Here is a 144,179-nt window from a genome sequence, read left to right on the forward strand (position 1 = left end):
ATTACAGAGCATGGCCGTCTAGGTTACATGCTCAGACACCCTGAGAAGGAGAAAACCTTCTCCTTTTGAGAAACCATTCTAAACCATGATGTACACTCATGTTATTCTGCAGATGATGGCAGTCCAGAGCAACACACACAAAATGCTGGAAGAACTCAACAGGTCAGACAGCATCCATGGAAGAGAATAAATTTTATTCCATCGATGCTGCTTGACTTGCTTAGCATTCAGCATTCTGCGTGTGTTACTCATAATTTGTCTGGAATCCAGTGGAAAAACTCTATGACTGAAAACAAAGGAATTTAGTCCCGTAAGTGAGAGTTCTTGCACTTGGGGAGGTCAAGTTTAAGAGGAAATTGTACAGTAAATATCAGGACCTTAAGGAACATTTTGTTGCTTAAAGGGATTTTAGGGTACAAGTCCAACGCTCCCTGAAAGAGTCAACGGCAAGTAGAAAAGCTGTAAGGCTTCACTCTGGGTGTTGAGTTTAAAAGTCAGGAGGTCAGGGTGCAGCTGTACCAGTCAGGCGGCATTTGGAGGATTGTGGGCAGATCTAGTTGCCCCTTTACTGGAAGGAAGTAGAGAGCCTGGAGAGGGTGCTGAAGAGGTTCACCAGCAAGTTTCTCGGCTTGGAGAGAACTGGCTTGGACAGAACTTGAAGAGGTTGGACAAACAACTTGTAATTTTTCTCTGGACCTTTGGAAGCTGAGGAGAAACATGACTGAAGTAGTTGAAACGGTGAGAGGCATAGATAAGGAAGATAGTCTTACTCTTTTTTTTCTAGGATGTCAATATTAAATAGTAGAAGGCATAGCTCTTAAGGCGAGGGGGGAAAGTTTAAAGGAGATTTATGTGGCAAGATTTTCACACAGAGAGTGGTTAGGTACCTCAAATGCACTTCCTGGAGAGATGGTGGATACAGATATGATGCCATCATTTAGAATGTATTTATTCAGACACGTAAACAGCCATGGAATTGAAGGACATACAGTAGATCACATGCAGGCTCTCTAAATGTCTGTGTTCAAAAACCAAAGTTAGGTCGCAAAGTTGGTGAATACACAGTATGTAACTGAAGCAGGTTACAGGGAAATAAATGGATCAGTAGGTTTGATAGTGTTACTCAGAACCAGAATGTTTAATATCATCAGCATATGTTGTGAAATTTGCTGTTTTGCAGAAGTAGTATAATGCAATACAGAGTAAAAATAAATATATGAATTTTAAAAAGAAGTGAATATTTTAAAAAAATAAGTAGAAGGAAAATAATAATGAGGTGGTGTTCATGGGTTCATTGTCCATTCAGAAATCTGACTGGGGAGGGGAAGGAGCTGTTCCTGAAACATTGAGTGTGTTTCTTCAGGCTCCCGTACCTCCTCCTTAATGGGACCAATGAGACGAGGACGTGTCCAAAAATCTTGATGCAATTGCAAAGAAGAGTCCTTAATGATGGATTTTGAGACAATGCCTTTTGGAGATGTCCTGGATACTGGGGAGGGGAGTGCCCATGATGGAGCTGGATGAGTTTACAATTTCTGCAGCTTTTTCCGATCCAGTGTAGTGGCCCCTCCACACCAGATGATGAGGCAACCAGTTAGAATGCTCTCCACAGTACATCTATAGAAATTTGCAAGTATCTTTGATGAGATACTAAGTCTCTTCAAACTCCTAATGAAATATAGCTACTGCTGCACTTTCTTTGCAATTGTATCAACATTTTCGGCCCAGGACAATTTCGACTTGAAATTGCTAACCCTTTCCGCCTCTGATCTTTCAATTAGAACGGGTGTGTGTTTCCTCAGCTTTTCCTTCCTGAAGTCCATATTCAATTCCTTGGTCTTACTGACTTTGAGTGCATGGCTGTTGTTGCAACACCACTCCACCAGCTGATCCGTCTCACTCCTGTACGCCTCCTCATCACCATCTGAAATTCTGCCAACAATAGTTCTCCAAGAGCCAGCATAAACTTGATGAGCCAAGTATGCCCCTTTGTTGTTGCAAGAAAATATGAGAAGCAAGGAATAGAAATCTACAGATGACCATTAATGCCAGGTATCTGACTCTGCATTAGCATTGCCAACTCTGGCTGGACGTATGAAGGTGTTAGTACAGAACCTACCACCGCCAGCCATATCCCAGGAACTCCACATTAAATCAAACAAATCCTTGAACCTTTCCAATATTCTTATCACAATAATAAATGCCTAGATACATAATTTGTTTTAATATCCTTACAACTTTGCCCATTGTAACTCACATCAAAATTGGCAAAGTTTTATTAATGCAACAGGAATTAGTAGTGCTCTGGCTCTGAGCAGGTGGATTTTGAGATGATGAAAATCGTTTAAAATCTATGTTGTACCATTTAACGGCTGTGTAAATGAACGCTCCAGGTGGCGAGGTGGAGGTGGAAGGTGCTCCTTCCCTCTGCTAGCCTGCACGTCACCCTCGGGCAAGGTGTAGCACCTGCCTAGCCTCCCCAATCAGGGTCACATGAAGCCATGGGAGCAGGCGGTGGGTGCTCATACGAGCAGCTGGTGTATATCATAAGCCTTGGTTCTATGACCACTGATGCCAAGGAGATAGTCTCTGAAGGGTATTGATAGTGGCTGGGGTCACCAGAAAAAGGCAATGGCAAACCACTTCTGTAGAAAAATTTGCCAAGGATTATCATGGTTATGGAAAGACCATGTATGACATGGCACATAACAAACGATCAAAGGTATGTGAACGCTAGTTCACTCCCTGGCAAACTAAATATGTCTTGAAATTTAAAAATTATTCACATGTAATCAAAGTAAAAAGACAATCACTTGAAAGACCAACTCTAGAAACTGTGAGCTGAGATTAGGCTTGATTGTCATATAATCAGCTTGAGAGTTTGTTTGCCAGTCCTCTTCCAGTTCCTATGCTGACCCATCTGTCCTCAGCCTTACCCTCTATAGTGGTGAGACTGCAAGAACAATATCTGATATTCCACTTCAGAGGCCCATAACCAATGGTATGAATGTTGAATCTTCTAGTTCCAGGTAAATCAAATTAGTGTGTTCTATTCACACTCCTATCAATCCATTTAGATTCTCTCTCCCTCTAGTCACCTTTTTCATCTCTTCTCCATTTGTTTGCATAACTTTTCACCATCCCCCACCTGGTTCCATCTTTCCGTCGCCTAGATACCTATTCACCTGAGATTTTACCTTCCTTTTCCCTTGAGTCACTTTTTCTATCTCCTCCTCCATCTGGTTCTAATTCCCTATCATCCCCTCTTTATCTGGTCCCACTGATCACCCAGCAGCCTCTGTCTCACCCCTCCCTCTCACTTGTACATATTAGCTATCATCCCTGTCTACTCTCAGTCCTGATGCAGGTTCCTGACAGGGTCATAGATGGGAAAAGGGTTAGAGGGATATGGCCTTCATGCAGTCGAATGGGATTAGCTCAGGTAGGCAACATAGTTGGCAAGGGCAGAGATTCTGTTTCTGTGTTGTATAGCTCTATGACCTGTTTTCTATCTGTTAATCAGTTCATATGATCTTATTCATCACCTTCCAAGTGACATCTTATTGGTATCCCTTTAAAAATATTTTAGATTCCAGTTAATTGGGCCATTGCTTAAAAAGGGCAGCCGCTTATTTGGGACAATTCTTAAAGAAGAAAAACTAATCGAGACAATTGGGACGCAAAGCCGCTTAATTGGGACAGGAGGCTGTTGCCTCACAGCTTCTAACGAGCATCAGTCACGTGCACTTGCTGTGGCATTAGTCACTACACCGTGTTTAGAACAAGCACTTTTTAAATAGTGTCAGTTGTCTGTGTTCAGTTTCAAAAAATGGTGATTTTTGTCACTGGTAGTTGCCGAGAAATAAGCAGTAAGACAATTCAGAACTGCTTCGCTCACTGTGGTTTCAAGTACTCCGTCTTGGAGATGCCAGAAACAGCCGGGAGCGAAAATGAAATGATTTCACTACTTCAACAAGTTAAAAACTATGAAGGTATCGACAATCATCTTGAATGTTACAATGAAAATGAAGATGTGGAGGATGCAATCGTCAAAAGTATTGTATGAAGGCAGTCCATTGTCTGCACTAGGTGATCATTTACACGCAAGAGAACACAACAGCGTACACTGGATGTGTTCCCCCACCGATAACTATTAGAAACTAATACGCAGTTTTTTAGTACTGTAGTAGTATTGGTAAAACTCTTAATTTGTTCTGTATTTCATTTAAACATGCAAGTTGTTACTCAATTAAATGGCAGTTTGTCTTTTCGTACCTTTTTAATTACTTCCATAAAAATTCAACTAACTGGGGTAGCCACTTAACTTGGCCACAATATACTGATTCTGATGTAGCAAATTAACAGGAATCTGCTGTATAAATAAACCACACCCACATTATTTCTCCTTTATCTATTATACTAGATATACGTTTTTTAGAAACTCCAATATTTTACCCAAAGATATATAGCTCAATCTTTCTTGGTATTTTGAGAAACATGTCCATTATTATAGATTCCAACAGCTTTCCTTCCCTGATGTCATTCTAACAGATGAATCTTATTTCTTTCTTTCCCCTTTGCTTCCGTAGTGGGACCATATTTGCAATCCTTTAATCTGTACGAACCATTCCAGAATCTGTTGAATTCTAGGAAATTGAACAAGAGGGTTGATTGTATCTCTAGTCATCTTTCTACGAAAATTTTGGAACATAAATGACCAGGCTCCAATTAATGTCTCAGATAATACTTTATCACTAACACTAAACAGGTAACAGTGTTGGGGATAACAGCCCGTGTGATAATGAAAATGAAAATTTGAAGAAAGTTTCTAAATGAGTAAAATCAGTAGAAATCAGCTCTGATTTTGGCTCAGCCTGCTTATTTCTGTTTCTTTTTTCATTTTTATTTTTCCCCTTCTGAGATTGGGAGATTTGCCCAGCCTAAGCCACTGGCGATAGGTTCAGGCTCCGAAATTCACATTCTTTGTCTATGTTCTTCTGTTTTGCTCTCACTGTCTCATTGCTCCCATTTACTCACAGACCAGATAACCTGTTTACAGTTTATCCATGTGCTCAGCCCGGTTTTTTCCCCAATCGCAGATGCCCCTGTCCCCAACCCTCCTTACACCTCAATGAATTCCTTTTCTCTCTTTCCTACTTCTGACGAAGGGTCTTTGACCTGAAACGTTACTTCACTCATCCAGGCTTCAAATCAGCCACCGTCATCCCTGCACCGAAGAACTCCGCACCTTCGGAACTAAATGACTACCGCCTGGTGGCACTGACGCCAATCATCATAAAGTGCTTTGAACGTCTGGTAATGGCACATATCAAAAACTCCATTCCTGCCACACTGCACCCTCACCGACAGAACCGCTCTACGTTCTCACTCAGCTGGCCCTGGCCCATCTAGAAACCAAGGGCACTTAAATCAGAATGCTGTGTCTGGATTTCAGTTTCACATTCAACACTATTGTCCCACCGACCTTGGTGAACAAACTCCTACTCCTCGGTCTAAATACGCCCCTGTGCAACTGGGCGTTGGACTTTCTAACCAACGGACCTCAGATAGTTAGGATGCACAACTCCCCATCATCTTCAACATGGGTGCCCTCCCCCCCCCGTGGCTGTGCACTGGGCCCACTGTTGTAAACTCTGCTCACCTTTGGCTGCATGGCCAAACACCCGAACAATCGCGTCGTCAATTTTTCTGATGACATTTCCGTGGTGGAGCTCATAGCCAGCAACGGTGAGACGGCTTACAGAGGCGGGAGAGCTCGAGGATTGGTGCCAGGCAAATAATCTCTTCCTTAGTGCCAACAAGACAAAGAGGGACTCGCACCCGCTCACACCCTCCCTAACGTCAGCAGCACAGCCGTGGAAACCCAGCAGCTACAAACTCCCGGGACTGCGCATCGCACATAACTCCTCACGGTCTCAGAACACATCCTATACAATCAGGAAAGCTCAGTCCTGCCGAAGGGAGGACTCTTTCCCTAGGTGCGGCCTGCGCTCCCCCAGCATTTTGTGTGTGTTGCTCGGATTTCCAACATCTGCAGATCTTCTCTTGCATGTGTGCCGAGGGAGCTCACCAACGTCTCTACTTTCTGTGAAGGCTGAGGAGAGCTGGACTTAACCCATCCATACTCATGTCATACTACAAATCATCAGACCATAAGACATGGGAGCAGAGTTCGGCCATTCGGCCCATCTAGTCCGTTCCGCCATTTGATCATGCTGATCCACCTCTCTCTCAACCCCATTCTCCTGCCTTCCCTCTGTGCCCTTTCACGCCCTGACTTATCAAGATGTGCAGTAGAGAGTAGCAAGCTGCATCGCTGCTTTGGAAACTGCAGCGCGGCAGACAGGAAGGACCTACAGCAGGTCGTCGAAACTCCCCATCGCATTGCTGGCAGCAGCCTACCTGCCGTCAAGGATGTGTACACAGAAAGGTACCAGAGAGAGCCTGGCAGCATCATGAAGGATCCCATACGCCCTGCCAATGGACTGTTTGCCCGCTTAAATCAGGGAGAAGGCTACACAGAATCCACACCAGGACCACCAGATTGAAAAACAAGTTACTTTCCCCAAGAAGTTAGACTGATCTACACCTCCACCCACTAACTCCACCACTGCCTTATTATTTCCTGCCACTTTACGTAGAGCCTAGCATCACTTTGCCAGCATGCAATCAGCCTATGGTAGAAGCTATCTGACATATTTATATTTATTTTGTGTTTTTAGTATGTTCTTTATCTTCTGTGCTCATTTCTTTGGGCAGCCTCGGATCCGGATTAACAATTATTTTGTTCTCCGTTACACTTGTGTACAGGAAATGACGTCAAACAATCTTGTATCTGAACTCTGTTACTTTTCCCACAGATATCTGCTGAGTATTTCTAGCATATTCTGTTTTTTCTTAAATTTTGTGATCAGTGGAATGCTCCATTGCCTCAGAAATGTGATTGTTTTGTTGGTGGAGCACTAGCAGGTAAATTAAACTTCTTAAGCCAATGGAAAAGTTCACGCAAAATATTCAAGGGTGTGACGAACGGTATACTCAGATTCAAAATTCCCATTCTTTTGCAACATCCTCAAAGGTATTGTCAAATAGGCACAGAAAAAGTTAGATGGCATTACCTTCAGAGTAAAAGAGTAAGGAAGGAAGCTGAGAAAAATACAGCCCACATATCGGCAGAAATGGTATTTGGGGCTCAGGGGAAATTACAGTGGGGAATTTACAAACTCATGGTATTAACTCTTCTAATTTCAAGCATTAATTAAAAAACATCTTGATAATGTTCCTGATGATCAGCCTCTGTAATTTGCTATACAATGTGTATAATTCCATATGCATGAACAATGTTTTTATTAGAACACTAGCAAATGAAATGTTGAAAAAAAAGACAAGTGAATTTGGATTCACTTATGCTTAGCTGGGGGAAATCATACTCAAGCTCCCAATGAGAGGAGAAGATCAGTTAAAATGGAGATAGAATGGTAGGCGCTAGAGACTTGCAGATGCTGGAAATCTTGAAGAGCACACACAAAACGGCAGAGGAACACAGCAGGTCAGGCAGCATCTAATGGAGGGAAATGAACAGTCGACATTTCAGGCTGAGAACCTTCATCAGAACTGGAAGGGTTTGGAGCAGAAGCCAGAACGACAGGGTGGGGGAGAGAAGGAGAAGTACAAGATGGCAGGTGTGTGGTGAGATCAGATGAGGGGGGAGGTGGGTGGGTGGGTGGGAGAGGGAAGATGGCAGGAGAAGCTGTGAGGGGATGGGCGGAAGAGGCAAAGGATTAAATAAGGGATATAATAGGAGAGGACAGTGGATCATAGAATAAAGGGAAGGAGGAGGGGAACAGAGGGAGGTGATGGGCAGGTCATGAGGGCAGAGTAGTGGAAGAGAAGGTGAGAAAGGGTAACCAAAATGGGGATTAAAAAAAAGAAGGGGGTTAAACAGAGGGGAATGATTACTTGAATTTAGAGAGATCATGTACGTACCGGCAGACGGAATAAGAGACGTTGCTCCTCCCTCCTGAGTTTGACCTCATCATGCCAGTAGAGGAGTTCAAAGTTCAAAGTAATTTCATTATCAAAGTACATATGTGTCACCAAATACTACACTGAGATTCATTTTCTTGTCGGCATTCACAGCAGAACAAAGAAGTACCATCGAACCAATGAAAAACTACACACAAAGGATGATAAGCAACTAATGTACAAAAGAAGTTAAATTGAGCAGGTACAAAAAAAAAACCCCAAATAATATTAAATATATAATACTGACAACATGAGTTGTAGAATCATCAAAAGTGAGTCCTAAGTTTGTGTTCAGTGATCAGCTCAGCATTGTGTCGAGTGGAATTGTCTCCGCTGGTTCTGCAGCTTCATGGTTGAAGGGTAATAACTGATCCTGAACCTGGGGGTGTGGGACCCAAGGCCCCTGTGCCTCCTGTCCAATGGTAGCGGTGAGATGAGAGCATGGCCTGGATGGTGGGGTCCTTGGTGATGGATGTTGCTTTACCACACGAAGGCTGCTTTGCGACAATTCACATTCTCAGCATTATTTATTTATTTAATGCTATTTGCCTTGTATTTTTGCACAGTTTGTCTTTTGCACATTGTTTGCGCGTCAGTGTTTTTGTGTAGTTGTACATTGACAACGTTGTCTTTCTTTGCTCTGCCACAAAAGCCTGCAAGAGGCTACAGACAGACACGTCAATATGGGAACGGGGAGTAGAATTGGAATGGGTGGCCATAGGGAGATTCTGTCCTTTGCGGCGGACAGCGAAAAGGTGCCTGTCAAAGTAATTCCCCCGTCTGTGTCAGGTCTCACCAGTGTAGAAGACGCTTATTGGCATCACTGTAAACATTAGGCGACCCTGACAGACTTACGGATGAAGCATCACCTCACCTGGAAGGACTGAGTGGTGGCGAAGAACACGGTTTCGGGACAGGAGTAGCGCTTGTCATGCCTGCAGGGTTCAGTGCCAGGAGGGAGATCAGTGCAGAGGGTTGAGTGGACAAGGGAAAAGCAGAAGGAGGCGGAGGAAAGGACATGCCTGATGATAGCATCCCAGAGGAGTTTGCTGAAGTTGCAGGAAGTGATGCGCTGAGTATAGGGGCTTGTGGGATGGTAGGAAAGAGCAAGGGGAGTATAATCCCTGTTATGAAGGCAGACGTTTGGGAAATGGAGGGGATTTATTTATTTATTTACAGTGCTGTGAGGAGGTCTTAGGCACATATGCACAGCCAGGATGCCTAAGACTTTTGCACAGTACTGTATCTGTCAACGTGGAGCGGAGAGCAAGTTTGTAAATCTAGCGGCAGCAAAGGGTGTTGGTATTGGCGAGGGTGGAGCGCCGTGGGAGGGGTCTGAGATAGGTGGCGGAGACAGAGTGCCAGAGGTGAGGGGTGGTGTGGGTGCAGACACACCCAGCCCCGAGACACCAGGCAAGGTCATTTGATTCCAAACAATTGCTTCATTGATTATTACAGAATGTCTGTCTGGTGCTTCTCGCTCCCTCGCCTCTCCCTTTCCCTTTTCCAACCATGATCCTCCTCTCCCCGCCCCCTTCCCACTTTCAGTCCCATATCAGAATCAGGTTTATCATCACTCACATGTGTCATTTTTTTTTTGCCCCAGCAGTACAGTGCAACACGTAAAATCACTAGACTACTGCGCAAAAGTCTTAGGCACCCTTCTGGCCCCTCAAGCTGTGCTGCCCAGCACCCCCCAGTTTAACCCTGGCCTAACGACAGGACAATTTACAATGACCAATTGGCCTACCAGCCTTTGGACTGTGGGAGGAAACCCACACGGTCGCAGGGAGAATGTACAAACCCCTTACAAGCAGCAGTGGGAAATAAACCCAGGTCACTAGGTCTCCAGCATTGTGCTAACCACTACACTACGGTGCCTCCCGATCTGGGTGAGGGCAACATTGATGGTGGTGGAATGGAATGGATGTATTAGACCTTCATTCAGACTTCGGGGTTTCAAGACCCTTTGCCAAATGTTTTTAATCATTCATGCTCAGAACTGCAAATCCGCACAACATTGATGAAGGCTACTTGACCCCTCATATGTAGATGGTTGTTTGAAAAATGAGGGATTGATCCCAATTTCCTACTTTTTCCTTTTTACGCTTTTCAGACGTGCAAAGTTCTAGACAGGACATAGAAATGATACAGAGAATGGTTCCAGGGAAGAGAGATTTGATCATCACTGGAGGTGTCACACTGGAGATGTTGCTATTCTCACTGAACCAAAGGAGACTGAGCAGAGCTGGAGGAACTCAACCGGTCAGACAGCATCAATGGACAGGAATAAAGAGCTGGCCGTTTTGACCTTCATCTTTATTCCTTTCCATAGATGCTGCTTGACCTGCTGAGTTCTTACAGCATTTTCTGTGTGTTATTCTGGATTTTCAGCATCTTCAGAATCTCTTGTGCTTGAGATTGAGAATCTGTTTAATAGAAGTATAATAGATTGTAATTGGTTCGTACGGGTCAATTGAGAGAAGTGGATGGATTGAGCACCACAAGACATAGATTTAAAGTGATGAGCAAAATACATATGGGAGATGTGGAATAAAGCTATTTACACAGACCAATTATAATCTAGAAGTCACTGCCTGCAAGGATCATAAAAATTGAGACACACAAGACTTTTGAAAAGGAGTTGGATAGGCATCTAAAGAGAAAATTACTTGTAGGTCCTGGGGACTGAATAAACTGTCATTTAAGGTGTTGGAATGGATACAGCGGATTAAATGGTCACATGCTGGTATCTCAAGTAAAGATGCTACCTAACAGCTTCTGTGGCCAATGTTCTACCCTGATGTCACCACATTGCAAAAATACAGGGGATGAAAGGGTAGCTGACAACTGTAAACTGACCCTGATTATGTGCACAGCAAAATCTGATGGGGTTTTGATGGGAAGGTAGATGAATAAAACATGGAATTAGAGTTAGTGCAAATAGGTGCTTGATAGTAAGCAGGCTAAATTACTTGTTTCAATGTTGAGTATCTCCAAGACTGTGACTTACTTCTGTGAGAATATTCTGTGACTTGAATGATCCAGTTCCCTTTTAAAAATATCCTCATTGGAGTGGTGTCAAGTGACATGACAGATGGGAAACTTTTCAACTTTTGTGGCCTCCATGTCAGGATCAAGGTCATCCCAACCTCAGAGTATTCAGCAGAGTACACTGGTGAACGAGCCTTATGCATGAAGTCACAACCAACGTAGATGTAACCTGTGCAAATGTGAGGTTTTGCATTTTGTGGGGATAGGGTTCAAATAGACCCTTAACTGCACTGATGTACAGAGGGATCTTGGGGTCCAAGTTTAAAACTCCCTGAAGGTAGCCTTGCAAGTAGAGTGGGTGATGCAGGTGTACAGCATCTATGTCTGGATCCGTCAGGGCACCAAGTACAAGGTTAAGGAAGTCATTCTCCAGCCACATAAAACTTTTTAGTTGTACAAATAGGAAGGATGTGGAAAGAATAGTTGGCAGCACGGTTAGCACAACATCTTACGGTACCAGTGACCTGTCTGTATGGAATTTGTACATTCTCCCTGTGGCAGTGTGCAGTTCCTCCCACAGTCCAAAGACCGTGCCAGTTGGTAGGCTAATCAGTCATTGTAAATTGTCCTGTGATTAGGCTGGGGTTAAACAGCTGGGCAGCATGGCACGAAGGGCCAGAAGGGCCTACTCTGTGCTGAATCTCAAAAAATAAATAAAAAGACATTTACCAGGATGTTGTCCGAGTTGGAGGGCATGAGTTATAGAGTAAGGGTGAGAGAAATGTCCGTGGAGCATTGGAGGCTGAGGGGGAGACCCGATATCAGTTTAGACTGAGTGAGCAGTCAGAACCTATTTCCCTGGGTATACATGTCAAATACTGGAAGGTATGCATTTAAAGTGAGAGGGTGAAAGCTGAAAGTTTTTATTTGTTGGAATTTAGTTATTTATAGAGATTAAGTGCAGATTAGGCCATTCTGACCCTTTGAGCTGAGCTGCCCAACAAACCCTGATTTAATCCTAGCCTAATGGCAGGACAATTTACAATGACCAATTAACCTGCCAACTGGTATGTCTTTGGACCATGTGACCTTTGACTATTCGAGGGAAAGAACATTTGATGATTAAGACCCATAGCAAAGCTCATGGTTTATGGAACAGAAGTGATTCTTGCCCCCTACATCTTTCTGAGATGTGCATTACCCACAGTGGATACCATATGCCCCACTGGAACCTAGCACTATCTCAGCATAAACCTCCAAATTCACTGGCAGAATATGCAAAACAACATCTAGCCAACTTCTCTAGCCTGAAAGGGCCAGGCTTTCCTAAACAAAAGCCCTGGCCCAAGTTGTCGGCTGTTCATTTCATTCTATGGTTGCTGACTGACCTGCTGAGTGTTTTGTGTCTTGTTAACAAGAACCCATTTTCCAGAGCAGAGAAGTCTACAACTGAAGGACTTAGACTTAAGGTGAGAGGAGAAAGATTTGAAAGGGACCCGAGAGGCAATTTTTCCCACACAGAAACTGTGGGTGTATGGAACAAACTCCAGAAGAAGTAGTGTATAATTAGAGTTTAAACGATATTTGGGACAGGTAAAGGATTTAGAGGAAGATGGGTCAAAAATGGGAAATGTGACTAGCTTGGATGGGAATCTCAGTCAGAGTGCGCAAGATGCGCGGAAAGGCCTGCTACCATTTCACATGAATTAATGAGTCTATAACTTGAATCCCTTTGAGGGCAGCACGCAGAAATCCAGTGTAAATACCCACTTGGCACCACCTGCCCCACCTGTGACAGAGATTGCAGGCCCCACAATTGGCCACTGCCCCAGTCCCCCTACACTATCCAAAAAAGGAAAAAAAGAGAGGCTAAGTTAGGTGTTCTTAACTACAACGAACTAAATAGCAGAAAAGCCGATGCCATTTAACCCCGAGGCCGATGCCATTCACGGTCGAAAAGGAACAGACGAGATACTTCACAGCGGGCGCTGATGTGCATTTTACTTAACCTATCAATATTTCGACATCATAAAATGTGAAATAACGTTTATTCGCACGGCGGTGTTGATTTTATTTTGAGAAAATAAAATTAGCCTTTGCGTGCTGAGTGAATGAGGTGAGCGATCGCTATTGTTAAAGAGAAAGAAGACAAAAGAATTAATAGTTCGGCAAAACAGTTCCTGAAATGTCGACAAACAAACTCCTTGCCTTGTGTGACCCTTAGTCAGCGAGAATATTTCTGTGAAGGTGAGGGGGGGGGGGGGGAATATTCCACTTTCTACCTGGTGGATGCATATTCCACAGGTGGGCAGATTAAAAATTTTCATTCCAGAACCCAGGGTGAGATTTTATTTTCAGGCGTACAATGACTTATTGTTGTCGCGCAATTCAATGAAAGACTTTTGTTCCGTGTGGCACCGTTTCATTAGAACGGTGAGTTGAAAGGAACCCCAATTTCACACTACACGGCCGTTTACGTGCCCACAGGACAGATTTTGCCTCGGATATCTTTAAAACGCGGGTGCGCGGTGAAAGATTCACCTCTGCGCCCAGACGCAGGTATACTACAGGGCCTGAAGGTACCTCCGTCGGAAGAGCACTAAAAATCGAGCAATAAATAGCTGGCGGCAAGCCGGCTCGTTTGGAAGACGTGAGCTTCATCTATCTCTTTGCTTGTGCTGTGGGATCAGCAAAGTGCTTCTGTGAACGCATTGTCCCCAGAAAGCTACAATAAACGTCTTTGCACTCTGAGCTATCTGCTAAAAACTATTCATCAGCGTTTATGGACACTTTTCACTCTATCTCGGAGATCAAATCCAATCTGAACCACACCCAGGCTTTGTCGTCCTGCCACCGCAATCATCCCTCCATTCTGTTTTCCCTCGCTAATCAGATGAGAGGTGTGTGTGGGGAGGGGGGCCAAGAAAAACATTCTTGCATGAGAATAGCTCCCAATCGTAGCCCCGCGATTGCCGGACCTGAGGAGGGGGAGAGGTGTTATTTCGTGACTTCTTTTATTGTTATTCTTACGAGCCGTGATCAACTGAAAATGGTTGCAATCCACCGATATTCTCTGAGACCTTAAAAATATAACAAGCTGCTAAACTGCTGGACAACAATCCCCGTCCCGCTCGGAAAGCGAGAATTCGTTGGCGTCTCTATGCCTGAGCATCGAAAACACATTTTTGGTTATTAGGGTCACTAGGTGTCCACACAAACTCTCACATCCATCCTTCAGTCGTTGTATGTAAACACGTGCAAACGAATTTATACGTGAAACGTGTTTTCTTCTCCGGCTCGGTGAATAGGCGAAGTTCAGCAGCGTCCTGACTGAGGGCGCACAGGTAAACGGTCTCAGACACAACCCCTTGGTTTACACCGTAGTTCCACCACACTGAGAGGGAGTGATCTCCCATGCTCGCCGTCAATCTTGACCGCAAGGATGGAGTGAGTTTGTGTTTAGAGAAAGATCAAGACTGGCGTAATGATAATCCGAGCATCGATTTGCATTTTGAAATAAGTGAGTCTTCACACTTTTAACTGCTCTTGTTATTCACGGGAGTAACCTGTCGAGGCAGCTTTCTCTCTGAACATTTTTCTTGCTGCAGTTGGTATCAATTGAGAAGCCGAGCGCTCGGGGTTGAGGGGGGTGCGTGAGGGTGGGTGACAATATCAGAGAGGGAAGTGGGGTGAATAGAGATGGGATTTCGCTGGTAACGCCGGCGTTTTCTGACACGTGCTGATTCTCTCCCTGGAGCTGTCTCTTTAACACCTGATGCAGAGCCCGAGCACAGACGGATCCCAAGATCAACCAATCTCCTAAAAACACTTGCCGAAAGTAGATGTGGTGCCAGCTCATAAAATATTCAAGACTCTCTCTCTCTTTCAGCCTCCCTGAATGAATAAAGTGCAATCGAGAGCATCGTTAACAACCTGTTACTCACCTCTGGCAAAACAAGAGAAACTGCCCCCCCCCCCCAGACTAATCAATCACACATAGTAACAAGGACTTTTAAGAAACAGCTCGTCACTTGACTTACTGCCGGCAGTACTCAACATTGCGAGGTGGGTGCATTCTTATTAAGCGATATCATTTATATGCTGTGTATCGCAAGCAAGGGAGAGCGATTAACTCCAAATATCGGTCAGAGGGAGAGTTGGTAATTTGATTTGTTTTACACGCACTTACATACGATTATCAGTCACTATAGACTGAGATAGTCGCCTCTTTGTTCCCGACACCGCTGGGAGCCTTTACCAAATGACCTCTTGTAAATATTGTGAGTTGGGTGAAATAATGTAACAGGAATGGTTATTTTTAATATGTGTATATGCCTAATTTTCTACTCACTGCGCAAAGTGCGTAGGTTCAGGAAATTAACTTGCACAATATTAAGGGAAAAAGCAGCGTAGCCTCATCTTTCTAAGAACATTTCGAAACCGTAGCTCAGTCCTGCAGATGACCAGTGAGGACATAATATTCTACCACGCGAACGCTGCCGCGAAGCCCGAGTGGCCGACCTGTCTTTTACAACATGGGATCGCTTGGGGACTGAGAGGGCATGCTAGACCTGGGATCGTTCTGTGCAAGGAGGAGGAAAGTTTACAAATAATTCGACTGTGAAGGGAAAGACGGCAATTTGGAGTCGCTTTGCTGTTTATTCTGTGAGCAGACACTTCCCATTAAAGTGTAAGATGGAGCTTCCACCTTTTCTGAAATAGATGCGTTTGACACAGGGGGGAGAGGAAGGTTCGTTTTAGGAGTTTGAGACTTGACAGCGGGACTTTCTCAGTTTTAAGTCGAGACTGATGGGGACAGTTAAACAGAAATGTTTTATCTCACATAGAAGCCCGAGAGGCGATAACCTGGTGATTCATTAGTTGGTGACGTTCAGCTTACTGTCACTTCTGATGTATGAGTAAGTGGGGTAGGACTAATTTCGAAGTCTGAATATGTTTCAAACCAAGCGGATAGCTTCCGAGGGTTGTAAATATTCTACAATATTCCTTTATATAGGACTTTGCATAGTGCGTTCAACTACCTTTAAAAAAAAATTTCAGTGTCACATTTTGCGCTGTTACACTTTTTTCCGGCATTTTTAAAGTCTTTATAATCCATCGAACGTTGATAGAATCCATTTCCCTCTATCTCCATGTTCCTCTCAATGGAATAGCAAGGACAACTATTCAACTCTTTCCCGCAAAACTTTGGTATTCGCGTCCGCGTTTGCCCAATCCCCCAGCGCTGCTTTAGCTGCCATCCTTTATCGGTTAATGTAACTCATCCATTTTCTTTCCCGGGATAGAGTTGACTTAATTGATTAAAAAAAAAGGCGGAGAGGCGATCTGATGAAGAAGGGGTTCTCTTGCCCAGGGTGGAACAAGCTGCGCAGCTGAGTTAATGCGCTCGGGATTATGAACTATCTTTATGAGAACTCGCTAAGGTATTAGATGGCTGCGATTCAAGCGCTGCTAACTGGAACTAGAAGAAATGGACGGCATGGGCACGGTGGAGGAAAGGACTTGTTTTTGTGCTGTCTACAGCTAGAGTAGAAATGAGGGGAAATTATACATTCTGATACAATTTGGCCATGGACAAGGCAGGTAGAATATCTGCCCACTGTAGCATGAATGGTGTATAAACCCATTAATATAAAACCACCATCCCAACCGGATTTAAGAGCTCGATTTACTTTCCGTTAGATTGAAGGAGACCATTGGGGCCATCGTTTCGGTTCTGTAATCTTCCCCAGGCATAGTAACGCTTATTTCGCAATGGCCACCCTCCCGTCGACAGGGGATGGAAGTTCCTATTTCAGAAAAGGACTAAGTTTGTTCATTAACCGCAGTGAACCGTGGGGGGAGGAGAAGGGGGGTGCTCTGGGGTGCTTGCAGTCCGGGGACTGGTTGGGGCTGAGGGGGGGTGGGGGGAGAGAACGTCAAGTCTCTCACTTTAGGGTGTCTCAAATGTTGGCGGAAGTTGGCCCTGGGGTCACGTGTGAGAGGTTAAACAATTACCAAGGAGGGATCCTGTCCATAATAAAACAAAGTATAACTTAAACGGCGCATGGAATAAACTACCCCAGTGGCTGAGTAGCTCTCGGAGACACTTTAATCGTCCTGAACGGATCCAATTATTTCGTCCCAACTTCCCTGTGTGGGAGTGGGCGGACCAGAGGAGGTGAGGCATGGTTCGATCCGACCAACAGGTAAAGGCATTCAGTTTAATGAGAAAGTCCGTGTTCTGCAAATCGACACACTCGGAGTTCCGAAACGAAACCCGATTTTCAAACAAATGCTGCGGTGGTTGTTTATTTGGTAGATGATGAAATTTGTATTTCATGCAAATCTTGTACGTCGCAGGTTTGAACTACATGGGACCGCGTCCCCGTGATACCAGTCTGAGGCGACGGGCTCCACGACCGCTCTAACTCAGGTAGGAACGCACACGGCGAGCCGCGTCATCCGCGTTGTTTGGTGTGGCTAGCCCGTGAAAAAAGAAATTACAGACCGACTTTCCATTGCAATTGACAAAGTACCAAAGCAAATAGATCCAGGCGGTGCATTTTATTTGAATCCTGACGGTAGTATAAACATTAGTGTTTCCCCTCTGCCCTTCCTCGCGGTCCAGTTTCGAGAAATGATTCTCAGTAATAAAGGTGCTGCGGAAGGATGGGTCTCGTGGCCGCACCGATTCTGTTGGGTTTGCGAGGGTCTGGGCGCTTTACAAAGACTCGGCTGGAAACCGGGAACAATCTTGGAACAAGATATCAATTTTGTCCTCCGGGTAAGAAAGGGGTGGGGGTGTTGGGTGTTAAAAGGAGGGGTACTTGCACCGCTTGAAGTTTTGCATTTTAGAAATCTCTCTCTCTGCATACAGAGCGGGTGTAGGTATACAGAATTGTTCCAGAATAACTCTTGCCCCGACTGGAGGGGGTGAGATGGGGGTGGGGGGGGGGGGGGAAGCTGAAGCCAGAAGCAGCTCGGTTAACGGCGAAGCTGCAGTGCGTGTCTCCCCGTTAACCTCTTCTACGTGGACTCAATTTATCCCCCACTATATTCCGTTTCTATCCCGCCAGTGGTATTTTAGATCAAATCTCCCGACGCTTTCGCGGTGGGCTTTGTGTAAGGCTGACACGGATCGGAAGAGATTTATCTTTCGGAGTAAGGATTTGAACTGGTGTGGCGGGGCGGGAGACTGAACCTCATATCTTGGAGATGTGTGTTAATCTGCTGGAAGCCACGGAGAGGGCAAATTAGCGAGTCCCCTTTTAATAGAGGCTTGTAGCTGGGATGAACAATTGGCATTGGGGAAAATGAGAAAATCCGCCTGAGACGGGCGTCAGTTTCTCTGAGGGAGGGTTACCCTTCGAGGCCTTTCTTCATTTGGTATTTTTAGAACCACACACCGTTCGTTCCCTGGCCAGTCCAAGGCGAGGTGCCAGACAGCACTGGTGAATTCTCCGCAATGTTTGGTTTTGGTCACATCGAATGACCTGTTTGGGAAAGTGAAGGATTTCAGCCAGAAAGGAGGAGCTCGGGTTTGTATTCCCTGGAGCAGAGAGGACTGGGAGGAGATTTATTGCTGGAGATTGGGGGGGGGGGGGGAGAGAGTTTAGGGAGGGTTAACGCGATGCCATTCCCAGGTTGTGACAGGGATTTGAGCACAATTTCAGAGTAGTGAGTGATTGTGGAAGAAGCTTTTCTAACCAGTGCACCAGTATCAGCAATTTTTAAGTTGCTCTTTCAACCAAGAAAGGGGTTATATGTTAGAAAATGGGGTGCAGTGAAAAGAAGAGTGGGATAGGCACAAAGCAATGGGGAAGAGAGGGCTACAGTATTTCTCAACAGAGGAGCATGGGTGAGTTAGGTCCAATATCTCTCCTCCTGTCCCAAAACATTTCCAACTAAGTGGATGAGAGCAGAAGTTGAAAGCCTTCATTTGCCACGTCCACCTCAAAAGCACCCTGTACTCAACCATTTAAGGCCTTTTTCTCCAAGGCTGAACAAGACCTTAGCTAGTACTTGACCTCAGTAACTGCTTCGGTCTCGATCCCTGGCTATGCTGGCAAGCCAGTCCTCTGGAAGGGACACCATACCTTGATGTAGTCCAGCTCTTAGTCAGCCACTTCTACCAAAGTTAATTGAACTGGTCAGGATTATAGAAACTGGGTCCTCTTTCACAGCGACTACTGAGTCCAAATGTGATTCCTTGTAACTAGATTCTTTATCTCGGGAAGTGAGACCAGGGTTGAACGTGGCGCTTACCGCAGCTTTGGAAAAGGAGTTCGCAAGGAAAACTGGCCGGAAAAGTAAAAGTTAATGGAAGTCAAACGTGGCTTCAAATGCAATATTGGCTGAGTGACCATGAGCAAAGGATGTGGTTGTCAGGAGTTTTAACATCTGGAAGTGCTACTCAGGGGATTTTTGCTGCAGCCCCTTGCTAAGTGCTGCAAATGTAGCGAGAAATGGCCAAGTGGTTCAAATAATGAGTTGCAGAAAATACCAACGGACAGGACTGGTGGATAGGAAAGTGTCCTGGAGCAGTGTGATTGAGGTAGAGGGACATGTTAAGAGTAGAAATAACAGTGATCTCTGGATTCTTGAAGAGTGCAAGTTCCTTTCTCGTCTTTGACTGTAAGAGCTGGGAAAAGATGATAGAATTATTTGCACTATTAATTAGGCCACAGCTAATAGTTCTCATCACCACACTGCAGGAAGAAAGTGGTTGCTTCAAAGAGGCTGCAGAGAAAAATTACGAAGAATTTGGTTGGTATTAGAGGAACTTGGCTCTAAGTAATTTTAGCTCAAACTGGATATAGCGAAATGAATTTCTTCAGAATAGAGGAGGCTGCTGAGGAAGGACTTAATTGTCTTTATGAGAAGAGGGAAGGAGGCTGCATAAGGTGGGCAAGACTTCAGTTAACATTAGTTAAGGTGTGTCTTGGAGAATTTGTACACAAATGAGAGCAAAGTTAGAGGGGGAACTACCACAAGTGTCATGAGGGTTCGGGACCTACTATTCAATAGTCCTTGTCTTCCTCCAGGTTTTGTGTACACCGACGCTCTGGATTAAATTTAGTAACCAGTTTACGTGCCAGTACACCACATGATCAGTTCAGAGTTTTTTGGAACAGCAAGCCCATTAATGCAAATTTTGTTCCTTAAGCAAGCTTAAAGTCATGAGCTCAAACGTTGTCTCCAGCAAGGGAGAATGAAGCTGAGTTCCTATGTTTTCAAGCAACAGGAGTTAGAAGGATCTGCTGCAAGTTCCAAGCTTTGCTGTGATGGATTTGGTGCTGGCTTGCACGCAAGGTCTCCATAAGCTTTAGTAATTGTAGGGAAACCTGACATTCCCAGAAAGCAGAAGAAACATGCCTTGTTGGTTCACTCCAAAAATCAACGGTGTAGCCGTATTCCTCCAAATCAGGTTCAGAAACTTGTAAAGTTAGTCAGCTCCATCATGGACACTAGTTTTCATAGTATCCAAGGCACCTTCAAGGAGTGGTGCCTTAGGAAGGTGGTATCCATCATTAAAGATCCCTACCTCCCAGAAAATGCCCTCTTCACACTTACCATCAGGAAAGAGGTACAGAAGCCTGAAGGCACACACTCAGCGATTCAGGAACAGCTTCTTCCCCTCTGCCGTCCGATTCCTAAATGGACATTGAACCCATGAACATTACTACCTTATAAAATTTCTGTGTTTTTGCGCTAATTTTAACTTAATGATTTAAAAAAATATATCCACTTCATGTAACTCAGTCTCTGTTTATCATGTATTTCATTGTACCGCTGCTGTAAAGTTAACAAATTTCGTGGCATGTGCTGGTGATATTAATTCTGATCTTCTGGTCCCGTTAGCTCATGTCACCCAATTACCTCAGTACTCTCAGTCTAAGTCTGGAACATTCACTGTCTTTGGAGGTAGAGAATCCCACCCTTTAACTGAATAAAAGCTTCTCTTGAAATCTGTCTCTGAGTAGTTAACCCTCATATTCTGAGACTGTGATCTCTGGCTGTTGGTGACCCAGACAATGAACCCTCCTGTCAGTGCCCATTCCAGCAGCTCCTTGCTCAATCTTCTAAATGGTAAGGAATATATAGCATATTTTACTCAATTTGTCTCATTGAAAAATCATTCCCCCCCCCCTTTCCTTGGATCGCTTTAATAAATCTTTGCAATTTAATGAATTCAGATCTATCGCTTTGAGTTGAGACATAGAACTCTCCAGAAGTTTTCCCAAACGCATTAAATGTATTTTTTCATAAACTTAACCCCTTTCCAATAAAGCACAACATTTGATTTTCAAATTACTTGTACGTACTCAGGATTCATGCTGTTCCCTGGGCACGACTTGACAGTAACTAAATACAAGATACTTGTGCTTGCTCTCTGAATGTCAGCATTTCCCACTCCCTCCCAGTTTCGGTTTCTCCTCCCCTTGTGCTTCCCCACTTTCTTGCTTGATCATGAATCTTGCCTGTATCCCTTTACAGATCAGTTGCCCGTTCTATACAGCTTGCGTTCTGAGCATGTTTAATAATGTCAGCATCCTTGCACGCAGGTGGGATTAGTTTGTATGGTTAGAATGGCTATCACGAGCTGAAGACTCTATCCTCATACTGTATTGCCCAACGTATCATCTTCGTGAAACCAGTAGTCATCGTCTGCTGACACAAAAAAAAACTGCCCACCCTCTGCTGAATGAACCCTTGTTTAATTTCTCAGCCCAATCACGTAAGTCCTGCAGGTAGAGTTCAGGCAGTGGTATAAAGCTGGCATATGCGTGCCCCACTCTCTCTGTTCTCTGTCAGCCCTTTCAGCTCAAACGCAGTATCTTGGCTTCACGTCAAGCAGGTTTGCTGGAGTACCAATCGGGGATGAAGACCGTAGCTGGTTCTGCTCTCCGATTTAGTGCAAAGAAGCGAATTTATCAGGAGGGCTGAGTGACTAGCTGGAGCCGCCTCGGTGCCGTCTCGCCAAGAATCTTCCGGAGCTGCATTAGTTTAACACACCTGCTCCAATGTCATTGAGAGTGAGCAGTCAGCAGCAAAGCTGTTTAGAAATGCTGAGCCGTTCCTTTGAGCTTCTGTAAAACTGAATATGATCCTTGTGACTTGCAGATCATTGGCTTTAATCTGGCGCAGAATGGACTGATTCCCACTTGTGTGGCAATGGAAAACCACCCTCACTTAATCTGCCACTCACTTTGTTATTGATCTGATTTCACAGCTTTGCTCAAATTTTGGGTGATGCAAGGCAACCTATTGGGAGATTTGCAGATTCCCATTGATGCACCAGCCGATGACATTGCAGGGTTGTGTATATATTTTTGCAATAAGTTTAACTTTTGCCATTACCTGGTTCGAGACTGACGGCAGATGATCTAATTTATTCAAGATGATGGAGAGTAGAAAGCGAATTGAATCAAAATGGAATCTGTCAGTTGCCTGGTAATCCAGAGAACACTTATTTAGCAGCACAGAGTTTCTCAGCCATCCCCAACACTACAAGGTTGTACTGTGCTGTGTAGTTTGGCTCATGACCTGGAATATACAGCGAAACCCGTTACTGGCTTCGGTCCACCCTTATCACATTCCAGTTGTACACAATAAATTAATTAGTGTGCTGCTCGTACTACTAATTGCTTCCAGATAATGAAGTCAAAATCCTGCGGAGTTTTGTTGGAAGCTGTGCACAACTTGTTTTGACAGGCTCCTGACAACTTTTTTTTTAAGTGGGGGAAAGTTAATTTTCTTCATTCACTGGTGTAGTTTCCCCTTTTGGTGTGGTGATGGGAGGTAGGTGGACGGAATTATACAGGTCATTATTTTCAGTCCTTTAGTCTAGCCAAGACAAACACAGTGTTAAATATTTATGGCCTTCTGTGTTACTGATACCTTTCCTCATTGTGAAGAGATGGATCTAGTTCCTGGCAACTGTTCTTAAACTGGCACATCTGCCCCCCTCCCCACCCCCCCTCCCCGGCTCTTTCTCCTGCTGTCACCCTTTCTGTCACGTTAAGTTAGATAAACATTTGCTTCCCAGTAATTATTTATGGCCGAGGATACCTCTCCTTGCCAGGCACTGTGGAGTCATCAATGCATTACCTCGCCTGCTGTGCCGGGTGATTTGACACGTGCGTGCGGGGGTGGGCGAAAGCTTACAGCATCTTCAGCTGAGCATAGGTCAAGGGGACTGCTTAGATCAGTGGGCGGGGCCGCTGGGTTTATTTTGGGTGAATCGATTGACATGTCTGTATAAGGCAAACAGGAGGGGGAAAAAGTTGCCTCTCTCCCTAGTCATCCAGGTGGTTGTAAGGGGATCAGAGAGACTGAACGTTTTTATAGAGCTCTTTAGGAATGCCTGGAATTCTAGTGGTACTGATCTGTAGGAAGCTCTGACTAGCTGCATACGTGAGTTGTTTCAGGACATGCATTTCCTTTCCTCTTGAGAGAGTCTGGTATTTTTTTTAATGACTCTGCACTTTAGTTTGCATCAGTAATTTCTCAGTCGACAAGTGGGAATGATTTGCCTTCCTAAAAAAAAAGCTGTCCAGAATTGGTTTAAGCTAATTGGTAGAAAAATTTGGAGGGAATTTGGAGAAAATGGTCCTTGTTTGGAGCATTGTGGAGGTTTGAGCTCAATGCCAGGAATCCTCATCACCTGTATAACAAATATCTGGAATGGAGCTTGAGGTACTGTGACTTCTAAAGTCTGATTAATACTTGTGCGTCGCATTTACACTGTAGGTACCACGTACCCTATACCGTCCTTACGCCATAGGGTGACATGCACCTCCCCAAAAAATTAACTCGCCTGTCGTGGTGACGCAGACTGCGACAACTGTGATTGGTCCGCATTTCCGGTTGCTTCTTCTCCGCCACATCTGTACACCAACGCGAAATAGATGAACCAAATTGTCAAATCGACCTGGCGACGTGCGAAAATGTTTGAAATGCATTTCCTCGTCCATGTCTCTCATGTAGAAACTCAGCACGGTGGCATAGAAACCCCACCGCCAACTAGCGTTTTGGCGCTCGCCACGCATGCTCGCTACAGCGTAGAGCCTACTCAGAAGTGAAAATCAGGCCTAAGGCATAGCCCGTACGCACGAGTATAAATGAGCCTGAAGCCAAAGATTAGTCATGAGCAGGTTTTATTTAGGCTGGTACAACCAATTGGGAACATATTGTGCTGTAAATTTCCATGATCCCATGACACATCACAGCATAGAATTATGAGGTTAATTATTCAGTGCATATTACAACAGCCAGCAGGATGGCCCCAGGGCACCCAATAAATTATTATCCAAATGTTGTTGGGTATAGCTAATTCAGAGTAATAGGGAATGAGTCAATATTGTAATGGCTATATGGCTAGCAAATCCTTTTCTTGACTTGTGATAATCCTCGAAGCCCATTGTTAATGTTTCCTGTTGAGTAATTGGCAGAAGTGTAGCCACATCATTGGAACTGAACATCCATTCTGTATAAAATAAATCTGCTGGAATTCTCTGAGGAAATAACAGGCAGGATGGACAAAGGAGAATTGGTGGATGTTGTGTGCTTGGATTTTCAGAGAGCTGTTGCACATGAGGCTGCTTAACAAGATAAGAGTCCATGTTATTACTGGAAAGGTACTAGCTTAGACAGCGGATTGCCAGGAAGCACGAATAAACAGAGCCTTTACTGATTGGCTGCCGGTGAGTAGTGGTGGTGGTCCACAAGGTTTGGTGCTGGGACCGTTTCTTCTTGCAGTGCTTTGGTTAATGGAATTGATGGTTTTGTGCCCAAGTTTGCAGATGATACAAAGATAAGTGGGGAGGCAGATAGGGTTGAGGACGCAGGGAGTCTAGAGGAGAATTTTGACATATTGGGAGAATGGGCAAAAGAAGTGGAAAATGGAATGCTGTGTCAGGAAGTGTATGCTTATGAACTCTGATAGAAGGAACAAAACTATTTTCTAAACAGCGAGAACATTTTAAAAAATTTGAGGTGCAGTGGGACTTGGGAGTCCTTGTGCAGGATTCCCTAGAGGTTCATTTGCTGGGTGAGTCAGTGGTGAGGAAGGCAAATACAATGTTGGCATTTATTTTGAGAGGACTAGAACATAAAAGCAAGTATGTAATGCTGAGGCTTTATAAGGCACTGGTGAGGCCTCACTTGGAATATTGTGAACAGTTTTGGGCCCCTTATTTAAGAAAGGATGTGCTGACATTGGAGAGGGTTCAAAGGAGGTTCAGGAGAATGATTTTGGGAGTGAAAGTCTTATCATATGGAGAGTGTTTGATGGTTGTGCTGGTTTGATTCCAGCGCTTGTTGGAATTTAGAAGAATGAGGGGGAATCTCGTTGAAATCTATCAAATGTTGAAAGGCCTAGATTGAGTGGATGTGGAGAGGATATTTTCTATCATGGAGGAGTCTAGGACCAGAGGGCACAACCTCAGCATAGAGGGACATCCATTTAGAATGGAGAAGAGGAGGAATTTCTTGAACCAGAGGGTGTGACTCTGTGGAATTCATTGCCAAGGCAACTGTAGAGTCCAGGTATTTAAGGAAGAAGTTGATTGGTTCTTGATTAGACAGGGCACGAAAGGTCACAGGGAGAAGGCAGAAGAATGGGGTTGAGAGGGACAATGATTGGCCATGATGAAATAATGGAGCAGACTCGATGGGCTGAATGGCTTAATTCTGCTGCTATGGCTCATGATCTAATAACCTTGGGTGTGTTGGTATGTGCTGTCAGCTTCTAGGATTAAAGGTTTTCGTCAGTGTTGGAACGTGGAAGTTATTGGGTGAAATGAGGCCAAGTCCATTCAGTTTTCCTCCCACCAGCTGAGTTGCTATGTGCTACAGAATTAAAATAATTGTTGACTAGTTACAACAATCAATCCCTCTGCATCAGCCTACAACAGAGCCAAAAATAAGGTTGGGGGGGGGGGGGGGGGAGTGGGAGAGGTATCTCTCTTATCAGAGAGCCAAAGTCGCTTGTTCCTCCCAAGACTTTATGCATCTCAAAAATGTTCCTCTGATGGAGAAAATTCCGATCGTGTTACCTGAGCAAGTAAGTGTTGGCCAAGGTGTGCCACGTGAAAGAATCACTGCGTGAGGAAGTGGGTGAGCGAGAGACGGTTGAAGTTTGTTGTCGTGTGCACAAGTATGTGCAAGCGCAGATGAGAGGCACGGCATTTACAAGGAAAGCATCAAATCAAACATAACATAGTAAAGAAAAATACCAGGATGAACACAATTAGAACAAAATGAACCAAGTTGATGGCAGTGCAAAATGACCATAGTGAAGTATGCAGGCTGGATCAAGGAGTGAGTAGCTGAAGGGAAGTGACCATTGTGAAAGCTGGTGGTGAGGTAATGAATTGTTTACTTGCTCCCATTATAGGAGACGTGGGGGGCTACCCCAGATAACATAGCCAGACAGTTACAAGCCTTGCTGTTGATAGCAGCTTGTGGATGAGTAATCACAGCAGTGGAATTTAGATGGAAGCTGAGGCTGGTTGCTAGCACACTGGCAGTGTTGTTGTTAACAGGTTTAGAAGCTGTGGGTTGGAGTCTGTTGCAGAAGGGACCAGGTCTGAAGTTCACCTTTGGGAACAGAAACCTAAGAGTCTGTTTGAATGGCTAAACAGTGGTGTTTTAATGCGTCCAATGAACCATCTTCCTGACAGTAAACCAAAGGGAAATATAACATCCGTGCCCCTTTTTCTGTCTGTTCCAGCTGGCGCCACCGGGTAGCAGTTTGGAGGAAGGTTGACTTCTGTTCTTTCCTCATTCGAACTACAAGAAGCCTTGCCTGAGACCAGCAAAGTCAGCACGGCTCAGAGATCGTACCCAGTGAACATTCCTCAGTCACATGGTTCAGTTACTCATCAGGTGACCTTCCTGCAATCAAATCACCAGGTGAGTGGCGCAAGAGATTTCCTAAACAGTTACACTTTTAAAGAGAAAAAAAAAATTTGCTGAGCTCTGGGCAAACGTTGAGGGTGTGGGATGAACTGTGATGTTTTTTTCAAAGGGCTAGCACAGGGAAGATGGGCTGAAACACTACCTGGTATGTTGACTGATTCCTGTTGGCAGAATCTGAAAACATTCGCCTTCAGAGTTGGGTGTTTCTATTTTTTTTCTCATGTTTGACATTCAAATTCAAGTTGTAGTAATTGTTGGTGTCATTTTGAAAGTTCAACAAACAAGCTCCCACAAGACATGAGAGCCATTTATATTTTCCAGCTTGTTTGACTACACAGTATGCCCTCTTACTTTTCAAGTGTGGTTAACTAAACATGAACCGGACTCCAGCATCAGCGCTAATGAACAGTCCACGTTTTGGTTTGTTTAAGGATCGTTGCAGAGACTATATGTACCTGGAGACAGTCCTGTGTTTGCATCCAGAACAATATCTCTCTGTGTGATGCGAAACTGAACTACCTGGCACCCTTCAGACAGTCGCATTTTTCTCCCTCAGTTTTGAAGCCGCAGACCAAAGGTTCTATTTTTTTGTTTACAGACGACCATATACCATGTGACCCACCTTGCTTTTATGGGGGGGGCGGCGCACCTCGTAGTCTTTTGTTGGCTGGGGGAGTGGTAGGAAGGTGGAAAAAATCTTTTTCAGTCATTACAAAACTATCATACAGAGTGCTGCAATCAATATTCCTCCCTGAGCAAACTGACACACAGCAAGTGGGCTTGCCAGTATTTTTCTTTGCATATGTGTGTTTTCTATTAAATTAATCAAAGTAATTGTTTGCACAGTCACTTTACTTTCTAACTGGAACTGCCATGATGACTCTCCAGATTTCAGTAAGTTGTCACAAATTTGTTCAGCTCTCCAGTTCCAGGAATTGCTCCTAAGTTTAGACCATGCCATTTTTTTAAAAAATTGAACTGGTCTACGTCAAAGGGAATGGTTGCTGGCTAATTTTCCTAGATACTGTGTCAGACTAAGGGGAGTTCATTCAAGACGGAGGTGCATGGGACTTTCTTCTTGCAGAGGGTTGTGAATCACTGGAATTCTTTACCCCTGAGAATTCTGGAGACTAGATCACTCAGGACATTTAAAGAGAAACATCTGGGAATTCAGGGCATGAGAAGCCAGGCCAGAAGATGAACAAGGTCTGGGGAAGGTTGGCAATGTTGATTGACAAGCTCAGACTCGAGGGGCTGAGTGGCCTATCTTCTTATGTTCTTTTGTTATATATATTGTGTGATTAGATTGTAATATTAGCAATTTCAAACCATTTGGGCCCTTAAATCCATGTAATCATTCATTGGTATTTCTATCACAGCTTGAAATGCTGTGTTTGTGTTCCATATCCCTTGGTAGACTAGGTGCAAGTTGAATATGACTTGGTGGTTTCATCCACACACAGTTCCTCTCTTCCCATTACAATTTGACTACTTGTCAGTTAACCTCCAAGAATTTGCTGAAACTGTAATTATTTGCTTGTGGGATATTTCACTCAAGACGCTACTTACTCATGAGAAGCATTTGTGCCATGTCCCAGCCCTTGCTGTGGTTTCTGGGTTGTGAGCAACTGCACAAACTCTGGCTACTATGGAATGGTATTCTGGTTGGAGCTCCATAACTTTTGGTGGTTGTCACGACTGGTATTTGGACCTCTGTCGTTTCCGATGTACGTAAGAAACTTGGATTAAAATGTAGTTAGAATGGTTGGTAGGTTTGCAGATGCTAGAGTTTTGGGAAGTGAAGAATGTTGTTAAAGGATACAGGAAAAGATCAACCAGTTCCACTTGTGGGCTGATAAATGGCAGATGCAGTTTAATCCAGTCAGATGTAAGGTGTTACACTTCGGGAGAGGAACTGTAAGGAAAAATTATGCAGTTATTAGAAGGGACCTTAATCACATTAATGTGCATTCTCAACCTGGGGTCTAGGGACCCTCAGTTAATGGTAAGGGTCAATGGCATAAAACAAGTTTGGGAACCTGGTATAGATAGATATTGGCATCCGTCCATTCAAAAATTGGCAACATACAAGGCAACAGAGTAAAGTTTACAAACTTATGATGTGGTTTTATAACAGTTTGATTAATGCACGCTTGGAATATTGCAGGCAATTCTAGTCACCCACATAGGAAGAATATGGAGGCTTTGGAGAGGGTTTAGAAGAGGTTTTGCAGAATGCTGCCTGGATTAAAAGGTACTTGTTTTAAGGAGAAGTTGGACAAACTTGAATTTTCTGAAGTGTCAAAGCCTGAGAGCAGACTAATAGAGGTTCGTAAAATTACCTGAAGCATAGATAGGGTAGGCACCCAGAATCGCTCTCCTAGAGGGCATAGCTTTAAGACAAGAGGGAAATGTTTAAAGGGACTATTCTGGCAAAGTACCTTTACACTGAGTATGTAAGTACCAAGGGTGGGAATGGAAGCAGATATGACAGTGGCATTGAAGAGGTTTTAAGATAAATACAGGAATATTTTGGGATATGGTCCAACTGCAGGCAGCAGAGATTAGTTTAATTTGGTACCACGCTTGGCACAGACATTCTGGACTAGCGGGCCCCTTACTGTACTGTACTGTCCGATGTTCTAATATATCCACTTTAACTCAGAACTTGCACCATTATCTATTCCCTTGAGATGGACTTGGGACCCCTTCGGGTCTGCAGATCCAAACCATTTACAAGTTGAAGTTGCTGGTCAGTTTTTATGGTTCAGAAAAATAATGTTAATTGAAGAAAAAGATTGTTTACTCATCTGGCCAGTGAGACAGAAATGGTGATGCATTCATTTAAGATTAAAAAGTACTCTCCTGTGTCAGCACTCCTGTTATCTAATGTACAGCAATGAAAGCAGATCAGATACAAGGGTGGTGGTGGGGTGGGGGGGGGGGGGAAAGGAAATATAAGTCTCTGCTGCTCACTGCCAGAACCTGCTGAACAACAAACTTCAAATGAAGTCTGTCTCAGTAATGGCTCCTTCATTGGGAATTGACTTGGATATGTGGGTGGCTCCTGATATCAGCTGATGGGGGCAAAGTGCTTCACTCTCAACTACTTCCTCAGTGCAGGGAGAATTCAGGTTGGAGGACATTCTGTCAACAAATTGTTGGGGGGGGAGGAAACACTGCACTCCACCTCTGTTGGGATGCATCTCAATGCTTTGGCTGAGAAGCATTGGCATGAGGCCCTGTTTTGGATTTGTGTGTGCAGTAAGATGGAAGTTGAATTGAGCTAGCAACAGAGAGTTAAAAAACTCAGCTGTCTGACTCTTTGGCTGTTATTCAGTGGCACTGTTGAATGTGTGGGATGTTTGGGGAGCAAAGGAGAATAAGACTAGGTTGTGGAAATTACTGATGACCCTGAATCAGAAAGAAACCCTTGAACCATCTACTGAATGTTGAACTGTACTGGAGGAGACGGTACATGGGGGCACACAGATTTCTGTATTCATTTATTTTCGAAGAGTCTCACCTTGCTTAGAAAACAGAAGACCTCGGAGCTGCTGCAAACAGCATTTAAATTCCGAGCGTCCTGGGGTAAGTACATGTAGCTCCTTCTTTTCTTTATACCTGCAGGGAACAATAGGTGCTATTTAGTATTTGTAGCTGACCTGCTAATTGCGGCATGCCTGCAGGACAATAACTGTTCAGAGTGGCATTCTGTCTCTTGGAAGATTGGGGGGGGGAGCACTGAGAGAGGTCTGCACTTTGGAATAACACCTTCGCGAATGGAATTGGAAAACCAAAATCAGAATCTTTAACTCAGTGTGAAAACAGTGCTCCTCTATGGCCCTGAGATCCGGAGAACAACAAAGAAGGCACTACCAAACCCTGCAGGCTTTCATCAACCAGTGACTGAGAAGGATCCTAAACACCAGCCAGGCACTGTGGGGAAAGCACCAGCCAGGAATTCAGGGATACAAACACATAAACAGAAGTGGAGTGGTTTGGCCACGCCTCGAGGAAGCCAACTAACTACATCACCAGGCAGACATTAAAATGAAGTCCCCAAGAGAAAAGGGGAAAAGGGATGTCCAAAAAATACATGAAGGAGAGACGTCCATTCTGAAATTAGACGATGAGTTCACTCCTGTTCCACTCTTGAGAAACTGGCTCAGAACCAAGGTGAGGGCAGGAGCTCATCAATGGCCTATGCCCTACTGGGAGCCAAGGACCAAAGACAAGAAGAATGGAATTGGAAGGAATCTCTCAGGGCAGGGTCACACACATCATGGTGGAGTATGTGTCGAGGGATAATATGATCATAATTGGAATGGGCTCTGTTTCCGCAGATAAATCTCATCACTAAGGGGGCAGCAGGCATGTGTCCTCTTTTCTCTTTTGAAGTCATTCCACCCAACTAGTCAACGCCAATTCTCTGAGCATTTCCATCCATCCCAACCCCCGCCTATTTCTCTGTAATCCATTCTCTCTCATTAGCTGCCAGCTCCCCAGTTCTACTGCCCATACTTGTTCATTCGTTATGTGCTAGTCAGATGTCATGGGTGATCATGGCCCTTGATCAGGAAACCAGGACTTGTGATCTGCACCAACTGCTCATACGACCATCCACCACCCGCTCCCGTAGCTCCGATCAAGGGGCAAAGCAGGTGCTACAGCTTTCCCAAGGGTGACCTGCAGGCTAGAGGAGGAAAGGAGCACCTTACACCTCCTTTGGTAGAGATGTATCTCCACCCTGCCACTCACATATAAAATAGTTAGTGACCTTGCCAACCAGCACATCTTTCGGGTGCAGGAGGCAACCGCACACTTGGGCGAAATACTTGCAATCTTTAGAGAACATGCTTACTCTGCCATGTATTATTGTCACGTGTACTCAGTGAAGGACTGAGATCCTGTCCATGCCATTGCCGAGATGGAAAGGAACCTGTTTGGGGAAAAGTTAGAACGGGAAGGACACCCACATTCCCAACCATGGGGTGACATGGTAGTGTAGTGGTTAGCACAGCGCTTTACAGTACCAGCGACCTGGGTTCAATTCCCACCGCTGCACGCCCTCCCCGTGACAATGTGGGTTTCCTCGGGGTGCTCCAGCTTCCTCCCACAGTCCATTACCCAGCCCAGTCATTGCAAATTGTCCTGTGACTGGGCTCGGGTTAAATTGGGGGTTTGCGGGGCAGCACAGCTTGAAGGGGAGGAAGGGCCTGTTCTGCACCGTAAAAATGGATTCTATTTCCTGGGGTAAACCAAATAATCACGCACATGGAAAAGTATATTTCCTGGAATTGCACATGTTGCAAAGGGAGTAGGGGGTCTTTATTCTGGGATAACAGACATCAGAAAGGGAAAGGGAAGAAGTCTGCTTCCTGTTGTGACATACCACGGAGGAAATGGGAAGGAAGGATGAAGCAGTGGAAGAAATTCCAGGGAATTGGGTAGAGCCGGCCGAAAGCTTTGTTACTGTTGGCAAACTGGGAGGGGCAGGTATATAGAAAAGAAGTTAGATACCTGGTATATTTTTTTGACCGAGGGAGGAATGTTAACCAGGACTTGAGGAGGATTCACTGATTTTCGTTAAATATTGTCATCTAATAGGTAGTCCCTTTATTTAGTGTCTGATTCAAAGGACTAACATTAAGCAGCAGTCCCTGTTCAAGGAACTAGGCTTGGTTTATTCTATCTGTGACTGGATCCCACTACCTGTAGTGTGTTAGTCCTGACGAAGGGTCTCGGCCCGAAATGTCGACAGTGCTTCTCCTTATAGATGCTGCCTGGCCTGCTGCGTTCCACCAGCATTTTGTGTGTGTTGTCCCACTACCTGTAAACTGCTGGGAGACAGTGCCGTCCGGCTATGTCACAATTTTGCTCTGGGCCTCTGTAAACGGTCTCCTGAAGGTTCAACGTAAACTTGTTATCAAAGCACATACATGTCACCACATTCAACCCTGAGATTCATTTTCTTGCGAGCATAATCAATAATCTGTAACGGAGTAACCGTAGAATCCACAGAATACCGCATCGACTTGGGTGTTCAGCCAGCAGGCGAAAGAAAATAAAGTCTGCAAATGCAAAGAGAAGGAAATAATAAATAAAAATGCACATCAAGAACACGAGTCCTTGAAAGTGAGACCTTAGGTTGCAGAAATATTTCAACGATGGGGTGAGTGAAGTTATCCCCTTATGGTTCAGGAGCCTGACGATTGAGTCCTGAACCTGGTGGTGTGAGTCCTGAGGCTCCTGTACCTCATTCCTGATGGCAGCAATGAGAAGAGGGCATGACCAGGGTGGTGGGAGTCCCTCAGTTCTTGGAAAAGGAGCAGGTTGACTTGGTTAATATTCTTCCTGTCCCCTCAGCACATAAAGGATTAGGTCGTAAACCTTTCATAAGTGAAGACCATGTAGGTAGCTGCACATGTTTAGCATATTAGAGGCAATTCTGTCTATCAAACCCTTTCCATAAGAAGTGGTTGAGGTTGGTACAATTGCACATTATATTTAAAAACATTTGGATAAGCTCTTGGATAGGAAAGGTTTAGGGCAGTGGTTCCCAACCTTTATTTATGCCATGGATCAGTCCCATTAAACGAGGAGTCCGTGGAGCCGAGGTTGGGAACCCCTGATGTAGAGGGGTGTGGGCAAATGGGAATAGGTGGGCACTGTGGTTGGCATGGATTAGCTGGGCTGAAGCTCCACTTCCATTCTGAATTACTGTATGAATCTAGCTATTACCATAAATCACTATTACCTTCCTCACTAAATCCCTGCCAGAGTTTCAGATCAAACGTTTACAAGGTACTCCTAAAGTAAGTTGCCAAGCAATGAGAAAGGGAAAGGGGACTCAAATAGTTTACCCGCACGGACCTTTCCGTTCCTCTTATGTCAGTAAGTTTTCACTTGTGACACAGTCCAACTCGTTTGCCTGTAGGGTGCCCGACTGCACGTGATTCAAAACTTGTAGTTCAATGTACTGATAGATTACTCTAAACAAGTAACAAACACAATAACTGGTAAATATTGATGCTCGCTGCTAATCTTTCATGATCCCAGTTCTGATTTGCTGTTCAGAGCTTATGGCCCATTGTTTCTGTGAAGGGGTTGTTACTAGGAGACAGGAGCTGTTAAAAGACAAGGTTCACTAATGCAAAGATGACCAACAGGGACGGTGCCTTGAGTAGCCTCTTTTCAATGGCTGGCAAATATTTGTTCTTTTTTTGTTTTTGTGTTGTTGTTGAGGAGTGGGGGGGGGGGGAATGAGGGAGAGAGAATAAGGATGTGTAAAAGCTCACAACTTTTAATTGCTTTTAAACAGCATGCGTGACCACTAAACAGTATCAGTTTCTTTTTCAGCAGTTAGTCCTAATGTTTTTAAGAAACACAAAGCTAGATCGGTTACTTCATTAATCAAGACCCGTCTGCTTTTCCTTAAGCAGTTCATTTAGGTTTAATTTAGTAACAGTAGAAGAAAGGGAAGAGGACATTTGCTTACAATTTTTAGTTTGAGTTTTTAGCACTGGAATTAAGCATCTTTTACTTAATGTATGATTTTGTATGAGACAGCTACTTTAACTACCTATTCTGGAGATTTTTATATATTTTTTTGTATCTGAACACCGGATGCAAGCCCCTTCCCTAATTGTCCTTAGAAAGGTGCTTACACTGCCTCCCTGAACCGCTGTAGTCTTTTGGTAGAGGTGCTCCCATGGTCTGCTGGGTGGGTGGGAACTAACAGGATTTAGACATGGCAGATGTGCCTGAGTTTGTGTCCAAGTACAGTAAAGAGGATGGTAGCGTCCTGCTGGAAGTCGTCGTCCTCCCCGGTGGTTCAGTGTCAGTTGTGATGTGATGATGTCTCCGAAGGTGTGTTTGGTATGGTGGCTGCTTGTGTGCAGAAGGGTGCGGGGGAAGACCTCGGACTAGGAGGGAATCCAGTTTCGCTTCGTCAGGAGGAGAAGGGCTTTGAACTCTAGGTGGGTTGCTGCGTCCGCCCCTCTGGAAAGTTCTCCCTCGCCCTTGCCCAGCAAAAAAAATCATACCGGCTGTTTTGCAGACTGAAGGGGGGGCTCTGCAAATAGGGACGTTTCCTGAGCACCTGTTTCCCTCGGTAACACAGTTTGCATTTCTGGGCGGTGCTGTGGGAGCAGCCTAGGTAAATAATGGCAGGCTACTTGATCGTTTTTGGATGTGATAGTATCCAGAATGATTCCACTTCCTCCTCTTCCCTGCTCCACAGTCTGAGAGGCTGTGTGCACCTTCTTCAGCCAGAGGGTGGTGAATCTGTGGAATTCTTTCCAGGGATTCAGCACCCCCCCTGCACTCTCTGGTTGAAGAAATTCTTCCTCATCTCTGTTCTAAAATGAAGTCCTCTTATTCTGAGGTCCTAGGCTGTCCCACTATAAACAAAATCCGCTCCACATCCGCTCTATCGAGGCCTTTCAATATTTTGTTGGTTTCCATGAGATTTCCCTATTCTTCATTTAGCTTGAGGAGAACTGGTGTCTGTGCTTTGAGTGATCAAATGAATAACGAAGAAAGTTTGGGGCTGGTATTCTCGTAGCAATTGCACTACATTAATTCCAATGGTACGGTATAATGGGGCAGTCATCTCACTTAAGGCTAGGGTGGGGAATAGACCTCAATTATTCCTCCTTCATTTGTTAATGAATTTGAATTTCGGAGACTTCTTTTCACTCTTGATGGCCGCTTGATTATGCGGTGACTTTTTGTGCCTTGTCTGCCCCTGCGTGAATCTGTCTACACTCAGCTGGTGGTCTGAATGGCCGCAGAAGCTAATCCGTCTCAGCCAGCAGGCCTTCCGCTTTCAGCCGCCCAGCAGGAGCACCTCTGCTTTGGAATGACCAAGAGTCAAACCTGCTGATTTATGCAATCTCCTGTCTTCGCACATTCGCCTCGAATCCAAATGCTCCAGGTTCAAGCCCCACCTTAGAGACGAGCGCCGAGCTCCTGGTTTGAAACTCCCTCAGCAACATGCTGGAGGAGTGCAATTCTGCTGGGAGTTGCTACCTTTTAGACGAGATTAAGCCAAGACTCCAGCTACCTCTCCCACCCAAGTGGTCACAACAGATCCCCTGGCAGTATCTTGAAGAACCTCCCATGTCCCGGGCGACATTTATCTTTTTATCGTCGGCATATAAATACTCACTATTTAATCACGGTCAGGTTGTTTGTAAGAGTTGGCTGTGTGCAAACTGATATATTCTCTACAGTACAGAAGTTCATTAGCTGTAAAGTTCTGTGTGATGTTGAAACTTGTTGAACTCCATTATAAATGTGTCAATCTCCCTACTCCTCCTCCTTCGCCCTTGGATCGCACGAAAGATGAGTTGTTACCTCCGTGGTTATCTGGCTTATTGCAAACGTGTGACATTTTTGTATTAAAAACCTGTGAATTCAGCATGCATTTATAACTCTGAATTTATCTATCGTGGTCTTGTGACCGACCTACAGCACGCTCAGCAAGCACCACCAGGTCAGAGTCCTGAGCACGATCTCACTCTCCTGCTGAACCCTGCTCTTTACAATTGCACCACTGGCGGGTTGAACCTTATAAATTCAAAGCTGTCCGGAGAATTTACTCTTAAGCTTTGAATCAGCTTGATGCAGTAGAGACGTGTGCTAGAAGATATGGATCTTTTAAAAAAAAGGGGATATCTACTACCAGAAACAACAACCACAGGGCAATGAGAAGAAAGTGGGGCCAGTGTGGAAGCAAGGAAAGTTGTAATGGGCTGTACTTTCATTGCCAACAGACAGCTCTCTAACTGGGACGGCACAGTGGTTAGCAGAATGCTTTGCGGTACCAGCAACCTGGGTTCAATTCCCACCACTGCCTGTAAGGAATTTGTTCGTTCTCCCCGTGACTGTGTGGGTTTCTCCCCACGGACCAAACGCATATGGGTTGGTCACTGTAAGTTGTCCCATGATTAGGCTCAGATTACACCGGGGGATTTGCTGGACATTCTGCAGTATATTTCAATGAATAAAGTGATACCAGGAATATGCGCTTTGGCAGCTTCCAACCGCCACACAGTATTTCAGAGATGCCAGTCAGTGCATCTAGTTTTGGTCCAATTTTCTGTTTGAACGGTGAACGAAGGAAACTTGCTTGGGAGTAAGATTTATGAGTGTTGTGACAGCTCTTGAAAAACCATTCAAAACAAGATGACCGTGTCTCCCTTCACGAGGAAATCTGTAGATGCTGGAAATTCAAACAACAACACACACAAAATGCTGGTGGAACGCAGCAGGCCAGGCATCAGATGCTGCCCGGCCTGCGGTGTTCCACCAGCATTTTGTGTGCGTTGGTGTCTCCCTTCACTTGAGTTACAGTTCCAAGTTCACCTGTGATCATATTGGCCTTCCTGTTCCTAATATCCAGTGATATTGTGCTGAGTTGCTCGGCTTCTCTACCACTGCAGTTTTACCACCTTCAGTTCTCAATAAAAGGTCACTTCTTTTCCAACGGCACCCCGCTGTCCAAAAGCAGGTCCACCTCCTGAGAAATTCAGAGAAATACAACTTTTTTTTCCCCTAAACTTTTTAAAGTTAGGCATATTTGCCTAACTTTAGTGGTCAGCTGCTGTTTAATTACCTCTCCTTTGTGTAAATTCTGAGGGATATGCTTTGTGAGCAAAACTTGCCCGTCCAACATCACCGAACTAGATTAACTGGTCTATACGCTTGTGGGAGTTTGCTAGACTTTACCACATCAGCCTGCACGAGCTACAGTGGAGCTCTTGGACGTTCAAGGGTGTACGGAGCGTGTTGCAATTGAAGCCTTTCCATTCTTTAAAAACTATTTCAGTTTTACTCTAATCAAATGTAACAAAGTCATAGGGTGGGGAGGACAGTGTTCTGGCACAGTGAGGTCATGTTTGATCACAATTTTAGGTCCTTGTTTCGTCAGGTAAATTCAGTCCCATTAGGAGGAGACATAAAGACAATGGTTAACTCCGAAGGGGAGTGAGTGATGGTGCACTTCGCAAACGAGAAAGACTTCTGCACTCTCAATGTTTGCAGTAGATCTTGTTAAAATGAGAATGGTTTCACTTTAGCCATCCTGAGCACTCATTAAACTGGAATTGTGCTCCTTTGACGACTGGCTTGTGACTGAGAGATAAGGAGTTGCAGTTGAAAGGTCGAGTTGTTCACGTTAATGTTAGGCAGGACTGTTGATTGAATTGACTGTGGTTGAAGAGCAGTGAAGTAAGTGAATGCAGGGAAGCATCTTGGCCAGTATTAATCATATTACAATCCAGAGGATAACTCTGAGCTTCGTGTAGCCCCGTATCGAGTACAGGTGGTGTAGGGAAGACTCGGGACCGATCTAAATAAAAGCTCTCAAGTTAGGAAGAAATATGAGAAATCCAGATGTGACAAACAAAATAATAGTAGTCTGGACGAAGGTTCTCCACACAAGATGTCGATTGTCCGTTTCCCTCCACAAATGTGGCCCGATTTCCAGCAATTCCTCCGCCATTTTGTTTGTTACTCCAGATTCCAGGATTCTCGGCCTCTTGTGTCTGTGAGAAATTCACACCTCCCAGCATAAAAGGAGCTAATTCGAAAGCTTTGGTTTTTAAAGAAACTTATCTTAGTAAACAGTTCAGTGAAACCTAAATCGGTGAAACTGTAGTGGGGTAAGGGGCAATTTAAATGAATGTCCCTCTGCCATCTGAGTCCTAAATGGACACTGAATCTTTGGACACTACCTCACTTTTAAAAAAAATATACAGTATTGCACATTTTAAAAATCTATTCAATATACATAATTGATTTACTTGTTTATTATTATTTTAAATTTTATTTATTTATTTTTCTCTGCTAGATTATGTATGGCATTGAACTGCTGCTGCTATGTTAACAAATTTCACGTCACATGCCGGTGATAATAAACCTGATTCCAATGGTGAACAAAAACATGAAATGTCTGAATGGTACGATAGGGCATCGTGATGGATGAACTAGGATGGGCTGAATGGATTTTTTCACCTGTAACTATTTTGTGAATTTAGTTCTGTTGTGGCTTTAATAACAGGGATTAATTGAATGCAACTGAGTATGTCGTTGTTCCAGCTTAATTGCAATGGTGGATTAATGATGTATATAAAGCTGTGTGTCTGTTTGACCTGTTGGTATCCTATTTGAACCCAGTACTATGCATGTCTCCGGCTCTTTTTTTTTTGTGTGTGGAACTGTTTGTAGTAGGCTTTTATATTTAGCTTTGCTTCAGGAGACCATGGCGCTCTTGCTATCGTGACCCGCACAACTGTCCCCTCTTTATAAATGATGGATTATATGGCAGGGCTCTGTCCGATTCTGTAGAGCGGAGGTCAGCTATGGAAGCTTTACTTTTCTTTTTCCGGCAAACCCTTGGGGGGGTGTGCTGGGGAGAGTTGTTTTTGAGGTCAACTGCAGAGACCAGACCAAAAAGAACCTCTTAAAATAGGCCGCAGTCTGGAACGAGGGCTGCTAATCGATGGTATGTCCCAGTGTTCAAGCTGGCTATTCAATATTTCAATAGCGAGAGAGCATTGACAACTGCAGGTCCACACTGCCATACGAAGGCTCCCCATTTATGGGAAGCCTTTCAAATAATTTTATGAACAATATTTTCCACTAATCTTTCTGCTTCCTTTTTCCTTTTTATTTCTTACCTCACAAATAGCTAAATAATTGTCTTGGCAGCATCCTTTGCTGAAAACGTGACACGCCCCTCTTCCACCAAACTCCGGTCGCCATGCTCTGTTTGGTGCTGTTACTGCCCACTGCTAACTCAGAGGCGTGACTGTCAGGACGATGGCAGACGGCATTTTACAGGGCAGAGTTTGGCAGCTGAGCCCAGTCTTTACATCTTCGCAGGTAGAACATCAAGCAGCTAGAATCAGAGTGGTTGAAAATCATCAATCTGGTCATTCCATCTTAAATTCTGATTTAGCAACAGCTGGAGTCCTTGAGCAGACAGCAACATGAGGAATTGTTGAAATCTTTCTACTCCCTTAAATACGCTTTGGTTTGTGAAGAGGAACTCTTAACTGCAAAGGTCCAAACCAGTTTGTTTGTTTGTTTATTGTTTTATTTGAGCTAGGCCCTTATAGCAATCCCCCATTTAACCCTAGCCTAACCACGGGACTCCTACTAACCAGTACGTCTTTGGGCTGCGGGAGGAAACCAGGGAACCCGAAGGAACGCGGTCACGAGGAGAATGTGCAGTCTCCTTACCGACAGTGGCAGGAAGTCCAAAACTCTGTCCAATAAATTATCCCCAGGTCCAAGCTGTCCCCCAAAAGGTTTGAATAATCTATTTACTGAATGTGCAATCTGCAGTTTATTCAAGAATGGCGTTGTGTAACATGGTTCAATTTGCCAATGCTAACTAAAAATGTGGATTTATTACTGGAATAAAAAGTTCAGCAAGTGGTCGGGAAGTTCTATTCAGCTGCATGCTTTGTGGCTGGAGTAATGTCCTTGAATCAGGTGATGTCATTGGAATCCCAGAAGACAACATCAATTGTTCTTGTGTCAAGTGTGGGCAAGCGCATATACCAGCTTTCCTCAAGCTTTGTAGCTTCCTCATGTAGAACAAACAGCCGCTTGGATGGATCTCGGAGCAAGGACAGTCGCAGACGTTAGACGTCCACATTTCAGAACCGTTCTCTGCTGGCTTGTATCTGTTCCGGGCAGATGGTGTCGGATTTGCATCTGCTGTGCCGCTCGCTCAGTCCCTGCGCCCGGCTGCTCCGCACACTTTGCCAGTGTGATGGGACACATCAAGGAGCAGAAAGGGTCACCAAATGCCATTATAGTTAAACACGACTTGTCACAATATCACGGTCATTAGCGGTGTAGAAAGAAGGCCATTTTGCCCTTTGTGACCAGACAGAGGGGGGAAAAAAATAACCAATTCAAGTTTAGCTCAATCGATAAATCTTGGTTCAAGACTTGGATCTTAAAAAGTTTTTCAAACACTAATATGTGAAGAGATTTATAGGGATACTTTATTGGCGGAATGAGGCCTAATGAGCGATGGCCAATGGCAGGGCGAAGGGAATGGTGATGCACTAAGACCCCAAGATAGAAGAATACATGTTCGTGACACTGCTTATGCTGTGAAAGGTTATTAAGGCTTTTCATACTGAGAAGATTATTTTGTGGTTTTCCTTCTACCAACACTACCTTGAAATGTTCTAAATATTCCAGTCCTTTGCTGTTCACACACAGACAGGCAACCGTGCTGCCTGTCTTTCACTTTCATTTTTTCAGCAGGTTTTTGTTAGGGAAATTCACACTTTTCTGCTCTCTCTGAGGGAGAGTTATACTCAAAGAGATGGTGGGTCTGGTGCTGACAGACACCAGCATTCCCAAAGCTTCGTGGCGTCTGTGGGCATGAGATCGGCAAGCTAACCCCTCTAGGTAGGGTACTGGCAACGTCTTTAACTACCCCTTCCTCTGCCTTGTCCTGGCAGCAAGCCAGAAGATCCCATATTTTTCATTTCCTGTTTGACATCAATGTAATGTTTCCTCTTTGATCCAGTTATCCAGCTTGTTTAGTTTGGCACACTGCCTTCAGTAATACGATTAGCTCAGTGTTTGTAGTTTGTTTCAAACTTGGATCTCCTCCGAAAAAAAGAGTGAGAGTGGTTTTCTCTTTCCTGGATTATTTTTTCCCTGCCTCACCCTAACCCTAATGGTGTGATTTTTTTTGTTAAAGCCGCGTGCTTGGTTTCCTATACCTGAGTGCTTAATCGAGTGATGGTTTTAATTACACAATGAAAACAGAACCACATCTCGTTACGCTTTCTGGAGGTTTGGTAGTTACGAGTGTTAGGGGATCTGCGTTTGGAGGGGGTGCAGTCTGGCTCGGCGCAAGCACTCCTTGTGTAAAACTGCGTAACACTGGAAAGTTGACACATCAAGAAAGTGTTTTTTTAAAAAAATATATATTGCGCTGAGTGCTGAGTTTGTGCTGACAGCTTCCAACATGGGCTGTGCAGCAGCATTGCGATCAGCATGCCGAATTCATTAAAGCGGATACCCGCGAAGGTTGTTCTAAAAGGAACACAGCAGCAGATCTGTCACTTTTCCTGGCTGCTGGAGAGTAGACGCAGTACTGTAGTTGGCGGACTAGAGTCGCGGCGTGAAGATCGGTACTAATGATGCAGAAATGAGCTCAAAGCTCACCGTGGCATCAGAGGCATTTTAAATGGTAGCTGTTCATTTAAATACCAATGGAACAAGAGGTTAATGACGGAATGAAAAGCTGAAGGCAGTTCTCGAGGTAGTCTGCTTCATGAATTTTCTTTTTTGAGAAGAAAATCTGTTTCCTTCGCCTAGTTGGAGAGGTGTCTCAGTTGATGATTTTCTTGCTTCTGAGGAAGAAGTTCTGTCGGATGTCTGTTTCCTCTCAAAGCCACTATGTTGTTGATTGAGGTACTGTACAATGCAGAATAGGCCCTTCTGGCCACGGCACCCAGCAGCCCACGATTTAACCCTAATCCTGGGACAGTTTACAATTAACCTACTAACACCGGTGCATCTTTGGACTGTGGAAGGAGGCCAGAGCACCCGGAGGAAACCCACGTGGTCACGGGGGAAGAACTCCTTACAGAGAGTGGTGGGCCAGCATCTGTGAATGGGTGCAGTCCTGTGGCGTAAAAGTGCTGCTCGGGTCTCTGCTTTTAAGTAAAGTTCAAGGTTGTTATCCGAGTTCGTACATGGCACCACGTGCAACCCTGAGATTCTTTTTCCTGTGGGCATACTCTGCAAATCTGTAGAACAGTAACTGTAAACAGGATCAATGAACAACAAAATATAAGTAAATAGCATGATGTAACAAGATAAAGAGTCCTTAAAGTGAGACCGTTGGCTGTGGGAACATCTTGTTCAGGAGCCTGATGGTCGAGGGGTAGTAACTGTTCTTGAACCTGGTGATGCGAGTCCTGAGGCTCCTGTAGCTTCTAGCTGACGACAGCAGCGAGAAGCGAGCATGACCTGGATGGTGGGGGTCCCTGGTGATGGATGCTGCTTTTCTACGGCAATCTCTCACGTAGGTGTGCTCGATGGCCCATCAGAGCCGCAGCCATAGAGCGTTACAGCGTCGAATGAGACCCTTCAGCCCTCCACCTACTATCCCACGCACCTGCGTCAGAAACCTCGCCGGTCTCTTACTAGTAGGAGCCTCAGTTGTCCAGTTTGCAAGTGTAGCTCACCTAACCAGAATGCGTGTCTGCGTTAGTTAGGAACAGGGCTAGGTCACACTTAAAGAACGAACTTTCGTTAGTTCTCCTCCACGGAGGCTCTTCTCGCTTCTCCTGCGTTCCATCCCTTCAAAGTAAGGCCTGCGGTGGTAACCTGGTACAACGCCGATGGAGCCTGACGTTAGCTTGGGTCAGGGAGGCAGTGGTTTGCACTGACGGGGGCGGGGGGGGGGGGTTAGGGATGGGGTGGAGGGGGGGGTGGTGTGGAGAGGTATCAAGGTTCAAGGAGTCAAAAGGAAAACAATGAAGAGATGAGCTGATAAAGCCCAGTAAACAGAAGACTGTACAGGAGTGTGGGAAAACATTCAGAAGAGGTTTGAGCAGGAAATACACTGCCCAGTCTAAACAGTGACCACAATGCAATGACTGACTTCCAGTGAATGTGAAGCCTATCGGTGCGCCATCAGCATGACTAAACGTGCGTCAGACCAGCTTCAGCAGAACTCCCTCCCCACTGCTGCTCCATATGGGAAGTGATCCCTCATCGGGGTAATTTGTGTTTGTCGTTGGATAGCTCTGCACATGTCACGCTGCAACTGTTGTGGGATTCCTTCCAACGTGACCAGGCTTTATTTAAACTTTACTCACACACACAATAAGCAGACGCGATTGCGTTTGAACAAACAAAGTGGGCAGTAACTGGAGGAAATTGAGAATTGATTCACTTTTGAGTGTGGTTTAGCCAGTTTATTTCAGGTGGATCTTCGTGTGTTGCTTTCTAGTAAGACAGTGGAAAAGTCTGAATGTGTAGCTTACGTGCTCAGGCACACACTTCTGCTGCACTTCGGGGTGGTTGTGAGGCTCGGGGGGGGTTAGTATTTATGGGAGAAGAAATACAAGTTACTTGTCAGACAGAGCTAATTCCTTCCAGAAGCATTGCCCTTCCTGCCAGATTGATAAATATTGATACCAATCTGCCAGCTCTTCTTTTATTTCCCTGATGATTTCAGAAGAGGTCGCAGATCACTGCTAAAACTCTCTGAGGTTTACCTTCCTAATGTTGCCAGTAACAACCTATTAAATGCAACCAGGTACTGTGTTTGGTTATTTTACTACTAATCTTTTAATGTCCGCTGTAAGTTAAATAGTGATTGACGTTTTCTGTTAGGTTTCCTCAGGCTGCGTTTCATCCGTAGTATTTTGGGTAATTCTGAAGGGAACTCGGGAAATGTTATACATATGCAAGTCGCGCTTTATTTCCAATTAGGACAAGTCAGCTCTTAGTAAATGGCCTTTCAAGGGAATTGGGGTTTTGCGACCAATATTCATGATAGGCCGTCTTACAAGTCGAACACACAATAAATATAAACAGTTCAAAGATGGAAACAGCTGCTGGTGTGGGAAGGCATTGAGGGAGAGAAACATATTTCTGATTGCAAGTGTCTGATTTCTGATCCTTATTAAAGGATCAGTGTTCACATCTGGGCATGCAGTTTCATTAAAACCACAACCGTGTTTTTCTCCATGGTATCTGTTCCTTTCATTGCTATTTAATTGGACTGTCACGTACTGGCATGAGGTGCTAGAATTGTCGAGCCTGAATGTCAGGGTACAGAAGCAAGAGTCAGACTGATTTCGCTTGCTCTCCTGCAAATGTCTACAGTGTTCCTTTCTCCGTGGTGCCCAGGCTGTGAACTGATCCAGCCGCTGTATGTTTCTGCCCTGCTGGTGTGCTGAACTGGGAGACCGAGGCTTTGGGCCTACCTGGCTGCCCACAGTGGTTTTTGGTCTTTTTTAAAAATTGGGTAATTCCGGTCTGTTGCTTTGTGGCTGCCCGTAAGCAGACGAGTTTCAAGGTGTACAATTTATATATTCTTTGATAATAAATGTGCTTTGAATCTTGAAAAGGCAATGAAAGCAGAACATAATCTGGATCAGTATTCATTGTCAGGATAAACCGGGACAGGGCAAGTTCTAAATACCAGTGCAGTGCACTGTGAGTTAGTTCAGATTCTGGAAGTGGAATAGTGAAGGCAGATTTTGAACCACCAAGAACGTGTTCATTTAGTACCGGGCAGGAATGGGGGTTGAGCTAGTAATTAAGAGGAGGTCAACAAAGTATATAAGAATGATCTTAAAGGGGAAAGAGAGAGCATGTTAGATCAACTCTGGTGTAGGGGGGAGCGGGATGAATCTGCCTGCATCCTTCTCCCTCAGATGCTGCCCCAGCTGTTAATACTGATGGACAGAAAGGCACAAGAGGTGTGGCGCATCGGCCTGATGGAGCGCCGTAAATCCTCTCCACCTAGTGTGATTATGGCTGCTTTGACCGTGGAATTCACACTTCGGTTACATCCCGTCATTACAGAGCACAGGAGTGGGGTTTGGTCAGGTTGGTCCCAGCTGTGGCTGCCCCCCATAACATTTCTCTGGAAGGAAAAGTGTTTGGGGCAGACGGCGCTTGAACCGGACCGGCGGTGAGCACAGATCACTTTCCTGCCATTGCTGTAACTGTGACTCATGGCCTAATCTGTCTGTTACCGCACAGTTACTTAACTCAGTCTGTGTTTAACCTAGTTCTCTTTAATAGTCAATGAGCAAACATTTTCATTTGCAAAGGGATGAAATCCTCTCCCTGAATGGCTTGTATGCCAAAGGCATTAATTGGGTCTTTCAGAGATGAATAATTGATTGAGTTAAGGAAGAATCGAAAAAGAAGCTGTATGTTAAAAATCCCCCTAAGTACGCAGATTACTATCTGGCAAAGCTTCCTTATCTCTGGCCAGAAGGCTCAAAGGCAGCCCATTGTCTTCAGCCCGGAGGTATTAATTTGAACTGATTGGCTCAGATGGGTAGAAAGTGATTCCACACTGTTCTATAGACCCCCACCTGTTGATGCCATATAAAATGCAGGTTTAGAATATTAACACGGAAGGTACGAAAGTGAACCTGCCATTTAAATGTCAAATGAAAAGCACTTGGGGGTTTCAGACCGCAGGATGGCCTGGGAGTTTGCTTTCTAATTTTGCCTGATAAGGGGGCAAAAGGTGCTGACAGGCAGGTCAGTGTAGGATTGCCCGATGTCTGTTAGCACCTTAATTAACGATTGTTCGCAAGACAGAGCATAGCTTTTGTATTGCTGATCATAGAAGTCAGATGAGCTCTGGAAAAAGATGTTTTTAGTTCTCTGTCAATGTTCCTTTCAGTAACCCGGTGCTTAATTATTTTGTACCTGGGTAACAGTGAAACCATCTTCTTCCAGGGAGCTACTCAACAGTTCGACCTCATTAACAGCAAGGAACAAAGGTTGTGTCTCTTTTGTAAAGAAACCACGGTGCTCTTCGAAATCCACACTTGGATAGTCCACATTAAATGAGGATGTCCTAAATGAGTAATCCCAGTGGACTATAGAAATGATAGAGCAGTTTTGTTTTCCCTGATAGAATTGTCAGTAATCAGAGGGTGTAGATTTAAGGCGAAGGAATCAGGGAGTAGATGAGAAGCTCTTACAATACAGTAGGTTGTTGATCTACAAGTTGCTGACCGAAACAATGGGAAAGGAGATTCAATAGTAGCCTTCAACAAGGGCTAAGTTATTCAGTTGTGGCACCTGCAGAAGAGCTCCTGCTTCAGGGTGAAACCCTGATTTCTGGTATGGGTCTGTGTGAAGTTTTCACGTTTCTACCTGCGACTGCGCAGATTTACTCGCGGTGCTTTGCTGTCCTCCCACTCCCCAAAGAATGTGCAGATTGCTGTGTTCATAGGTCATTGCAAATTGCACTTACTGTGTACGTAAGGGGTAGAATCTGGGGTGGGGTTTGGGGTGTGGGAGAGAAGTTGATGCAAATATAGGAAGAATAAAATGATTACCATTGCATTAGTTTATATCGGTGTTTGACAGGACTCCGTGTGACAGTCTATGACCCTATACAATTTAGAGCTATGGACAAAAACAAGGCAGCTAATTTAAGTATAAGTCAAATAATCTCTCAGCACATTCTGATTTGATGAGAGGATGAAACCGTTAAGAGAACGTGGATAGAACTTCCAGAAGTTATAAAGCAGATGATACTGGCAACTCTCAACAAAGCCCCACCAGCACTCTTGGAAGGAAAGAGTTAACATTTCAGTTACTAGACCCTTGTCAGAACTGCCAGTGGAAATGGTTTGCAGTTGGCTTTTTATTGAGTGTATTCTATTAATTCTTGGTGTAACTAAATTATTAATTAATACACACATTCTACTGATTGGAACTAGATAGGGTTGTGCAGTAATGAAATTTCTCTTGGCTGTTTTTAAACCTCAAACCTTGGATGGACATTTTTTTTGTTATCTCTACCCACGGATACTCAAATCTAATTAAGGGAATTCACAAAGATGCAGCCAGAATTTTCTGTTTTTATTTTAAATTTCCAGTACCTGCAGTTTTGATTTTTCAGTAATCATAAGTGATTCATAGTTCATATGACCAAATGGTACTATAGCTTGCATTGCTAACCTTGATGTTTGAAGTCAAGAAGCTTTTGAGTAAGCTGATGACGACTTGCCATTGTTGCTAAGTTTTTAGGATAAGTCGAAAAAATTCATTTTAGTTTCTCTTTTCTAAGAAATACCAAACAGGACCAACAGGTTACGGGGCAGCTTCTTTCTACAGGCCATTAGACTTCTAAATTCACAAGTCTGTACATTGCAACGGAGTCATAATGCAAAGATTTTTACTCCCTCGCATTGTGGGATGGATGCAAGGTTGAAATAAATTCCAAAATTCTTTTCAATTTTAACATTGGAACCAAGGACTGGGCGTTCCGCGGCTGCGCAATGGGTCTTTCTATACTGATGGTTGATCAGTTGGGAAATCTGGGGAAATAATGTCTTTGTGTAAAATTCGCAGATTTACACTAAATTCAGCCTCTTTACCCAGAAACAAGGTCATCCGGAATCCAGGTACCTGTTTCCCAATTTACACTGAGCCCCATTTAGCTTTGTCCTCACCAATTTCCAGGTCTGCCAACTTCCCTAACGTTCCGCAGCAATTGTTTCTGAACCACATTATGGCCACCTCCTCCACGCACCTGAAATCCACCCAGAGTTTTGAGCCCTATCCATGTTCTCAGTCTCCTTTACAACAAACACCCAGTGTTAAACTCCTAAATCTCTTCCCCCTACTTTGCCTCTCATAAGAACTGCTTGGAACCCATGTGACTGACCAACCATTTGGTCACATGAACTACCATGTGATGTTGCTCAGTCGGACTTCGTTTGGTAATGCGTCTTGGAAGGTCGGGTCCAACGAAAATGCAAATAAGAAGCTGTTATGAGCCTAGGAAGTCTCCAGGAAGCAGAAGTTGGTTCTTGTGGCATAAGCACGCAGATTGTGGCACCAAATGTAGCAGCAGTTAACTAGAAAGTAACCTAGCATCTGTTTCTTTTTAAAAGTATCTATTAATGGAAAATATTTTGTGATGAATTCAGAGCCTGGTGCTTTGCTCTTTAAGGTGGACTGTGCAATTTTAAGTGTGCTCGTCCACTCTCATGTCTCTTGTGGCTTCTGTCAAGGAGGCAGAGAGGTCTGATGTGTTAACGTTTCCCCACTTACCATCACTTGCCATTTCTCTTTCCTCCCCTCACCCACCCCATGTAATTTAAAAGCTCAGAATTGCTGTCAAATTAATTTCCATTTCCAGGGCATTTAATCAAGGAAGTCCTCGCATGCCGACGCATCGGTGGCAGAGATGGGTGATTCATCTTGTAATTCTTTAGCTGACCCTGCGCTCCCCACCCGTGCACGGGGAACTCCTCAGGAGGAAGGACAATGAACGGCCTACAGTGAGCCTGAAGGTCAGCGGCCATCAAACCTCCACTTGCTCCTGCTTTTCTGTGGTCACTTCTGTTTATCAGCCAGACCCCTTGGCCGCTAATCAGACCCATTCCGGGGCAGACTTATTAATTTAATTAGAATCTGTCAGATCAAACGGATTGCTCTGACAGGCAGGCTTGGGATGAGAGCTGCTAAGGAGGGTGCATCTGCTTTCTAGCTGAAAATAAGACGGTCACCAAGGTGATCAAAGCATTTCCTTATCTGTCTTTCGTTACAGATGGGTTCTCTTTCATAGTTTCCCTTTTGTTTTGGATACAGGCAGATCTATTTCTTGATGTAGTATTGTTTTCCTTCTGCGATGGTGCACTCTGACTGGCAACTTAGGTAGTGATTAGTCAGGGAGGAGAATGCATACTGACCCCTTGGCCTCTTGACAGGTTTGACAGGTGGAATATAGATTGAATATTTCTCATCCCGTCCACGATGAGCCGCAGCGATAACCACAATGACATTTTTTTCTTAAATTTCGGGAGGGGGTGAGGAAAGCTGGGGGGTCACAGAGAAAGAGAAGAGGGGCGAGGGGATGAGGCTGCATCTGATCGGGTGCTGTTGACTGCGAGGAATTTTTGGGTCAGCGCCTAGGTGGGAAAGCTGCATGTGGCTGCTGAGCGGCATTTTCTTTCTGAGGAGGGAAAGGGCTTTCGGGTGGAGCCAGAAGCCAGAGTAAAGCGGCCGAGCACATCAGAGGAAGAGTGGACGAGGTCGGTCGGTAAAAGTGCGAAGGCCATTGTAATGTCTGCGTCTTTCAAGCAAAGGGGCACAGCCCGCTAGTCACAGGAGGTTTTTCTCTTATTTCGAAGCTGAACATTAATCATAATAAAAAATACGTGCAAAGGAAGGTGCAATGCAAAAAGAATCTTGCGTTCAGCATTTACAGAGCATTAGGACAGTCAACGGCACTGAACTAACTGTTGGATCACCAGAGAGGGGCCTCTGAGAACTCCACACACGAGCGGGAAGTGTGTGCCTGAGCACGCAGTGATACCGGTGGCTGTCGTTTGACCTAACTCACAGATCAGCCGGGCGGGCTGCGATCATCAGTTGTTTGGCCGAGGCCTCCCAGGGTTTCAAAGGAGCTCGGCGCTTTTTGGTACTTTGCTGCGATCGTAACAACCTAAAAAGAAGTGAGGTGTGAGCGGAGCAGCCGTTGTTGGGCGTGGGCAGTGTCAAGAGTGGTCAGGCTTTGGTGAGAACAGGTGGAGTAAGTTTTTCTAGGACGACTTAAAGAAAATCTCTTTTCTTTGTCTATTAATACATTGCTAGTGCAGAGAGAACGGGTCAGCGGGCTCTCTGATAACAAGATCTGCATGAAGTGCGTCGAGCTGCAGCTCTGCAGAGAACACGTTAAGGAACTGGAGCTGCAGCTGGGTGTCCTTCAGCTCATACGGGAGACTGAGGAGGGAGTCGCCCCTCCGTCGCAGGGGCTGGGTGGCTGTCAGGCGTGGCACAGAACGGGCACCAATGCAGAGTAGTCGTGTGGCTCTGCCCCTCAATGAGTGTGTCACTTTGGATACTGTTGGGAGTGGTGATGGTTACTACACGGGGCTAGCAGCAACGACCCTGAGACCAGTTCTATGGCTCAAAAAGGAAAGGGTGGGGGGAGAGGAAAGTTGCAATTGTGACGGGGGGGGGGGGGATTCCGTAGTTGGAGGAACACAATGAGATTCTGTGGATGTGAGACACCTGGCTGGTAGGGTTGCTCCCAGTTGCCAGGGTCGATTGACTCAGAACAGGCCCACAACATTCTAAAGGGGGGAGAGTGAGAAGTCGGAAATCGAGGTGCATATTGGTACCAGAGACAGGTGGGAAAGGGGGGAGAGATCTGGACAAGAGGGGTAGAGGGAGTTGGGTAGAAAGTGAAGAGCAGGACCTCCAGGGTAGTAATCTCTGGATTGCTGCCTGTGTCACATGCCACTGAGAGTTAAGAATAGGATGATTCTTTAGACGAACGTGTGGCTGGGGAACTGGTGCCGCGGGCGGGAGTTCAGATTTATCGATCAGATATATAATGAGTAAAAGTGAGGCTGGAATGTATATCGGACTGCTGGAAGATGATACCGAAGAGGTAGCAATGAGGACAAAGAAATGGCGGAAGAACTGAATAAGGATTTTGCGTCAGTCTTCACTGTGGAAGACTCTACCAGTATGCCAAAAATTTGAGAGTGCCGGGGGGCAGAAGTGAGTTTAGTTGCTGTAGCTAAGGAGATGGTGCTCGAGAAGCTGAAAGGTCTGAAGGTAAATAAGTCACCTGGAGCAGATGGACTACACCCCAGGATTCTAAAAGGGGTAGCTGAAGAGATTGTGGAGGTATTAAGTACTGATCTTACTAAAATCACTAGATTCTGAAATGGTTACAGAGGACTGTAAAATTGCTAATGTCACTCCACTATTTAAGAAGGGGGGGAGGCAGAAGAAAGGAAACAATGGGCTGGTGAGCCTGCGCTCACTGGTTGGGAAAGTGTTGGAGTCCATTATTATGGATGGCGTTTCGGGATACTTGGAGGCACCCGATTTTAAAAAAAAAAAAGCCAATGTCAGCATGGTATCCTTCGGGGAGATCTTGCTCGTCAGGACTGTTGGGAATTATCTGAGGAAATAGCAAGCAGGGTAGACAAAGGAGAGTCAGTAGTTGTTGTGTACTTGGATTTTCAGAAGGCCTTTGACAAAGTGCCACACATGAGGCTGGTGAACAAGCTATGAGCCCATGGTATTACAGGAAAGGTACTGGCATGGATGGAAGATTGGCTGACTGGCGGTGTCAAAAGAATGGGTGGGAATAAAGGGGGTCTTTTCTGGTTGACTGCTAATGATTAGTGGTGTTCCACAGTGGTTAGTGTTGGTTCTGCTTTTTACATTATGTGTCGATGAATTGGATAATGCAATTAATGGCTTTGTTGCCATGTTTGCAGACGATACGAAAATAGGTGGAGGGGCAGGTAGTGTTGAGGAAGCAGGAAGACTGAAGGATTTGGACAGCTTGGAAGAATGGGCAAGAAGTGCCAGGTGGAATATAGTCTATGGCCATACTCGTATGGAAGGAATAAAGGCATGCAATGGGGAGAAAGTTCAAAGTTCAGAGGTGCAAAGGGACATGGGAGTCCTCGTGCAGCATTCCCTAAAGGTTAACTTGCAGGTTGAATTGGTGGTGAGGAAGACAAATGCAATGTTAGCATTCATCTCAAGAGGACTAGAATATAAAAGCAAGGCTGTAATGCTGAGGCTTTACAGGGCACTGATCAGACCACACCTAGCGTATTGTGAGCAGTTTTGCACCCCTTATTTAAGAAAAAAATATGCAGCAGGCGTTCGTGACGTGATCTGGAGAATGAAAGGGTTAACATATGAGGGGCCTTTGGTTCTGGGCCTGTATTCACTGGAATTTGAAAGAATGAGGTGGGATATTACTGTATCCTATTGAATTTGGATAAAGTGGATTTGGAGAGGATGTTTCCTACAGTGGGGAAGTCTTGGACCAGAGAGCACAGCCTCAGAATAGTGGGGCATCCATTTACAACAGAGATGAAGAGGAATATCTTTCGCCAGAGGGTGGTGAATGCGTGGAATTCATCGCCACAGACAGCTGTGGACGCCAAGTCATTGGGGATATTTAAAGCGGAGGCTGAAAAGCTCTTAATTGGCAAGATTATGGGGAGAAGGTGGGAGAATGGGATTGAGAGGGATATTAAATCAGCCATGATGGAATGGCGGAGCAGGCTTGATGGGCAGAATGGCCTAATTCTGCTCCTATGTCTTGTGGTCAGGTGGTGTTATAGCCCAACCCCCCGCCCCCCCCATGTTATTCTCCAATTGGAAGTAAATTCGGGCAGAGAGTGAGGGTACAATCTCAGTAGCCTCCCATGGGGAGGGGTAGGTTAAAATTGTCTCGTCTTCCGTACCCCCCCCACCACTATTTTATTGCTCATGTATTTATAAAATTTGTTTTTTTTTCCATCACCGGCACAGTTTTACATTCAGGAACCATTAATGAAGTTCCTGAATATAAAACGGATGAGCATCTGATAAAGGGAAAATTGGGGCAGGAACAATGGACAGAATGCTCCCCAATGTTAATATTTCTTACATTTTTTCGTGAAATATGGAATTTGCTCCATTTTCAGAAACAGTAGCAGTTTTATAAAAGATTTTAAAAAAAATCCTTGCATTTAGTTGTTTGGGTCAACTTTGGGTCGAAACTATCGAGTATTTATATGCTCCAAAACCTCAGTCTTGCTGTTTTTGTAAGTTGCAAAATGCTGAATAAACTTTAGTAATTGTATAAGGTAGCTTGTTTTTAGCTTTCAACGTTCTTATCAAATTTTAAATAGTCAATATTGGTTCAGCTGATAGTTATACTGGAAAGTAGACATTACACCAGTTTGCTGTCCTCAACAGCAAGACCTTCAAAGCCTTACCTTTGACAAAAACCTTGTGAAAAGCCAAAGCAGTTTCTTGGAATTGCAAGGGTTTGGGAAGACAGGCCAATGTAAGGTGATCTGCTTGCTGACAGGTTTTTGTGCCTAATTCAAGGCTGCCTCTACAGGCTGTGGAAGAATTCACTTATCCTGGGGAAATCTGACTTTGCTTCAAAGTATTGTGTATTTCGAAAGATCCGCGTGTTTACGTTGCGCAGCTCAGATCTTTAATTTTCCAGTTTTCATCCCACTGCTCAACCCCAGCCCCTACCCTTGCTGATATCACATATGTATGTGCCCCCCTCAGATTCACCCACCTTGGGAAGAAACATTTGCACTAGCAAGGCAATGAATGGTTGGGAAAGTATCAGCAAGTGTAAAAGATAAATGTAATCCGATCAGAATGGGGTTAGTTAATGGCTAACGTTATTAAGGCATACCTGTACCTCAGCATACTAGGCATTAGCAGAGAATGGGCCCTGACTGCCACTTGAGCCAGGTGTGAAGCCACGGCTACTTTTGACTGAAGAGCGGCAATAAACAGTGGAGATGCCGAGACAAAAAAAAGGCTTTCACTGGCTATCAGGGAAAGAAAGTAAGGACTTGTGTTACCTAAGTAGTTGTAGGTGGTGTCTCTCCAGCTTTTAGGGAGGTGACCTGACCCAGTCAGCTGTTGTTTTCTTTATCTTCCTGCCCATTTCCCAACAGGTGCTCGAAATTCCAAGGGCTGCTTAAATATTTGGCATAACGTTCCTTTTTTGCCTTTGGAGAAGAAAAGCGGCAAAAATAGATTCTGGGAAGGGATGGGGAAAGAGGTTTCTGAGGATATGAATGAAAGCTTGTTCCCTTTGCTTCAAGGCAAGCCTTGGAGAATTTTATGCTATTCAAATAAAAAATGTCTGCAGTTTCTGAGGAGGTATTGTCTGAAGCTTATATCACCAACCTTACTGATTCACCTTGTGATTTCTATTCAATCTATTTCGCTACAGGTCTACTCCTTCAAACTCCTCACCCTGACAGTTATATTTTGTAACTTCAAAACATTAAACTAATTCAAAGGAAAGCACTGGATTTCAAAATGTGGGTCTAACTTCATGTTTACTTTAAGCGAGCTCTACATGAATCACATGGTGGTGTGATGACATATGCAAATCACATATTTATACATAAAATTCGTAATGAATTATTTAACTAAACAATGCGTAATCAACCAATATGTATACCAGATTGCCCCAATATTGCTTGAATATTAAATGCAGAATACTGACGACGATATCTTGTGGGTGGTAACACGGGAAAGGGAATGGATGTAGACCTCTAGGATCTTTGACCCTCCTGTGTTTAATGATAGCGCAGATGGTTTTGCACAATTGCTGTAGCTTGCAGTTTACAAGGATGGAAAGAAAAGCACAAAGAATGAATTCAAAACAAGGCAGGTCAGAGGAAAAGAACTGGGGCTCTGGCGAAATATTTGAGTTAGTTGCCACATTTTGAAAGAGGTTACAACCAAACAATCTACTTAATGGCACAGATAAAAGGTCCAGTATTGATTTAACATTGCTTGACAGAGGCCATTATATGACACTTTTATCATTAGCTGATAGGACTAGGCTGGTTGTGCTGCTATTTAAAGCAAATCAGTCTGTCTCCCATTCTGCAGAAGAGCTGTAAAATAAATCTACAGTTCAAAGGTCATTCAATAGATGAACCCAGCTGTAAAGTTGAGAGACTTCGAGTTAGTGAATGATCCTCTTATTGGTAAAGTGTCCACATGAGCAAAACCTACTGACATGCTTAGACTAAAATGCTGTTTAATGGTCAGTATTGGAATGGAGTTTTTTTTATTTAAAAAGATCTGTCATTTTGTTCTGTTTGTGAATATAGAGTTCCAGAATGGAGGGGGGAGTATTAATGTCTGCAGGTGTTTTTGGGTTGGCCTTTATAAATCAGAGCATTGAGTATAGGGGATGTAATGTTAAAATTGTACAAGGCATTGGTAAGGCCAAATTTGGAGTATTGTGTACAGTTCTGGTCACCGAATTATAGGAAAGATGTCAACAAAATAGAGAGAGTACAGAGAAGATTTACTAGAATGTTACCTGGGTTTCAGCACCTAAGTTACAGGGAAAGGTTGAACAAGTTAGGTCTTTATTCTTTGGAGCGTAGAAGGTTGAGGGGGGACTTGATAGAGGTATTTAAAATTATGAGGGGGATAGATAGAGTTGACGTGGATAGGCTTTTTCCATTGAGAGTAGGGGAGATTCAAACAAGTGGACAAGACTTGAGAGTTTGGGGGCAAAAGTTTAGGGGTAACACGAGGGGGAATTTCTTTTCTCAGAGAGTGGTAGCTGTGTGGAACGAGCTTCCAGTAGAAGTAGTAGAGGCAGGTTCGGTATTGTCATTTAAAGCAAAATTGGATAGGTATATGGACAGGAAAGGAATGGAGGGTTATGGGCTGAGTGCGGGTCAGTGGGATTAGGTGAGAGTAAGCGTTCGGCACGGACTAGAAAGGCCGAGATGGCCTGTTTCTGTGCTGTAATTGTTATATGGTTATATATGCTGGTCACTAATTGAGGTGTGTGTATGTTGAATTTCTGACTTGGGTTATTGTTCTCACGTGTATCGAGGTACAGTGAAAAACTTTCTTTTTCGTGCCATCCGTAGATTATTTCATCACATCAGTACGTTGCTATAGCAGAATAAAGTGTTACAGTTACAGAGAAACTGCAGGCAGACAGTAGGTGAAGGCTACAGCAATGTACATTTTGAGGTCAGGATTCCATTTTGCTGTATGGACTAGAGGAATGTGCCTTAGCCCTATAACAGCAAGACAGAAGCTGTCTTTGGGCCTGGTGGTAACACTTTTCTATCTTCTGCCCGATGAGAAAGGGCAGATGAGAGCATGGCTGGGGCAGATGGGATCTTTAATTGTGTTGTCTAATTCACTGAGGCAGCAAAAAAAAAAATGTGTCTGACTGTTGTCAGTTTCTAGTCTCATGAATCATTGTTCAGAAGATGGTTCAGGTGAATTCTAATAAGACACTTAGATGTGGAACAACTCTAAAATGTGTTATCACTTTCAGTTTTGTCAAAGTTTACCTACTGACCTGAAATGCTGCAATTATGTCATGTTCCTCTAACTGTGATAGCAATCTAGGCCTTTGAAATTGTTGGTTTCCCTTGCACAATGAGAGGGTTATGAAACCCAGATTTCATAAGTTCTTGATTAGTAAGGAGTAAGGTTGAATATTTTTATTTCCTGTTCCATTTTTCTGGTGTTCAAGGTTACTGTAATTCATATTCCTAAACATGCAGGAAAGCCCCAAATTTACCTTCCGTCTAGATGGCTGACATTTGTATTTCTGGCCAATGGAGCCCCAAGTGCAGGAGGGATATTATCTTTGTTTTTGGTGCCATAATGGTCAGTTTGGAAACCTCAATGAGACTAGAGGCTGACTTGAAATTGGGCCTCAATTTGCTGGGATTATAACCTCATCCGTGTTGTCTGTGAAATCCATCTCCGCCGGCAACCAGTCCCATCAAATGAAATGCTCTCTGGTTCACAGCGGTGCTCGGGTGTGCTTTGAGTGAAGATTTGAATTGGATAATAGGATTAGGTGGAGCTGCTTTGGTCAAATGGCCCTGTCACTGTTCTCATCCCAGTGGCACTTGTAGGAAATCCATATTTTATCATCATAGAGTGCAGGTATGATGGTCACAGTTGATATCCATCCATGAAATATGCCTTTCCAGATGTAGGGAGTCACCAGGGAGACCAAGAAAAAAATCACAGAGGGCATGGCTACGGTACATCATCTTCATCAGGGAAGATGATGTTGCTGGAGAAAAAGCAAAGGAAATAGGATGGAGAATTGGTTCTATGACAGGAAACAAAGACTAGTTCTGAAGGACCGATTCTTTGACAGGGGGCCGGGGTGGAGGGGGAAGTATACAGAGGAGCTTCCCAAAGATCAATTGATTTTCAACATCTACGCTCCCTTGTTTCTCTGTATCACCTCAGATCGGCAGGCTTCCTACTGATTTGGGAATTAGTTTCAACCCATTAATAGGGACTTCTGTGATGGTTTCATAGTCAACTTTTCCGCTTGTTGATCCAGTTTGATTAGTAGTTTAAATTCCTTAACTGTCTTGATGGGAGAAAATTTCGCATCACTGTATCATAGTTGATGCCTCCGAGTTGCTAGCCCGCTAAGGCAGGGTTTTATGCCGTGGACCCCTTCCTTTAACTGAGGGGTTAGTGGACCCAGATTGGGAATCCTTGCACTTTTGGGTAACCATTCTGCTAGTCTAGCCATTAAAATTACTGCAGGCAGGTTGATTCCTGCAGCAAATCGAGCTCGGCAGCGACAATTTTATCCCCAGCTTGTCGCAACCTACAACCTTTGAGCAAACCCACACTCTAGATGGGTTACCACCAGAAGTATGGCTGGGCTAGAGGCGGGCAGAACATGGTTCCCCTGTGGCTATTCCCTTCTCTTAACAGATGTGCCCTTTCTTTTTATACCGTTGGGAAGGGTCACCCTTTCGGAGACAGTTGGGTCAGTGGCCTCATGCATGCTCTGAGGCAAGGGTGATATCAAGCAGAGTGACAGGAATAGCGGACTGGATAAGAGAGGTGTTTCTGTGACCACAATTAAGACTCCAGGATGGTGTGTGGCATCAAGGAGGTCCCGCAGTGGGTACAGGACATCTTGAGATGGGAAGGGTGAGCAGCTGGTAGTTGTAGTCCCCATAGGTAAAAGTGACATGGGCAAGAGGTCCTGCAAAGGAATTTTGGGGAGCTAGGTAGAAAGTTTTAAAAAGCTGACATTTCTGGCTTGTACCACCATGTGCTAGTGAGGTAAGAGATTGATACAAATTGCAGTTCAGTACGTGGCTGAAGGGTTGGTGTAGGAGCAGGGGATCCAGATGTTTTAATGGGCTCTTTCAGGCAGGTGGGATCTGTACAAGCAAGGCAGTTTGCATCTGAACTGAATATCCTCACTGGGAGGTTCTTCGTGCTACTTGAGAGGATTTAGAGATTTAGAGGGGGATGGGAACCACAGTGGCAGAGCAACAGGTGGTGGGTTGAGGGCAAAAAAAGATGGTATGATAAGTAAAACTGAAAGAAAGGACAACGTGGGACAGACTAATAAACTGTGTTTATGTTAATGCTAATTGTATTATGATGAACTTGGGGTCTGGATTAGAATATGGCATTGCAACATTGCCATTATGGAGAACTGGAAGAGTGAAGGACAGGACTGGCAGCTCAACTTTTCCTAGGTTTCATTGTTCTGGGCGTGATAGAGTGAGAATAAAAAATGTGAAGAAGTTGCATCTCTGAGCAGGGAGAATATTGATGACGCACTAGAGGCTCATCCGCAGAGGCAATTGTGCGGAGCTCTGAAATGAGAAAAGTTGCAATTAGTCTGATTGGATTATAGGCTATAGGCCTTCCAATAGCCACTGAGAGGTGGAGGAGCAGATTATGGAATGCTGCTGAACCAAAAAGGTTGCCATAGTGGGGCAATATTCCCCAGTATTGATTGCAACTTTCTTAATACAAGAAGCTGAGTTAGGGTGTGAATTCTTCAGTGGATCCAAGAGGGATTCTTGAAGCAGTACGTGTAGAGTCTACTATGCGTAGAGTCAACTAGAGGAGAGACCATAGCGGACCTAGTTTTGGGAAATGAACCGGGCCAGGAGACAGACCAGACTTTATATTGGGAAAAAAACCAGTCGTAGATGAGCATCTCCCCACAAAACCGATCTGAGTCTTCCCCAACCTGAAGCCCTGGATGAACCATGAGATCAACAGTCCTCTGAGGGCCAGATTCAGTGGCGCTCGGGTCTGGTGGCCAAATAAAATACGAGTGGTCCAGACGCACTCTCCAGAAATCCATCTCCTGTGCAAAGTGGCAATTCTGGACCAAACTTCCAGCCATTGATAGCTGCTCGACACCTGTGGCAGAGCTTCAGCGCCTCCTCCTACAAAGTGAATCTGAGTGACACAGGCGACAACAAAGCTTCATTCCCAGAGGAGCCCAATGCCTTTTTTTAATGTTTGCTTTGCCAGTCAAAACATGGAAGCACCTTCATGAACTTCCACTGCCCCGTGACTTCAGTCTCTGAGGGTGACATGGAAGCATCTTTCAGGAGGGTGACCCATGGAAAGTATCTGGCCTGGACGGGGTATTAAAGACCCATGTGTGTTGATCAGCTGGCTGGAGTGTCACTGAGATCTTTGACCTCTCAGTTTGGCAGTCTGAGATACCCACCTGCTTCAAGGAGACCAATGCCTAAGAAGAATGTGGGAACCTGCCTCGATGACTATCGTCCAGTAGCACTTGTATCCACAGTGATGATGTGCTTTGAGAGATTGGTGATGAAACATAACAGTTCCTGCCTGATAAGGGACTTGGATCCATTCCCATTTACTACCGTCATAACGGGTCCACAGCAGTTCCCAAATCATTGGCTCCTCGCTCAACTCTGGAACATATGGCCAATGAAGGTACATCCATCAGGATGTTCCCTGTTGACTACAGCTCGGCATTCAACATTGTCATCCCCTCAAAACGAATAAACAAACTTCATATCCTTGGCCTCAATACCTCCTTGTGCAACTGGATCCTGTAATTCCCCACTTGCAGACCCCAGTCAGTTCAAATTGGCAGCAACATCTCCTCCACAATCTCCATCAGTACAGGTACACCACCAGGCTGTGTGCTCAGCCCCCTCTCTACTCACTTTATAATTTTAATTGTGAAGTTAAGCACAGCTCCAATGCCATATTTCAGTTTGCCGTTGTTGGCCAAATCAAAGGGGGTAACGATCTGGCATAAAGGAGAGAGATTGAAAATGTGCCTGTGTGGTGCCATAGCAACTCAATGTCAGCAAGACCCAGGAGCTGATTATTGGCTTAAGGAGAAGGAAGCTAGTCCTTATCGGGGGATCAGAGGAGGAGAGAGTCAGCAACTCTAAATTCCTTGGTGTTATCATTTTAGAGGATCTATCCTGCATCCAGCACGTTAGTGCCATGACGAAGAAAGCACAGCGGCACCTCTACTTTCTTAGACGCTTGTGAAGATTTGGCATGTCATTTAAAACGCTGACAAACTTCTATCGATGTGTGATGTATAGTAACTGGTTACATCAATGCTCTTGAACGTAAAATCCTACAAAATGTAGTGGATACGGTCCAAATCCATCACGGGTAAAGGTCATGCAAGTGCAAAAGGGCGTGACCCTCCCCAGCATTGAGAACATCTACGCGGTGCACTGTCACAGCAAAGCGGGATCCAGCATCAGGGACCCCCACCATCCAGGCCATACTCTCTTCTTGCTGCTGCTGTCAGGAAGGAGGTACACCACCAGGTGCAGGGACAGTTATTACCCCTAAACCACCAGGCCCTTGAACTAAAGGGAATAACCTCACTCAGCTTCACTTGCCCCATTATCGCACAACCTTGGATTCACTTTTAAGGATTCTTCGTCTCACGTTCTCGATATTTATTATTATGATTATTTAGTGATACAGCAGGCCCTGCTGACCGTTTGGTTCACGCTGCCCCAGCAACCTCACAACTGCGATAAACTCCAACCGAATCAATAATCAATTAACCTCCCCAGTGGACTGTGGGAGGAGACTGGAATACGGGAGGAACACCCTGGCATTCCACAGGGGAGACGTACAGAGACTCCTTGGAGAGCGGCGCTGGAGCTGCATTTGAACTCTGGAACACCCCTGAGCTGTGATAACATCGTGTTAGCCACTGTTCTGCTGTGACACTCTTCTTCCTTTTGCATTTGCACAGTTTGTTGTCATTTGCACATGGGTTGTTTTTTCTGTCCTGTTGGGTGCAATATTTCATTGGATCTATGTGTTTCTAGTACGGTATTTACTGTGAATGCCTGCGAGAAAATTGATCTCGGGATTGTATGTGGTGACGTGACTCTGATAATAAATTTGCTTTGAACTTGAACTTTGATAGTGGATGAATATTTTGGGAATAGGGACCACGACTCATACTGTTTCAAGATAGTTATGAGGAAGGGTAACATCAGATTTTGCAGGAAGCTGCTATCTTGGGGAAAGGGGAATTATGACAGGTCAAGGTGGGAGCTAAGAACCAGTGATTGAGAGTAGCTGCTGTTGAACAAATCCACAGCTGATCAGCATTGAGGATTATCATGTTCCATTAAGCAGTAAGGACACAATCGTAAGGTAAAGGAGCCCAAGAGGCCCTAAATTTAGGCAGGAAGAGAGAAAAACAAAGTATATGAAAGGTTTAGAAAGCTAAAATAAAACTGGGACCCTGTGGAATATTAAGATGCTCAAGCAGGTGATTAGGAAGGCCAAAAGGCGCCATCAAATATAGTTGGTGAGCAGGATGAAAAGAGAACCCCAAAGTGCTTTGTACTTGTATTAAGAAAACAAGGTTAACTACGGAGATGGGAGGTCCATTCATGGCCAAAGGGGGACAAATGTGCTCGGAGTCCGAGCAAGTGGCTGAGCTAGTAAATCAGAACTTTATGTCAGTGCTTACTGAGGAGACAGGTTTGTAGGCTGGTGAAGGCAGAGCGGGGCATGGTGATGTGCTAGGACGTTATGAGATTAAGGAGGAGGCAGTGCAGGGTGCTTGGAAAGGCAGTAAAGTGGATAAGTTTCCAGGGCCCAATGGCATTTATCCCAGAAGCAAGCGAGGAGATTGCTGGGGGTCTGACGAAGATTTTTGTGTCCTCACGAGCAACAATTGAGGTCCCAGAGGACTGGTGAGTAACAAATGTCATGCTTTGCTCAAGGAGAGAAACGGGAATAATCCAGGTAATTCTAGGCCGGTGAGCCTAGGATGGCAGGGGAGCTACTGGAGAAGAGAAAGGATTTATGCACATCTGGAAAAGCACGGACAGTCAGCAAGGCTTTGGAGCAGGGCAGGTCACACCACACCATAAATAGCTGAATGAGTATGTTGAGGAGGTGAGAAAGGATTTTAATGAGGATGAGGTAGGGGACATTTATCTACATTGACTTTAGCGGGGCATAAAGACCCTTGTGGTAGGTTGATTCAGAAGATAAAGAGCATTGGGATTTAAGATAAATTACAAGTTTGGATTCAGAAGTGGCTTGTCCATTGAGAGTGAGATTAGTAGTGGAAGACTGGAGATCTGTGACCAGTGGTGTTCCACAAGGTTCTATACTGGGACCTCTGCTCGTGATTATATATATACATATATATGTTTTTTAAAAAAAAAATACAAAAGCTGGGATGCGATGTATAAATGGGAGGGTTAGCAAGGTTGCTGATGATACCAAGTTTGGCAGAGTTACAAACAGTAGGAAGGACTGTCAATGAATAAGAATCTAAGCACGTTACGGCGGCAGGTGGAGTTTAATCCAGGCAAGGGTCAAATGAAAGGAGAAAGTGTACAGATAGCGATAGACCCCTTAAGAGTATTGAGGTACAGAGAGAGATTCGGGTCCAGCCAGGTCCATAGGATCCTGAAAGTGGCTGTACCAGTAGATATGGTGGTAAAGGTATATGACATGTTGACCTTCATTGGTAGTAGCGTTAAGTGTAAGAGTAAAGAAGTCATGCTACGGCTACACATATTCAGACGGCACTTGGAGTATTTTGTGCACTTCTGGTCACTTCATTATAGGGAGGATGTGGAGAGGATGCAGAACAAATTTACCAGGATGCTGCCAGACTTGGAGGGTATGAGCTATAAGAAAAGGTTAGACAAACTTGGGGCTGTTCTCTCTAGAGTGTTGCAAGCCTAGGGGAACTGAGGATTTAGAAATGATGAGAGACTTAGCTTGGACAGGTAGTCAAAGTAAATTCTCCAGGGCAGAAATGTGGAATGTTTAAAGTATATATGTGAGAGGCAGTTCTTTTTTTTTACACACAGAGTAGTAGGTGCCTTGATTGGGATCCAAGGGAGATAATAGTGGAAGCAGGCAGTTTGGTGGAGTTTAAGGGGTTTTTAGATAGACACAGGAATATGAAGGCAATGGAGGGTGTGGATTATGCACAGGAGGAAGTCATTGGTATTCAGATAGGTACAATGTTGTGGGCTGAATGGCCTATGCTGTGTTTACTATTCTATGTTCTATGTACTATCCAGACTGTGAACAATGTGCCGTTGCCTAGGATTGGAGCCTGCAAAGGCTGGTTGGGTGAAGATGCACAGGAAATTGAAGACTAAAATAAATTTTAGCATTCGAAGAAATGACAATACTCTTCAGCTGAGCAGTGACGTTCATTCCAGCAAGAAACTGAATACAATTGCAGTATTTACTTTGGGGAGGGGAGGGGAAGAGGGCAGCGCTCCACGCGGACAGCAAGATGGGAGGGAAGATTTATTAGCATCGTCCTGTCTCTAGACCTGGCCGGTGAGCTCTTGTGCCGTGGAAGGGCAGCGGAAAAAGGAGAGATCACTTTCTGTCAGCTCTGTAAAACCGCAGGGAAGGAAGTCACAGCTGCTGAGAGCAAATGAAGATTGATGGCCCCCTAAAGGAAGAAGGGATGTTGGCAGGAGCAGAGAGGATGGGTTGAGTTGCAGGCTCCTGGTAGCTAGCCCTCAGCTGCTGCTTTCTTAAAGGGCTGCAGTGTTTCAAAGACTGGGCAGATGAGAGAGCTGCTTGATTATGGACATCCTTTAGGCTTCAGGTCAGTGTGAGGCCATTGGTAAAACTGTATTCAGGGCAGAGGGACAAAAAGATCACTGAGGATGGAAGCTAGTGAAGTGAAAAGCATTCTTCTGGTGATTATTTTTCCAGCGAGAAGCTTGACTTCCACCAACCCATGAATGTAATTGTAGAACGGAGGGAGGTGGGAGTGCGAGGACGTGGTTCATAGCTGGGCAGGGCAGTGAAGAAAGCTTTATTAGTCTGGGCACCGACTGTACAAAATGCTGGTGAGGCTGAATCTGAAATGTTCTGTACCGCTTTAGTCAGCCTCTCATAGCAAAGTTGTAAGTGGCACAGAAGAGACTAATTAGGATGTTGCCAAGACTCGCGGCACTGAGATAGCGATTCAAGGGCGAGAGGACATAGTTTTAAGGTGAGATGGGAAAGATTTACAACCCTGAGGGTGGGATGTAGAGATAATGGAATGAGCATCTAGAGGAAGTGGTTGATGAAGGTACACGAACACAAATTTTAAAAACAAATGGAGGGGTATATGGATAGGGGTTTAGATTAGGGGTTCCCGACCTGGGGTCCATGAACTCCTTGGTTAATGATAGGTGCCCATAGCATTAAAAGATTGTGAAACCTCTGTTTTAGATGGATAGTTTTAACATGGACAAATGGGTAAGCTAGCCAGGTAGGCGTCTTGGTTGATTTGGGGTGAGAAGCCTGTCTCCGTGCAGTATAACTTTCTGACCGCCGAACCCACGGTGCTTCCTAACTTGACCTGGCATGCTAGCCCTCTTTTTCGCTCTCCACAGATTCTGCCCCACCTGCTCACTGGTCTATTTTTATTCTTGTGATCCTGTTCTCAGACTGTGCTCTATAGTCAGAATTGTTCCCCTCCCCCACACACACTCATTTGTAAAATCCAGTCCCAAACACCTTGTGTCCATTTTACAGCAAAATCTTAGGAAACTAAAGAAGGAAGTGTGTATAACAGTTCCAAATGACCCTGGCATGATCCAGTACTCCAGTGCTGAAAATGTGCAGTCCCCGCATTTTCCACGTGAACCCCCCTCACCCTAGTTGGCGTGTGTAAAAGGGTATACAGGCTGAGGAATAAGGGTAGGTGAGGGGGTGGCTTGTTGAACAGAAAAGACACTGTTTTATGAGGGATTTACGTGGGGGAGGGGTTGTTGCAACGAGCAAGAACACTCTGAGAGCTGGCCGAGAGCCGAGACCGAGTGTCTTCCCGTGTTGTTTGAAAATAATGTGAAATATGCCCAGTAGCCAGGTGGCATTGAATGCTGCCTTATTTACAATGGAAGCTGAGCTCAGTCGAGACGTAGGGGGAGAGAGCAAGCAGGAGAGCAGCCATCAGCCTCTCATTTCTTTCAACCTCATCATTATTGCCCTAGGCCCAGATTGAATATGGAGCCCAGAATTCGATTTGGTTTCTTCTGTTATAACGTTATAGGATTCTATTTATTAAATTTCCCTTTTCATTTCATTTGGGCTTGCAGTTTATACAACAACTATTTGAAATTTTCAGAGCTAGAGTTCGCCCTTGATATAGTAGTAAGGCTGTGTAATTATGCGTAACTGTTTCTCCTCACACGCCAGGCCCAGGTGGTGAAAGTTAAGTGTTGTGTCATTTAGATAATGTCCTGTAAACAATTTTGCTAAGACTTCCATCCTGTCTTTCCGCACTCCCTCTCCGTTGCAAAGCTGTGGAGAGATACAGTCCAGACTTCACAGCTTCCTCACTGGGCCAGATAACCTATTCAGTGTCTCTTGTTACTCAAAGTAAACTTACCAGCAGACTGATAGGCCGGGTTCTGAAACACAGCCAGTCGACCGTGGATTCGGCAGAGAGCTGGAAAGTGTCCCAGTGTTCAGTATCAATGAGATGTCCAGCTGTGTGCGCCTGCAGAAAGTTGCTTTGAATTGAATGCACTGAAGGGAATGGCTTCTGAAATATCCTGACAATGCATTTGTGGCTGGGAGGGAGACTTGTTTCCAGTTACAGCGCCATTAATAAAATGCATGGTTTAACTCTTCCTTGCACTATTTAATGGATGAAGACTTCTCCATCATTGAGAGGACCCACCTTTCCCCCTCCAGGGGTAACAATTCCCACTGACGTCACGGCCACAGAAACTTGACCAATTTATGGTTAATTTTGCACTTGAGGAATTTCTGGGGCAGGGTTCGATAGATATTGGCATTCTTCCAGTGCCCAGTTCTGTTCCAGGGCAATGTTGAGCACGACTGCTTGAAGTCAGCAGATACTGTTTGGAGGTTAAACTGTGCATATCAAAGCACATAAGTAGTTTTATTTTATGCATCTGTTCACAGGATGTGACATCAGTAAATTGTCGGCAGACCATCCCAGATTGGCCCGAGGAGGGAGTTTAGAGTGGTGGAGTTCAGGCTCGAATGCCACATTTCAGTTACTGAAGGACATTGGTTGAACCAGAGTCATTTTTAAAGCAGTCTGGTAATCCCACAGTTAACATTACTAAGGCTAGGTTTAATTCCAGATTTTGTAAGGCAGCAGGGGTTAAGTTTAAAGGTGAGGTGCAGGGCAAGTTTTTGACAGAGAGAACGGTTGATACCTGGAATGCATTTCCGGGGTGGTCGTGAAAGCGGATACGACGGCGTTCAGGAGGCTGTAAAACAGGCACACAAATGGAGGGTTATGGATCATGTGCAGGCAGAAGGGATTAGTTTAATTTGACATTGACATCATGCTTGGCGTGGGCACTGTGGGTTGAAGAACCTGTTCTTGTACTGTACTGTGTTTTCTCAATCACTTCAAATCTATTGGCATTACTGGTTTGAATTGGAGTCTCTGCGTCGATGATCTGGAATCCTGGCTTCCGATCCAGGAATGCTGCTATATCCTATTAGCTGCAGCTAATATTTGTTCCCACGCACATCTCGCCAGCGAGCACTACATTGGGACTCAGAGATTTCTCGCTTTCTCCACAGTCTTTTGCTTCCTCTGTTTGAATTGTTCCAACTGAAGTTGAGGAGATTGAAGTGTGCCTGCTTTTGGCATTACACTGGATGTTGCTCACGCCATCTGGGACACAAGATTCTGTGGTTTTTTTTGAAACAATATATAGTTGGAGTGACTGATGCCCCTCAGTGTCCACTCAGGGTGTCTTTCCATCTGGCCGCTCATCTGTGAATAGTTGTCGGCGGTTCTCCTCTCCTACCACAGTTCCTGTGGATAAATGGGCTCTGGTTGGGTCGGCATCATCTGGAGATGAGCGGCTGTTGAATTTCGCTCCAGAGCTACTTGAGTGGCCATTATATTTCAGGATCATGAGATTAATAATACACTTCATCTGGAGAGAAAACGGCAAAGGGCTCGTTTCTGGGTCGTTCCAGAAAGCTGACCAGTTACTCCCTGGTTTGCATGTATGAAGCATCAGAATCGCTACCTCCTCCCATAGATGCTGTCTGGCCTGCTGAGTTCTGCCAGCATTTTGTGGGTTTTTTTTTTAAATTTCCAGCATCTGCAGAGTCACTCGTGTTGTATCAGAATCGGGTTTAATATTTCCAGCATATGTCATGACATTTGCTAATTTTGTAGCAGCACATGATAAATGTAGAAAACCAACTGAATTACAGTAAGTATGTATGTATATTAAATAGTTAAACTACTTGTTTACTTGTTGTTTTTATTTAATTTACTTTTTTTCTCTCTGCTGGATTATGTATTGCATTGAACTGTTGCTGCTAAGTTAACAAATTTCACAACACGTGCTGGTGATTAAAAACCTGACTTTGATTCTGAAGAGCCCTGCGACTCCTATACCATTATAAACTATTAAAAATAAAGTAGTAAGTTAGATTTCATGGGTTCAATGTCATTTAGAAATCGGATGGCAGAGGGGAAGAAGCTGTTCCTGGATCGTTGACCGTTGCTTTCAGGCTTCTGTACCTCCTCCCTGAGGAATTTATCAAAAGACCAAATTTCCCGGCAGTGTTACCTGAGAAGTTAGTTGGTGCTGACCCAGGATTGTTGGATCACTCGTGGGGCAACGGAGGGTCCACAGTACAATGCAGCAACTGGGCCACTCTCCTTGTATCCACTGGGCAACCCGAATCTGGGAAGGGTTGACAGGGATGTGGAGAGGTGAGGAAGTTGTCGGGGAATGTGATTGCTCTGTGATCCAGAATGGACTCAGTGGGCCAAGCGGGCTCCTGGTTCACAGGGGGATGACGTGAGAGTGGGAGTTGTGCTGTCAGGTCCCGGAAGGAGAGGGCGAATTGCGGTATTGGATCGAGGCTCGCGAATGTGATGGATCTGTAGAGAACTGATATACATCTGGAAAAAGAGGAGGATGAGGGGAAGGAAGAAAGTATAAAGAGGTGGGGGGGGGAATGAAAACCTATACAAGGTGGGAAGGGGAGGGGATCTTGGGAATGAAGAACTGGGCAACATGTGCATAAGGCAGGAGGGGAGAAATTTAATAGGAGGGGCAATGTTTTCAAGCAGGAAGTGGTTCACATGTGGATTGAACTGCCAGAGCAGAGGGTGGGGCAGGAACATAACAATTAAAAGGCTCTCGGGTGGATAGGAAAGGCTTGGAGGGGTGCGGGTCAAAGTTGGGCAAATGGCACTAGTCCAAAGAGTTGGTATGGATCAGATGGGCCGAAGTGCCTGCTTCTGTACTCTCTGTCTTTATGAAAGAGGTTACAGTGAGCTGTGCAGATGAAGGCAGTGATGAGAAACAATGGGGCAGAGGATTGGAAAGGAAACTACTGAACAGCGTTGTTAGATGCCTTGGTGTTAAAGCTAGGATGCAATCCAGGCTGCAGAGGCTTGGGCTAATTTGTTGCTGTTGCACACTGATAAATGCATTAGAACTCGAGACCTAACAAAGCCAGGTCTGAGGTATTGACTTCCATTTCCTGAGGCAGCCTGAATAAGGCTCAGTTTTCTAACCAGTGTTTAAGGAGCTTGTCCATTCTCTAATCTTAAATAGGAGCTTTGTTTTAGCCCCTCGGCGTTAGCTGTCTTCAAGCGGCGCGCTCTTGTCATATCTGTCATAGTTTTAATTCATCACGGCCACTGCGCAGAAAGCTGGGTTGATGATATCAGGGATCCCTCTTATAAGATTAGGGATCAAAGGCATTCGCGAGTCAAACGAAGCAAAGGAAAGGAGATAGAAAATGAGCAACTTCATTTTATTTTGGCTTCCATTTGCTGACTGGCTCAGTAAGGAACCCAATGGTGCTTTTCTTGCTTCCATCGCGCCCTGTGCGTTGTAGAGTGGATGAAAAGAGTTTCACGTATTTCTGTTCTTGTGGGTGCTGGGTGCATTTAACCCAGATAGTTAGCCATTGAGGATTTGTGGGATTTTGGGAGCCAGTGATGATACCCCTTGTAGGAAGAACAATTGCCCTTGTGGAGTCGTAGAGCACTACAGCACAGCAGCAGGCCTTTCAGCCCATCTAGTCCATGCTGCACCATTACTCTGCCTCGTCCCATTGACCCACATCAGGACCACAGCCCTCCATATCCCTTCCGGCTGTGTAATTCCAATTTTTCTCTGAAATGTTGAAATCGAACCCAAGTCCACCACTTTGGCTAGCAGCCTTGTCCCACCACCATCTGAATGAGGAAATATATCCTCATGTTCCATTTAAATATTTCACCTTTAACCTGGTTGTAGGCTCACCCAACCTCAGTGGAAAAAGCCTGCTCACATTCACCCTATCTATACCCCTCATAACTCTGTATACCTCGAACAAATCTCCCCTCATTCTCCTATCCTCCAGGGAATAAAGTCCCAGTCTATTCAAATTTTCTCTATAACTCAGGTCTTCAAGTCCCAGCAACATCTTTGCAAATTTTCTCTACACTCTTTCAAATTTACTGAAATCTTTTCTGTAGATAGGTGGCCAGAACTGCACACGATACTCCAGATTGGGCCTCCCCAACATCTTCTACAACCTCCACGTAACATACCAATTCCTGTACTCTGATTTATGAAGGCCAATGTGTCAAAATCTCTCGTAACAACCCTATCTACCTGTGACAGTTTCACGTATTCGCCAATCCCGCTGTTCCACCACGCTCTTTAGTGCCCTACCGTTCGCTGTGTAAAACCCACCCTAGTTTGTCCTCTCAAAGTGCAACACGTTACACGGCCTACATTAAATTTCATCTGAAGTCAACATCACCAGCTCCCCCAGGTGCTTACGTAAAATACTGAGGAAACTGCACACAGGTACTGTGAGTGCATGCAGCTGACACAGCTCCAGCAGTTCAAGTTCAATCCCAACTTCCAACTGCTCCCTGGATGGAGACTGTCGCTTCTCTCTGTGACCGTGTGAATCTCCCTCGAGTACCCTGTCAAATCCCAGATACTGGGTGGTTGGCTATTGCTAAATTACCCTGAGTCTAGGTAGGCGGTGTGAGAATGGTGGGTGTAATATGCATTTATTAGAGAGAAATGAATGGGTAAATGCCATTGGTAGATGAGAGTTAGCAAAGAGCCAATGTCAAGATGTGAGGAAGTAATAGATATGGCAGTAACACACAAGCTGTTCTCTTGATGGCTCCTAAATGTCTAAGTGGCACTTTGCACTGTAGGCATCGTGGTGACAGAATATCAATTCGGTGCTGGTACAGGCTTGTAGGTATGTAAATCGCTACCTCCCAGAACAGAACATGTTGTGAAAAAGGATCAGGTGTTTTCCCGGCATAAATGACGAATAAACTCTTCTCGGGCTTCCAGCCAGGTACAGGTGGTGGTTCGTCCTCGTCCAATCAGGTTTCCGCTGTCCCACCTTGTTTACAATCTGTGATGCACCAGTGGCTTTTGGCACCCCCTGCTGAAGGAAGCTGTTGGAATAAAACTAGAGGAAAAGAATTTTAACAAAGCACAAAGGACATGCTCTAAGTAAGAACTGGAAATCAATTGTAAACAAGGTGGACAGCGGAAACCTGATTGGATATGGACTAACTGATCAGGAGGGACAGACAATGGAGTTACAAACACCACCGGACTAGACATGCCTAGGCAATCATCCCTGATAAAGATGGCAGAGTTTGTTATCGAAATTTCGGTTAAAGTCGATACCTATAACCAGCTGGAAGCTCGAGAAGAGTTTATTAGAACATGGGGTGATATTATCATTTGTTCAGGAGGTGTTGAGTTGACCAAGCAATAATAAGCATACTCTATCAACTTACTCATATTGGCAAAATAGCATGTTTGCTATGTAATACAAATTGGCCCATTGACGAGAGATTTGTGTTGGCATGATGTAGGTGTCTTCGGATCTATTCGGATCCAACATTTGGGCCCAGGTGAGCTCCTAACTCTGCTCCTGATTAAAAGAAATAGAGAAAGTAGAAGATAGAAGTTGATTTGAATCTCTCCGAGCATAGCTTGCCTGATTATAAAGTGTCCTTACCGTCCTTGCAGTTCTGCATTGAGAACTACCCTGGTAACCAAAGAACGATATTTTAAGCTGGTTATTGCCATTTCCATTTTCTAGGGGGGGGTGTTTCTGAGATGAGCATTAACTAGCACCAAAAAGATTGCAGAGCAATTCCATTTCCCTCAATTTTTTTTTCTGTCTTCCCGTTTCCCCATCAACTACCCCAGTGACACACACAAAATGCTGGTGGAACGCAGCAGGCCAGAGAGCATCTATAGGGAGAAGCACAGTCGACGTTTCAGGCTGAGACCTTTCATCAGAACTACCCCAGTGTTCTGCCACTTGGACACCAGCCTAGTGGTTAAGTTGCTCGTCTATATCCAGAGGTCTGGACCGTTCATCTAGAGAGATGAGTTCAAGCGATCACAATTTGAACACCAGTAATTAAATAAATCTGGAATGAAAAGGTGGCATGAGAAACACTGTGTGAAAATACTGGAGTATAATTAGAAACCCTCCTGGTTCACAAATATCCTTCAGAGCAGGAGATCTTCACATGGTCTCCCACCCACCCCTCAGACCACCATATTTCCACGTACCAAAACAGTCCTCTGAAATGGCACAGCAAGTCGGGTAGTCCAGGATGGAGAATAAAGCAATATCTAATAGAAACTACTGGTGTATGAAAGCAGAAAATGCTGGAAATACTCAGCAGTCAGCTGGCATCTGTAGTTATAGTATGGAGAGGTTGGACAAGGTGGGGGAGTGCCACAGTTGTCAGGCGTGTACAAAGCACATTCCCTCTGTTTCGGCAGCATTCCATGGCAAGCAGCCAGCCCTAACATTTCCAATGAATAAGCACTCCAGCTGACTATCACTGAGAAATCCCTTTGCACACAGCTGAAGTCTTCGAAATCCCTTTTTCTTTTAAGATATCTTGTCTGTGGGTCGGATTGCCTCTTTGATAATTCAATTGTAAAACATTTAATATTTGGGTAAGTGGAGCAGACAAGCCAGTACACAATGCTGAATATACGGACACAGCAGCACGATCAACATCATCTAATGTCTAGTTCAATTTCACATCTAGACCGAACAGCTGGAAACTACAAGTGCTCTCAGAACAAAACCAAACCCACAACGGTATATAGAAACTGCTTTGGTACTGAAGCCAGCGAAGTGTATCAATTCATGCTCTATTAATCTCTGCTAAGATCAGAATGCGTAGGGAATGCTAGAGTGATTATCAATCCAGTGCCATTTGTGTGAGCAGCCCAGTTACCTATGTGATTCATACCAGCTGCTGCTGAGTTGTTAGTGCCCTGAATCAGTACGTTCTGGGTTTAAAAATGACTCTGGACTTGTGTGCACTGCAACCTAGGCTAGTGCTATCTATCTCTGAAGTGCTGCAATCTCAGAGATACCAGAATCAGGTTTAGTAGCATTGACACACGTCATGAAATTTGTTGATATGCAACAGTAGCACATAATAAAAGCCGTAAATGACTGTATGATATACAACACTGTGCAAATACTATACAGTCGGCCCTCCTTATCCGCAAATTCAACCAATCGCGAAAACCCGGAAGTGCTCTTCCAGCACTTGTTGTTCGAGCATGTACAGACTTTTTTTCTTGTCATTATTCCCTAAACAATGCAGTATAACAACTATTTTACATAGCATTTACATTGTATTAGGTATTATATGTAATCGAGAGATGATTTACAGTATATGGGAGGATGTGCGCTGGTTATCGTGGATCGGGATTTTTAAAAAAATCAGAAGTTCTCTTACTAAGTAAGTCGGAACAGGTACATCCGGTATTATTAGGCGTCAGTTAGTCAAACGTTTGTCTTAGTATATAGTATATATTTTACCTTTCTATGCATATAAAACACTTAAGAACGTATGTTTCAGTGCCGGGCTTGGGAACGGGAGTTTCGGAGTTTGATCCAGTGACAGACTGCTCTTGAGTGCGCTCTCCACTGTGGCGGGTTGACGTGGAGGATCAAAAACTCAAAACCCCAAAACCCAATAATTAGACCACTGCATTGCTTAGTAATAATTGTAGCTTTCATCGGGGCAGGGCCTTTCTCACTTAATGCTTAAAATTGTTTCGATCGTTGACCGACGTAGCCTAACACTTTTCCAATGACCGATGGCGTTTCACCTCTTTCCAATTGCTTTATTGTTTCCACTTTATTTTCAATCGTGATTATTTTCGTGAACAGAAACACTGCGGATTTAGAGCTCTGCCACTGACCGCACTGAGACAGGTTAAATAAGGTCTGGGGTTCCACTGGGTCCTAAGGTCCACTACATTGAGACAGGTTGAATAAGGGACTTCAGCATCCGCGAATTTTGGTATCTGCGAGGGATCCCAGAACCAATCCCTCACGGATAAGGAGGGCCAGCTGTATATATAGTATTTGCACAGTGCTGTATATAGGTTAAAATAGTTAAATACGTAGTGCAAAAAGAGAGAGCAAAAAAAACTAGTGAGGTTGTGTTCTTGGGATCAGTGTCCATTCAGAAATCTGATAGCGGAGGGGAAGAAGATATTCCTGAATCATTGAGTGTGTCTTCAGGCTCCTGTTCCTCCTCCCTGATGGTAGCAATGAGAAGAGGGCATGACCTGGGTGATGGGGGTCCTTAATGATGGATGCCACCTTTTTGAGGCATCGCTCCTTGAAGATGTCCAGGATGCTGGGGAGGTGGGTGCTGGAAACCATACTATTCAAGAAAACAAAAGTAAAAATTGAGAAACTTGAAATATGAAATACTGGAGGTACTCAGTGTGGCAGGCAGCGTCAGTGGAGAGAGAAACAGAATTATCATTTGAAGTTAAGGTTGACTTTTCATCAGTTGACTGTTCCAATGGATGAACATTGACCTAAAATATTAACTCTGCTTTACTTCTTCAATGGCTGACCTGCTGAGTATCCTCAGCATTTTCTGTCTTTTTTAATATATCAAATGCACTCTCAGCTGGATGTAAAAGATACCGACAAGCAAAGCAATTGGTTATCTCAATTGAGATGATTAGGTTTTGCCCCATGCCAATATAGCTAAACTAGATTATTAAGAAAATGTTATGTTGTGTTTGAGCTTCATCTTTGCTAATTGGCTGCTGCATTTCCCACCTGATTCCACTTCAAAATACAGTGGATTCTGGTTAATTGGGACACACCCGGCAGGACCAGAACATTTTGGCCCAATTAGTTGAAGCTTCATGGAAGTAGTTAAGTGGTATTTAAAAAAAAAGACAAACTACCTTTTCACTGAGTAACAATTTATGTATTTAAACAAAATACAAAACAAATTAAAATACTACCAGTACCTCTACAATACTATAATACTGCTTAGTTCCTAATGGTTATTGATGGAGGAATTCTTATGATTGACTGTGAATGAGCAAAATCAGTGCAGATAATGGATGTAATGACTAATATAGATAATTGACTGCCTTCATAGAGTGTTATAGACAATAGGTGCAGAAGTAGACCATTCGGCCCTTCAAGCCTGCACCACCATTTTGAGATCATGGCTGATCATCTACTATCAATACCCGGTTCCTGCCTTGTCCCCATATCCCTTGATTCCCCTATCCATAAGATACCTATCTAGCTCCTTCTTGAAAGCATCCAGAGATGCTTTATTACTATTATTATTGACAACCTTCATTTCATTGTAACATTCAAGAAAGCTTCAAGTTCTTCATTGTTCCTAACTTGTTGAAGTAATGAAATTGTTTCATTTTCACTCCAGGCTGTTTCTAGCATCTCTAAGCCTGAATACTTGAAACTGTTGTGAACAAAACAGTTCTGAATTGCTTTGCTGCTGATTTTTTTAGAAACTAACCACGATAAAAATCACCAATTTATGGACACAAACACACACAGCTGATGTTATTTTTTTAAAAAAAACTAATTGCTGTAAGTACAGTGTTGTGTCTTAACAGCTGCGCAAAGTGAATGCGACTGATGCTAGTTGGAAGGTGCCCAGCAACGGTCTGCTGGGCCAATTAAACTGTCTATTGTCCCAAATAAACAAAGGGAATCCCAGCCATTTTCTCAATTTAGTTGTCCCAAAAACTGGCTGCCCCAATTAACCAGAGTCCACTGTACCTTCAATTGCTGACCAACTGCTTTGGGTCATCCATAAAGAGATTAAGTTTGTACACATCAGCTTTTATTTCTGCCGACTCAGCTCTGTACCAAAAGAGTGTAAGGCGCTTCATCCCTCCGCTAGCCTGCAGAGCAGCCTTGGGCAAGGTGTAGCACCTGCCCAGCCCCCAATCGGAGACACGTAACGCCATGGTAACAGGTGGTCGAAGGTCATATGAACAACTGGTGTGTGTCACAAGTCCTGGTTATGCAACCACTGACACCAGGCAGACAATCTCTGAAGGGTTTTGATAATGGCTGGGGTCCCCCGTCTTGTAAAGACACTGCCCAGAGGAAGGCAAGGGCAAACCATTTCTGTAGGAAGAACTTGCCAAGAACAAACATGGTCAAGTATGTAAGACTATAATGGCCCTCGTCATAGGGCACAGTCCGTAGTCTTGATGATGATGATATATCTTCCCTCATTGCCTCCTGTGTACATCTGACTCCAGAATCAGTTCTAACTTCTTTCTCACCCCTCTTGCTTATGTTTCACCCTCCTCAATTTCAATCTTGCCATGAACTTGCCGGTCTTGTAGCGGTACCTTGAAATATTTTTTTCCCCAATTGCGATGAGGTCTTGGGTTGGTACATAACTCTTGGAAGGCTCACCCAGCTTACCCTCACCAGACTTGGCTTCCCTTTACTGATTTCAAGGTGAAGGCAGGAAGGCAACTGGGTCTTTTCCCCCCACCCAGATGGTGGTTGAATAACCCGAGTAACCTGGTGGAGGCAAGTAAACATTGAGAAGGTATCTGGACAAGAATCGTCAAGGCTATAGACCAGAAACCATAGCCAGGAAAACAGTCATAACAGTCTCAACCCATCCAATCTCTCCCCAGAACTCATGCCATCCAGTCAAGACAACATCCTTATTGGTCTTTCCTGTACTCTTGCTAGCTTCATCAAATCCTTATAGAATGGTGACACGCAGTAGTTCTAATACGATTATTTATTTATTTATTGGAGAACGGCGTGGAGTAGGCTCTTCAGTCCCGACAAACCACCCAGCAACCTCCCGATTTAACCCTTGCCTAATCACAGGACAACTTATAATGACCAATTAACCTACCAACTGGTACATCTTTGGACTGTGGGAAGAAACTGGGGCGCCTGGAGGAAAGCCTACACTGCCACAGGGAGGATGGACAAACCCCTTACAGATAGCGGTGGGAATGGAACCTGGGTTGCTGGTACTGTAAAGCATTGTGCTAAGCACTATGCTACCGTGTGATTTCACCAATGTCCTATTCAGCTGTAACAAGACATCACAGCTTCTGCGCTCAGTGCCCGGTTATGGCGAAGACAAGTGGGTCCTATGCATTCTTCCTCACCTTGTCTCCCTGTGCCACTCTTTTGGGGAGTTACACGCTTTACTCCAACGTCACTCCCCAGGGAACTGTTGTTTACTTTTACAAGTCGGTGCCTGGTTTTAACTTCCCAAAATGCTTCACTTTGCTCATGTCTCAGTCATTTCTTGGCCCACGTTCCCAATTTGTTGTAATTTTGGACCGTTTCTGCAGCACACCGCCGAGTTTGGTGTTGGTATGTAGAATGGTACAGCACAAGAACAATGTTGTGCCGAACCGCCTAAAATGCAAATCAAAAGCCCCTGAAGTCTACTCCCTCCTACCTACGCAAAGTCTATATTCCTCCATCTTCCTCACATTCATGTGCCAATCTAAACATCTCTTAAAAGCCTCTAATGTATTTGCCTCTACCACCAAACCAGGCAGTACATTCCAGGCATCCATGCCTCTGAGTAAGAAGCTTACCCCTCGCATCCCCTTTGAACCTACCCCCGCTCGCTTTGAATGCCCTCTGGTATTACCCTGGGAAAAAAGATGCTCTCTCTCTACTCTCTCTCATAATCTTATAAACCTCTCAGGTCGCCCCTCAGCCTCTGCCGCTCCGGAGAAAACAACACAAGTTTGGTCAGCCTCTCGTGATGGCACATTTGCTAATTATGCCACCTACGTCTCATCTAAGCCTTTAATAACTTTAGCAAAGGCCCAGGGGACCCGCCACCGACTTCTGTGGCACCCCACTGGTCAGAAAAGCAAATCGCTACAACGAACACCCTCTGTCTCCGTTCACCAAGTTAGTTTTGTATCCACTTGGCTAGGTCGCCCTGGATCCCATATGCTCCCATGTTCTGGAGCAGCCTCCCATCCAGAACATTGTCAAGATCCATGCCCTTCCCTCCTCAATTTCTGTTCGAGAAACTAATTCAAATATTAGTTTGGCATGATAGACAAAGGGCCTGTTTGACTTGTGACAAGTGACTGCAGGAAGCACTGTCTATGTGGAATAGGCCATTGTAACCGTAGAGGCACAGTGGGTTTGAAGGCGCTGGCAAGTTGGCCTTCTTTGTGGGAGGTTACAATCAAAAGCACATCTCAAAGTTCTGTTGTGTGTGTGTGTTTGGTGCGTACAGAATCTCTGAGACCCCACCTCACATGCTGTGCAGTTTTGCTCTCTGAGAAGGATGGATGAAAGTAGATGGATGAAACCAGACTTGATTCCATGGAAGAGGGTTACCAGGAGCGGGGGTGAGTTTTAGAATAGTTTTCTGAGAGAGGATGGATGCTGAGCTGGAAAGTGTTAGGAGTACGTGCCAGTTCAGATGTCTTCGGTCAGGTGGTTGAGATCTTTGGAATTTGCTACCCCAGAGGATGGACAGTTGCTGACCACGTTCAAGCTGGCTTCAGTTGAGTTTAGCGTTCAAAGGAAGTCAGGGTAATGTCGTTCAGACTGTGCCTAGTTACGAATACTTGAATTATGGACACCCCTACATCCAAACAAGCCCCCATAATATTAATTCAAAAGTCCAACCGACAAATTGTTCTTTCTGATTGGTCTTGTATCTTTGACATTCGTTACAGTACTATGCTTCCCATGCCGGGTGTGCCTTTGATGGCCCTGCACCTGCATTCACTGGAATTTGGAAGAATGGGGGGGGGGGGGATCTTTTTGAAAGCTATTGAATGTTAAAAGGCCTCAGTAGAGTAGATGTGAAGAGGACGTACGCTGTGGTGGAGGAGTCTCGGACCAGAGGGCACAGCCTCAGATTGGAGAGATGTCCATTTAGAACAGAGATCAAGAGGAATTTCTTTAGCCAGAGAGCCATGAATCTGTGAAATTTGTTGCCACAGGCGGCTGTGGAGGCCAGGTCATTGGGTAGGTATACTTACGGCATAGGTTGATAGATTCTTGATTAGTCGGGGCTCGAAGAGATAAAGGGAGACGGCTGGAGATTGTGGCTGAGAGGGAAATGGATCAGCCATGATGAGATGGCAGAGCAGACTCGATGGGCCGAATGGCCTAATTCTGCTCCAACGTATTATGTCCTGTATGGTCTCATGGTGATTTGTGTATTTTCCCAACTTGAAACAAAATCGACTGGAAGATATTTGCAAAAACAGAATCTGCTTATCACCCAGGGATGGTCTGTGGCTGCTAATAAATGATCTTACTGACTGCAGAGCAAGCCAGGAGGGACTGTACCTATAGGCTTCCATTGTGGTCTTGTACCAGTATTGGTGGATTTTACCTTTCATTGCTGCTTAGACCCAGATCTTTTTTAATCTTGTCTTTGCCTGAATTTGAAAACTGCCAAGTACCACATAGTCATCATGGAGACTGGGGAACAAAAAATCCGTCTCGGATTTGGCTGCCCTCAAAAGCTTGTCACGTTTGGCCTGCTGGCTCAGCTAAGGCTATGTTATCACTCCAATGCTTTCCTCAACGTCTCTCGAGGCAACATTGTACCTCGCCTCCCGTGATCTGTCTGCTGGCGTGAAGCTAGTGTGCTGGGTGTTTGAGGCGCAGTGTTGGGAGAACAGGCCAACACTCATTCATCTGCCTTCATCTAACACTGGGCAGGAGAGACTTAGAAGGCCAAATGCAGGGAAATGGAATTAATTCAAGTAGACACAGTAGTGGTTGTCACATTACTTTGGAGTGCCAGTGATGCGGGTTCAATTCCCACCACTGCCTGTAAAGCGTTTGTACGTTCTCCTCGTGGCCGAGTGTGTTTCCTCCCACAGTCCAAAGACATGCCAACTGGTATGTTAATTAGTCATTGGAAATTGCCCTGTGATTAGGCTAGGATTAATGCAGCATTGGTGGGGCCTATACTCTCTGTATTACAATAAATAAGTAAGCAATTTGGTTGGCATGGTTGCGTTTGGCCGAGGGGCTGGTTTCCATGCTGTGTGGTTTTATGGCAGAGAGGAAGTTTATGTGCTCTTTGAAACCGAGCTTTTTAATTTGCTCTCCATAAATCCCTGCTACGGACAGACACCTTGTTGGAGTATTGAGGAGGCTGCATATTTTCTTGAAGTATAGGCCTATTAAGTAGGGGTTAAAGGACCATAAACGCGAGAGATCCTGTAGATGCTAAAAAATCCAAATCAATGCCAGCAGAACTCAGCCGATCACCTCTGGAAAGGTGATACAATTCATTGAGCTTGACTGTTGGGCTTGAACCTACATCTGGACTTGCAACACAGGTTTCAAGAAACTAGGAACAGATGACCCATCTCAAGCATGTGAGAAAATCTGCAGATATCGGAGACCCATCTCCTTCCATTTCCTCGTTGCCAGCGGCTGGTGGCTAGAACGCCCTAGGCAGAATCAGCAGGCTGTGTTTTCCTCCTGCTGGTCTACTTTTGTCCAAGGTTACGAATGCTCAGCTCAAAATAAGAAACTATTTTTAAAATAAAAGTCGGCCTCTATAACCCTGGCACCACAGCACTGCAGCGTTGTCTAAAGTGGAAGTCAAACTGCAGATGTTGGAAATCAGAAATAAAAACAGAATCTTCTGCAGGTTGACCCACAGATGTCACCTGACCTGCTTGAGTATCTTGAGAGCATTTTCTGTTTGTGTTGAATACAGAGGCCTGACATAGGGAGAAACAGGCTAATATGCTCAATTAACAACAAAGGAAGTTTGTTACCCCCTGCCTTGCCGTTGTTAGACCTTAATGGAGTGGGTGTGTTTGGTGTTGGCTGCTCACAGGCACCATCTAGTGGTCAGGCACTAGTTTTCATTGCTAGAGGGAGAGGAAGAAAGAGAGGGGAAGGGAAATCTGGATGTTTATGTAGCAGTGACAAAGCAACAGCCTCTTTTTAAAGCTCTCCCATATTTTCCTCTCTCTGCTATCACTGTAATATCAGTCCTTTTACGCAGGCTGAGCCCTACTCCCAACATTGGGAAGGGTGGAAAGAATGTCTTTTTCAGTGAAAGATGGAAGTCAAACTTTTTACCCAACTTGAGGTCCTGTATGTTTTGTGTGTGTGAATTATATTGGCCCTGGATCCAGAAGCGGTCATAGATTTTGCGACTCAACTCAGACCTAATCTACGTTCCCAGGTCGACCTAAAAGATCCCATTGAACTATTTTGTATAGCAGAAGAATTAACACCTCATTGTATGTCAAACATTTATACCTTGACTGGCATCAGATTATCTGGTCATTATCACAATTTCCCACATCCCAGCTACAGAAAGCACTTCATTATCTGTTTATCAAGTGGAAAGCTACTGTGTTAAGGCAAACCTTGTAAATGCATAACTTGAGCACAGACTAGAAAACAAAAACTATTGTTTGGCATTGCAACACCTACCATTGTATTTAATTAATGTAGCAGTGGGGATTAATGTTTCTGTGTGAACATGTGTGTGTGTTGTGTACGCATTTGTTCACTATGGGGAAAAATGTGAACTCAGAACAACATAAAGATTTCTCATTCTGTAACCAAACCTAATCGACATTGCATCAGATCTTGAATGCCTTCTCCCTGCAGCCAGTTGACATTGCTTTCAGTTTTGAGAGGGTTGGGGGTAAATGATTCATAGTAATCAGTGTCGGCTTTTTGATTCACTTGGGTGGGAAAGGGGCCTTTATTACCCAACAGATTAATGGAGATCATTGTATTTTCTCCGCTGAATCCAAGCCCCTTCCTTTCATGAACATCGATCTACCAAGATGGTCTGATTTTGAGTGACTAGAGAAAAAACAGCCCTTCCTGGTTCCATTGTGTCACAAACACTGCCGCTTTCTTGCCAATGCTGTGGTATCAGTCTGTACAAACCTTACCTCTGGCTGGGAGAGCAAGTAGTCACAAAGCCTGGAATTTCAACTAACTTTAAAGATGCTCACTTCCCACAAATGTTCTACGCCATTCCTTGCTGAATCATACAGGGGTATAACTCTGAGCACAACAGCAAGTCAAGACTGGCATCAGAGTATGGTGGGTGTATCACAGCACCTTTCTGTTGTTCGCCAGGAACGATGCAATGTACCTTCCTGTTCCTCGACAAGCAGGCTTAACTCTCGGTAGGCTAGCAGTCGTGAGCAGGAACTTTGCATGATCTGTTCTCGTTCTCCAGCTGGTCAATATCAAGATCACAGAGAGCACAGCAAGCCAGGGGGCCGCCTTGGTCTGATCAACTTTTGGTGCATCAGCAAGCCCCTGATCCCACACACTCTCTGCAGTCCTTTGACTGCTATTGATAAGCAATCTTGTACTTTCTCAGCAACACACACACACACACACACACACACACACACACACACACACACACACACACACACACACACACACACACACACACACACACACACACACACACACACACACACACACACACACACACACACACACACACACACACACACACACACACACACACACACACACACACACACACACACACACACACACACACACACACACACACACACACACACACACACAAAATACTGGAGGAACTCAGCAGGCCAGGCAGCATCTACGGGGGAAAGAAAAAGAGTCGATGTTTCGGGCTGAAACCCTTCAGCAGGACTGGAGAGAAAAAGTTCAGTATATTTTAAAAGGGGGGGGGGAGGGGGAGAGAAACGTCAGGTGACAGGCAAAACCTGAAAGGGGAGGGATGAAGTGAAGAGCTGGGAAGTTGAGAGGTCGAAGGCCACGAAAGAAAGAAGGGAGAGGAGCACCAGCAGGAGGTGATGGGAGCAAGGAGATGAGGTAAGAGAAGGGAAAGGGGATGGGAAATGGTGAGGGAGGGGGTCATTATTGGAAGTTGGAGAAATCGATATTCGTGCCATTAGGTTAGAGGCTACCCAAACGGAATATAAGGTTTTATTGGATGTTGAATGGCCTCAATAGAGTGGCTGTGGAGAGGATGTTTCTTCTGGTGGGTAAGTCTAGGACCAAAGGACACAGACTCAGAATAGAGGAGCATTTAGTTAGAACAGAGATGAGGAGCAATTTCTTTAGCCAGAGGGTGGTGAATCTGTGGAATTCATTGCCACAGGCGGCTGTGGAGGCCAAGTCGCTGGGTGTATTTAAGCCGGAGGTTGATGGGATCCTGATTAGTCAGGACATGAAAAGTTTCAGGGAGTAGGCAGGAGAATTGGGTTGAGAGCGAAATGGATCAGCCAGGATCAAATGTCAGAATGGAGTAGATGGGCCGAATTACCTAATGTGTGGTTTGCTCTTGTGTAAGATGAAGGAATGCTTTCTGGTTCGACAGAGACTAGCACTGGAAAGAGAGAGAGAACAGAACGGGATGACATCTGGATGTTGAAGTGACGAATTAAATAGACCAAGTTGTGTGGAAGTGCTTAGAGATGGTTGTTTATTCCAATCTTGAATACTTTATTTAAAATAGCTAATGGAAAATTATATGAGAATAGGAACATTTAATAGTTAAAAAAAAATTCAGCTGTACTGAAGACAATGAATGAATCATTTACTGTACTTACACAATGTCATATGTTTAATGAGAGCTTTTGGAGAAGGGGGAATTATTTATAGCATTAATTGACTCATTGACAAAACCTCTTTTATACAGTGTTATCTTTTTATTCTTAAATGGACAGCTTCCATATGTACGTTGCTTCTTTTGCCCGTTACGCCGCTGGCATTTCGGGCACCGATGAAGGTCCTCCATCTCCGGCTGCGGTCACAGTTTCCTTCACCGTGTTAGCAGCTTCCTCTTGGTTTGCTCCCAGGCATGCAAGTCCCAGGTGGAAGAATTCTTCATTGCTGTTTCCATAACAACTTAGTTTGACCAGTCAGGGTTGTTATCCCTGAGCTGAACCCCCAAACCTGGAGGACCGGTGGACCACTCTTAGTCTGACCTCTACCCTTTGACCTGTTTGACATGGGCGACCCTACCAAAGCTAGCCCTGACTCCAGCCAGTATAGCTCTCCGGGTCATTGAGGCATGAAAGCCTCCAAGCCACGACAAGGTTGTAGTCCTCATGGAGGATTATGTATGTTAATAGTTAGGAAATATAAGTGTACACAGTAATGATGTGTTTACTTAAGCAAGAATTTATTTGCATTGGAATGTTAGAGTGGCTTCAGTACATTGGTTCTTGGGATGAAGATGTTTTCTTTGTTTTCTTACGAAGAAAAGTTGAGCTTCAGGACCTACACAAATTACAATGTAGAAAAATAAAAGATCACCTTGAAGTTGCAGAGTCAAATAGCGGACCCTTTGGCCCGGTCCTGATTTTGCCAACCATTAAGAACCTAAATATACTCATCCAATTACCAGCGTCTGATCCATAAGCCAACTTTGCCCTGACCATTCAAGTGCTTGTTAGCTGCTATGAGAGAACCTGTCTCCAAACTCACCAGGCGTGTTCCTGGTTGCAGCCGCCAAATTGACAAGAGAATTTTTTTTTGCTCAGTTCCTCTCTAAACCTTCATCTCCTTTCCTCAAACCTGTGCCTCACATCTGCCTCAGGGAAAGGTTTTCTGCCATTCACTTTACCCGTGTCCCTCAAAACTTTGTTTTCCTGTTTAGAACCACCCACCCCCCCTCCCCCAGAATCCTCTGTTCCAAGCAAAATGAGTCCATCCATTTGCCGTTGAAAATGCGAAACTCTGGGGAGAGATGGGAGAATGTGTTCGCTTGTGGGGGATGTCTAGATCTCGAAAGAATGTTTTGAATAGGGATTTACCCATTCAAAACTTCTCTCAAGGAGTTCTGATCTTTTGACTTTTCTGTCCTGGAGATCTGTGAAGGCTGAGTCATTGAATGGTTTCAAGGTGGAGTGTGAAAGAATTTTGGACTATTGAGGGTTATGAGGGGGACAGTATCAGATTATCTGTGATGTTACTGAACAACAGAGTCAAGAGGCCTTTGGCCTATTGCAGACATCCCACCCCTCCTGGAAGTTCCGGGAATCTCCCGCAAATTGATGGTGGCTCCCTGATGCCCACAAATTATATACTATATCCCGGAAATCAATTTTTTTTTGAGAGTGAGAGAGGGAGAATGAGAATGAGAATCCTGATTGGTCTCTCTTTGTGCTAAGTAGACCAATCGGTTTTCTCTGTGGGCGGGCTTTACAGTCGACCTCTCTCTCTCTCTCTTTCATTGTCCATCAGTTCAGTTTAGTGTCCTGCAGCGCCATGGCGGAGTGTTCCAAAAAAAGGAAATATAAAACGTACTTCAACCCAGACTACACTAAAGTGTACCCCTGCCTAACGGGGGTCAAAAATAATGACAGTGTTGCTCGCTGCACTGTTTGCAACAGTGACTTTTCTATTGCCCATGGTGGGTTAAATGACTGTAAAAGACATGTTGATGTCATTCGTTCATTAGCAAACGCAGATTCTAATTGTGAGGTAGAAAGGGCATTCAGCATGGTGCGTCATATTATGACAGAATTTAGAAGTCAGCTGACTCACAAAACACTTGCAAAATTAACAAATCCATTGACACAGACTGCTATGAGGTTGAGACTTCTGGCAAAATGCTCGAATGTGCCAAGCAGGCCACATCACAGTGCAAGGAAAGTTTGCAAAAGAAATAGAAAAGCTATTTGCATTAGCATTTAGCTATTAGCATTGAGACAGCCAACAAAGTACTCAGCAAGGAATATATATATAGTTTCAGTACGTGATCAAATAAATTGTTGTGTTCTGTCATGATCAGGTGTCCTGTATACATACACCCTTGGAGGTCGATGGGGGAGGATATGGGGTTGCGTGGGGGCAGAGGTGCTGGTGCTATCTCCCTGAATGAGGTTTTGCAGGGTGGGATGTCTGATATTGCTGGATCACAATCTGTCCTATTTTCTTCGGTTCTTGAATAATTCAGTGAGGTCCAGGTGCGACGATGTCACTTGTCAGCTAAGTTGCATCGTCCACTTATTGTGCCCACATGACTGAAACCAGCTAGCTCCGCCTGGCAGAGCTCAGTGTCGCTCCAATCCAAAGCTGGCAACACGTTGGTCAACAGCTGAATCCAGCGGTAGGACCGAAAATCCGATGTAATGCCTAAAGCAAGTGTGTGTGTCAGGTAATGCAGAACTCTGATTCCAGGTGTTATCTTTACTTGTGTATTCTGTCCCACAGTCTCCCCCCCCCATTTAACCTAAGCTCCTTTTGCAGCAGCCTTATCCTTCTCCCCTCTGTCTCAGTGAGCTGGCCATCCATCTCCTCAGCTGCCCGCTACACTCGCCTCGAGCGCAAGAGAGGAGCTTACGGTGATCTTTGCTGTGGTCAGAAATGTGCTGCCTCATAGTCTGGTTCCACATCAGCAAGTGCTGTGATGTCTGCGACAGTAGATGGAAATCAGGCAGCAGCAGCACCTTCTCGTTGCAGTGGTATGAGCCGAGCTGGAAAGCCCATTACCACAGACATCAGCTGAGGGTGTGGGGTTGTCTGGGGCTACTGATCCCTGAGATCAGATGCATTCCAGGAAAAAAGAAACACCATTTAAATGAGATATCCGAAATAGTAACCCCCCCCCCTTTGAAACCCTACCTAAAACGTAGCATTATATTGCCATTTCGAGACACAGTAGTGTAATAACGGATGTGTTGATTGCCCCCAAGAAGCATTGGAAAATCTCTGGTGTTTTAATCTCAAGGAAGCATAGAACGAGCTATTTGGTTTTCTCTGAACTGAAATTTAAATCCTTGACGCATATGAAAGGGTTTTGGTGAATTCCCTTCACATAATCTGAAAGGGTGGTTTTCTGAAACATTTTAGCGAATTCAACTGCAGACTGATTTAAAATACACTCCCCTTTTTACTGCACATGTTTAAAAAGTACCTGACCAACCTATTGTGGAGAGTTTTGTTTTCCTTTCTTGACAAAAAAGAATCAGATTATCTTTTTTTCTCTGTAAACTTCGGTTTCAGAGAGGTTATATCTGTGAGAGAATTTCTCTTGCTCTTTGACGGATTTAGAAAAAGTACATCCGAGCTGCGTAGAAACTACCGTGTGGTTTTTAAGCAGAATCTTGTTCTATTACAACCAGCAACAACAAAAAAACATATCAGCAAATGTTGGCAATGTTAAGTCATCATTTACTGTAGAGCGGTCTGCTTTCCAGGAAGTGACTAGAAGAGATATTGTGAATGATGTTGCAAGGTTGTGTACACGTGTGAGAAATGTAATTATAGAAAAGGAGTCCCTTATTTCCACTCTTCCTCCCCCCCCCCCCATACCACCACCACCAAAGCCTTTTTAAATGCTCATTCCTGCATGCACATAATCTCCCTCAGAGCTGAGAGGCAACGGCTTCTTGCCTCGACAGCTGAAGTCTGTGTGACATCTGTCAGTTGGTGAATGGTGTTGATAGCCATCAAAGGAACCGCTTGCTGGAGGATTTCTCCAGATAGCCATGGCCATGCTCCGAATTTTAACGTGCTGCAGAGAGAGGGTAAAACTGGAAAAAAAAAGGATAATATTCTTGATAAATTGACAATCGATTTTGAATGGCTGCGGGGGGCGCATTTGAAATGTGGGGAGAGAGTGAGGAAGACCGGCTGACATACTGGATCTTTGTGCTGGCCTGGGAGTGTGCGTTATCAGTGCTGTTATTGGGAGGCTGGGGACGTTGAAGGAAATGAAGTATCTGGTTTGTTTTGTGAGGAGGAGGAGGAATGCAGGTCGACATTCCCAATAGTAAACAAATGGGGCACTGTGTCCCTTCATCACAGGATATCCTTCCTCCAGCCCAATGACAGGAGGAAGAGATTGACGCGGGATTCCAGTGCAGTGGATAAAATCACTTCTAACTCTTCACTGCCCCACAGGGGTGTATCTGCAGTGAAATGTTTATCTGATCAGGTTAGCACTCTTACCACTTCTTCCTAACATCTGCTCCCTTCTTAGTTTCCTCTCTTATTAAACAAGCAGCTTATAATGCATTTTCTTGAATATTTAACATTCTGCTTTGGTCTTCGAATAACTTCTTATATTTATACAGTTTTAAGGCAGCTGAGCTGGTGCTGAATGTGTGTTTTAGAATCTGTTTATAACTTGTGTTGCTGCAATTTCACTAGCTTTTCAGCTGTTACGTGGCTGTCTTCCTATTTCCAAATCATTTCTGGTAATTATTGTGAGAGAGGTGTGTTCACTTTGTACTGGCATTTTGTGAGTTAAGACCAGGAAATTGATCAGAAAGAAAAGGACTCGCAGAAGTTTACTTTGGCTGTTTTGAATGTTTCTCGGTCAGGAAAGAAATTGTCCATTTAAAGGAACTTAATCATGTGCCTAGCGGGTGTGTCAATTTATTTATGTTGAAGGGGCATGGGATCTGGAAAAGGAGCCTGTTCAGCTTGAACTGTCTGGCTTGTCTTTTCAAGCACCCGCAGTATAAAGGACCACGAGAAGCAGCCTTTTGCATTAGCATTACTATTGGCTCTACACTGTTGATGTCTGTCCAGGTACAGATCCCGCCCTACAGCTGGCAGGTTTTGACAGGGAGGTTTTGGCATGTGAATCATCAGATTATTAATAGGAAACTTGAAAGAGGGAGGAGAAAGGAAGACTCTCTTTTGGCTTATACTCACCGAAAGTTTCACTGCAACCATCAGCTCTTCAGTATTCACAAGAGGCATGAGCTCAGCACCTGTTAGAAGATCAGTGCAGTGTGATATCTGCAAGTGGGTCTGCATTCCAGCACAAAGCTGACAGTACCTGTGAGTACTACTCCTGTGTATTTAAGCGCAGTTGCCTAATTTCACAATTCACTTTCTGTTCTGGCACTCTCTTTTCCTCCCACATCTCTTAACAATGCCTCCCTATTTCAGCAGTTCTGTTTTCCTGCTTAAGATGCCTGTATCCTTCTCAGGCTCCTTCTTCCTCTCCCTTTCTCTTTCCTACGTTTGAGATAATTATTTGATTGTTTTTCTAAATGTTCTGTGGTTGGTTTTAACACTGCGCTGCAACGGCGACTGTGGAATTTCTCTTTGGGATTTTGAAGTAAATGATGCTTAAAATATTTTACACAGCGCTTGGCTGAGAAAGAAATGCTTATCTGATTATATGAGAGTATAATCTGTTTGTTGAGGGCAGCCTGCCACGCTTCCAGAGCAGGGTTGAGTGGTGGGTCCTGATTTTTTGTGCTGCTCCGCACAGCTTGGCTCGGTGTCCGTGACAACTGGGGCAGGCCTGGCCGGGGTGATGGAGTTGCCAGCAATCCAATCTTACTTCAGAGGATGAGGGAGCGTCACGGCAGCTTATTTCTTGGGATGTTGTTTGCTCCTGAATTGTGCTGGGAAAGTTCAAACTTCCCCATTTGGAAGGAGCAGTCAGTTCCGTTCCTGCCTTGCACTGTTCCATAATTAACCTGCCGACGCAGACATCAGCTCCTTCCTCTTTCCTTTGCTTGTTTGTGACACTTTCTGAAGCGGCTTTTCCATAGCCCACACCCCCAACCCCCTTTCTCCTGCATCCACCCCACCAGCATCTATCTCCGGTCGGCTAGGTGACTGGTCAGGGACCAGCATGCACTTGTAACTGCAGAGAGGGTGAAAAAAAAAGATGCCCTGCACTGCTGCTGGTCACACAGAGGTTGAGGGTTGAGGGAGTTGTGAGTAAACAAAGGGAGAGGGGAGCCGAGGTGCCAGAGACAGGGAGCTGTTCGCGTCAATTGCGTCTGAAGCCTTCCAACTTACTCAAGTTGACTGTCAGCACTGGTTTCAGTGGCTGTGTTTCAGACTGGCGTCCTGGACGTGAGGCGACCGAACATTTTAGTTAGAAGCTGGTTTGATGATTGCTCAAGTATGTTCAGCAACAAAACTGATGGCAAAAGTACCACAGTCTGCTCTATTAGTCACACACTGTCTCAGAGGAAACCACAGAATGTGGACAATTGAATTTAAACAAGTTTTTTTTTCTCTTTCTCTCTCTCTCTCTCTCCTTCCATCCACCCCATCAATCCACCTCACCCTCCACTCCCATCTAGGTTTTCACAGCAAGTAGCTTGCACTGTCACATCTGAAGCCTGAGGACGGAAGGCACAGTGTGTATGTGTGTGTGTGTATGTATGTGTGTGTGCACGTGCATATGTTTGTGAGTGAGTGTGTGTGTGAAAGTGCTTGAAGTGATGAAAATGGACATGGAAGATGTGGATATGACCCAGTGGACCGAGGCCGAGTTTGAGGAGAACTGCACGTACATTGTAAACGACCAGACGTGGGACCCCACCGCTGACGACTGTCTGACCCATGCCCAAGCCACCCTGCCACGGAACCTGAAGTTCAAGTTCGCACATGGCTCTAGCGAGGTAAGGACGCTGACGCTTTTGCCCTCATTGTTTTTTTTCAAACCATTGTTAAAAGTTGGTGTCTTCCCAGTCCCTGTCCCGATGCAGGTAGTTAGCTGATTTCCACAACTGTTATTACCCTGGCTTCAAACTGAAGAAAGGAGCTATCAATGCTTCAAAGAAAAAATGCTCTCAAAAATTTATAGAAATTCATTTAGTGCATATTTTCACACGTATTATGTTGTAAGCTGGAGAAATCAAGCCATTCGGGAGGTTTTCAACTTTTTTTTAAGGATCAGCTCCCGTCTGCTAGAATGCCTGATTAATTTAAAGTGTCACTGCGTTAATTCAGTGATATGTTAACACAATACATTTTTTAAATAGCACGCTTGAGTAGTTTCTGGGTGGCCAGTAAGTGCTTTATCTCATTAATCTATGACAGGCAACTAATGTGTTTTATATGAAACTAATTGGGCAAGATTAGAAATGTTTCTCTAGTCCACCACTTAAAACAGAAAAACAGCATCGACTAGGTACAAATATGTTTCAAAGTTTTCATGGCCTCCTTGAATGTCGTTCTAAAACTTACCTTTGTTGGTTGTAGCAATTCAAAGCAGATAAGTTGTGGATGATGGGGCATAATAACAGTAGCGCTGTTCTATGTGAGTCTATATGCGTAATATAGATAATAGTAGTCCATTATAACATTTGAGAACAGTCTGTGTTTAACAGTTATATTAATTTACATACATTTGATACAATAAACAAAAGTGCACATTTACAAGTGGACCAGTAGGTGGAGTGAGTATGAAATAATAGATTATGTTGTACGCACGAATACATGTGTGTCAATAACAGAACCAAATGCCATTCTAAAAATGGGGGATGCAACTCTCTATTTATGTGGAGAAATCAGAGATATTGGACAATGAGGGAGCACTAAAGAGATTTAGTAGTTTTCTTTTAATTGCAAAGGGAGAATAGGAAGCAGCTACTTTGTCTGATTGGAAAGCACAAGCAAGCACCAGCTTAAAACAGGGTGAGTGGAGGGTCTCGAGTAAGGTTGGAAACAGAATGAGTAGTTGCCGCGGACTCTATCAACTTTTGAAGAAACGTCAGAGTATGTGACGAAGGCAGGGGGATATCGAGTGATAGTTTGCTCTAGCAAGAGCCACTTGGTTTCTTTCTGCCCTTCGAATGGGGTTTTTGCTTGTTATGCTTGCGGAGTGTGGCGGATTCCTTCTGCACATGTCCACATGGTTTCCCACCCCCGTCCCAGAGACGTGCGGGTTGGCCACTGTAAATTGCCCCATCCCAGGGAGAATTGGTGAGGTTATCGGGAGGATTTTAAAAAAGGGATGAAGATGCCGTCGATGGTCAGAGACTCGGTGAGCCGTGCTGTGTCTCTCTGTGACTCTAAATAATCTTCACAATTAATGGCACGTTTCCAGTTGGTCATAGAAAGTTGAACAACATCCTTGATTCCCACAGTTTACTTTAAGTGTCTCTCAGCCCCATCAACACTCGCAGGAAGTGCAGAAGGAGTGGAGACATTAAGCTCTGGTGATTTATCGGAGAAAGCAATGGGTCGGAGCTGCATTGTGCTCGCTGACCACCTCCTTGATCAGTTTACATTCAAAATAGGTAGGGATCATTCCTGAAGTGGGTGGGTGTGAATTGTGGGTTCGATTCTAACCTACTGCACAGCTCATGATTTATTTTTGAAACCACATGCAAAGCGGTTCATTTAAAATGTGATTTTGTTGATTCAGGTTTATCTCCCCTATCGTAAATTTGATTACAATTTGAATCAAATCTTGCGACCATGAGGTCACATCTCTACCAGCTGGGCATCTATGCAACATCTTTCATAAATGCCTTTCTACTACTTTTTTTTCTGATCCTCACAGGAAAGTATAACATAATTCTCCTAAATACAGGATAGAGCATAAGGCTATATGAAATAATCACAAGGGTAGGCTTTCGACCCATCATGCCGAGCTCCACCATCTATAAGGTCAAAGGTGACCGCTTACTTCAGCCCCACATGTAGGAATCTCCCTGCTTCAGATCAATGTACCCAAAATCAACAAATGCTGTGATGGGTGCTTCTGGGGGTTTCTGGCATGTTCAGTTGCCACCTGGTGAAAAATCTTCAACTGTTATTACCTAGCTTGGCTCAGTCTAGGCCGGGGAGGAGTTCCCAAACTGGGGTCCACGGACCCCTTGATAACGTTATTAATCCACAGCATTAAAAAAAAAGGCAGGGTTGCCTCTACTCTAGGCTCAGTGGACTGGATGTTTGATGTAGGACCTGTGCCTGAAAGTAAGTTTGAGAACAAAACGGTTCCATTCAATTTCTAGACTACAATTTTCAATGGATCCAATTCCAAACAGTTTGCTGAACAAGAATGAGGGCTAGGAATAGCTGACAGGATAACTTGGAGTAAAGGAAGCCGCGTGTGAGGTGAAGGGACGTGAGCAAGACGAGTGACTGGGTTATCCTCCACAACCATAGCACCTTCCAAAATGACACTGACTAGCGCTATCTAGAAAGTCACAGAGAGAAGTTCTACCTCACTCTCTTTCCTCACACCGTCCTCAGCATAGGTAAAGATGCCCTCGTATAGTAAAAAATATATCGTGGTTTCTGATCTTTGAGTAACACACATACAAATTTAAAGTGACCTTTTAAACAGTCGGCAATTTTTAAGAAGGCATCACTAGTATGTAAACTGTAATCACCACTTACTTTGCAGACTTCTAATTAATAACTTGGAAGTTGTTCCCTATGTAAATAATTAAAGTAAATTGATTTAATGAAGATGTGGCAGAGCTGTTCTTCTGTTTTTCGTCTGTGAGGCAGACATGTAGAGTGACCTACCCTACTGACAGAGATAGATGTTCCATGCAAGAGTAGTGGGGGTCAGGGTTATTATAAACTACCAAGAGAAATGGCTTCTGCTGTGGAGGGGGGGTGGAGGGGGTGGGTTCGTTTGGGTGATGTGAAGCCTAGAAGTGTTGAAGCTTTCTACCTGTTATCCTCAGCTTGTTTACACACCACAGGCGCCAGGCCTGGCCTATCGAGAGCTGTTTTCATTGGCCTCCGACTTCCTTGCGCAGATTTTTAACACGAGTCCAATGGGGAGCCATTGATCTTAAGCAGACGCCTTTGCCCCTGCTCTGCGCCGTGGGCGCTGCTGTATCTAGGAAAGAAGGGAATGCCGGCGGGATGGAGGAGATGGGAGTGACAGCATCGGTCTGCTAAATCATGAGGAATTAGTGGAAATTGCAGATGAGACTGGCCCATTTTCCATTGGGAAAAGAATTTGAAATTGGTCTCTGGCACCTAGATTTACCCAACCACATAGGTGACAACCTGAGGCTAATCCTGTCTTACAGTGTTACAGAAGAAGGCCGTTTGCCCCACTTAGTGTATACTGGCTTCTGATCAGAACAATCCCTACCTGTAGTCTGGCAGCCCACTCTCTCTCTCTCACATGACCACCATTTCTCCTTGGATCCTCTCTGTAATTAGCCCTCACTAAGGGCAATTTGCAGCGGCCAATGAACCTAACAATCTTTAGTACAGGTTGGCATTCTAGCACCAGGAGAAAACCGGTATGATCAGGGAGAGAAGTGCGGGTTACACAGGCAGCACTTGAAGTCAAGACTGAACTGGGGTTATCACTCCCTTCACACCTTCTCCATCTTCACGTACTGCTGTCTGGAATGGTGGGTTCCACGGCGAAGGGTGTGATGCACGGCAGAAACTGGGGAAGTTACAGAGTCAAAGAAAACATAGCGACAGTCCCTTCGGCCCATTTACTCCATGCCGAACCGCTTACACTGCCTAGTCCCTTCGACCTGCATCCGGGCCTTGGCCCTGCATACCCATCCACGCTTCTCTTTACCGTTGAAATTGAGCTCGCGTGCACCACTCGCGCTGGCAGCTCGTTCCACACTCTCACCACCCTCTGAGTGAAGAAGATTCCCCTCATGGTCCCCTCAAAGCTTTTCACCTTTCACCCTTAACCCATGACCTCTGTAGCCCCACCCAACCTCAGTGGACAAGGTCTGCTTGTACTTGCCCTATCTTTTGCACGTTGTTGGAAACGGGGAGAGGATTAGAAATAGTGTGGGATTAGTGTAAGTCACCACAGGCTAGGTAGCCTGAAGATCGTCTCTTGGTGCATCATGATTCTCTTCGAGGCTTCACTGCTGCCTTGGAGACCAAGGACTGAGTGTCAAGCTCGAGGTCTTGATTCTAAAACACTCTTGGAGATAGGGTGTGTTGGGGGGGGGCAAGATGTTGGGGTACAGTGACAAGCTGCTGCCCCACAGTGCCAGAGGGGAGGAGGGCTGGTTTCAATTCTGACTTTGGACGTTGGCTGTGTGCAAAATTGCACTGTCCCTGTGTGGGCTTACTCCAGACGGGCCAGTTTCCCCCTCCACATTTCGAGGACTTGTGGAATGGTAGGCCCACGGCCTGAGGTAAATTAGTGGGTGGACGGCAGAATCTGGAGCGGCCGACGGTAATGTGAGGGGTTGGAACAGGAATAGTGAGAATGAGAGGGAGCTTGATGGTTGGTGGAGACACAGTGGGCCGGGGGGCTGCCTTCTGCACCGTGGGGCTCTGTGACTCGTGATTCCCTCATGAGAAACAGTCCTCTGAGGGCCACTTCAGTGGACAGCTGGGGGTGATCACTGCGGCCGAATGGTCGGAGAGCGAGGGGGAGCAGCAAGAGTTATCCCGGGCGGCACCGAGTAGGTGGGGGAGAGACCTGTGCCTGAGCAGTTGTGATGGGCGTGTCACGGCCATGACAGAAGCTTCGCTTGTTCTTTTGCATTTAACCAAAAAAAAAGAGGCCCGAACGGCGGGTGCAGAAAACGGCAGCACCAAGTGTAAATTGAATTTATCTCTGTGCAGCCAACTCCAGGCAGGGTTTCAGATTCAGTTTCTGAAGTGATTTTTAGAATTTGTCTTTCCCTCAACTATCTCTTGCATGGACAGGTGTCGTGCAGAAAAAAAAAATTCCCTGCACGGAGATGTGGCAAAGTTGAGGCCAAAACTGTTCAGTTCAGGAGTCTCACAATTACTTTGCTGTCAACTCTCGGGGGGTGGGGGGTGGGGTGGTGACTGGGTATAGAAGTCCCTGGTGTCGTGACAGGATTAGTTCACGTGATTTTTTTTGCAAAGGAGGAAGGCTGACTCAGCACATTGAGCAGGGCTGAGTCTTGGCATCAGGACAGGCAGTGATAAGGGTCACGCACAGAGCCACGGGCGAGAACCCACAACCTGGAAGTAAAACTCCAGCTGATTGGCTAATTTCGGTCACACTGAAGCCTGAGAAAGCCACTGGCGTGATGTCACAAAGCTTGGAGCTGAAAAACCCTGTCATAATGTAAGAACTCTGGAGGTGAGGAGAGGCTGCAGGTTGTGTGTCCTCCGCACTCCCGGACCATGCCATTATGACCCTGAGCATGTGCCACTGTTTACACTGGCAACTGAGGGGGGGGGGGGGGGTGGGTCAGACCAGCCTAGCCTCTGCTTAAATCTAATCAGCAAGTGTAACTGCAACAGGGCTCGTGCCTGGAGCAGAAATGATTGCCCTCCCCATTGTCCCACTCATTTGAGTCGGTGGTGTGTTCCTCCAGGCAGAGCAGTGTGGTTTCTGGTTCCACGAGAGGCCAACGAGGTGCTTCTGTTTTTGGACAATGAATACACCTCTTAGAATTCAGGATCTTCAGCCCGAGAGCCTGCAGGAGGGCCCCTGCTCCCAAAGCCCCACCTTGCCTCCTCTTTATGAGAGTACAGCCCCAAGCTAATTCCAGGCCCCTGCGCAAAAAGATTGCATTTCACTGCGTTCAGAGTGCTATTTTAAACACAGATTTATATAATACCCACATTAACATGTGTACAAGGCATTTGGATTGTGTTCAACACCATACCGTGCCTCTGAGCGTCCAGCACGGTGCGTTATACAACAGGGTGAAATCCTGGCGTGGCGGGAGGGTGGAAGGTGGGTGGAGTTTATGCTTCGGTAACGTGAAATGGAGTCTAGTGCGTTTTCACTTCTTCATTCATGCGCGAGGAATTTTAGCTTTGTGTGTGTGTGTTTTGGGGTGGGAATCTGGAGGGCATGGTTCTTGATGCTGGGTTTGTCTACACAGAAGGCAGCAGGTGTTTGGATAACTTGAGGACTTGGTGCCTGCAAGAAAACCAGTCCAAGTCTGCGTCAGTTTGATGAATAATTTTTTAAAAAAAAGTCAACTTCCTGCTGATAGCAAACTGTTGTGAAACCAAGTTTCCTCCCATGTAGTAGCCACAGATGAACTAATATGCCAGGAACAGGAAAATCTACTCCAAGATTTTCCTAGTATGTCTTTTACTTGGGGCCATTGTAAACAAGCACAGTTTGAGGGTCACAACACCAGTCCTTACTACGTCATATCAAGACTTCCTGATTGGAATGATTACCAATAACAGCATTTACTCTTGCGTCTTTTCAATGGTTTCTGCTCAGCTGGGTTTGACTTTCTCTTCATCTCCCCAATATCCCCACTTTCAGTTATGTGATTAAGTGGCCCCTCAGTCTGAGTATTACAGTAAAACTATCGAAGCAGGCCTGAGAGTGAGAGACAGACGCTCGCGATCAGATCTTTTCTCTTTGAAGTTTCGTGGGTGACCCTCTGCTCTCATCGTCCGGGATCGACAGGCCCAAAGATGAGCTGAAAGCCCTTGCCAGAGGCAGGAGTGGACAGGGTATCATGGCTTATCTTGTAAAGACTGGAATGATAAAAGGAAGATGAGCTTCCTGCCGTGGCAAAATATTTTCCAGTCAGTAAATGCTTTTGGTTATTACTCACAGTCTGTACTGGCAGTGATGGAGAAACCTTGCCAGGTGCCCCAGAGCTAGCTGGAGCAGACTGACGACTGGCAGGCCATAACTACGAGTTTTGTTGCTAAGTCTTTCAGGAATGTTTTAAAAAAATAAATAAATGAATATTACATTATTATGGCACACGTGTGTTGCAGAGGTCTACGCCCGGATCTGATTCTAAAATGGTAACTATGGGATGTCAGATATAATCTGACAGAAAACAGCATAAAACAAAGTCATGCTTTGTGCATTTTAATTAAGACAGTGTTCTTCTGCGCATTGTATCCACAGGTGATCGGAGTTTTGAGCGCAGAATACATCCCAAAAGGGACACGATTTGGGCCACTTGTGGGCGAAATCTATACCAGTGAAACAGTCCCGAAGAATGCAAACAGAAAATACTTCTGGAGGGTGAGTTGGAAAATAAAGACTCTGTTGATGCAATTGTAAGTTCACCAAATGAATAGATTGAAAAGGTTTGTCATTTCCTGTTTTAGATCTGTGTGTGTGTGTGTGTGTGTGTCTTTATCAATGAGGTTCCTGTGAAGTCCCATATATGTACATAGAAAATGAGCTGAGTAAGTGTCTCAGTCTCAGAAGTTAGGAATGCTGAGGGTGAAATTTAGTTGAAAGTGAGCTAATTTCAATATTCTTGGCGCCGGAGGACAACACTACCTAGAAATAAATTATTGAGTTCTTGCTTGGACGCATGTAAAATGTCTATTTTCACCAGGAACTAATTGGAACCAGTTCATGCAAATCTCCTGGCTTTTATTCTCCGTGCTTGTCCCTCCCTCCCAACTTCCAAGAGGTTGGGTGACTCATGAGAAGGCCAATAAAGATGTAAAGTCTCTCCAGTTTCTCCTCAGTTTTTTTTTTAATGAGGGTATGATTATAGCATCTGTTTCACCAGGATCCCGGAGGAAGTCATCCTACTGACTTCAGACGTGTGTGACCAGAGGCCGTGGTAGATTCACTCTGTGCCCTCCTTCTCTGCTCCCTCCGACCATGAGAAAAGTGTGACAACCAGATATACATTTCCCAGACGACGTGCTCCGCCCTACTGGCTGCAAAGGATAGATTCTCGAGTGCCCAAGCTCTTAGCCTCCAAGTTTGCTCCAACATAAAATTCCCGATATGAGTTTTAGTGGCTGTCTTCCTCCATTCCCCGTATAACCCCTTGATGTTTATTATTGCCCTCTTTATTTCTTTCTGGTCCCGGCACAGCCGCAGTCCATCTTCTGCCTGTTGTCCTGCAAGTGGCATTGGGCATGGGCACGGGCAGACATTTATTTTTTCACCAAGAAGTGAAAACAGAGCCTCCAATAATTGGATAGTCGCTCTTTCTGAACAGACTTCTGAACCGGGGAGGTGGGTTCATTCTTAAGCTTACTAACCTGAGATTAATATAGTGATGTTACCCCAGTCTAACGAACCACGAGTACTTTTTAACCCATTGGCCTCAAGCATTAGGAGTATCACAACAGCTGCAAGCCCAACAGTGAATGAATGAAGTTCTTTCTCCATCTGGGAATTGTTGACAGATTAATTGTTTTCCTTGTTGGAACTGGGAAACCCCACTTTTGCAATAACCATAACTGACTAAAGAAAAAGACAACTTCCATGTAAAAACATCTGAGCTTTATTTATTTCCAGCTCCTTCCCCTCCTCCAGTAAATCACAACCTGTTACGAGCACCAGTTCGTTTCATCCAGTACGCCCCTGGCATAAGATTCAGTGGAGTTTAGGCAGTTATATGGCAAGCATTAGAGCATGTAGCAGGAAAGATTTAATTGTAACCCTGTCTAAAAGCTACTGAGATGGAGTACCTTGATAGTCACAGACAGTCACCGAACATAAGGAAGCCATTCAACTCGTGTCACATGCAAAAGTTCGTCATCCTGCCTTTCTGCCGGCAATGGTTCATCCTGGTACATTGGGAATGTGGTGACAGTTTCTGCCTCTATCGCGAGCACTGCATTCAGGACTACCACCATTTATCAGTTGAAACTTTCCCTCTGATCCTTCTATGAAACAGCTTCAGTCAGTGCTCTCTAGTTATTGGCCCGACGCAGTAGCGCAGCGGTTAGAACAATGCCTTGCAGTACCAGCGACCCGGGTTCAATTCCCACCGCTGCCTGTAAGGAGTTGACACCTTCTCCCTGTGACCGCGTGGGTTTCCTCCGGGTGCTCTGGTTTCCTCCCACAGTCCGAGGGCGTGCGAGTTGGTAGGCTAATTGGTCATTGTGAATTGTCCCATGATTAAGGTGGGTTGGGATGCTGGGTGCCACGGCTTGAAGATCTGGAAGTGTTATTCCGTGCAGTATCTCAAAATGTCAGAGGTTTCGAACAAACCAATAGAAAGCACTTCATTTCACACAAAGCTATGAGGTGTGTAGGATACGTCCAGAATTAGTAAATGGGTCAAACAATTTGTTTCCATTTTAATGTCTTCATACTTCCCATTAAGTAATGGGTTGGGGTGGGTGTGGTTCTGGCATGAGAGTTTCTAGGATTTATTAGTCAGCTTTCAATGTAATGATACTGCCTTGACTTGAGGTAAATTTGAGGGGATGACAGAAGCCTCCAGGTTTTGATCGAGTTCAGCAGAGTCACACTGTTGATAAATGATTACAACAAAGAATAGTTGTTACTCTTTTCAAAGACATACATTATAAAGGTAGTATGAGACCGTATTGTGTGACTTAAGCAAAGTCAACAGTTGAGGTTCATTCAAGCTGCTTAGATTATAGCTTCGGTTCAGTTATGACTTTTTTATATTTAGTCATTTATAACCTGAGGTTTGGCCTTAATTCTAAAATAGCAATACGTGTGACTCTGTGTTGGCCAGAATTGCAAAATACATTACAGATTACCAGAAAAAAGTTCAGTCAGAAGATGTCAGTGGGATTTTATTTTTTCTCTCTCTATCTCCTTCCTGCGTCACCACGCTGTGGAAATGAGGCTTCAGATACAGAGACGCCGACGACATCGGAGCCTATGTCTCAATTACATTTCTGAAAAACTGACAGTGAGCAGTTCAGTGGAAAATTGTGTAGAGATTAACCAATTTCAAACACACCTAACATTTGAGAAAGCTGCTCACACCAAACAAAACCTCGAAAAGCTGTTTGTTCACAAAACACTCCGCACTCCTCTTGCTGTTCCAGTTTCTCATAACGAGCTCACGCCACGGTGTAAGACGGGTCGCACGGAGGAACCCACACTCGGTACTGCTGAATTCACCCCCTCCGCCACCACCACCCCACCCCCCCATCCTGACAGGAAGCACCATGTGTTTAGAATAAAGATAAACTTGAATAAGTGAGAGGGATACAGTTTGCAGTGGTGAAGCTCGGTGTAATCACAGTGTGCAAACGCGTGCTGCTAAGGTCAAGACTTTGATCCGATTCCAAACAGCTGCTGACCTTGTCGTGGTAGGTGATCCGCTGCGGCCCGTCCCCCTCTGGGTCGGTCACTGGAGCTCAGCTCTAAAGGCAAGTGCTCTGCACCAGCGTTTTTGCAGAGTAGTAGGACTTGGGGAGGGGGCGGCAGGAAAACAGAGGCTACAGATTCAGTTTGAGTAGCCTTTGACGTCAGGCCCCTAAGTGACTCAACACAGAGCGAACATTTAAAGGCAGAGCTCGAAACGGAGCAGTGATTATTGCATCCACCTGTCTGAGCCAGTTCCCCACCCCATGCCTGTTAGCGTAGTGTTGGTTGAGTGACAGATGGAAGAGTGCAGAGCTTCAAATCTTAGTTTTATGAATACGCCACAGCTGGAGTGAAGAGATGGAGAAGGTAACTGTCCTGTAGACGAGGTGGGATCCACTCGGGCTCCAAGGGCTCGCTTGTTTCAACCGAGCACGCGGGAAGAGTCACAGGTTCGGAAAGTTTGAGTTTTGCGCATTTAACTGTGATGTCTCTCTCTCACTCTCTCTCTCTCTCTCTTCCTCCGCGTCCGCCGCAGGTGTACTCAAACGGTGATCTGCATCACTTTGTCGACGGCTTCGACGAGAGCAAAAGTAACTGGATGCGATACGTGAATCCGACGCGCTCGAAGCAAGAGCAGTGCCTAGCGGCCTGTCAGAACGGCATGGACATCTACTTCTACACAGTGAAGCCCATCCTGGCTAACGAAGAGCTGCTGGTGTGGTACAGCAGCGAGTTTGCAGAGCGACTTCACTACCCAGGCTCCGATGATCTGATGATGATTAAGCTAAGTAAGTGCACTGAGTTGAGCCCCACAGTGAAGGGTGCTTTTGAGTGGGATTTCTTTGTCCGCACGGTCACTGCAATGTCCGCAGCACATCCCCACCACAAGCATTAGGGAAACGCTCGGCACTGCGGCATGAGCAGTGAGGTCTGTAGGAGCTCGCGGAGGTAGGGCAGGGTAGGAGAAGTGATTAAAAAGAGGGACGATGCGAAAGCAGGAGCTACAGCGGCTCAGCAAACATGGCGAAGCAGGATATTTGAGGCACCTTGGAATTACAGGTTTGCGGGCAGTTAGAACAGAACGCATTGGAATAGTTGAGCATAGAGGTCAGTGAGGCTTGGATAGCTTTGGAGTAGGAGCTAATTATTCTATCACCTCTACAGTGGTGAACCTGTGAAATTCGTTGCCGCGGGCAGCCGGGAGCCCAAGTCTTTATTTAAGGCAGAGGATAATACAGTGGATTCTTGATTGGTCAGGGTGTGAGGGATTATGGGAGAAATCAGGTGATTAGGGCTGAGAGGGAAAATGGAACAGGCATGAAATGGTGGAGTGGACTCGATGGGCCAAATGGCCTAATTCTGTTCCTATGTATCGTCTTCCAAGTTGATGTTAGGAGACGCTTTGGGCCGAGGCCCTTCTCAGCCGAAAACGTTTGACAGCCTGTTCCCCTCCATCGATGCTGCCTGGCCTGCCGAGTTCCCCCAGCATCTTGTGTGTGTTGCTGAAGATTTCCAGCATCTGCAGAATCTATTGTGTTAATATCAGGAGAGTCGGTTCTCTTTATACAAAGCACAGGCAGGTCCTTTTGTATTTGTGACCCTTTGTGTAGAAAGGGTATTTTGACGTTTGTTTTCCAAGTCCAAGCCAAATGCAGGCGGGCCTGTCTGTCCCCAGCAGTTCTCACTACATAACAGTGGTAAAGCTGCTACAATTAATACAGGCACCAGCACCTAGCACAGTAAACTGGAAGCTAAGTTCCCACAGGGGCCTGCTGTGATCTTCTTAAATCTGTTTTTTTAAAAAAATGGAATATTACCAATAAAAGAACAAACAGGAAGGCTGCCGGGTTTTTAGTGATATCCCTCAGGAAAGAGAAACTATTATTATTCCAGCTCCACACAGCAGGACTGAACCTTTAATGGCTGCATAATAAAAAGAGCCAGGTAATATATGCTCTCCTGTGATGTGACTGTCTTCCTGAGGAAAAAAATTGCTGAAAAAATGCAGTGCTTATACAGTTGTGTTGTAAAGTACTCCTCACCTCCACTCTCAGGAGAGCCTTTGGCTAGTGAAATATGTTGCAGTTCGTTTTTCTTTGTTTAAAAGTTCCCAGGCTGCTGCTTTCCTCCATAAAGTAGTGTCCGTTGCGGGAATTATGGTCCCTCAAATACCCGTAATATCTTAATGCCCCCACCCCCCCCTCAGGGTAGCCTCTCTCAATGTGTACGCTCTAGGTATGTGTAAATAACGACTGGAGATTATTCCAGCAGAGTGGGTATCTTATTCAAGTCTGCTTCTGCCCAAGCCAAAGATTCTAGATATTTAAAAATGACAGGGATTTTCTCATTCCCTCTCCTGCCCAGCCCAGCCTTGTTCACTTCGCTGTCTTTATCCCGTATTCCCAAGCAGAGTATTTTCGCGTGTGGCTGGGAGCTCCAAATCTCACCAGGAATAGCTGGCAACTCGTCAGGCACAGCCCCAGGTCCGGGGACCTGAGGGCGGACTGCCACTTTGCCCCGGCGGCGCCCCCCCGCCCGCAGCCCCAGTGCCGCGTGCGTCCGCCCAGTACCCCGCCAGTTGGGATCTGCTGGCAGCGGGGGGCCCCAGGGTCACGTAGTGCCTTTAGCAAGGGAGCTTCAGCATGCGGTCTGATGAGAGAGTCCCCCATGTACCTCCAAGCCACTCAACACCCACCCCCCCCACAAAGGTTTGAGAGCAAATAGCCCGCAGCTTGAAATGGTGTGAGGCAGCGTATGCCAAAAGCACATCGTCATAATGGAGTCTCGTCCATTCAAGTAATGATTGCATGTGCAGCTTCCTGTAAAAGGCTGAATTATTTGCATTTGGTCTTTTTTTTTCCTTTTGAGCGAAGGCATGACGCATCTGAATATATCAGAATCGGGTTTATCTTCTCCGGCAGCAGCAGTTCCATGCAATACGTGATATAGAAGAAACATAAAAGTAAATAAATATGTAAAATTACAGTATATGTATAATGAACAGATTAAAAATCATGCAAAAACAGAAATAATATATATTTAAAAAGTGAGGTAGAGTTTACGGGTTTTATGTCCATTTAAGAATCGGATGGCAGAGGGGAAGAAGCTGTTCCTGAATCGCTGAGTGTGTGCCTTCAGGCTTCTGTACCTCCTACCTGATGGTAACAGTGAGAAAAGGACATGTCCTGGGTGCTGGAGGTCCTTAATAATGGATGCTGCTTTTCTGAGACACTGCTCCCTGAAGATGTCGTGGGTATCACATGGGAGGGCGTAGGGATTCTTTTGTACACTAGCACAATCATAGTCCACCCTGATGACGAGGTTAAGGTAAAAAGTAATCCAAGGAAAGATTAGCTTCAGAAGGTATCTGGAAATGGTTGCAGAGTGATATTATTGAGAGTTTACAATCTGTCACTTCATGATTCCTGTTCAGTTTGTGCTGAGGTGAGATTATTCACTGAGGGGAGTGGATGCTGCCCAACAATAGATCTGTCAGAGGCAAGCAGGAGCTGCAGTCTCTTTCCCCTCCACCCTCATTCCTCCCAGTCACTCATTCCTGCCAATCGTTCCCACCTTTTAATTTTTTTTAAAAATTGAGTTACTGCGTGGAATAGGCCCTTCCTGCCCTTCGAGCCATGCCGCTGAGCGATCCCTTGATTCAATCCTAGCCATATCATGGGGGAAATTTACAATGAGCAACTAACCTACCGACTGGGATATCTTTGGACTGTGGGAGGAAACCGGGACACTCATACCGGGAAACCCATACGGGGAGAGGGGCAGTTGTGGGAAATGAGCCTGGGTGCCTGTACTGTAAAACATTGTGCCACCTCACCTTCTCCACTCTCCTATCCCTCCCCATCCAACCGTTCCTTCCCTCTGCCCTCCTTTTGCTTCCTACTCCCTTCATGCTTCCCTTCCCGTCTGTCCACACAGCAATGGATGCAACCCTAATGCATGCAATCATTTGTCCTGGCTGAGATCTCACCACACCATAGAGTCCCAAGGTCTCGCTCGTTCTTTTGGACCTCACCTTCCAAGGGTTGTTTTAGGTTGCTGTGACCTTAAGATATGGAGTCTGTTTTCCATGGCAACATTCCAACCAATGGGAGCCTTTGGTTGATGGGGGGCATAGTTTCAAGCACCATATGTAGCAATTATTAAATTCACAAAATGGGATATTATAATTTTATAATTTATAAGCTCTAGACTATGTGTGGCGGTAGATACTGCTTTTCCGAAAGCTTACTCCAAATCCTTTTTATTCCTCAACTCCAGAGTGCATCAACCTACCTAAGATCGAGGAACTGCAGGGGAAATGGCAGCCCGGCCCAGGAGACCGACACAACAGTAAGGGAGAATCATTAATGGAGACAGAAATTGCTGCCCCTTTAAGAACCTTGAGGAATATTCTCTTACTGCGTTCCACTCAATAAGTACTCTGTTTTTTGAGAGTCACAAGAGATTCTGCAGATGCTGGAAATCTGCATCAACAGGCACAAAATGCCCGAGGAAATCAGTGAGTTGGGTAGCGCCCATGGAGGGGAATGAATGGTCTGTTGAAAACATTGACTATTCATTTTCCTCCATGGATGCCACCTTTCCCACTGAGTTCCTCCAGCATTTTCTGAGTCATTGCTCTGGATTTCCAGCATCTGCAGAATCTCTTGTGTTTTTAAACTACGTCCATTTGTACGAAATTCTCCAATTAGTGGAAACATCTAACACCTACCCTTTCAGGCTAGTTTGAGATCTTGTATATTTGAATAAGATCACTGCTCATTCTAACACCGATGAGCTTCTTAAAGGGTTCTCCAATTTCAACCAATAGGAGAACAGCTTGCATTTATCAATAGGATATAGGAAATAACTGAAATAATGTAACAGAAGGCAGGAGAAAATAGCTGAAATAAAACTGATCCTGAGCTAAACTATGAGAACTTGGCTTAAGATGGTGGACAGTCTTGCGTCTAAGATCAAGAGGAGGTGGAAATGTTTTAGCTGGAATTTTATTGGTGAGGATGTTTCAGTTGACTGATCAATCACCATTAATGCAAAAGAAGAGAATTAACAATGGACCAAAGAGAGGGTGAGATCTGTTGGCCAAAGCAGCTGGGAAGAAATTGTGGAAGGAGGAGGATATTTTGTTTTTCTGTTGACGTACTGAGATACAGCACGGAATAGATTCTTCCAGCCCTTTGAGCCTCGTTGCTCAGCAACCCCCCCCCGATTTAACCCAAACCTAATCCAGGTACAATTTACAATGAACAATTAACGTAACACCTGTACGTCTTTGGACTGTGGCAGGAAACTGGAGCACCCGAAGAAAATCCACATGCCTTATAGGCAGCGGTGGGAATTGAACCTGGGTCACTGGTACTGTAAAGCGTTGTGCTAACCACTACACTACCGTGCCGCCCGATCTATTTTCTATTCTATTGATCTATTTTCAGAGAGTAATGGTTGGATGCAGAACCATTTCATTAAATGCTTATTTATTGTAAACTATTTGTTAAACCCATCCAGAAGATTGCAATGTGTATCGGTGAGTTGCTTTATAAATACCACCTCATGCTCAAAGCACTTTAAAGCACTATGATTGTCAATATAAGAAATAGGAAGTCTTTCAAGTGTTTTTTAATCTGAAAGCGTTGATCCGGTTTTTAATCGAAGAGCAACCTCCCAGTCTGTAAGTAACCACGTCTGGGAGGTTTTTAGTTTTACGAGAGTTTGGTGCCTTTTTTTATTTTCGGAACATTGTCCGATTTTAGTTCTCCACTTCATTGCCCCTTTCAGTAAAAGCTGGTTGTTATAGATTGATTAGCGAGAGTTGTAACTTTGCTTTTTTGAGGATAAATAAACAAACTGAGTTAAGGAAGCTATTTTAAAAGCTTAGAACATTTAAGTCACATTCACAACCTGGTGATTACCAGGTCTTAGCACAAAAGTTCAAATGCACTCTAATTAATTGAAATTATTTCCCTTTATTTGGAATATTATCTACTGCGCTGGGAGTTTCTAAATCTGTTTAAGCCAGCAACTAATTCCAGTATCGCTAACTGATTTGTTCTAAAGAATACAAGAGTCTGTCAAGGTGCAGATCAGTCCCAATCTGGCCACCTGTAAAGTGGAAATTATTGGTAAACTAGAGAATAAAAGCTGAACATAAACAGAAGCGACTTTTCTTCTCAGCGCAGCAACTGCTAGACATGTTGCCTGAAGTTGTGGTTGCGAGGAAAAGAGGGAAACACAATACGGAGTGAAATCTGTCTCTGTTCATTGCTTTAAGAGGAAGGGAGAGCGTTGGCTGCCAAATATTTCCCTATTATTCACACCTCAGCATTCAGTCCCATTGAAATCAGTGGGACCAGATGTGCGGAACAGAAATACAATGGCTATGTTAACACTAATAAGGGATTTTGAAGGTAGCCCATTGGAGAGACGTTAGTAATGTTCGATTCTTCCACCCCCCCACCATGTACTCACACCCCTGCCAAGCAAGGCTTCTGATTTTGCGCTCACTTTGCCAGGAAATGTGAGAGATTGGTCAACGTCTTGCGGGCTAGTTCTGACTGAGAGCAACACGCCATAGTTTCTAAAAGTGAGACTTTGGAAGTACTTATTTATTGAGATACAGGCCCTTCTGGCTCTCAGAGCTACGCCAACCGGCAGACGACGATTTAACCCAGTTTGGGAGTCAATTATGTGATAATAGCACTTTTCAATGCAGCTCTTGCAGCTGGCTGGGTTGGAGGGTCATCTATCAGGAGTGTAAAAACCCTTGAGAGACCCAGTTTTTAACTAGAGAAAGCAGGATTGCAGATGTCCCGTGAACTTGCCCTTTTATTACTGCACCACGCAGTGGTTGCTAGTCAAGCTGGAGTAATCTGCTCGTCTGGCATCTTGTCTCCTGTGGTTGCCGAAGTTCAGACTATCTGCTTTTTAACTCTCTTCAGAACTAAGTGTGGGGCCCACCCCAGCGTTCCTTAATTTAATATCAAAAGTGATTCAGCAGACTTAAGAGATACGGTGCAATGTGGGCACAGTCCTGCTTCCCTTGGCGAGAGGCATTCCACCCTGACGCGCATTGTATCTTTCAAGCCAGATGGTATTTCCCGTAGATGCCGTGATCTTTAATGTGTGCGCTTGTCTTGCACTGCTGTCTGCCTGCCTCCTCCTCTGAGAAGACAATAAAGGAGTGTGGAGTGATTTGTGGGGGGGGGGGGTCGGTGTCTCCGAATAGAGATAAGTAGGAGAGGGAAATAGGAGCTTTGAGGTGGATGGGGAGGGGAACGTGGAGAATGGGACTTTGAAATGGCTCGTGGAGGGCCTTTTGGAGACTTGGAACAGAAATGGAAAGGGGAGAGCCGTGGGGAATATTGGATTTGGAATGGGAGGGGGATAAGGAAGAGGTGATGTGGAGTGTGCGACTTCCGAGTGGACAGGAGGGGGGAGGGTGAGTGTGAGGCTCGGCAGTGGGCAGAGTGAGTGAACACAAGTAGACGTGGGGGGGGGAAGCGTGGGCCTTTTCAAGATGGGGAGGGGAGATTGTGTGAACTCAAGTAGACATGGGAGGGGGGAGAGTGAGTCTTTTCAGTGAATAGGGAGGGAAGATTCGGTGAACTCAAGCAGACGTGGGGGGGGAAGCGTGGGCCTTTTCAAGATGGGGAGGGGAGATTGTGTGAACTCAAGTAGACGTGGGAGAGGGGGACCTTTTCAGGATAGGGAGGGGAGGCTGGAGTGTGGGTCTCTGAATGGATCTGACAGAGGCAGAGACTAGGAGTGTGAGGTGAGAGTTTGGAGCAGCTGAACCACAGTGATCGTGGGTGATGTGTTCAGAATGATCCTCCCAAAAGGCTTTGCTTGGTTAGAAATGATGATGTGAAATGGAAGACTCACTTAGAATACCCACTGCCAGTTCAATGGTTGCTCTCAGGGGCTGCAAGCTGCTATTCCAAGGCAGCATTTATCTAGCAATAGTACTGTTGTGATTCTCTGCCTCCTCTTTGAAGGAGCAAGTAGAGACTTTTAACTCTTCACGGTGTTTATCAAATCCTCACTTAATTGAACTGCCTGTTGAAACGAAGTCCTGCACTTTGTACGGACATTGGCGCCAACTTGCGTGCCGCTTCAGCAGAACGAGAATGACAAGGAAAGCACGCCACGAATCCTCTCAACCCCGCGCTGCGGGCAGCTCTATTTTTTAACACTGCTCTCCTCGGCCGTCCTTCAGCTGGGCTGCTGCGCTGTTCACTGACAGATCGCCTTCCGGTACATTGACTAAGAAAAGTTCAGTGACTACTCGAACTTCCTGCCTGCCAAGCCCTATTTGAGAGATAGGTATCTCCCTGATAACCTTCTGTTTATTTTTGTGTACTGGCCCGAGGAAGCCGGCTCATGCTATCTGTGCTTACTATCAGCACCTTGCCTACAGTGTCCACTCAACTCTGTTTGTTTAGCCCTGCCAGAGCAGAGAGGCATTGATTGCTAGTGTGCAGCAGTCATCCATCACTGTGCCTGAAACTTCAGCACACTCATCCCCAGCTTCCAAAAGCACTTTGTCTGACAGCTCTGGGATGTCAAGTTAAATGGCAGCTGGGACATGCATCCTTACTTAAACAGGTGATTGTGACAGGCCCGCTATTGATGGAAGTGGAGTGGAAAGGCAGTAAACAGTGTGCAGAAAGAAAACACGGCCGAAAATGAGCTGCTCGTTTGATCTCAATGTCGGAATTCTTGCCCGCCCCTCCCCCTCTTGCCAAAAAAAAATTATTGCGAGAAGCTAACTTGGATAGACTGATTAGTGAACACGCAGTAACTGGGCAGTAGTCCTGTCCGACAGTATAAGGGTTTGTGGGAGTGCGCCTCTTGACTACACAACAAAGTATTAATTGATTTTAGAGTGCTTTGAGACATCTTGGAGATGGAGTCAAGTAGGAGATAATTTCTTCCTTTCTCTAAGCAGCTGAGCTACCCAGGGTATCAGAATGTAGAGACACAGGGAAATGTCTAGAAATATAGGTAAGTCAGTGCTTGAGGCCTTGCTCTGTTACTGAGTACAATTGTGTCTGATGTCTCTATCTCTTTACCATATTCCTGCTCTCTTCACCCATTCTGTTTGATGCCTTTTGTGTCCAGAAATCTATCTGTTTCCATATAACCATATAACAGAAAAACTTTTTCACCCAGAGAGTGGTGGATATGTGGAATGCTCTGCCCCAGAAGGCAGTGGAGGCCAAGTCTCTGGATGCATTCAAGAGAGAGTTAGATAGAGCTCTTATAGATAGCGGGGTCAAGGGATATGGGGAGAGGGCAGGAACAGGATACTGATTGTGTATGATCAGCCATGATCACTGTGAATGGCAGTGCTGGCTAGAAGGGCCGAATGGCCTACTCCTGCACCTACTGTCTATTGTCTATAACACAGTACGGAAACAGGCCATCTCGGCCCTTCTAGTCTGTGCCGACGCTTACACTCACCTAGTCCCACTGGCCCGCACGCAGCCCATAACCCTCCATTCCTTTCCTGTCCATATACCTATCCAATTTTACTTTAAATGACAATACCGAACCTGCCTCTACCACTTCTACTGGAAGCTCATTCCACACAGCTACCACTCTGAGTAAAGAAATTCCCCCTCGTGTTACCCTTAAACTTTTGCCCCCTAACTCTCAAATCACGTCCTCTTGTTTGAATCTCCCCTACTCTCAATGGAAAAAGCCTATCCACGTCAACTCTATCTATCCCCCTCATTATTTTAAATACCTCTATCAAGTCCCCCCTCAACCTTCTACGCTCCAAAGAATAAAGTCCTAACTTGTCCAGCCTTTCCCTGTAACTTAGGTGCTGAAACCCAGGTAACATTCTAGTAAATCTTCTCTGTACTCTCTCTATTTTGTTGACATCTTTCCTGTAATCCGGTGACCAGAACTGTACACAGTTTTCCTTCTTAAGTATACTTAGCAACAAGGTCTCCACAGCCTTCTGTGACGGAGAATCCACCCTCTCCTCCTCTCAGTCCAAAATGTGTCGATGCTGTAATTGAGGCTAATTCTCTGAGCAATCGGTTATTAATTTGCTCAGAAGTATTGCCTGTATTGGGCACTACAGCAGCCCGTATGGTCTTCAGTCTGCGAGAAAGGACTGAACCATGGGTCTTCCTGTCAGCTTTGCACTCCTCCTTGTAAAGTCATTAGGCTGTGGGCTCACAAATCATATTTTAGGATTTTAAACTGCATACCCAGAGTTCATCCTATTGTTGGTATGCGGAAAGAGTGCTGTGTGTTTAGAGTTGCTGTTCTTTAAAACCCCATCCAGCTTCTTGACAGAGGCACCTCAGGCATTGAGAAGTGTGTGGCAATATTTAAAGGCCTGGAGCTCTCTCCAAAGCAAAGATAACAACAATAAGTCGCCATTTCCCCGAGTGGTTTATGTACGTGGATTCTGTACGTGTTGTGGCTGCTACGTTGGTGGCTCCAGAGTAAATGAATTCATCGAGAATAACATGCTTTGGAAGCTGATTTCACCCCTTTGTTTGATGTGCTATTTATACCCATCTGGATCCCCGAGTAGTGAAATTGGCCAAAGTTATGTCAGAGAGAGCACAGTGATGATATAATCTAGGGTGGGATCGCACTCAGTGAAGGCAGTGAGGCAGGCTCTGCAGGGCACCGGGCCTTGTGGGCACTCTTCCCTAAGAATGCCAGACACAAACAATAGACTCTGGCTGCCGCTGGGCACGGGAACAAGGCAGTAGGCACCCCCCCGAGCACAGTGAAAATGCCCCGTGTGCCAGGAGTCCAAGCAGACAGCAGACCAGACGTGAGAGTGCAGCCAAAGGTCTCACTAAGGGGATGTCACATTCCAAAGTGATGAGAGCGTTGGAACCTTTCAGACTGTTACATCTATATTAGGTCTTCTTTAACACTGAGAACGTAAGAAAAAGGACTAGGGGGTTCGCAAAGAGGTCACTGGTAACAAAGCCTTGCACTTCCATTCAGGTTATGATGATGCAATTGTTGACCTGATCCCCAGAACCACTGGCCCCCCCCCTTGTGGTCCACAGTTCCTCGTTTCGTAGAAAGAAGTCAGTTTGTAAAGGTTTTCTTATAATGTCTTGAAGCTTGTGTCATTTTACTGAATTTTCGTCGGGTCTTTTGCATAGCTGTTCTCCCCCACCCCCCCAAAAAGCTTGGTCATCCCAGTTATTGTCCAAAGGGGATTTTTAGACAATATCAATGTTACTTCCTTGCTTCAGATTTGATGATGTTATATACAAGCCGTAGGATTCCTCAGGAACTTTTCATCCACGCTTCTGTCCAAATGAGCTTTACGTCTGCACAACCAACCCTCTTTGTTCGTAGTAAAAGAAAAAGAATCACTTCTATTGTAGCTTTCAAGATCTCAAGTTATCTCAAAGGGCCACTGCACTTCCCTACTCCTTGCCACACAAAATGTGTCAGCCAAATTGTGCACAGCAAGCTCCCATTAATAACTATATGAAAATGACTCCATTAGCTATCTTAGTGATGCGATTAAGAAATTAAACAAAATAAGAATGGTTTCCCTGCTTTTCATGCAAACTCTTGGATTCAGCTGAGAGAGCATCAATTGTGTTAGCAAGCTTATCTTTTTGAATATTAAGAATGAGTTGGGATATTAAGTTACAGTTACATAAATGTCAGTATCTTGTTTCTCCCCCCTGTAACCTATATTATGTCATTGATGGCCTAAACACATAGCTCTCCAGTTTGGTATGTAGTTGACCATGTTAATAGTAACAATATGTCGGTGATTGAGTGAAAATCAGCAGGGATATTAAAACATTAATTTCCACAAAGAATATCTCCATTAACAAACATAAAAAAGATATTTGCTTTTCATTATGGTTATGGTTTAGAAGAAAATTACTGTAGGAAATGAGCTGCAGTCAGCAGGATATTGGCAAGTCATTGTCTAACAATGTGGTAAATAGCGTGGCTGTTAAGCCAGTAACAAGCAATGCAGAAGTACTCTGCAAACTGGGCAGAGCTTTTGTTAAAATTAGCCTCGGCTATTATGGGGGTTAGAGGCTTGTGGTTGTTATCTTGGTCCCGTCTGAAGCCATCCTCCGTGAAGACCACTGTGGACGCAGCATTCACCCAGCAGGGTTGCCCCATAAGAATCACAAAGGGAAGAGGTGCAGGTGCTGGAAATCCGAGTAACACACTCAAAATGCTGCAGGAACTCGGAAAAGAGTACAGTCGACATTTCGGGCCGAGACCCTTCGGCAGGACTTGGTCCTGCTGACAGGTCTCGGCCCGGATGTCGACTGTGCTCTTTTCTTCCCCCCCCCCCCCCCCCCCCCATAGATGCTGCCTGGCCTGCTGAGTACCTCCAGCGTTTTGTGTGTTGCCGTCAGAATAGTCGCCGGTCTTCATTCTCCAACCACAAAATCTTGTGGTCTGGCATGGGTTGTACCAACATGTTGCTCCCGTTAAAGCTTCATCATGGACGAAGGCAGGATGTCTGTGAAATAAAAGCTGCAGGGAAATGCCGAGCAACGTACTTCAGTGACTTGGCAATCGTTGAACAAGAAGCAATGAAAAGCGTTAGTTTGACCTGTCATCCAGACGGATCATTTGAAATACCAATCACAATAAGAGAATGCACGATTAGAGTTACACTCGCAGAGAACGTGCACTGCAGATAGGCAAATAAGGTACAAGGGCCAGAATGTGTTAGAGTGAGAGATCAAGAGTTCATCTTTCTCGTACGATTTGTTTCCTAATGCAACCTTTCTCCTCTATCTGCAGAACAAAGATATGTAACTGAAGAGAATGGTATTACAAAGCCAGGCAACGGGACACACAGAATCCTCGATAGTGAGGAAAATGCCGTGAAGGAGAATCACAGGGTAACGACAGCCCAACCATTGATCGCTCCAGGAAAAGAAATGGAGGATATCAGCAAAAAACACAGTCTGGAACGAACCTTCTTGCCTCGTGTCCTGTACCCCGTTAGGCCTCACGTTCCGGAAGAATACGTGAAGCCCACTTCGGTCTATGGGATTGAGACGCAAAGTTACGTCAAGCACTCTCCCCTGCAGTCTTCCGTCATCTCCAGTCCTTCATCTCGAAGTAGCCCAGACCAGAGTTTCAAGAGCTTAACACCACACAGCAGCCCAGAATCTCACATCTCCCCCTTAATACCCTCAACAGAGGAACACAAGCAAGCTTTTCCATACCTGACTGGGCCGTACAACCGGGAAGGGTTGGGCTCTCTCCCGGCCTACCCCCCTCCTGGACACCTGCCTTTCATCCACCCCTACAACCCCGTTAATAGCCAGTACTCCCGACTCATGTTACCTCATTACCAAGTCGGTTGCAACGGGCTGAATACCTTCGCTGGCCTGGGGGGCATAAACGGCATGAGCAACTTCAGCCTCTTACCCAGAGTGTACCCGTTGTACGGCAGCCTCCTGGGAAACGGCGGCCTCTCCCAGCACCTCTTTGGCCCGTCGGTTCTGCCCGGTCCGCTGCCACCCGAAGCAGGCCGGAGGCTGCTGCTCCCGGAGCGGCCTAAGGACTTCCTGATCCCTGCGCGGAACAGCGCCTTCTCCATCGCAGGCCCCGCTGCCAGCCTGAAAGGTCGGCCCAGCAGCCCCGGCAGCAGCTCCCCGACGGCAGGAACGGCTGCATCGCACTCGGAGCATCTACTGCAACCCAAACCTACCTCAGCTGGCCTGGTCAGCAGCAGCAGCAGCAGCGAAGAAGCCATGAATCTCATCAAACCAAAGCGAAACCTCACCGGTTACAAAACACTTCCATACCCTCTAAAGAAGCAGAATGGGAAGATAAAGTACGAGTGTAACGTCTGCTACAAGACCTTTGGACAGCTATCGAACCTTAAGGTCAGTGAAAAGCCTTCTCCGAAGGAATAATTCTGTCAATGAGGGGCTGAGCGGAGAGGGAGAAGTCAAAAGGGTCGACGTCTTGCCCCAGGAAGTAAGAGGCCCTTGTAGACATCACAAGAGCAGTGAGCTGATTGTTAGCACATTGGTGTATGAGGGGGATTGCTGCGTACCACTTGACAACTTCAAATGCTGGCGGCAAGTTTTTCTGGGCATTCTGAATGACATTAAATAAATTCAGCTCATTTCCTTTCTCTCTTTATATTCTCTACCCCCTCCCCCTTCCCCCTCTCTCTCCCCACCTCTCTACCTCTCTGCCCCCACCCCTCTGCCTCTCTGCCCCCACCCCCCACTCTCTCCCCACCACCCCCCTCTCTCTCTCCCCACCCCCCCCACTCTCTCTCCCCACCACCCCCCTCTCTCTCTCCCCACCACCCCCCTCTCCCCACCACCACCCCCCTCTCCCCACCACCACCCCCCTCTCTCCCCACCACCACCCCCCTCTCTCCCCACCACCACCCCCCTCTCTCCCCACCACCCCCCTCTCTCTCTCCCCACCACCCCCCACTCTCTCTCCCCACCACCCCCTCTCTCTCTCCCCACCACCACCCCCTCTCTCCCCACCCCTCTGCCTCTCTGCCCCCACCCTTCTGCCTCACTCTTCCCACCCCTCTGCCCCCACCCCCCCACTCTCTCCCCACCACCCCCCACTCTCTCTCCCCACCACCCCCCTCTCTCTCTCCACCATCCCCCTCTCTCCCCACCACCCCCCTCTCTCCCCACCACCACCCCCCTCTCTCCCCACCCCTCTGCCTCTCTGCCCCCACCCTTCTGCCTCTCTCTTCCCACCCCTCTGCCCCCACCCCCCACTCTCTCCCCACCCCCCCCACTCTCTCTCCCCACCACCCCCACTCTCTCCCCACCACCCCCCACTCTCTCTCCCCACCCCCCCCTCTCTCTCCCCACCACCCCCCTCTCTCCCCACCACCACCCCCCTCTCTCCCCACCACCACCCCCCTCTCTCCCCACCCCTCTGCCTCTCTGCCCCCCACCCCCCACTCTCTCCCCACCACCCCCCACTCTCTCCCCACCACCCCCCACTCTCTCTCCCCACCACCCCCCACTCTCTCTCCCCACCACCCCCCTCTCCCCACCCCTCTGCCTCTCTGCCCCCACCCTTCTGCCTCTCTCTTCCCACCCCTCTGCCCCCACCCCCCACTCTCTCTCCCCACCACCCCCCCTCTCTCTCTCTCCCCACCACCCCCCTCTCTCTCCCCACCACCACCCCCTCTCTTCCCTCACCACTCCTCCCCCCTCTCCCACCTCTCCTCCCCCCACCTCTCCTCCCCCCACCTCTCCTCCCACCTCTCCTCCCCCCACCTCTCCTCCCCCCTCTCCCACCACTCCTCCCCCCACCTCTCCTCCCCCCTCTCCCACCACTCCTCCCCCCCACCTCTCCTCCCTCCTCTCCCACCACTTCTCCCCCCCACCTCTCCTCCCTCCTCTCCCACCACTTCTCCCCCCCTCCCACCACTCCCGCCCTCTCTCCCACCACGCCCCTCCCCCCCAAACCCCTCTCTCTCCCACCCCACCTGTCTCTCCCTCTCTGCTCCCCCCTCTCCCTCCCCCTTCTCCTCTCATTCAATAAGGTCTCCCTGCCTCATCTGAATAATCTCTCTCAGGTGGCATGTCTTCTGAAGGCTCTCTGTGCTTCTGACAAACCCAAGATGCGGAGCGCATTTTGTGAAATCAAAGAAGAAGGGAATTATAAAGTCAGGTTTGCCTCTGTCTTTTCCAGGTCCACCTGAGAGTACACAGTGGGGAACGGCCTTTTAAGTGTCAAACCTGCAATAAAGGCTTCACACAACTCGCACACCTTCAGAAGCACTATCTGGTTCACACTGGGGAGAAGCCACATGAATGTCAGGTAGAAGAATGCTTTCACTGATGTATTTTTAAAAAAAACCATAAAAATGCGTACACGTTTTTAAAAAATCACTCTGCTCCTTTCCCTGTTGCTTTAGCTTATTGTATATTAAATATGTGAAACTGCAAACTTCGCCTTGGGGAATTTCTGGTTTACTTTTTGATCAAACCATCGGTAGATCATTGACTGGTCTCTTGAGTTGTACTTCTCAGCTTTTGACATCCTGTGAGGTCCAGAAATGTCATTTTGTTTCACAATCTACTCAGGTTATTGAGGTTTTTACTGTTCCTGCTTTGTAAGGTCTATGTTTGTTGAAAGGCGCTGAGTTGTCCTCTCTCTCTCGAGCAACAATGCAGGTGAATCCTGGCAGAACAGCAGAAAGAATTGGCAGCTTTTGTTTAGCTGCAGGGTTGATGGATGATGGTTTCTGCTTTTGCCCCACACAGAGTCTCCCCGGACCCTGATCAAAGTGTCATTAACCAGTAATGGGCTCATAATAATGGCTAATGTGCTTCGTGCCCACTAATATATGATGAACTGATAAGTGAGGCTTTGGGCCTACTCCAGGGCTCAGATCTGAGGACACAATTTTGGTCCGGAATGTTGTTGTTTGCATGATTTGTGTCCTTTCTCCTTTCTCTTGCACATCGAGGGTTGGTGTTTTATTTTTACTTTTATTTTTTTCTTTAACTGGGTCCTTTCGGGTTTCTTGCCTCGTGGCTAACTGCGAGCAAACAAGTATCAAGGTTGTATAACCTATATAATGAACACACTTGAATCTTGAACACATAGCAGCGTATTGTGCCTGTGCACAAGAACAAAAGACAAATCAGCAATATTCAGAATTATCGGAAAGCTGTCGATCATTCAGAACCCATCAGCCTTGGGGAGAAATGAGCCCTTTATGTGAATGTGAAACTGATTTTGTCTTAAGGTGAACACTGCATGTGGAGTAATGTTTCACCGGGACAATTGGCCTGTGGTTGTTTGTAAAATGTGAGCATTGATGGTGACAGTCAGCGGACAGCTTGGTTAAAGGTGCAGGTACAGTCCTCACTGTCCAGAGAGGATTACTGTGGCAGGGATCTGCCTGTGATCCTACGCTGACAAAGGGGAGCTCTCCCGATGCCCCAGTACCTGCAGGGCACGGACTCCCAGTTATGACCCTCGGCTCAGGGCCAGCATTGGAGCCCAGAAAGGCTCGCCTCTTCACAGAGCAAATCGTGAAATGGCTTCCTTCGTCTATAACCTCATCTGATTAAAACTCAGCATTGTGAGTTCATTCTGTAAAAGAAAAGTTAATAAAAGCAAAGTGGGGAAAAATCCGTACGAGACTGGAGTGCAGTGTTGGCTGCTGCAGCACTGTCCTCTGGTCCTCAGTTTGTTTTGAAGTTAACATTGGGAGCAAAGTTCAAAGGGGCCATCCAGCACCAGTTCCTGATTGCTGCCTAGATTAGATGGAGGTGCTTTGGGCTGGCATAAATTCAACGGCTTCCTTCAGCGCTGAGAGGAAATATGAAATTTTTTTAAAACGGGAGGATTGTTAAAACAAGCTCGATCTGCCTCCTTCATGTTTCCTTTCTCTCCCCGTGCAGGTTTGCCACAAACGATTCAGCAGCACGAGCAACCTGAAGACTCACCTGCGCCTGCATTCGGGTGAGAAACCTTACCAGTGCAAGCTGTGCCCGGCCAAGTTCACCCAGTTCGTGCACCTGAAGCTGCACAAGCGCCTCCACACCAGGGAGCGCCCCCACAAGTGCTTCCAGTGCCACAAGACCTACATCCACCACTGCAGCCTGAAGGCTCACCTCAAAGGAAACTGCCCTGTCGCCCCGGGCGCTGGCCGGTCCCTGGAGGACCTGCATCACTTCAACGAGGAGATCAACAAGTTTGACATTAGTGACAGCGCCGACAAACTGGACGACATGGGGCACAGCGAGGAGCTGGAGTCCATCGTCGAGAAACAGATCTTCAGCAGGTTCAGGAGGGAGGTGGAAGAGGCCGGTTTAAAGAACACGTTCGAAAGGAACCTGGGAAGCGACCTCCTCTCCTCCGGGTGTAACATGTACGAGAGCCTGGACCTACCAGTCCCGAAAATGGCTCACGGTAGCCCACTACCTCGTGTGCCCATCAAAGTCAAGCAAGAAACCATTGAACCCATTGATCCTTGAGATCAGACAGATGTGACACTTTTTACAATTTGGGGAGCAAAGCTGCCTGGACCACCCAAATGTAGATAGACCTCTGCAACGCTGCAGGACAGACTGACTGACTCTTTTGAGAGCTGCCCCCATGTGGCAGGGCATCTCAACATACATCTCAGGGCATCTTTAGTAAAATATTAGACTATAGCAAGCCTCCCAGCAAAGCTTAAAGACAATCATTTTAAGCAGAATTATTTTTGCAAAAGTAGTCAATAATTTATTATGCAATTGACTTTGTTAAGCAATACCTGAAAATGATGTTTACAATGACCCAAGTTAATCATTGTAATCAAATATGGAAATGCTTTATTTTTATTTTCTCTGATGCCATTCTTTGTAGATACTTTAAGCTGTGTTTTGAATTTAAGGAGAAAATTAATGGGATCTTAATAGGAAAGCAATTTAAACATTTAAATTGGAATATCTGAAAATAGTTTTGTAAAATACTGTTGCAATATAGTGTATTGCCAAAGCAGGAAGTTTTTAAGAAAAATTGTTTAATCATCATAACCTTTTTTTTCTCATTTCCCATCATGTCTTTTCACTCCCTTCTTTAGTTCTTTCTCCTTTCTCTCCTCTTCCCTTTGCCATTTATCCCCACACAATTCTCTCTCCCTCCCTCTCTCCCTCCCTCTCTCCCTCCCTCTCTCCCTCCCTCTCTCCCTCCCTCTCTCCCTCCCTCTCTCCCTCTCTCTCTCCCTCTCTCTCTCCCTCTCTCTCTCCCTCTCTCTCTCCCTCTCTCCCTCCCTCCCTCTCCCTCCCTCCCTCTCCCTCCCTCTCTCTCCCTCTCTCCCTCCCTCCCCTAAATCGTGGATGAGATTGCAAAGCTGAACAACAGCTACCTCATTGTTTGTCCAGTGATGCAGGGAGCATAAAGAAACAAAACTGGATAGATTTTATTATTTCTTGTTTACTGGTAATGTAGCAGTAATATTTGTGTATTTTTAATATAAAAAGTCAAAAATCCTCTAAGTTATGAATTATGAGTGAAAATCAAAAGTGTTTTTATCAACAGGAGGTTTTGGGCCCAGAGTCCCTGCAGCTGTGACCACATAGTTTGGGTGCAGTTTAAGGAGCTGGACTTGAATTGTTTTTTTTTTGTTGTTGACTGGTTTAATGCAAACCGAAGCATCACTACTCTACCACTGGATACACTTTATTCCTGTTTAATGCTTCTGTGTTGTTTTATTTTGGTTTTGGTTCTTTGTGCACCAGCTGCATGGCACTCCAGTTAACTGAAGTTGACTGTGGGCTCCGTTCAAGTGAATGTAGCAGAAACCTGTCTGGAAAGTTTGTTAACAGTGGGATTGATTTGATTTTGTTTTGTTTTTTTTTAAAAATATTAATTTAAATTTCCTCCTTGACCTAAGCAAACAGGTATTTTGGAGCCTTTGGGCTTTTGCTTATTTCTAGTTTACATTCTGGTTTACAATGTTATTTATGCACAATATGTCAAAAGTGTAAATTAAAATATAAATGCTCACTTAACTCGTGAAAGTTCTGCTTTGCTTTTCAAAAGGAATATTTGTGGAGGGATAAGGATTTGGGGGTAATTTTGCTTGGGGAATATCTAGTTGCACCTGCAGCTTCATTCTGAACTTTGCTCCCTCACCACAGCCACCCTTCCATATTGTTGCCAAGGCATTGAATTGGGCCCACTTAATTGGGCTAAAATGCACGGAACACCAGAACCAGTTCAGCTCAACCCCACCTCCTTAGAGATTATTGGAGTTGCTTATGTGGGCCACTGAAGCTGTCTCGTTCATTGTTCCTGCCTCAAATAAAGCACTTTTTCTGGCAAGTGCTCGACCAGAAGGGATAGGAGCAGAATTAGGCCATTTGACCAATTGAGTCTGCTTCGCCATTCTATCACGGCTGATTTATCATCCCTCCGAATCCCAGTCTCCTGCTTCTCCATCTGACCTTTGACACCCTTACTAATCAAGAACTTAGCAACCTCTGCCTTAAACATACCCAATGACTCGGCCTTCACAGCCATTTATGTCAGTGAATTCCACAGACTCATCTTAAAGAAACTCCCCCTCAACTCTGTTCTAAAGGGATGTCCTTCCACTCTGAGGCTGTGCCTGCTGGTCCAAGATTCTCCCACTCAAGGAAACATTCTCTTCACATCCTGTTTAGCTAGGCCTTTCAAAATAAGATGTTTCAATAAGATCCCCCCTTGTTCTTCTAATCCTCAGTGAGTACAGGCCCAGAGCCATCAAATGCTCCTCGTACATTAACTCTTTTTTTTCCTGGGATGGTTCTCGTGAATCTCCTGGACAGCACATGTTTTCTTAGATAAGAGGCCCAAAACTGCACATAATATTCCAAGTGTGGTCTCTGACCAATGCCTTATAAATCAACAGCATCACATTCTTCCTTTTATACTCTCATCCACTCAAAATGAATGCCGATATGTAATTTGCCTTCCTTACCACCCACTCAACCTGCAAGTTAAACTTTAGGGGATCTGCACGAGAATTCCCAAGTACTTTATTTCCTCTGAGTTCTGAATTTGCTCTCCATTTAGAAAATAGTGCATGCCTTTATTCCTTCTGGCTTTTGCAGGCACTGGTGAGGCCTCGCTGGAGGCATTGTGAACAGTTGTGGCCCCCTTCTCTAAGAAAGTATGTGGTGACATTGGAGACGGTTCAAAGGAGGTTCACAAAATTGATTCTGGGAATGAAAGGCTTACCCTATGAGGAGCGTTTGGCTCTGGGCCTGTACTCACTGGAATTTAGAAGGATGAGGGGGATCTCATTGAAACCTATAGAATGCTGAAAGGCCTAGATAGAGTGGACGTGGAGAGGGTGTTTTCTATTGTGGGGGGAGTCTAGGACCTGCGGGGCAGCCTCAGAATATAGAGGGATGTCCATTTAGAACAGGAGGAATTTCTTTGGCCAGAGGGTGGTGAATTTGTGGAATTCATTGCCACAAGTGGCAGTGGAAGTGAGATCACTGGGAGCACTTGAGGCTGAGGTTGATAGATTCTTGTTTAGTCAGGGCATGAAAAGTTACGGGATGAAGGCAAGAGAATGGGGTTGAGAAGGAAAAGCACCTGCCGTGATGAAATGCTGGAGCAGAATTGATGGGCTGAATGGCCTATTTCTGCTCATATGTCTTATGGCTTTATACCTTTATTCCTTTATTACTTCTACCAAAGTGCGTGACCATACACTTCCCTACACTATAATCCACCTGCCACTTCTTTGCCCATTCCTTCTGCTTCTTCAACGCTACCTATCCCTGCACCTATCGTTGTTTTGTCTGTAAACTTGGCCACAAAGCCATTAAATTCCATCATCCGAATCTTCGACATACACATGAAAAGAGGTGGTCCCAATACTGACCCTCGCGGAACACCAGCAGACAACCAAAAAAGGCACCCTTTATTCCTACTCTTTGCCTTCTGGCAGTCAGCCAATCTTCTATCCACCCTAGTATCTTTCTTGTAATACCATTGGCTCTTACCTTGTGAACAGCCTCATGTGTAGCATCGTTTAAAAGACCTTTCGAAAATCCAAGAAAATCCTTTGTCCATCCTGCCTTTTACTTCCTCAAAGAATTCCAACAGACTTGTCAGGCAACATTTCTCTTCAAGGAAATCATGTGGATTTTGACCTATTTGATCATGTGCCTTCTAGTGCCCTGAAACCTCAAACCCGGGTTTTCTGGCCTATAACTTCCTGTCTTTTTGCCTCCCTCCCTTCTTAAAAGAGTGGAGTGACATTTACAATTTTCCCATCCTCTGGAACCATTCCAGACTCTGGTGATTCATGAAAGTTCATTACTAATGCCTCAACAATCTTTTCAGCTACTTCTTTCAGAAGCCTTGGTTGTAGTCCATCTGGTCCGGGTGATTTACCTACCTTCAGACCTTTCAGCTTCCCAGGTTCCTTCTCTCTAGTAACAGCAACTACATCCACCTCTGCCCCCTGATATCCTCGACATGCTACTAGTGTCTTCCACAGCGGAGCCTGATGCAAGCTACATATTCAGTACATTTGCCATTTCCTTTATCCCATTACTACCTCTCCAGCATCGTTTTCCAGCAGTCCGATATCCATTCTCACCTCTCTATTACTCTTTAAAGACCTGGAAAAGCTTTTGGTATCTTCTTTTTATTATTGGTTAGCTTACCTTCATATTTCACCTTTTCTCTCCTTAGAGCTTTTTCTGTTGCCTTGCGTTGGTTTTTAAAAGCTTCCCAATACTCTAGCTTCCCAGTAATTTTTACTATATTTTGCTGAGCGTGGATAGCTGACATACTTTAAAAGGATCTCCCAGCATGGCATCCAGCAATTGAAGAACTATTGTGAAGGGGAGGGGTCCTAGTGATCACCTGGATTTGTGGAGCTTGCCATCTCCCATCTTGGCATGATCTCCAATGATTTTATGGAAGCAGCCTCCAGCTACTGCAGGGTATGAGATGGTCAGTGAGGCAAAGATCACAGCATACAATATTGAGGTAAGTAAGATAAAAAGGCTTGAAGTACGCCAGAGCAAGAAAAAAATACCGTGTAAATATCCTGACCATTAAGTCCATCAGATTTTGTGATGACAACGTAAAATTAATAAGAGCGACCGTTTAATTTCTGTCAAGTTGCAGATGGTCCTCGTCGTGCTTTTGTGAATGTCATTGAACAGTCGGCCCTTCACCCAATGTGGCAGGCTTAGTTTCATTCAGAAGGGGGTTCAATGGGCAGAGTCAAATATAACATTCTTGTCTGGTCAGGCATGTTGACTAATTGTGACCAAATGACCAATCCAATTGTGCAAAAGTTCTGATTTCACCCGCAAATGATTGCCAATGTGACTCATATAGGGTCACCCAAAAGAACAGCACAGAAGCAAGCCCTTCAGCCCATCTAATGTGCTGAACCATTTAAACTGCCTGGTCCCACCAACCTGCACCTGGACCATAGCCCTCCATCCATAGACCAGTCCAAACTTCTCTTAAACATTGAAATCGAGCTCGTATGCATGACTTGCGCTGGTAGTTCATTCCACACACTCGTGACCTTCGGGGTGGAGAAGTCCCCCATCGTATTCCCCTTAAACATCTCACCTTTCACCCTTAACCCATGACCTATAGTTGTGGTCCCACTCAACCACAGTGGAAAAAGCTTGCTTGCATTTACCCTATCTATACCCCTCATAATTTTGTATACCTCTATAAAATGTCCCCTCAATCTTCTCTGTTCCAAGGAATGAAGTTCAGTCTTGTAACTCGGGTCCTCAGTACTGGCGACATCCTTGCAAATTTTCTCTGTACTTTTTCAACCTTATTTACATCTTTCCGGTAGGTAGGTGACCAACAGTACACAATACTCCAAATTAGACCTCACCAATGTCTTATACAAGTTCAACGTAACATCCCATTTCCAGTATTCGATACTTTGATTTATGATGACAATGTGCCAAAAGCTTTCTTTATGACCCTATCTACATGTGACACCACTTTCAATGAATTATGGACTTGTATTCCCAGATCCCTTTGTTCTACCACACTCCGCAGTGCCAACCACTCACTGTATAAAACCTACCCTGGCTGGTCATACCGAAGTGGAACACCTCACACTTGTCTATGTTTAATTCCATCTGCCATTTTTCGCCCATGTTTCCAGCTGGTCCAGATTCCACTGCAAACTCTGATTAGTCTTCCTCACTGTCCATTACACCCCCAATCCCGAGGTCATCGGCAAACTTGCTGATCTGGTTAACCATATTATTGTCTAGATTATTGATTCAGATGACAAACAACAACGGACCCAGCACCTATCCCACCAGCACTCCGTTAGTCACAGATTTCTAGCCAGAGAGACAATCGCCTGCTTCTACTCAGTCTTCTCCCAATGTCTAATCCAATTTACGACCCCATCTTGAATGCTGAGCAAATGAACCTTCTTGACCAACCTCCCATGCAGGACCTTGCCAAATCCAGATAGACGACATCCACTGCCGCGGCTTCATCAACTTTCCCGATAACTTCCTCAAAAACTTAATTTTTGACTACGTGGTTCTTAAAAATTTCGGTGAGATCCAATCTTCAGGCTTTGTTCAGTGCATCATAATTAATTGGATTTCAATTTAATTATTAGCCGAGTAACCTCATCACACTCTGTATTCCAGACTATTTTCCATCTATTTGGTCCCAAATTAGCCCCAACTATCCAAAAATCCAACTGCCTGTGAATTTGCAGAATTGTACAATTCTCCACCTCCCAGTTACCCCCTCTTTGCCCCATTACTTTAATAGTCTTCTCCACAAATTTTGTCTAAGTCCCTCTTCCTGATAACCCAGCATTCATCATAAGCCTCCATTTGCTTAGCAATAGTACTTTCTTCTGTCTGTTTCGTATATGACTCACTGCTCTCCTTCTGGTGAAGGTACTCCCACGGTTCTGTTGACGAAGTTTGTGGGGGGGGGGAGGTCCTTCTATGATTTAGTCACATTGAAAATGAAGGAATAGTAGTATATATTCAGATCAGAATTGTGTACAGCTCGGGGAGCCTGTAGATGGTGATATTCATATACACCATTTTCTCTTCACTGGTGATCAACACCATTAAATTATCATGAATGGACAGAAGTTAGCTGTGGCTCATTGTTCCCAGTGCCATTCTACTCTGCAGTCCTTTCTGCATCGGATTAACATTCAGACTTACTTACACAGTGAAATGCGTTGTTTGTGTTAACCACCAACCTACCTAAAGATGTTCTGGGTCAAGTCCACAAGTGCTGCCACACATTTCGGCACCAACACAGCATACCCATAATGATTGGCAGATCAACACAATCGTGGAAAACAACTGTAAAGCAAGCTCCCCTCCCTCACACACCCACACACACAGACAGTCCTCCCAATCCAGGACAGACCTCTGGGACTCTGGGATGTTGGGCTTCCAAGCTTGGGCCATCCAGACTTCCAATTGACCTTCAGGTATTGACCCCTGGACTACCTGATGACATCGATTACACTGAGTGCGCCAACTGACCCAGCCCTCGTGCCGCCCGCTTGCATGGAATCGCACGGACCCGGGAGAGTCCGACAACCATGGACGCCCTTCATCCCCATGTTCAATAACCTCCATACTGTACAGGTGCTGGCCTTTCGAGCATGGAGTTGAAGTATGGATGCCGGATGCCAGATACCTATTATCCCATGTCCACATCGTTGGCCTTCAAATGCAGAGCAGAGGCCTGACCTATAACCCCTCCACATAGAACATAGAAAACATACAGCACAATACAGGCCCTTCAGCCCACAAAGCTGTGCCAAACATGTCCTCACCTGAGAAATTACCTAGGTTAACCCATAGCCCTCTATTTTTCTGAGCTCCACATACCCGTCCAAGAGTCTCTTAAAAGACCCTTTTGTATCCACCTCCACCACCGTCACCGGCAGCCCATTCCACGCACTCACCACTCTCTGCGTAAAAAAAAAAACAACAACTTACTGCTGTTATCTCCTCTGTACCTACGTCCAAGCACCTTAAAACTGTGCCCTCTCATGCTAGCCATTTCAGCCCTGGGAAAAAGCCTCTGACTATCCACACGATCAATGCCTCTCATCATCTTACACACCTTTCATTCTCTCATCCTGCCCCTAAGCCCTAATCAGAGCTCATTGTCCTCACTTCCAGGAACTTATTTTCCCTGCCAGAAATTTAAAGTTCCCGATAAGCTTTTGCTCTGTGAAATAACCCCAGAATCTTTTTCTGTGTTTGTTACTCTTTTAAGTGGTATCAAAGCAATCAGTATAACCCTATGGTAACCTGACCATTTTAAAGCTTTACATACAGAATTGGCTTGTGCACTTATGTTCAACCGGGTGTATTTGCATATCATAAACAAATCCACATTTGAATAAGATCCATGGATAGTAGTACCTCATCCCTGGGAAAAGCAGGCAACTTGGCTGAGGGTGTACATTCTACTGTTCTTGCAAAATTTACTGAGACATTAGCACTACCAGCCAGGGATAAGGATCCAGCACATTGCCAGGTTCTCCTGTTCTCCATCTCTGGGAAAATTCTAAGATGACCTGACTTAACTCAGCACAGGATTCAAATAATGAAGCAAAGATCAAAGTACATATATGTCATCACATACAACCTTGAGATTCATTTTCTTGCAGACATACTCAATGAATCCAGAATAGAATCAAAGAAAGACCGTACTGTTACGTACCCCGTAACTGGGTCACTTGCCAGCAAAGATAGCGAGGTCTGTTGAAGTCTGATGGTACTATTTTTAATAGTATTTATTGATAAAAATACACAAAAATAATATCAATGCAAACACACCAATAATATACATCATCAATACTAAATCTAAAAGCGCGGGTATAATAATAATCAATAAGAAATAGCTCTATCGTTGTCTAGGGGATAATGTATTGTCCGATGGAAATATAAAAGTCACTTTAGTTCAGCCAAGCTGTAGGCTGCAGCCTTTTTGGTTGGAGAGAAAGACAGAGGTTTAACTTGCCCATTCCTTTTATGATGTCAATCCTTCGAGAGTCATTGGGGGACTGATTTCCCCTTCGAGGTTAGCTAAAGCCGTGCTTCCGTGGCAAGACCCACCAATTCCGAGGCAAATGGAAAAGGACGCACGTGGGCTGGTTCCACTGGCTTTCGCTGTTACGCTGTTACAGGAGTTCTAGCATTTCTTCTGGTGCGTCTGAAGGGGCTGTTCCTCAGACCCTCTTTTATCCTGACTCACAGGGTCTCAGATGTCAATCAGGGTGGGATGATGCAATCCCTCCACCAACCCCTCCCCCTCGGTTCATTGCCTGGGGGCTTCGATGCATCGTACAGTATTCAATACACAATCCCGTCTCCGAGAGACAATAACCGTTATCAATGGTTCTGCCTTTCGGAGGCCAGGACACATTCCAAACTCTTTGTGGATTCTGCATGTCTTTCTCTCATTTCCTGGGTCTCCTGACTCGAATCAATAGCGATCCTGCGATTCTCAAAAAGGAGGGGGCCACGGGCGTAACACCCCCTTTCTTCAATGCGTTTTTACCATCGGTAAAAACGGAGTAATACAGAGTCTTGCAGGATTTTAGAATCTAACACAACACCAAAGTATTTTTCTACAGAGTAATACAGGTATACATTCAATTCAGCATCTAAACAGTTAACGATTACAGTGTCACTTCCTTTAATATCTTAGCATCTTGTACCTTACTAAAGTCTTGTAGCATCAGACTTCAATTTAATAACCACCTATTTTTATTTCTTTCCTTCAGCAAACAAAAACTAAAGAGTGGTGATCTTAGCTTACGTGTATACTACAAAAGTTCATGCAAATACTAATCTTTATGTTGCTTTCAGGCTTTTCATGGGGTTGTCTTTATTATTCACGTGCTTTGTCGAAATCCCGTAAAACCGGCTTTTGCTATTTAAAAATGACGTCCCCATTAACCCTCGTCTCTTTTCCGGTTAGTTCCCACGTGGGGAGCTTGGGTACCCTGGCGAAATAGGCTTTCGCCCGCTTCTTCCATAGGAGTTATTTTATCAACACTGGGTCCCAAACTTAGACCATCTTCTGAATTTCCACCCAATTCTTTAATTTTACGCAAGTTGCTAGTTTTCTCTTCAGGACCCTTCAGGCTATTAGTTTTCAGTTCGAACTCTTTGTTCAAGCAGCATTTCAAATTCTGCCTTTTCACACCACACTCTGGAATAACAATAGCGTGGGGGGCCCCGTCATCGTCCAACTCAACCTGTAAGTGATCCGCAGGCTTTGTGGTACCACGCCATTGAAATGACTGGAGCCTGGTTGCTGCCTTTGATATCAATCCAGCCTTTAAATTTTCTTGATTCGATTTGGGAACTACATATTTCCCTTTTCCTTCAATAATAATATTCATCTCCCCACTTTTGATCTCCGCATTAACTTTTAACACACCTTCAAGCACAAACACCTGGGAACTCTCACTTCCCACTATTACCAAGGTTAACCCTTTCTTCACTGAACCAAGTCTATCTGACCCACAAGGACTGCCTTCCTTTTCAACTGAATCAAATACCTCAGACTTTTTCTGAGCTCCATTACTAGGTTCAGTACCACATGCATCCACATCTTGGACACACTCAAATGGGACATTTGCCTCTTCCAGGCTTTCAATACCCGTACCCGGTCCAAATTCTAAATTCCCCTGATTCTCCCAGCTACTCTCTGGGCAACTCCCTTCCGGAGTAAACTCAACCCCGCGGGCTGAAACAACCTCATCTGCCAACCCAGCAGACTTCTTCAAGGTAAGGGCACCCTTTTCATCTAGGACTGCCCTCATTTCATTATCGGGAACACCTTTAGAATTTTCAACTTCTTCAAACAGTTCTGCCAAACCAGACAGATCATCCATGTCCAACTCTGGACCTTTTAGCAGCTCTATCTGTTTCTCATCTTTATCTCCTGCCTCTAGAACTTTCCTCCTCGCTAAGGGAAGATCTACCTCCTCTCCCTTACTCTCTTTCACTTTACTACTCTTCGTTTTACCACCCTCCAAACCCTCGTGGGACAGGGTCGTTAAAAACGTCTTGGCCAAATCGATACTGGCCAGATTTAAACTGGTCTCTTTCTCAGCTGCCTTTCTCGACATGCTGCGAGTGACCACGCATGCGGGATAGATCTTGGAATCTAGGGGCAGAGCCTCAACACCCACCAGCTGTTTTGTCAGCGTCATTGCTGCCCAAACCTTACCACCGGCTAAATCATTACCCAGAAGGATGTCCGCGTCAGTTCTCGGGAATTCTGATCGCACCCCCATTTCAACTGGTCCAGAGACTAGCTCACAATTCATAATGACCCTATGCAAGGGCACCATTGCATAGTCCCTTTCCGTCCCTTTGCCTATTCCTTTCACAGCTACCATTCCCGTCTTGCGACCAAAATCTAGTACCTTACTGCTGATCAATGATAGTTCAGCCCCCGTGTCTCTCCAGATCCGTACTGGAACTGGTGTGTCTCCCTCCCTCACAGACACGGTTCCGTTTGACATACAAGTCTCAGACCCTTCTCGTACTCTGTCTACCCGGGGCTCTCTTGTCGATTTACTGATTACCACGGCACATCCGATAGGGACTGCTGCTTTCCCTTTTCCTGTCTCTTTCCTCGGAGCAAAGCACCTAGATGCAATATGCCCCGCCTTTCCACAATTAAAACAGATCAAGCCCAGAAATCTCTGGCCGTCTTGCCTTTCCCCCTCAACCTTACCACTAGCTCCCGGCGGGACCTCTGCCTCAGCCGGCGGGCTTTCTCGATCGTTCCCACGGTCTCTCTGGGAACTTTTATTCGAGGAAAACTTTGTCTTGTGGGTTAGGGCATATTCATCTGCGAACCTAGCAAATTCTGAGATGGACTTATTTGGCTTCTCATTCAAATACATCCGGATATCCTCCGAAACACAACCTTTAAATTCCTCTATCAGAATTAACTCCCTGAGACGCCAATAATCCTCTTCCACTATCTCTGCTGTGCACCAACGGTCCAAGAGCACACCCTTCTCATAGGCAAACTCGGTATACGTCTGATTCCACCCTTTCTTTAAATTTCTGAACTTTTGTCTATATGCTTCAGGTACTAGCTCATAACTCCAGAGAATGGCCGCCTTTACTTTGTCATAACTCTCCTCCTCTTCCTCCTCCATGGACAATGCCATATATGCCCGCTGTGCCTTCCCTTTTAACACACTTTGTAACAACGCCACCCACTGATCTCTGAGCCACTTCTGATTCACTGCCACCTTTTCAAAAAGCAAGAAATAACTATCAACATCCGTCTCCTCGAACGGAGGTACTAACCTCAACTCCCGACTAACATTAAACCGCTCCTCTCGGTCTGACCCCTGAACTCGTTGCTCTTGCCTTAACTTCTCCATCTCCAAGTCATGTTTCTTCTGTTTCTCTGCCTCCCTCTCCTTCTCAGCCCTTTCTCTTTTTCAGCTGCTTCCAGCTGTTTTAACTGAATTTCGTGCTCTCTTTGTTTCTCAGCTCTTTCCTGCTCCCGTTTCACCTCTAACTCCTTTAGCTGGAGCGCATGCTCCCTTTCTCTCTCAGCTCTTTCATTCTCCTTCTCAGCTGCTTTAACTTAATTGCATGTTCCAACCTTAATTTCTCCAACACTAGCTGGTACCTTTTCAGGGATATTTTCCAATACCTCAGCTGCAAACACATTCTTCCCAATATAGTACTGAGTTATTGCCCTTCGCACCTCCCGCTTTTTCATTGACAACCTCACCTCTGCGAAGTTTAACCCCTTCGCCAAATTTATCAAGTCTGATTTGGTGGCCGCCTCTAGCGCCTCCAGAGTCGGGTTTTCTATAAATTCACCCACGTCCATCTTTGCTGGTTTCCCGTCTGGCTACCCGCGTAACCAGATCCAAGTTTGGACTTACAAGCCCGATTCACTGGCCTCCCAATTTGGTGTCAAATCCTGAGACGAGAACCCCAATTGTTACGTACCCCGTAACTGGGTGTCTTACCAGCAAAGATAGAGAGGTCCGTTGAAGTCTGATGGTACTATTTTTAACAGTATTTATTGATAAAAATACACAAAAATAATATCAATGCAAACATACCGATAATATACGTCGTCAATACTAAATCTAAAAGCGCGGGTATAATAATAATCAATAAGAAATAGCTCTATCGTTGTCTAGGGGATAATGTATTGTCCGATGGAAATATAAAAGTCACTTTAGTTCAGCCAAGCTGTAGGCTGCAGCCTTTTTGGTTGGAGAGAAAGACAGAGGTTTAACTTGCCCATTCCTTTTATGATGTCAATCCTTCGAGAGTCGTTGGGGGACTGATTTCCCCTTCGAGGTTAGCTAAAGCCGTGCTTCCGTGACAAGACCCACCAATTCCGAGGCAAATGGAAAAGGACGCACGTGGGCTGGTTCCACTGGCTTTCGCTGTTACGCTGTTACAGGAGTTCTAGCATTTCTTCTGGTGCGTCTGAAGGGGCTGTTCCTCAGACCCTCTTTTATCCTGACTCACAGGGTCTCAGATGTCAATCAGGGTGGGATGATGCAATCCCTCCACCAACCCCCCCCCCCCCCTCGGTTCATTGCCTGGGGGCTTCGATGCATCGTACAGTATTCAATACACAATCCCGTCTCCAAGAGACAATAGCCATTATCAATGGTTCCGCCTTTCAGAGGCCAGGACACATTCCAAACTCTTTGTGGATTCTGCATGTCTTTCTCTCATTTCCTGGGTCTCCTGACTTGAATCAATAGCGATCCTGCGATTCTCAAAAAGGAGGGGGCCACAGGCGTAGCAGTACCAACTTGGGCGCTCAATCAGTGTGCAAAAGACAACAAACCGTGCAAATACAAAAAGAAATAAATAAACTGTTGAGAACATGAGATGAAGAGTCCTTAAAAGTGAGTCCATAGGTTGTGGGAACATTTCAAAGATGGGGCAAGTGAAGTTATCCCCTTTGGTTCAAGAGCCTGATGGTTCAGGGATTATTGTTCTTGAACCTGAGACTCTTGTGCCTTGTTCCTCGTGGCAGCAGTGAGAAGAGAGCGTAGCGTGGGTGGTGCAAGTCCCTGATGGTGATGCTGTTTTCCTGCCACAATGCTCCATGTATGCTCAATGGTTGGGGAGGGCTTCACCCATGATGGACTGGGCCGTATCCACTACTTTTTGTGGGATTTTCCATTCAAGGGCATTGGTGTTTCCACAGCAGGTTGAGATGCAGCCAGTCAATATACTCTCCAGTACAGATCTTATAGAAGTTGGTCAAAGTTTTAGATTTCATGCTGAACCTTCACAAAACCCTGCGGAAGTAGAAGCACTGACATGCGTTCTTTGTAACTGCACTTGGGTGCTGGGTGCAGGACAGATCCTCCGAAATAATAACACCTGGGGATCTAAAATTGCTGATCCTCCAGTGAGGACTGGCTCATGGACCTTTGGTTTCCTTCTCCTGAGGGCAGTAATCTGCTGACGTTGAGTAAGAGGTTGTATAAGACCGTTTGCCAATCACAGCTCTTTGAAAGGACTATTCAATTAAATCAAGAATCCTGTTCCTAGTACTTTGTTAACACGTTGGGCAATCCTTCGCCCACAAAACCATTCTGGGAGCCTATAGCTTCTTGTTTAGCAATAACAGGCTCATTAAATCATAATGAATGGGTGGATGCTCAATGCTCCCGGCTGTCTATTGCATGAAGCGCATTCCAGCGTGAGTAAGTTTCACTTCCACCTTTAATCTTGGGTTTTGTGGAGGTTCAACCTGTTTATTCTAATGCAATACTTCCAGTTACCTTCTAGGTTCCTCTGAGGGGGGGGGGGGGTGGGTCAGATCACCAGCTCACATCATCATTACGCGCCGTGTTGTATGACATGGACGATCATGGTCTTTCTGTTAACATGATTGTCCTCGGCAAAGATTTCTAAAGAAGTGCCATTGCCTTCATCTGGGCAAGACGGGTGACCCTGGTCATTATCAATACTCTTCAGAGACTGTCTGCTTGGTGTCAGTGGTCACATGACCAGTCACCACCTGCCCCCATGGCTCCGCCTGATCTCGATCAGGTGACTGGGGGCTAAGCAAGTGCCACACCCCGCACAAGGGTGACCTGCATGCCGGCGGTGGGAAGGGAGCACCTTACACCTGCTTTAGCAGAGATGTATCTCCACCCTGCTACACCCCCACCAGCTCACGAGGCATCCTATTCCCCACTTGAGACCAGAGCTTTCACACAGTCTTGCAGTACACCTTCCAAGGCCCAGATTGTCTTCACTGGTGGAGTACGAGATGACCTGCTACTCTCTTAGGAGTGTGGTATAGCTCATTCAACCCTCTGAGCCAACCTTTATCCCAAAACCGGCAATCAATATTTTTGGACATTATCCAATGCTGTTTATGATATTGAGGGGGATGGAGGTTATTGTTTAGCAACAGCAAATACACCTCAACAAAATACCTCACTGGAGGTCAAATAGAGGGGCTGAATGAGCTCCCATGGCTGGAAGATCACATGTCACTTTACAGCAGAGGTCAAGGATCTGCACTAACCACTTAATATCAGCAAGCCACACGTTCCTTGGTTTATTAAATATCTCTGGCACAGCATGTCACTACCCTTTAAATTAGTGGTCGCCAACCCGTCGATCACGATCGACCGGTCGATCTTCGAGACTTTCCCAGCAGATCCCGAAAAAAAAAGCACAAATACCGTTGAGAGATTGTTTTCCGGGTTGTGGGGTTTTAGTTCCGTTCTTTCTGCCCAGTGCGCATGCGTGTAGCTCCCCCGCCACACACTGCACAGTGTACTTCAGTGGTCCCCAACCACCGGGCCGCGAGGAAACGATACGAGTCAGCTGCGCCTTTCCTCATTCCCTGTCATGGCCACTGTTGAACTTGAACACACGCGAGGTCATCAGTCGCCTAAATGCAGTGATACCCCTACCGGGGATCACTGGCTGGCCTCGGGTAACCGGCAAGAAATGCCGTTGCTACTGGCCCGGAGCGCGGACAGATGGGCGCCGCCTCGAAACCTGTTTGGCACACTGAATGTTCGTGGGGAACCCGGTGCTAAAATATTCGCAGATCATCTAATTCGGGCTCAGCGTTTCGTAAGTAGCAGAGCGGCTACCTCGCTGCGATCTACTGAAAGTCATCCCTCGAGCCAAACTTTTGTCGGCCGATAGATCCTACCGGGGGGGCGGACGCGTGCCCTGTCACACTCCTCGCTCAGTCAGTCACTCTCTCTGGACCGCAACCACCGCGACCCTGGCACAGGAACAGCTGCACCTGGCCAAGGCATCTGGCGGTGGGCGGGCAGGAGGTTGTCTAGTGAGGCAATGAAGCCCTCAAAACTGCTTCGGTACCCTGAGTCCAAGCACCCTGCTCTTAAAGACAAACCCATTGAGATTTTTTCCAGTGGAAAAAACGTGAGCAACAGCAGCTAAGTGCTGAGAGCCACGAAAACTAAATTGCAGAATAGACTGGACATAAGGAACCTGCTTTGAGTATCGCCGTATTCCGGTTGTGTTTAACAGCACCCCCACCCCCATCAGCCGGTCTGCAAGAATATTGTCAATATTAGAACGGTCCGCGGTGCAAAAGAGGGTGGTAACCCCTGGTGTACATACATTATTTCTACTTCCGGGTCGCAGGGTTTCACTTCCGGTCTTTTCTGCCCCGGTGCGCATCCGTGTAACTAATCAATTTGGGGTCGATCTTGCCTTTCACTAAGGCTGAGGTAAGGGATCTTGGGCTGAAAAAGGTTGGTGACCATTACTTTAAATAATGAGCATCCATACATTATGTAACGGGACAAAGTCAGCAGCAATGAGCACAGGCAGAGCCTTATTAAAGGTCAAAAGGACTCAGAAGATCCATGACTGCTTCCAGTGACGGTAATATTGTCATGTGAGGGGACATGACACCTGCGTTCATAGAAACAGCGCAGAAACTGGTCCGGGTATGCTAACCCCATTTGTCCACATCAGATTCATATCCCTCTTTTCCTTTCCATTTGAAAATGCCTTTTCAAAAATTGTAATATTATCTCACGGATGCTGCCTGATCTTTTCCATTCTCCAGGGCCGCCTATCAAGTTGTCACAGACAGAAGAAGGCCATTCCGTCCTTTGAGTCTATACTGGCCACTCATCCACCTGAGGCACCTCGATAGGTAACTGCTGCTTTAATACCCCTCACTGCCCTCTTCTGAGGTAGTGATCAGTTTGGGTTATTGATTTCACAAAACAACCAGCATGGGACTGCTTGAAATGATGGCCAGATCGACTTTGCATTTACGCTGATGTGTAGGAAAACAGTGAAAGGGCGGAACGGGAATCTGATGTTCGTCAAAAATGACCTGTCTGAACTTATCCCGGGATGCAAGTTGGAACAGCAAAGGGACTCGAATTAGCAGTGCAGTCACGTTCAGGAGTGAGCGGGGGGGGTTACATACTGACCACGCTATATCTGTACCACAGGCCACATGAAACATGGAACCCTAGGCAGAACTGCAGCCAGTGCTGATCAGGGAAATAAAATTCAGAGACGCGTACCGGAAGGAACAGCTTTATTTCACAAGCAGATCCATTCCTTTGGATGCTCTTGTACTTCTATCATTTTGGAGGCAAAGGAGTAAAGCTGTTCGCTTTGTGCCACAGACTGGACCAGTGTCTGGACAGGTGGACACTTCCCATCATTCTCACCACCCCCCAGCTATGGTGGTGGGGTGGGAGGGGGCTGGAGAGACTTAATATATGAAAGCGGAAATCCCTGACACCAACTGACGATCAGAGGAAATAGTAAAGCAAATGCTGGGACCTTCTCAATGGCCAGATGTCAGTCCTAACCCCTCTTGTCCATTTCTTATCAAGCAGTAACTTGCGGGTGATAGGTGTAGCAGAGCAGTCTGGGATGGCTCTGCTCCCGTTTACTTTTCCTGATCGGAAGCATCTGACCATCACTGGAAGATGTTAAGTATCAGGGAGTGCTGTTTAGATCGGAGGTTCCACTGCGGTGGCTCATATCATTCCAGCAACTGGACATGAAAATCACTCCCAGAACGAGTGGACCGCAATGGAGCGGAGAGGTTTATCGCACGTGAGCTATGCATGGGGAGAGTGTTGAAGCCACTGGTATTTGATAGGAAGTAAGGCAAACAGCAAACCACCACGCAAACACAAGGGTAAGCCACATGCTACCGCTCTTTTGCTTTAATTCCATTTTCCTGTTTGATCCTCTAATTCCATAATTATCTGCCAGTTTCAGCCTGTGTATATTCATTGACTGCGGTGTTCGGGGTGTCCAGGGTGGGGTGGGACCTCTGGTGAAGGGGCTTGCTGTGACCTTCCTGGGGCAGCTCACTCACCTTTGGGCCCCGCCGGACACTCAGCTCACCTGTGGCTCCAGGTAGCTGTTTGTATGGGACACCCCCGGTACACCGCTACAGCAGGCGGGCTGAACCAGGTGAGGGGTGGCTGGCGGGCCTCGTGCCCCGGTGAGACAGGGGCACGTCTGTCCAGCGTGTGAGGTCAGCTGGGCAGATGAGGTCAACAGGGAGATCCAGTGGCCCGAAGGCGGTTCTGCAACGCCTCGTCGAGAGCAAAGGGCATGACAGGGCACACAAAAGAAGTCATGGTCACCCACGGCAACTGAAGAAGACCCCAGTTTGTGACGACTACTCGTTCCACTGAACCCAGACTTCTGAGGTCAAGAGAGTAGAGCTGGCCCAATGCAACGGCTTTTCCACTTAAAAAATTTTCCCGTAAAGATCTCCTGTCATTGTTGGACGTGATGGACAACCACCAAATGGTTCCATTTATTATCAGGGAATGTATACAATGTGCAAACCTGAAATTCTTACTCTTCACAGACATCCACGAGAAACAGAAGAACCCCAAAAGAATGAATGAGAGACAAATGTTAGAACCCCAAAGCCCCCTTCCCCGCACAGGCAGCAGCCTCCCACTTCACCCCCACCCTTTTCAGCAGAAAGCGTCAGCGCCTACCACCCGCCAAGCATCAGCAAACCCCCCCCCCCCAAAGAGAGGACAAGATCTGCTGTCAACAAAAACTATTGTTTATCTGACAGTTTGTCGTGCCACGGGCTCTCTCTCACTAACAAGGGACAGAGAGATGTCACTCATTTCACAGCGAAAGGGGAGACCAATAAACAGTTGCTGTTATGGTGTTACAATCTACCGCGTTGCTTTTTATTACAAGGTTCTCTGACTCGAGAATCGACAGCAAACTCTCCCCACAATCCAGAGAGAGGGAGAGAGAGCAGTCACTCGACTACGGAGACCTCCCTTCCGTAGCATCCGCCACCACAAAATCCGGAGGCTCCTTCTCCTGCGACAGCTCAGTTGGCAGCATCGTCCTGGAATCGGTCATCCACGGGGCCGGGGCGCGCCCCTGTCGGAAAAATGGCCAGTCAGTGAGCTCAAGAGTGGGAACTCAACCGCCGTGAAAAATCACAGTCTGAGAGCCGTTCCGTATCACAGACTTCAATCGGACCCCAGCCACCTTGAAAAGGAAAAAAAGTGACATTTAAAACAGAAAGGCATTTAAGCTGTTTTCACAGATTAGGTTGAAGAAGCAGGCATTTGGTGCCATCTTAACTCCTGACTTGTCCGTTTGGTCCATTGACCTGTCATTATGTTCATTGACTTGAGTTTCTGCAGCTCTGGAGGATCCCAAAGATTCACACACAGCCCCATAAGGAGCAAAATGACTAATAGCAGCTCCTCATCGAGAGATCTTACAACCTGCTTCTGGACTGTGCACTAATGGGAATCAGCAACCATGGTCTGCCTTGTGGCAGCTGTAGTGCGGGGAATGGAGACACAAGAGACAGTCCTAGCCAAGGTGAAATATTCAGGTCTGCACAACAGGCTTGCTCATTCTTGGAGCATCCCTGTTTCATTTAACTGAGATTATCCAGGTGTTCCATTCCCCATGTCGCACAAATTGGAAGAAGGCCATTCATCCCACCACATCTGCATGGGTCAGTGGGCACCCATGCACGTTAATGCCATCTCCAGCTCTTGGCCCAAAGCATTTTATGCCTAAGTGATTCAAGGACTCATCTAAGTATCTCTTAAATGCTGTCAGTGACAGTGCTTCCACCATCAGGCAATGCATTCTAGGTACTCACCACTCGTAAAGTTGCTCCTCAGATCTGCTACAAATCTCTTTCATCTTACTCTAGACCTATGCCCTCAGATTTCATTCATGGCTGATAGGCAGAAAAGATATCTGCAGTCTCCCCCGAATACGAGCCTCATGATTTTATATACCTCAATCATGTGACCTATTAACCCTTCCAAGGAAAGTAGACCCAGCCTTTCCAGTCTTAGCTGAAAAAACTGCATCCCATGTAACATGCTGCTGTATCTTTACTCCACACTCTCCAGTGCGGTATCCTCTCCCCTATAGTGTGGAGACCAGGGTGCTGCGAGCACTGAGTAAGAGCTGACTCAGTCAATCAATTCCCAAGAAGGTGCACGTGTAGGAAAGGATCTGAACTGCCGATGGGAAATAGTCACTTGAACTCTAGTGGAACAGATGCCAGTTGAACTCCAACCGCAGACACTAGATTGTGCAGGACAGGGGGGTAATATACTGCCCTTTCAGCTCAATGCCATGTTTCAATCATGACAGGACAGTGAAAGGGATGAACTTCAGGCAACAGAAGCTCAGCCCCTTCTGCGTCACCCGCGCTAGAAAACTCAATTAGGCATAACAGTAGTGGCAGTTCCTGAACCAATATCACAGACACGAGCTAATGAGCCAAAGAAATTACATAAATCCCACTACAGTAGCTGGGAAAGTTGGATTTTTGCTGTGAAACAATTTGAACATATTTTTCTATTAAAAGCGTCATAGATGCTCTTTTAGGTAAGTGTGTGTACCCAATATTAGATAAGCTTTCTTAAGACTACAGAAATGTAACGCAGATGAATGAGACAAGAGCGGGCGAGGGAGTATGTGTTTGGGGGGGGGGGGGGAGGATTAGAGCATTGGGTGCAAAGCTTTGCTTGAAGTTGAGAAAGGTCAACCAATGCTGGAAAACTCAAGATTTTGGATACATGACATGTTGGATACACAGACCGTTCAATAAACAAAGTGTTGGATGCACAAAGGTGGTGGATACAGTGTTGGACACACAAAGTGTTGGATGCACAGTGGCGTTGGACACACGAGGTTGTTGGATACACAAAGTTTTCCAACACATATCCGACCTCGCCAGCCTCTGGGGTTTAGACTCTCTAACTCTCCAGAATAAGGATAGCTGGTGCAGCTCCTTTAAAGATTCAGGCCCACCCTGATAAATTGGTGGCCTTGTTTTGGTGCCAGGGTTGTAATATTTAAAGAGCAACTGAACTAAGGTTTGGTGTTCAATCGTCAGCTCTATGTTGGATTGGTCTACTTTTGAACCCTGCCCATTTCAGTCTCATGTCTCAGATAGTCCTGCACTTGGGTTCTAACCATCCTCGCCTAGATTTCTCGTCACTGTACGATTGAGCCTAACATGGACCCAGTGGGGAATCAGAGCCTCTTGTCAGCTGTGGCCAGCCACAGAGAGAACATTTCTAGACAGAGCCTCCAGGTTGCCACGTGCCAGCGATCACCAGAGTCGCTCGGGTGAGGCTCTCAGTCATTCTACGGAGTCAGTCCATCTTCCGAACCCGGAGAGATTCGCCGGTGACCTGGGATCTTGCTGCTGTTTCCTCACTCGGTGTTCATTGGTGTTTGAACTCCAGCTGTCCCGGTTCCCTATGGAGTGCGGGAAAGTGGCCTGCATGATCTTTCTCAGCCCTGGGACAGCCATTGGGAGCGGAGGTTGGAGAATTGCTCAGATTCAGGGGAATTCATGGCTGTCCTGAAGAGGGTGTTCCACCATCCTGCCAGAGCAAACAGAGCCTTGGACCATCTGACGAAGGTGCATCAGGGTAGTCAGTTTTCTCTGTGCGACAGGAGAACAAACATCGTAGTACAATAACCTCTGTTTTATTATTTCGTACATTATTGTTTCACATCAGTAAATTATTATTGTGTATATTATTATTCTGTACTTTATTATTAAGTCTGCACACTACTAAGTGTGTTTTTTTAATGTCATTGCTGTAATGAAAGAATTTCCCACTCGGGATCAATAAAGAATTTATTATGATTAAATTTTGGACTGTGTCTGAGGAGAGTGACTGGAACGTGGGTGTCTTGGCCACCTGTACTACCACTGACTCTGAGGTGAGCTAAAGGCTGCCCCTGCCTTGGGAGAGCTGGTAGAGGCTCAGATCAACCAGTCCATCCACCTTGATAATCGCCTGGCGGAGAGTGAGTAGGACTGCCTCAAGAGTTCGTAAAGGGCGAGACCTAGCCGGGGCTCGACGCACCGCAGTTCCACTTGCCGACCTTGGACAATGCCCAGCCCCTCTCCTGCTCAGGATCCTGTCCACCCCATGCAAAAGACTCTCTGCCGACGAGGGGTCCCGGCTTCGGAGTCCAGGTTGCTGCTGTTGCTATGGGGAAGCAGGTCACCCGCAGGCCGGATGTCCAAAGCTGCAGCTTTCACTGCTGACACCGTCCAGTGCCAAGAGGACTGTGACGGTAGCATCCACTGCTCCCAGACCTACTGATTCTGGTGGCATGCTGAAGGTGGAGATCTCCCAGGGCAGGAACCAACGAGAGGTGAATGTCTTTGTGGACTTTGGGGCAGCCGGTAATTTCCTGGACTCGGGGACTGCCCTTTGGCTCAACGTACTTCTGCAGGACTTGAGCCAGCTTACGCCGGCCCTGGATGGCTGTCCTCTTGGTTCCAGGTAGGTCCTGCAGCAGACATCAGTTCTGCGGCACCCTTGGCCGACCCAGCATAACCCTTCTGAGGATCGTTTCACGGTCCAGCCGTTGCAAGGGGGTAGGTTTTTGGCTTGGTGCTCTGACCCGCAGACAGTCCTGAGACCAGTGGCCGATGAGGAGTCAGAACTTTGTTCGGGGTAGCCTGGAGCCTTTGGGAGACTCGGTCCTGCTTCCAAGGGCAAGCAAGCCAGCTTCAGCCAAGAGGACCATGCGGGTCCTGACCCTGCCTGGTCGGGGGTGCGCTGGAACTAGTGCTACGAACCAGCAGCAATCGATATGAAACTGAGACAGGGTTTATAAACAAACCACGAGATTTATTAACCTCTGCTCAAAAACACGGAAAAGTAAACAAACGACTAACTTAACCGGACATTAACAGTTAGGCAGCTATATCTAACAAACAGTCAGAGTTAGAAACTGTTCTTAATGAATTCTCATCCAAGTATAGACTTAAAACGGTAAATTCAAAAGTCCATGTGATTTATACAGTCATTAAGGAGAGACTTCCCCAAAACAACGATTCCTTCGGAGTAACGACGAATCTGCCGATCACAGCCGAGAGATGCCCTGTCCGAAGAAATCACGAGGAAATAAAGTGTCCTAAAGGAACTGAGCTTTAGGCTGGAGGGTGGGGTCATTGCACACACTTTCCCCACCTTGCAGGGGTTTAACTCCAACGTGCATGCCACAATTCCCGAACAAAGATACAAAAAGGTCGATCATTCCCCAGACGCTGAACAACATTAACTTTACCCAATCCTTTGAGCTCAAATAATGCCGGTAGTGCTTTCACTCTCCGATACTGGAGAGTAAGGGAAAAATAAACGTGCAACAAACAAAACTGGTGGAGCCTCCACACCTCCAACCAGGAACAACAATGTTGCACAAAAATAAAAATGAGAACTGCGTCACAGTGGCGGGCTTTTCTTTTATACCATGCCATCACGTGATCCGCTCACAAGACCATGACATCATCCCATTCACAAGTCCTTACTGTGGGCATGTAACACCAGAAAGAGTGGGTATCTAGCTCAGGAACAAGCCAAGGAGGTTCTCAAGCAGTCTGGAGCTTTAGAAGCCAAAACGTAAGGGATCCAGTCTCCAAATCCCAACTAAGGGAAAGGCTCCTAAACGTAGACCCTTGGAGCACAAAAACCATTCAATGTAATTGTCTGAGGATACGGGTGTGGAATTGGACTCTGATTTGGCCTGTGCTTTCACTTCAGACTAGTGAACCTATGCAGAAAACTCTAAGGTATGCCCAATCAGCACCTGCTACCTCAGTATCCTCAGGAGTTACCTTTGGAGGGTTCAGGGATAGTTGCAACACCCAAACCGGTTGAAATCCCTTCAGTCTACAAGGATTTGGAAGAGGTCTCCAGTATAGGAAAGGCCTTGACTCCTTCACTGCACCGACCCTACGACTGTGTTATAGATCTGCTGCCTGCTACTTGCCCTCTGCAAGTTGATTAGATGCCCTCTCAAGCCTGGAGAGGAGCACAATGAAGGGGAAGATAAAAGAGGCTCTTGCCATGGGATTCACTTGGCTCTCCACCTCACCAGCTGGTACAGGCTTCTTCTTCAGACAGGGAAAGGACGGGAGCCCGCGGCCATGAGGCTGAATCGCGTAACGGCCAAAAAACGTTACCTACTTCCAGTCATGAACACAGCCTTCGGGATTCTCCAAGGGACAGGAGCATTCACAAAGCTGGACTTGTGGCGTGCATTCACTCTGGTCCACATAAAGGAGGGCGATGATGGAAGACTGCATTCGACACGACAACGGGGCACTTTGAGTACCTGGTCATACCCTTCAGCCTTGTGAGGGCACCAGTAGTTTCCCAGGCCTTTATAAATGATGAGTTCTGGGATGCTCTCCAGAAGTACCCCCTCGTCTACTTGCACCACATCCTAATCTTTTCGAAGTCTATGGAGGAGCACATCTTTCACATCAGAGACATCCTAAAGAGGCTCCTTGATGATGGACTTCATGTCAAGATGAAGAAATCCAAATTTCATGTAATTCAGTAAGGCAATTGCAGATCGTTTTTCAAAGGCCTGCAAAGTCATTGCCAGCGACAGGCCACCATCTGCAGTGGTGATGGCTGAAATTGTCCTACGCCAGATCTTCAGGATCCACAGATACCCGATGGGCATTATTTTGGACCGCAGTCCTCAATTCGCGTCACATTTCTTGAGGGCGTTCTGTACACTGATTGGGGCATCAGTGAGTCTTTCTTCTGGATTTCACCCACAGTCCAGCAGCCAAATGCAGCGGCTGAACCAGGATATGGTGAACCTAAGGTGCCTGGCCTCTAAAAAACCAGACCAGTGGTGCAACCATTTGATATGGGCAGCCCATGAGGTCGCCCATGACACTTTGCAGCATTCTGCGCATGGGATGTCCTCGTTCGGATGCCAGTTTGGGTGTTCTCCGCTACTCTTCCCAGAGCAGGAGGCCGAGGTTGGGGTTCCTGCATCCAAAGATCTCGTCCAATGCTGCAAGGAGAAATGAACTAGGGCAAGGGAGATTTTGGTGGCCTCTTCCCAGAAGGTCGAAATAAAGGCCAACCACAAGAGAAGGCAGGAACCTACCTTGCAGGCTGGGCAACAGGTCTGGCTATCTACTCAGGATTTGCTTCACTGGGCGAAGTCAATGCCCAAGTTCACTGGACTTAACAACTTGAAGCTCCCCAAGACCCCCATGATCAATCCCACCTTCCATACTTCCAAATTAAAACCTGTAAATAGCAGTCCTTTAGCCCTACAACCATCAGTCCAACTGCCACCCAGGTTTGTCAATGTGTTGGTGCCAGGATTTTAATATCTAAAGAGCGCCTGAGTTAAGTTTCAGTTCTCAATCGTCAACTCAACTTCGGATTCTCAACTAGCGTCTAGTTTAAGACCCTGTCTTTGTTTCAGCCTCATATCACGTCTTGATTCAAGTCTCGGATACTATAGAACTTGGGTCCTAACCATCTTTGCCGAGCTCTCTCGTCACAGAAAGTGCTGGATACACAAAGATGTAGGATACCCAAAGTTGTTGGATACCCAGTTGTTGATACACAAAGTGTTGGACACACAGAGTATTGCAAACACAAAGGTGTTGGATACTGGGTGCTGGATACAAGAGTCTTAGATACAAGAGTGTTGGGTACACAATGTACACTTTGCATTCTGTGCAAGCAATTATGATACATATTCTTCCTACTGGCAGTTAAAAATTGCAAGAAGAGTTTGGATTC

The 144,179-nt window shown here is 45.5% G+C and overlaps 1 protein-coding gene across 5 annotated transcripts; it reads left to right on the forward strand.

Moving 5' to 3' along the window:
- Positions 1–17,192: 17,192 nt before the first annotated feature.
- Positions 17,193–119,271, forward strand: prdm1a (PR domain containing 1a, with ZNF domain). 5 transcript variants are annotated; one of them, XM_073055838.1, is made up of 10 exons: positions 17,193–17,249; positions 17,404–17,476; positions 26,780–26,961; positions 89,937–90,257; positions 97,412–97,531; positions 101,091–101,343; positions 104,834–104,905; positions 113,351–114,447; positions 116,246–116,374; positions 117,970–119,270. In XM_073055838.1, exons 4-10 carry the CDS (start codon positions 90,078–90,080, stop codon positions 118,543–118,545), a joined length of 2,427 nt encoding a protein of 808 aa, XP_072911939.1. In that variant the 5' UTR covers positions 17,193–17,249; positions 17,404–17,476; positions 26,780–26,961; positions 89,937–90,077; the 3' UTR covers positions 118,546–119,270. The 5 variants fall into 5 exon arrangements, with proteins under 5 accessions (XP_072911939.1, XP_072911941.1, XP_072911938.1 ...); XM_073055840.1 differs by lacking the exons at positions 17,193–17,249; positions 17,404–17,476; positions 26,780–26,961 and adding an exon at positions 87,255–87,404; XM_073055837.1 differs by lacking the exons at positions 17,193–17,249; positions 17,404–17,476; positions 26,780–26,961 and adding an exon at positions 88,214–88,668.
- The last annotated feature ends 24,908 nt before the right edge of the window (positions 119,272–144,179 follow it).

Source organism: Hemitrygon akajei, chromosome 9, assembly GCF_048418815.1.
Source record: "Hemitrygon akajei chromosome 9, sHemAka1.3, whole genome shotgun sequence".
Lineage (NCBI taxonomy): Eukaryota > Metazoa > Chordata > Chondrichthyes > Myliobatiformes > Dasyatidae > Hemitrygon > Hemitrygon akajei.

Excerpts from the sequence above, each read along its gene's own strand:
- prdm1a (XM_073055838.1), top strand. The coding sequence starts at position 90,078 with ATGAAAATGGACATGGAAGATGTGGATATGACCCAGTGGACCGAGGCC. Across the intron at positions 97,532-101,090 it reads ACAGAAAATACTTCTGGAGG|GTGTACTCAAACGGTGATCT; the intron begins GTGAGTTGGAAA and ends CGTCCGCCGCAG. Across the intron at positions 104,906-113,350 it reads CCCAGGAGACCGACACAACA|AACAAAGATATGTAACTGAA; the intron begins GTAAGGGAGAAT and ends CTCTATCTGCAG.